The sequence below is a fragment of the Cinclus cinclus genome, chromosome Z (genome assembly GCF_963662255.1).
Source record: "Cinclus cinclus chromosome Z, bCinCin1.1, whole genome shotgun sequence".
Lineage (NCBI taxonomy): Eukaryota > Metazoa > Chordata > Aves > Passeriformes > Cinclidae > Cinclus > Cinclus cinclus.
This window is the reverse complement of record NC_085084.1, coordinates 57,140,687-57,284,865: the sequence shown is the minus strand read 5'-3', so window position 1 is coordinate 57,284,865 and position 144,179 is coordinate 57,140,687. Positions and strand designations below refer to the sequence as shown.

Sequence of the window (144,179 nt, the reverse complement as noted above, 5' to 3'; positions counted from 1 at the left end):
CCCTATTAGTCCCTAGTTTCCTGCTGGCATTATTAAATTGAATCCTATTTTGTCTCATTTTTTCAGACCATCAGCTCTTCTTGCACTACAATTTATGTCTTCTCTCTTGATGAAGTTAAGTTTGTCACACAAAGATTGGGTTAGGATAACCTACTCATAATTTCAACTACAAAACAAATGAATATCCATACCAAATCTTGAAGAATACTGTTGTTAACCCTGTTGAAGCCTAACCTTCCTTTTCTAACACAAAATTTGACATAATTTCTTTGCCCCCATGCTCCCCCGTCTACTAATTTCTATGTCTTTCACACTAACTTAATCTTTAGGTAATACCACTTCAAATGTTTTCACAAAATTATACTGCATCTACCACAGTTATTTTGGGAAAAAATTCTGGAAAAGACAGACTTAGTGTGGCATATTCCATTTATTTTCCATATGGCTCCACAGTTTCTCTTCTGCAAAACGTTTTCACAAGCCCTGTATACTGCTGAAGGTCTCCTAATGGACCTGAAGTGATGAAGATGGCTTCCATTTGGAAAGCAGTAGGATACCACATTGGCCCTCTTCAACCTATACAGGACCATGTGGTACACAATCAACACATTACATACAAATCCTAAATTCCAAGTGCTAATTTTGCTCTGTGTGTACTAATCTCCTTTTCAACACTTTGATTTCCAAGAACTATCCTTTCTTCCTTATGTTTATATGACTCTTCATATTAAAATCCAAAGAAGTTTGTTTAATGATGTTGAGGAAATGTTAACAAGTATACATTGCTAAAAGTGTATCCAAATGTATTTTCACCTACATGAAGCAGGAACTACAGCAGATTTTGTCTAATTAACCTACCACTATTTCCAATGAAGCATACAGAAACCTAAGTGTTAGATCTGGAGGCTAAATATGAAGAGCTGAAACAGATTTTTATTTTGTTTCAATATGGTTGTGCCAGTAGCAGACAAGATAACCAAGCTAGTTAACTAAGACAGTTTGTGAAGGTGGCAAGCCACAGCCAGATGCTCTCTTCATTTACAGTCAACACTCACTGAGCCAGTCTCCTTCACCAGGAATCAGAGTTAACATAAATGCATCTCCATAAACTTCAGCACAATGTATATAATTTAATCACATAGACAAGGGGCAACTATGAGGCAAGACCCCACTTTCATAGTGGGGTCTATAAGTGACCCCACTCAGCTTTCTTCAGTCTTAGCAGGACACTGCAGTAAGATCATCACCTGATGACTGTATTTGGTTATGAAGGTGTAAGGCCATGATTCATGTCTTTATTCCTTTATCTTACAATCCCTAACCCTTTCCCCAAAAAACAGCCTCGGAGTGGAACACTGAAGGAAATCACTAGATCTGTCATTTTTCCCAAATACGTAATTCTTATATCAGCTGTATTTATAACCTTAGCATTCAAATATTTAGAAACAAGAGGAGAAAATGACAGTCTTAACTTAAAAGAAATGTAAAACTACAGTGATCACCCCTGACTAGCAAAATATCTGATTTTAACAGAAAGGAAAAAATCAGACATAATATTTCTGTCAAAAAAACCAAACCAACCAACCAACCAAACAAACAAAAAAACCAAACCAAAACAAATATATATTACAAGTTTTCTCCCAGCCATTTAAGAACCGTAACAGGTTATCTGGAGCTTGGTTCTATGTGAGAACAGAACAGATTTATATACCTTTAATCCTTTGCAACAGTGTCCCATATCCCATATCATATTGATAGCAAAATACAAAGCTTAAGGGAAGTATTGGCAGTAAAACTGCTGGGTTCTTCCTTTTTACTGCTCTGTGCAAGAAAAAAAATAAAAAACTATTTAGGATATTCTGCACATTAGCACTGTTACTTTAGGCTGACCTTGACTGTCTAGGACTTGTGTATCCTTCTAAAATCTCTAATCAAAGAACAAGTCTTAATTTCCTCAGAAACATTAGTCTTCTGTTTGCCTTCTTTCTCAACCCAAAAGTATTTTAAAAATGCAATAGCGATTTTTCAATATATCTAAAACATATGGGATAATCTAACTCGTTTAGCATGCATGTGCAGTCACATATACCCAGCCACTGGCAACATGTAACAATGTAGATTCTATGTTCAATACCAAATGCATCTGAATCTACAGAGAACTGATAATACATAAGGTGCACTAAATCCTCACTAGGTACACAAAAACCACAAGTATTTCCTATGTTCCCTCTAAACATGTTACAGCACATGAAAAACATATTATCAACCAAAAGTACTGGTTGTTACAAATTGGTTACAAGTTCTTCACCACGCAATATAGCTAATAAAGCTAGGCTTCTTTTCCCTTTGGGTCAGTTGATTCAAATTTACGTGAGTAGACTTCAGAATACATCCATTTGTTCACTGCATTTATAAAATCCAGATGGAGGATATGCTACATACTAAAGGTTTATTAAATGTCAGTACAGACAAGAAAATAGCATGGCTTTTAAATACTCTCTCCTCTTCCACAAACAACTTTTACTTTACACTGGACTTTTGGTACTTCAGATATATAATTTTATTGCCAGCTCATGTCTCTGCTTTTAAGTAAATCTACAGTACAGACATAAACAAAACAGATTCACAAGCAGACAGAATTCAGAGTCCTTTTGTCATTTGATCAATCTCTGAGCAATTAGTGGATTAAAAAACCCTAATTGTTGCAATGCAAAAGCAAGATCCATCTTGAAATAGAAATATATAATGCAATACATTTGTATTTTCTATTAGGGAGTAAACTTCATACCCAGTTGTTAAAACTACAGCAGCAAGTCCAAAAAATGTCCCAAAATATTTGAGAAATTCTCATGTCCAAGCAATCTGCATGATTGTTTGTCTCTATTATCAGGTTCTGCAGTACTAGTTGACTTTCCAGCTATAGAAGGAAGACAGGTTAAACAAAATTAAGTCATCCATTTATTTTAAAGATTCACTCAATCTCTCAGTGGTCTATAAATCCAAAACACTAACTAAGAAGGCAATCTTTCATGGCTTTTGATTGCGAACGGTCTTCTTCAGTAATAGTTTATACCAAGAAAAGATTTAGGTCAATTAGCAAACACTTTCATGCAGTGTTTTTCTAACTGTGCTTCTCAAGGTCCAGACAACCAAAACTGGTTGTTAAACAGTTGTTTAACTGTTGTTAATCTGCAGTGTTAGGTTTTGAGTGGTACCCAAGTCTCAGCGGGACCCTCTAGATTAAGATTCTCTGATCTTTGCATTTCCATGGTGATTCATAGAGTACCTGTTTTCCCAATTCATTCTTCTTAATACTAATTTACTTGTACAAATTTTAGAATCTTTCTTGACACCTCCTTGACCTTTAAGGATTTCCTCTTCCTCATGATGCATCATAAAGATAATAACTTTTCTGCAACACCACAGTTACAAATATAGAAAAACACTGTGAAGACAACATATCTTTTATAGATACTGAATATATATCAAAAGTCCACACGGAAATACTTCTGTAACTAAAATTAGAAACAATAATGTAAAAAGTACAATCTAGTCAATATATTCACATGTCCAAGCAGAATTTTCTATGGTACAGAAGAATTAAAAACCAGACTATTAGATTTATTTTTTTATTACATGTCCCATCTAAACCTACTGGTACATTTCCATTAAGTAAGGTAAGTTCAGTATTTCTCAGAAGTTTTTCTCAACCATACAGAACACAAAAAGAATTTTCTCCTTAGAGTGATGAAAAAGTAAGAATTGTGCCAAAAATAAGCAGTCTGAAACCAGAGTGGAGAAGTTAGTTAACAGAACAAGTAGTCGTCTTCTTCACAGCAAAGTTTTTAACTCATATTTTGGGGAAAAAACTGAGTTCCTGGATTTGTATGGATAGGCTAATGAAAAGTTCAACAAGGTAGAAGAAACAGAATACCAGCTGCTTAAAAGAGTGTATTCTAGGGAAGAAAGAACAAAGAGTGAATTCAGAAAATTATCTTCTAATGAATCTCTAAAAGTAATTAAATATGTTATTTTCTCCTGCTTTCTAATTCAAGAATAATTTAAAGGATTTGTAATTACTCAAGGTTTCCACCCATTTATTTATCTCCATTACCGTTGATTTAGCCTGAACAGAACAATTTCTGTTAAATTGTTACTAATTATTTCTTCAGACTATGTTGATCTTGCTGTCTTATTTACAAGTTCATTCAGTACCTAGATAGGTAGAAATAATTTTGAGACAGCATAATGAAAAAAGGACAGATCTAATTACATATAATTGTACATAGTAGGAAAAACAACATTCTCTATAGTCTCACAGTACTATTTCATCTGTTCCTTTTTCCTCAAGACTTGCATTGCAATTGTTGCTCTCACAAAAAATATCAACAGGCTTTACCTTTCTGATAGCCATATTTTCCAGATTTCTTTGTTTTGGGTCTGTTTTTTTTTTTTTTTTTTTTTCCAGAATAAGTAATTATCTAATGGCTGATAAACCACTTAATAAAATTAGATTTTATTTTGTCACCTACATGACAGTTGGAAATTCTAAAATAAACAAGTACACTGCCCATTAATTAGACCCATTTTGCTCCCAAATACCCTAAGCCTGGTAAATTGTTGAGGGCTGACGTGATAAGATAAAATAATGACATGTAATAAGACATTTAATGACTTTATTTTCATCTTCAATGTGATTATAGGTGTCGTTTCCACATATGTGAAAAGTATTAAGGGATCCTTTGTTTGCCTGTCAGCACAGATCCACAGTATCACCCTAAATGAGATTCAATTTGAAGAAGCACATGGTAAGGAAGTGGGACAAGGACACGCTGATGAAATATAGGTCATGCTAAAAGGGAACAACAGAGAAGAAGAAAAACAGACAATTTAAAATGAACAGTGTTTAGAAAGACGTAAGCACGGCATAAAAAGAAGGCTATAAGTTCAAACTTACAAAAGTAAACTAAAGGGTTCTAACATGATTTCTTTAAAAATAAATACACACAGACAGACACACACACACACAAAAATCCCCAAAAAAAATCTCATCAAAAACCCCTTCACACTTGTTATACTTTGACAGCTCTTTAAAACCCAAGTGCTGAAAGAAAAAGATAAGTCACAAACAATAAAGTCAAACAAACACCATCCTGCAGCAGACTGTCATATCAAATTCCAGAAGCCCAAGGGTACTTTCATGTACATCTACAAGTAATTCATATAAATAACCTACTATAATTGAAAACAGCTTGTTTTCTATATTATAGACAGCAATGAGATAACATTATCAAACATTTTTCGTATTCTTTTCTAACTAGATCTTTTTTCTTTCACTTGAGAGAAACAACCCTTAACTTTCTCTGTCCTAAAACAAATGGTGGAATGAAAATGTATAGAAAAATGCCGGTAATTCCTTTCCTTTGATTAAAATTCTTCCACATAGATGTAAAATTTTAACCAGATAAAACACAATACTGCATTTAAATTAATTTCTTTTAAAAAAATATATGTGTTGGAGAATCTTAGAGATGAACATCCTCTGTGTATATGGGTAAATGTGACAGCCAAGAAACAAGAGTTTCAGAGGAATACTAATCCACAGAACACAGTAAAAAAGCATGTCTAGTGACATTTGGCTAAAAGAATAATTTAATTCTTGCTATAACTGAAGTTTCATTATATTACAACGAATAGTTTACAATACCTATTTTATATAACTTACAATATTGCATCCAGAAACTTACAATATAACATCAAGAAAGCCCTGAAATATTTTTGGGGATCCTAAGTAAGCTACAGTTCTGATGCATAGATTTGTAAACCAATTTTTATTTCATCATAATTTTTATCATAATTTATGCAGAGAAAACTTAGTAACAGTACCTGAACAAGTACTCCAAAATCCCTTCAAACCTATGTCGTTTTATGCCAAACCCATGATTACCTCTCTCAAATGACAGAAGATCCATTTGTTCTGTGCTCCTTTTTTCCAAAAAAAAATCTTCATTCATGCATTCCACTTCCAAGATCAGTTCCTTTACTCGTTAGTTTCACCTTGCTAGTTTCATATATATAGTTTCATCTTACAAAACAAAGGACTATAGTGCTGTAGCTGTTACACTTAGACTAAACCTCTTCATTACTCAGATTCCTGTTGTAATCCTAAGTGTTCTAAGTGTTCCAGGGCAATTCCACACTGACTCCACTGGATTTCAAATTCTCCTTAAGGAAAAGGAAAAACTGAGCAACCACTATGGCCAAAGTTGACCTACTGCATACTGTTTCACCACACAACTTAAACTTACCAGAATAACTGTAGAAAAACCAGTTTGGAGTACACCTGAGCTCTTTTCAGGGAGCTCTGTAGCCACTGTGTAGCCCAGAAGGGAACACCTCTCGGGCATATTCTGACAAAGCAGACAAAAGACAGGGGCACCTGCCTACCCTGTGCCATCAAAAACTGCTTTAGCATGTCCAGACCTGACATCTGATCAGTTAAATAGTTTTAAAAAGCAATGCTTTCTTGTAAAAGAGTATAAACCTTTAAATGAATTATGGATGCTCTAAGTATCAAAATTAAACATGGGCACTCAGGCAACTCCTCTGAACTAGTCTTTTAAAAATTCAAATAATTCATGAGCAATATCCTTATGCTTATCCATTTAACATGCCAATCTTAAATTAATATCTGGAGCTTGAGTAGTTTTGAATAACCAAGATATCCTGATGTGCTGGCTTTACACAGGCAAGCAACAACTGGTAGATCTTAAGGCAAAACCAATGCCTTAAGCAACTGCCTTAAGTCAACCTTAAACAAGCCAGGATTTGAAAACGTATGTATATAAGAAAAGACTCTAGAGTCTACCACAAAAAAATGACTTGAAATTAGATGAAAGAAAACCAAACCATGTTTGACTGCAGTTCAAATCAATATCCCATTTTCAGCTGTTAATTTCCTAGTATTTGTGTCTTATTTTCCTCTGCCTGTGTTCTATTGAAAATGTCAGTCACACTAGGATAGTGAAAGACTTTTGATCTATTAGCATGCAGATTTTATGAAAAATGCCAAGTCCTACTCTCTTTGGAATTATTTTTCAATAATTTTTAAAATTACTTCTTTTCTCATTATGGCAGAACAAAAGTAAGAATTAAGAACAGTAGGTATTCATTTTTACTGCAAACATTTTATAGAATTTTATAGGTAATTACACACACAAAAAAAGTGGATCATTCAGAGTTAGATGGGCTACTGTAGTTTATTCAAAAAGGTTTTATTAATGGGAGAAGTTGATTATTGAGAAAACAAGCCACAGGTGCACATTACACATATTAGGTGAACAACCATTCACCATCCAAGTGCCATGTCTTAGGGAATAAATTCTACTTCATTTTAAGTACACAAATAGCCCATCTATATAGCCATAAAATGTTCAGTAGAAATGATTTACATGACTATACTTGCACTAAAAACTACAGAAAAAGGGTCTCAATTGCAGCTTTAGCACAGGAGAAAGAGAGATACTATAATTTCCCTAGCCAGGTTGCTGTGCATAGCACAAGAGAACTGAAGCTGTGATGTGGATGCATGGGTGAACATCCAAGCATGCTTTTCAATTACTTGCATCCTATAACAATCAGACTATGATTTTATAGACACAGTTAATATCATAATTTAAAAAGTGATAATAGCAACTTCTATATTGGCAAAAAATATTGATTGCATAATTTTTAAAATTAAGTATAGTATTCCAAAATAAATGGGTACTAGTAGCAAGTGACATTTTAAATTTTATAACACTCTCAAGAGGGCCCAATTAGAAATAACTTTCTCATTTTTTCTTTATATATAGCTAGTAGTTTCTCAGCACTGTGTGAGCAACTGTAAGGGCTGATTGGGATTTTGAAGTCTGCCACATAGAAACTGTTATAGTAAAAGGAAATCAATTTTACAAAATGAATCATGACAGATGAAGAGAAGTGAGGCACAGAGGGAAAAGGTCAGTTACTGTGAAATTGATAATGCTAATAAACTAGTCAGTGGTAACCATCCTTATCATTTCTCCTGATTATTCTTCAGACTGCCACAATGATGTCAAACCACATGAAAGAGCATTTATACCATCATTTCATTGATTAAAATCCAGTGGGAGAAAATTCTCATCTGAAATAATTTAATCGACTTTGACAACTTGGAAAAAAAAAAGAAAAAAAAAGCCTCTCTGGATTACAAGCCACATCTCACTAGACTAGAAATTTCTCATACTTTAGACTCTTAGCTTGTGTTCTCTCTTCCATGTTCAGATGCTGTAGCTGGAATGGATGCTACTTTGGTTTTGTACACCCAAATGGGATGAAAGGTGGTGTACAAATACACAATAGAAATGAATAGCAGAGCCAGTGCAAAATGCTCTCTTCTTCACTGTCCACATCTATTAAACATAATTTTGTGTGTGCCTATGTGTCTGTGGGGAGGAAGACACTGTAATCACCCACCCCTCCACAGAGAGTCAATTTGCAACCCAATATGCTTAATGGCTCTCCTGGGAGATATGCTCTTTTATCCAACCTGTCTAAAATACTGGGCAGGACAAACACTTAGCTTGAGAGCAGTCATGGCAGTAGTAAATCTACAGAGAACATATTTAATGCCACTAAGACATAATTACACTGACATCCTGGTAAACAGATATTCAGACAGGAAAGGAATTAACTACCTGATAAGAAATAATCAGATAAACACCATCTCTGCTTAAGTAATGAAACCCACTATCTAAATCAAAGAAAACTGAAACTTGGAGAAACTTTCAGAATACCTTTTCACTTGTGTTAATAGAGCTCTTCAGTTTTACAGGTAAATACATCTGTTATACACCATGGCTACTCCGCCTATAATAGGTTATTTTCACTTACAGTTTTCAATGTTCAGACCCCATGAAAGTGCTCTTTTAAAAAGTAATAACTTACAACTTTGGAGCACTCAGAGGTGCAATGAAAAAGAAGGCTTAAGTTTAAAAAAAGTGACAATCACACATACAAAAATCTGCAAATCCCTTCCAAAACATGCATGAAAGTTAGTGGCTAGATAGTACAGTTACATGTGTCATTTCATCAGAAGATGAAAGATTCAAAGCTCATGTGACTTATCCTCAGTGTCATTCTTTCTAATCAATGGGTAAAACCAGAAGCTACAGGAAATGGTTGGCAAAAATAAATGAAAAATAGAATAGTGACACCTACCTCTACACTTCCATTGTAAGCCATCAGAGTGTAATACAGAGATGACAACTTAAGATGATCACACCGTGTCTACTTGGTTCTATGACCAGCATGCCCACAGACATTCCGAAAATGGGCCTCTAGATCAAACAAAGTTAAAATAAATCAGACCTAAATGTTTGATCCTGCTGCTTCAAAGCTTGTTTGCAGATATTTCTCACATCTAGTACACACAGAAATTAAAATTATTAGCACTGCAAAAAACTGCACTCTTTAAAATCTTAAATCATCCCCATGCAAAGATAGATTACAAATTATTTACAAGGAAAGAGCTATCAGAAAAAGAAAAGGGTCTCCACAAACCAGAATGCAAACTGCATTGGAAAAAAATCACAAAATATTCTGGGCTGGAAGGGATCCAAGAGGCTTGAATCCCAGCCCTTAACTGAATGGTCACAGATCAAACCCATGACCTTGGTGTAATTAGCACCAACTACTTTATACTCCTTTTGTTGTCAATAAGGTACTGAAATTACACTCTGTGTAAAGAGAAAATAATATCAAAAGCCCTTAAATCCATGTGAGATTTTGTGCTGCACCAAGGACAGACTCAATCTAATGGGCAAACCATGAAGGTAAATATTCTTGGCAGTAACCCAGCATTCATACTTTTTTTTTCTATGTGGCCTTTAGGCAACAAACATGCAGCAGAGTGCAGAAGGGCGTCTACCACCTGCATTTACTAGTCTTATCTACAGAAGTAAATGAAGTTTTTAGGTACTGTTACCTGTGTTCAGAATTCTCAGAAGTTCTATACAGGTTTTAAGAGACAAACCAAAGTCATTGAATAGCCAGTTATGTAAAAAGCAGGGATCAGTGCTGTAGGAATAATAAAATAGATCAAGATGTAAAAAACTGTTTATTTTACAATATCAAGTAATTTTAATATCTGAGTAATAACTGAATAAGAGTTTTGTTCTTTTTTCCCAAAAACCTTTCAGGAAATAGTATTTCGCAGAAAGCAAGTAAAAGATCAAATTTTACTTCAGTGGACTTAACGAAATACTAAAATGATAGGTTTGCTCAACTAAGAGGAAAGGAATTATGGTAAGATTGTGGTGTCACAGGAAGAAGCTTCAGAAGTCATTTTTTCTTAGGAGTCAGTTAACTTCTTCAACAAATTGAGACTAAACATATAAAGGTAAGCTGGAGATGCAGTGCCAAGCAAGACAAAATTTGCAAGCTGCATTCACAATGATCCATTCTAGAAAATACTGGTATAATTGATTTGACTGAATAAATTAAATTAATATTTGTCTCACTAATAGCACAGCAACCACTCTGTTTTGCATCTTTTGCAGGTAGTCACTGCATATTAGAAATAGCTATTAAAATCTGTTCTTTGTTAACCACTTAATTTATTTCTTTACAGTGATCAGGCAAAGTATACAATCTGTCAGCTAATACCACTGAAACTGGCTTTTTTTCCTGCAAGACAGATGGTTCTAATCTTCTTCAGTACAGATATCATTTATCTTGTTTTATTCCATTTGATGCACAGAAACTAATAAGGCTATAGAATTGTTACCAGAGAGCATTTATTTCCCAGAATTAAGCCCAGATCACCTAAGGGGCAAAACAATTTATGTAATGCTTCAAGACAAATGCATTAGTGATGTCATAAATGCTACTAGTACCTTGTCAATAGAAAACAAATCTAGCTATTTCCCACCCCAAAGGGAAACAGATGGTAGTAATCTGGAAAGACAAAGCTTGCTTACATTTTACTTCTCAAGAAAGAAAGGGAACAGTTGTTTTCATTTTAATAGAACTAAAAAAAAAGTCCCTTTGACTAAATTTCACTGAAAACTTTGGGGAAGAAAAGGTTAGGAATTTAGAAGACCCTGGAAAAAATGACTCAGTGTCTGAGACATTAAGAGAAATTAAATTTTTCAGGTATCATCACAGAGGTGGTTGATCTTTTACTAACAAAGATAAGGTGACAAATCTGTAGATGGAAAAATGTCATCACACAGTTTTATTAGGCACAGGAAGGACTAAAGAAACACGTGTCAGTACTTTCCTTTTTTTATCAGTGAAAGTGAAGAAGCATGGGAAAAGTTTTCTTGTTCAGAAACTCATTGGCATTTTAACATTAGCTTTTTTCTCTGCCAAGAGTCAAAACAGGACACGTGCATTTCAAGCAACACTTAATTTTATAATCAATTGATAAATAATTGATAGTATTTTCACTAAATAATGGGCTAATTTAATTTATTAAGGAAAAACCAAACAAATAATAACAACAACAACAAAAAACCAACCAACCAAAAAACACACAAACAAACAAAACAAACAAAAATCAGAGCCCCAAAATTATATTTGTAAATATAATCATCTTTGGATAAAAGAGACATCATCTTACCCCTGCCCTTACTCATACTTTCTCATACTCTCTTTTTCATTCCTACTTTTAGCTCATTACTCAAAAGGAGTCCCAGGATAAAGGAGCAGGACATTTGCAAGACACAAGTCCCTACCAAGAGCAAACAAGAGGCTTATGAGGTGCAGGGCCAGGAACTGGACATGATGATCCTTATGGGTCCCTTTCACTCAGCATATTCTAGGATTCCATTAATTCCTTTTACCAATTTAAGATCGAGTACTAGGTACTAGGCATCAAAAAGACATTAATGTTTTTGTTTTTCAAACGTTTTGGGTTTTTCTCATCCAATTTCCATTAACATTTTGCATTTGTCTTAAGAATGTGGCCAAGTGTCTAGTTTCTAATAAAATCCCCAGTGACATATCTTAATAGCACGTGTACATTCTGAATATATTTTTAATTTTAAGGAATTCAAAACTAATTGAGGAGAGGAGGTCAGAGGAGACTCATGAACTGTCTGATAGATAAACCAAGTTTTGCTCATCTCTCCCTCACAAAATTCCCAGTATCTACAGTAAAGGAAGTTCAGCAAAATACTGTGTGTAGAATCCATGGTTCAGTTCAAATATCACAAAACCATAACTTAAGGAAGGTGGGCATTTTTTACAAAAACAGTATCTTCTTAAATATGCAGGCACAAATACTGCTTGTACTCCATCTCTGCTAAATGTGTAATCTCATTTTTCACTTAAAGATCTGTTTAAAATGCTTCAGCTGTTTCTTTCACTATACATCCTGTCACATACTGCCATAGCAACTTCAGTTAGAAGTTTCTTAAGAAGTAAGAACTTCAAAAAGCACTAGAGAATTACCCAGATTATCAAACAGATTCCAAAAAGAAACAAATTTAAAGCCCCTGCTGGAAGGTTCAAACTTATTTCTTACTGGGAAAATACAAATGTTGTGACTTCTTTGTACATTTTGAAAAAGACATTGAGGTGAAAAGCAAACACTAATAATAAAAAGTAGCATAATTGAAGTTACAACATCTTGTTTCAAGATATACATGGGTGTCTGGATATAAACAGAAATATAGCCCTCTTCCACCTCTTATAATAAGTCTATATTTTTAAACTGTTTTTATGTTTTTATTTTAAAAAAATGGATGTAATTCAGTAGAAAGATATGGTCAATTAATAGGCATGCTATGGGGTACTTCTATACTTTCATTTCAGATTTAAGGACAAGTTGTTGAACATGAAGAGAAAACTGCCTTGTTACTTTCATTTATTGCTAATCAAAGCAAACTTCTTAAGGCAATACAATCCAGGCATGAAGGTAATGAAATCATGCTATGGTCTGCATCTAACCAAGCTGGGCTTACCTATGCTTTCAGTGAGTTTTTGATTTTTTTTTCCAAAAGCAGATACTTTTGTCACACACCCTCTATAACATTAAATTACATTCTACTGATAGTAATATTTGAACATTAGTACATAGGATGAAATAATATCCCAAAGCATTTTCTTACAAAACCGAGAGCTTTAGTGCCATTTATGGATATAGAAAACATTCAAAAGCAGTATCATGTCAAGCTGATTTGTGAATGCATGTGACATGACTTGTACATGCAGTGTAAAATGCATACATGTTTCATGACAGGCAGAACAGATGAAAGCACAGAACATTTGAAAACCATTTTCAGAGGTAATTTGAATGAACTAAGGAAGATGTTTTTTTCTGCAAGAGACAGATACATTTGGCATTTCTGTTTTGTTTCAAAATAAAATTTCACTTACAGAAGAAAATGTTGTATAATTTGTGTCTATGAAATGGCAGACTGTGCCTTCCTGCACTAGAGATGAGTTTCCCTAGCAGTGTTTTGTATTATCTGCCCACTTACTCCACTTTTAACTAACTGAGGAAGAAATGCCTTTAGTTTTTATTTCCTGTATTAATTTGCATCACTGCCAAGACTTCAAAAGAAGCTATTAAAACAAAGTGTGGGGGTTGGGGGGGGGGGGAAGGCTATGAAAGAGAAGGGGAGAAAAAAAAGAGAAAAATAAGGAGTATAAAAGTATCCACTGAGGTAGAGAACTATAGAGGATGTTCCATACCACCATCTGGTTCTCATTAGAATAGGATAATGTAGTTTTATCATGGCTCAAAATAGACCTAGATGATGTTAGGGACTCCAAAAGAAAGGAGAGATTTTAAAAACCAAGGAGAGATTTCCATGGATTTAAAAAAAAAAAAAATATACTACCACTGCAGTATCAAAACACAGAAAAACAAGCCCTTACTTTTCCAGAATTACTTGATCTTGACTTTTTTTGTTAGCCAAGGAGTATAGAATGTTTTCCATGCCCACACAGGGAGCATACATGGAGCAAGTCTATAAAGTCTCAAAGACAAACTGCTGTGAAAGCAGATCTGTGACTGTTTCCTGGCTATTCAATATTACCTGGGGAGAAGAACGCACTTTAAAGTCTGACATAGTGAAATAGGGAGAGAAGAGGGATGGCAGAAGGCTGGGATTGAGACTATCCAGAGATTCATGTTGTAGACAGGTTATAATAAAACACTTTTATTATTGGTAAATACAAGATCTGTCAGAAGTATATTATTTTTCTAGCCTGTTTATTTTCTTACAATTTTAGTGGCATTTTTAGTGGCTGCCATCAAAGATTAATTTGGAGGACTCTATCTTACTCCTGAAAGCAATGATGCTTTCCCACCAAGAAGACTATCTTTTTGTCTGGTAAGAAATCATCTTGCTGGGAAGGAAAAAAATCCAATAGTCTACCAAAAAACCCTCCAAATCACTCTGAACTGCAACCCCAAAACAACAACAAAACAATTATATGCCCTAAGCACTAACTACCCTCTTTTCTTTCAGTGATCCTTGGCTCCTCCTGTATAACTTATTCTTAAAAGTTATGCTTTTCAAGAATTTCAGTCCTCCAGTCTGACCCTGAAAGAGCCAGTCTGCTGTATTCTCAAGGCAATACTTTTCAAATGTGTTTTGCCTAAATAATGGTTATAACTTTCTACTGTAATTTCTGATTTCAACACACTTATGTATGTGCTAATACCGGATACATAATGCTACTTACAGTGTAAGGGAAATTTATCTGCTAATACAACAATATATATTACAAAACTCCCAAAATATACAGGAGATTGAACAATTCTTTTTCAGGTAGATTACTCCTACAAGCAAGATTTTTTGCTTTGTTTTTGCAATCTGACAGGCAGAGCACAAAGAGGCTTTAATTCCCGATTCCCTTCTCCACACCTTGTGATGTTATTTCTGTATCATTATCACTTAACATACATCTAAAATCTGTCTGACAGCTGTCAGTTAAAAGTTAGACCAAGTCACATCTTGTTTCAGCAGGTTGCTGTTGTGTGTGTGGTGCTCCGTATGAGTGCAGACATCAAACAGTAACTGCTCATAATTCTCAGTCTGGGAAGAGAGGTAAGAAAATCCTCTCTCACAGGATCCACAAAACACAGTCACAGCCTGCTTCCGTGGGAGTTAGAGCATCATAAAATAACTTGGGTTCAACCACAGCAGTCCGGCTCAGAACAGGGTCAGCTATGTGACTAGACCAGCAGACCAGGCTGCTGAGGGCTCTTATTCTGCTTTTTATTCTACACTGCTCAATTGCACTTGCAAGGGAAAAGGTTTCTCCTTACACTCAGTCTGAACTGCTCCCCAAATCCTGTTTCAATGTATACCCATTACCTCTCACACTTTCTGGCTGTGCTTTCTTGATTACTCACAGTTAGTGGGTGGCTGCCCTTGGATCCTTCACCCCAGAAGGAATCCCATTCCAGGTTAAATAAGCACAGCTCACTTGGCTTCCTTGCAAGAAGTGCTCCAGCTCTTGGCAGTCTTGATGGTCTGCTGCAAAAGCTGCTCTTTTACACCCACATTATTCTTGCACTGGGGAAGAAGGGGGGCAAAAGTGGATGCAGCACTTAAATGCATCTAACAAAGTACAGAAGACAACAAAAGATTTTTTCAGTCTACTGGCTTTACTATAGTTTATAAAGCCCTCATTTTTCCTTTAGACTCTCTCTTCTGTCAGGGTACACTGCTGACTTATGCCCTTGTTGCTGTCTTCCAGTGTACCCTGCATCTCTACAGAATTGCTCCCATCTGTCAGATCCCAGTCTGTGTTGAGGCCAAGGACCCTTAAATCATGTCAGTTTTCCTAAACTCCTTTATCCTTCAAAGCTCCTATGGCACCTCACCTACCAGTTTCCCAAGGAAGAGAAAATCCTTTCTCCAATGTCCAAGGTTTGCAACTCATCTTGCTACAATCAAATCTGCCTCTAATATTACAGTTCTCCCTTATTTGTAAATAACAAATTCATGTTTCATGGTAGTTTCATGGTAGCTGTCCTACCACATCTCAGTTATTCTCATGATGTTGCAGTACTATGACCAGAGACAACTCTTGTTCTTCCTGCTTTTTTCTCAGGCTGTGTGCATCAGGACTTGAGTGTGTATAGGCTTCCTTTCTCCAGAACCATCAACGCTGCAGAAAATTATTTTCTCATAAAATCTTCTGCAAGGACTAGATACATTCTAGACTTCTTGATTTAACATCTGCTGCAACAGCAAAAATGTTCCTATTGTGCTGCTGTAGTATAAACAATTTTTTTTAGAATGACAGAATGTGATTTATTTTTTGATTTAGAGAAAACACAGAGGTTTTTAATTTTCTAGAGTTTGGGACTTCTTTTTCAAAACCAGAGTGAAGTGCTCTACAACAGCTTAGAGAATTCTTTGTGCTCTATTTACTACCCTATTTACTTCATTTCACTAGGCAGGCCCCTATGCAGCACAATTTTTTCTTCCATTCTCTGACTGAATCAGTGCTTCTCTCCTCACTGCTTTTTTGTGAAGTTTTCCCAGAAATGCATCTAGGTGAAAAACTTCAATGGCTTGACAACATCAAGAGATGCACTTAAACCCTTGTTTAAATGTGTAACCCTGATTGTTACACATAAAAATATTAAAACAAATCAGTCTTTTCATCCATGCCTTTCCATCTATCACCTCGTAATAGAGAAAAGAGGGATACAACAAATGACAAAGTAATCTTCAAATCAGATCTCATTATTAATGGTGAAGCTGATATGAGAAAGAGCAAAACAGGTCAGTCAATATAGGATCCAGTGAAATCACCAATTATTTTTGGAGTTCTAATGAAAAAAATTATTTTAATTAAGTAATTGAACACTTATAGACTGAGATACAGCTGGAAAGAGTTACAAAGTATTTCAAATGCTACTAGGACTTAAGTTTTTTAGTTGTATGGACTAGAAACCGATGCTTACTATGCACAATTAGTCCTAAACACATCAAGATATCTCCATGTAATTCAACTCTTATAATACCACTGGAAAAGTAACCAAAACCCCTGTTACTAAAACAAAATCTCAGCATCCTCCTCTGCAAGGTTACCTTTCAAGTAGTGCAAATATGCTATACACAGGAAAATTAGGATAGGAATCAGTTTCCCCTGTGTAAAGTTTCCCAGGGAAAGAAAAGCAAAGCAACTTTTTAGAGGCAGAAACACTGTTGCCTCTATAAAAATAACAGCAGGAAGTAAACTAAAATCTAGCTGGGGTGTGGTGTCAGGTGAGGGAATGGCATAATACTGACTTGGTGGGATTCTCTTCAAAATTAAAGAAAGCATTTTTGATTCCTCTACATGTGTTATGAAACCTGGCTAAAATTTGGTGGGAGAGCTTAGACTTTCCTATGTCTCCACCCTAAATTAAAAGTCTTTTAAATTATGCTTAGAATATCTTTTACACATTACTGCGAGAATACTCTGAGATGCAAATTTAGTAAGCTCTGCTTTGTGCAGTCCTAGAATCAAATTCCCTAGGCAATAAATAAAAAAAATTAATCTGTGTTGTGACCTTCTACAATGATTTTGCTTCATAACACTCTATATAACACTACACAGAGTATACAAGGTTGTTTTAGTATTTTTTATATTATTTGAAGACAATGTACTTGTATTATGCACTAACCAAACTTAAGCCTGTCTTATCACAATAAAGTCTTAAGGAAGCATTACAGCATGTGAAGTCAGATAATTTTTTGTTTAAAAAGCAACCTGTCAGGATTCTTGACACCTGGCTCTGGACAGTAAGGTCACTGTCTAGAAGTATTAATAAGAAATATTTAAAGAGTTGTAATCCATACTGAGGCAAGCATAATCAGCCACAAACAATTTTGCATTCCTACTTGCCACTTTCAGATATGTATCTTTTTCCAGGCTGCCTTGTACATCTTAAAATGGCTTTCTTAGTAAATATTTATTGCAATAACTTTCTTAAGATATACATTTGGCATGTTAAAAAAGTAAGGACAAGGTCTAAAAGCCTCACTAGAACAGAAAGTACAGGACATAGCACTGTGACTAAAAAAAATGTACTAAATTCCTGCATTAATTGTGTTAAGAGGACACACAGAGCTCATAAAAAAAAATCTGCTATAACTACTCTGTGGCCTGCAGTGGAGACCTCCTCTAACTCATTCAGCCTCACTAAAAGCACTTTGCAAGGCCATATACTAGTCTTGAGCAGTTGATCTGATATATTAAAGTGTTTGAAAATAATTTTGCAAAACTACACTTGAAGAAGCAGGCTCATGATAAAAATGAAGCCTCAACAAACTTCTACCACAAACAGTCTCCCCTTGACACAGACTGGTATTTCATTCTGGAGCCACACAAAGACAATACAAAAAACTGGCAAGTCCTTCAACATCAAGGCAAATGGTTCAGTTTTTATTATTCTTCCAAAAAACATTAAGATACAATTTACAAGGCCACAATCCCTTCTTTTCAGAGTTATCCCAAGAAAGGCATCAAGAAAAAGCCCACACTCAACATCTTCAAATAATGTCTTATTCTGAAGTAGTCAAGCTGGTTTGGCTGTCCAGCACATATCAGAATGACTCTGAAACTGACTGAGCTCTAACATACACCAAGGTTTCAGATTTGGAGGGGTCTTTACCAACTTCTATCATTTTATTGCCTTCTCCTTTTTTTTTTGCAGCAGTCTCTTTCCAGCCTAGAATATTCCACATGAAATAAGTCAATCACTAAACAGCTTTGTATTTTTTCTCTGTTCAGAGGAGAGCATACACTTATTTGGATGTTGTTTGTTTTTTTTTTTTTTTTAATTTTTAAAGTGTTCTATCACAGAAATTAATAGCACAAAAATCTCATTCCAAGAACTTTACATAATATTATGACACTTGGTCATCTGCAAGGAGCAGGAGAAGTTAACAGGTTCTGACTGTCTCACCAATATCTACTGTGTTTCATTCCAGGTCTACCCAAAGGATAACTAGTTCATTTCTGTGCACTGTCACACCATCATTGCTAGAAGGGAAGGCATTCCAGGTGAAACAGTTTTTATGACTTCTTGACCCACATCAGTTGGCTTGGAGTGACAATTTTACTCTACTCCTTTAGCATCTTAATCATGGGACATATTCAGAACATTCAGAAACTATGAAAAGGTCCAAGAAGTTTTGATTTCACATGTTGTTTTGGGGTTGATTTCCATTTAAAGCAAATCAGTAATTCTGAATATCTTATAGTAAGTACACCATATTGCTTCAAATGCAAGCTTCTATTTTATTAATAAATATGATGGTTTTCAGAGAAAGATGGGTGAACTGATAGTGAACTAATCCAAGTCCCAGTATTTCAACATAATATATAAATGCTGTAAATTAAGTTGTTTCATTCTGGTCCTAGCATGATCTAACTTCTGCAAGTATTTCTAGTTACAATTTCTGTCTAAAGCAAATAAATGAGGTTATACCATTTTCTACAAATAGCCTCAAAGTCTAGCAGTAGACTCCATATCACAAGTTTTAGTCACTTATGGAAAAGACAAATAGCAGTCTTTCCTCTTCCCTATATTTTCCTTAAGCTTGAGGCAGGGCTATGTTCTTCCATCCCCTAATGACATAAAATTTAGTTCTCCCTGTGTCCCCACTGAATCTTTTACACCCAATTCAACTGTACACGTCATGCATGTTCAAAGGTGACTTTAAAATGCTTATATCCTCAAATGTCTATTCTATTTGTGTTAGATATTAAGTTCTATGACTTTAAGACTAGTTCCAAAAATGAAGAGAAAGAGAAGAGGTGCAGAGTTTGTTATCAGAGACTGCACTTGCTCCCCCACATCCTTCACACAGACTGTTGTCTGCAGTGGACAACAGGAGAGAGCTCTCCTTTGCTTTCAACTAGTTTTTAACTAGAGGAGGCAGAAGTTCCCTGAACTGGTGTTGTTTTGTTTGTGGGTTTTTTGTTTGGTTGGTTTTTTGGGTGTTGGGTTTTTTAAATTTGTTTTTGTGGGGGTTTTTTTGTTTTTTCCCCCTCTTTTTTTTTAAATTGTTTAAACCTGCTCTGGACTGAAAACCCAGAAGAGAACTGGGAGCTCACACCTGTGTACCACCAGGCCTGGCCTAAGCTGTGACATTTCCCAGCTGTGTAGGGACAGAGAACAGCCTTTGTGTAAATGCCCAAGTATTTGAGCTAGAACTAGCCAAGGCAAAGACTGACATTCTAAGTCTGCAGCTACCCACAAATGTTAGGCTGAATTCAAGCTCTTTCCCCAACTCTATTTGCCCAACAGAGAAGCAGCTCATGAAGCAAGCTTCCACTTTAATTTCACTATTAATCTGCCAAACAGAAAATCTTCTGCTATTTGGCTTTCCAATCCCACCTTGGGGGTGGGAGGAGCACCTCTGTGCAGGAGGGGAAAAGTAAAAAAGCAAAGATTTCTACACAAAAGTTGTGGTTGCAGCTAAGAAACATGTAACACAGCGCAGACAGAAAACTATGTCTACAAGCCCTGTGAAAGGTTGTTTTCTTTGAACAGTTAAGACTTATCCACTGCTTTATTATATCATCTTTCCTTATGCAATCTTTCTTCTCCTTACACAAATTTCCAAGGTCACCTTCAGAGAAGTTTCCTTGTGATCCTACAAGACCTACTATCTACAGGCTGCTTTATAAACAAGAATATGCCATCTACTGGCAATTTAGTAAATTGGAAGTTCACCCCTCACTACTTTAAACATTCTAAAATTTTAACCTGTGTTTAATTTAAATGCAAAACTAAAAGAATAAACTCCAGCTAAATCCTTCAGATTGCATTCCAGCACTTAGCATATAAATACTACGAGTATGTTACAAGATATTTAACAACAAATCATAAAGCCAATGCTATACTGTAGGTCTGCTTGGCACAACTTTCTCAACCCTAAACAAACTGTTTTTTCTTTTCCTCTGCTGCTATTTTCTTATTTTATGAGAGGGAATAAAATCCCTATGCCCTAGTCTGAAGTTTCAATTCGCTGCAGTTATCTTATTGAACCTGAAGAAAGAACTGTTTGAATTATTTTTTTTTTACTGTGATAGATTGAAACATGCTTAATTCACAGAGTATAAGATCCATTTTTTTAGCAACTCCATTATAACAGATTCACTTTAAAATAAAAACGTTTCTTAACACTGCAGTGTTAAGTGCTGTTCAGCAGCACAGCCCAACGTCACCACAAATGTACTTTTCAAAGTGGGTTTCCGAAAGTGCTTTCAGGGTCTGGCTACTTTAAGAATAGCTTCCGCTAGCACCACTGGTTAAGACAGACTGCTGAGGAAGTCCTTCGGCACAGGGAGCAGGTGCTGTGCACACCTGAGCGCGGCGCCCCAGGTAAGCGCGCGGGGCTGGCGGAGCGCCTTGAGCCCCGGGCGGAGAGCAAAGCTCGGCAGGCGAAGCTGCCGGCCCTGAGCCTGAGCCTGAGCCTGAGCCTGCCCCGCACCGCCGCCGGCCGGCCGGCCTCCCTGTTACCTGCAGCCGTATAAACTCCGGCTGCCCTTTCAGGCTGTCGTTCATGGCTTTCGAGAGGACGAACCTCACGGCGGGATGCCGGGGAGAGCCGCTCCCGGGAGGAGCCCGCCCCTCCGCCGCTGAAACTACCTGGTGAAATTTAAAGACACCCATCCCATGCGAAGGGACGCGCAGCGCTGCTAGGCTCGCCGTTCGGGTGCCGTGTGTCTAGGCAATACGTGTAAATCAGCAGGGAAAAGAGCTTAAAATGCCTTGGTCGCTCAACGCTTCTTACCTTGCTCTGCCTCTCGTCGTGTGTCAGAATGTTTTCATGGCGTCGTCATCCGTAATTACAGGCTGGCTTTGGAATCCAAAGAAACTAAATTTTCACGCTTAAAAATACTGACTCAGAAATCTATGCTCTTGTCAGCTGGCCTTTAGAAGAGGGCTACAAATAAGTGCCAGAATTACAGAACCACAGCATATTCTGAGTTGGAAGAGACCCACAAGGATCATCGAGTCCGACTCGTGCGGGAATGGCCCACACGGGAATTAAACCTATGACCCTGATAAGTTTAGCACCACGCTCTAATATCCAGAATTCTTTTGGCACTAAAGAGTATTCTCGTTCAGTTTTCCGACCTGAGTCTGTGGGGATACACAGCACATCAAACACCACCTCACAGTGCAATTTGAAATGTTGTCTTGTCTTTCCACAGGAATTAATGTTTTTCTGGAAACAGTCTACTCATTTAATCTGCTGACATCTTGACCTGCAAATTTTGTTTTTGCCAATACATATTTCCTAAATTCAGGCATTTTCCAAATAGTTTTGTTTAAAAAAATACTGAGAAGACAGCTGGCTTTCCATTTTCCCTCCATCCCCCTTTACTATTATTATTATTATTATTATTATTATTATTATTATTATTATTATTACTGCTACTGATAGAGAAAAAAATTACAGAAAAGTAAGGAAAAAATAATTACTTTTCTGTTGTGGAAACTTGCTTAGCATTTTTATTTGTAGTAAAGAACTTGAAGTAAAGAATTTCCAAGAACTTGAACTATTTTAGTGATATTTTTAAAATGCCTGTAACTTTTTGGAGTATTTAACAAGTATTTGATTTCTCTCCTGGATTTCTGATGCGACAGAGATCCGGGGGAGAAATTTCCTCCAATCCTTCAGGTCCACGCAAGATGGCACTCCTGCACTGGCAACTACTGACAGGCAGTCCTTTAACTAGACTGTCAGAGAGAATTGTGATTGATGGGTGCCTCACTGATGAATTTGTGAGGATATAATGTTCTATCAAGGCAGGTTACCAAAGATACCATCCATCTTCACCCACTGAGCCCTTTGCAACCAAGTAAACCGTTTTGGTCTGTCCAAATCTTTTCTTGAGGAGAAAGGTGTTTCAGAGTGCAGTAGACCTCTACCCTGCAGCTCTGGCAGACCTCTGCCTTAGAGAGACCTGCTTTCTGTGGAGTGGTTAGCATGATGGGACGGCAGGTTTCAATAATGCAGGGATAGATAAGGGACAGGTGCAGGGGCACCTGGGGAAACAGTATTGGTTTCTGAAGAAAGGATCTAGGATTTAAGAAGTAGCAGATTGAATAGAGGGTAGCTTCCATAGGGCAGAAGAATGTGCTGTGATTCTCGGCTGTGGAAGGGAGGATGGTTGGAGCTACATCAGGCTGCAAACACTGGCAGCAGCCCACCTGCAGCAGGGGCTGCAGCTCTTGCCTCTCTTTTTGTTGGGACCACTTGCAGCTCCACACATGAGCTGGATTCTGTGATTTCACTGATATTGTCAATATTCATGGCAGCACACCAGGGGGCATAGCCTCTCCTGTTCCGATTCAATATATTGCATGACGCTGTTAGATGGTCAGCATTTCTGAAGGTAGGCAGTGTACTCTAGTTCAGAAAGTTACAGGTATCGCTGCCATTACAAAAGACCCATGCACACTCATAAAGACATTTCATCGTAATGTAAATTTGGCAACCATTAGACAGGCAGTCATGTCTCCTTTGTTCTTGTCTTATTTTTAAAAATAATATTTAAATTATAAAGATGTATTTTCTCCACAAACAGCTGGTCCAAAAAGAATTGAACCTTGGAAATGTTGACTGTGATACCTAAAAAAACCCCAAAATTGGGTCAACTAAAAATGGAAATAGTTATAATTTGTGCCAATGCAGATATTTATTGGGTAATTTATTTGTGATTTTTACATGATGAAGAACACAGAAAGAGGAATAGAACTAGAACTAGAAAAAATATTTGAAAGGAAGCAAGTGTTCTTCCTCTTATCTTTAGATGTAATGCACTTGGATGCATCAGTTTGAATTTTACCATAATGATTTGTGTGTTAAAAAATTCATTATTCTCTTCAATTATATAATACAGATTGAGAAGGAAACATATCATGCTAGACACAGCCTGTAGAACTAGTATCTGGAAAGTAGGTTATATATGTATTAGTCTGCCTGATTGATTTTATTGAACTCAAAAAGATTATCTACAAAATTAAATTCCAATTATCTACCAATTAAAATAGCTGGTTTGAAAGAAATACAGACCAATGTCCTGAAATAGATCATTGTAAGATATTTTAACCCCATAACAACTAATTATTTAACTTGTGACAGTACCTCTTTTTTATTTTTTTTTCTTTTTTTTTACTTTATGTGAATGAAGAAAGGTTATTGCAGCATTGGAGATTTTCACCTATTTTTTTTTTTTGTTTTAATATTTGACTTGTGAAAATAGGAATTTTATGGAGGAAGAGCAGCTACAGAGCTAAAATAAACTTGTAGCTTTGACACAGCATTTTTTGTTTGGTGTAGGGGAAGTCCCTAAGTTATCTGGTCTTCTTAGTTAACTTGAAGTGTTTATCATAAACTAGAAGCTTCCACTTCATTCTGGAAATGTTTCTGCAGTCATTTTTTTGTTCTTACTGGAAAGAAACTTCACAGCTTGGTTCATGATTATTTTGTCTGGTTTCATGACTTTTTGTAACTCACGCACACCACATAGCTCTGTAAGTAAATTTGCCATTTACAAATGTCACATTTATTGCTACACTATTTGAAGCTCATTAAAATATGAGCTACCTCTGAGTCCTTTACCTGGGCTCCTTCCTGCCTGAGGCTTCTGTGCTCCTCTGTACCAGTGGAGATGGATCTCTGTTGGACTGATATTCCCTGGGAAGGGCCTGGAAGCATCAGGGACAGCAGACATTGTCTTTCTGGAGGCATGTGTAAGGGTGTGCAGAGGAGTTTTTGTTGCATAACCTAATACCTACATCCTTCTTTCTGAGGGACTCATATGGTTTTGGAAGATTTGAGCATGATTAAACTGATGGTTGTTAAACGCCTCCATATCAACGTGCAGTATCAACAGAACACCTGATGGCTTCCAGGTGGGGTTTCCTGTGGTTTTTCAACCACCTGATGGCTTATGGCCCATAAAACCATTAATGACATACTGCAGGTGGCAGTACCTGGTGCTTAGGGTGCAGAGAGCATAGTGGTTTGGGTATTCTTCCCCTTCTGAGACGTGTATGCTACCTTGGATCACAATTTTGCGTTTGATTTTTATTTCACCCTGTGAATATACTCATTATAGTATCCCATTTTTAAATCGGAGGTTTGTCTTTCAGAAGGCTCTTTAAGTGGCAGGGAACAGAGACAGTTAAATAAATTGCTGTTTTGTCTCTGCAGAAGCAGGGTATAGCATACGGATATCCCGGGTATTGTGTCATTTCCAGTCCTTTGACACCAGTCGTCCTTCGCCTGAGCATGTATCGATTCGGCAAGCCATTCGTTTTTGCAAGTGAACGAAGTGATCTCGCCACGTTTTAAAGAGAAGGGACGAGGAAAAGGCAAGGGAAACCGGGTGAGGTGGGGACATACTGGTGGCGCCTTTTCTGTTTGTTGGTTTTCTAGAGCTCTCGGCTCTCAGGAACAGATCAGTTGCACGGAGATCTCTCTGTTCCGCCACAGCTGAAGAAATGGGAAAAGCGAGGCTTCGGAGCACGGCGCTGCGGTTTTTCGGGAAGGGTTTCCGCGAAGCGCGGCGGCAGGGAGCGGCTCCCGGCATTGCCACGGCTGGAGCATCCGCACCGGGGGAGAGGGGCAGGGCTTGGGGCCGGCGTGTAACACACCTGGGACCTGCCACCTGTGCGACCTGGTACCTGTGCGACCGAGGCCGGGCAGAGGGGCGGGAGGCGCTCCCCGCGGGGGGAGAGAGCCACCAAAAGAGAGGACATTCCAGGCAGGGAGGAGCTCCAGGAGGAGCCGGACCGCAGCTCCGCTGGGCTCCCGGCAGCCGAGCCCCATCCCGGCGCTGCACCGAGCTCATCCCGCCCGGAGGCGACCACGGCCCGAGCCTGCCCGGGTGAGTTCTCCCTGAAGGCGTTTGCTGTCCTTGGGAATGCCCGGTGACAGGCAGGACTGAGATAGGTGTCCGGGGAGTTTGTTGCAAAACTGGTGGAAAAAACCCCCAAAACTCAACCCAGACCACCGCAGTATAGAACTGTAGTAAAATGTGTGTGTGTGCAGATGTGTATGTGTGTACATATATAGAGGTATGTGGGTATACACCACAAAATTAAATAATAAGAACAAAAAGAAACTCAAGAAAACAAAATGCCACCTGTCTTGGTCTTTTATTTGCTGCTGAATATTTACATGTTGGCCCCGAGGCAAGCTATGAAAAAGCAGAAACTAATTTCCTTAACTGAAATATCACTACATCAGCAGCTTCTCTGATTTCACAATATTTTATAAATGTGTTTAAATTTCTTTCTGTTGCACCTTTTTTTTTTCCTTACTGAGACAATATAATTTACCCTATTGTTAAGAGCAGCAAGCAAAAACCCAGTGGAAATTAACTTTTATCTGTCTCACCTACTGCAGATATCCACCCCCTCACTTTTCTAAGGTTGTTAAAACCTAAATATTGCACTCAGCTTTTTTATATACCATGGTTTCCATATTCATCTCACACATCAATAAAAACATTAACTTTAAGCAGTTTTGTACATTACGTGGTTTTTTCCATGACAAATACTGTGAAGGGGCTGTCAAGTGGAAATAAGAAAACACTGAAAATTTTTAGTCATTTCACAGTATTTTACCTCTTCTGAGAATTTCAACCTTTTCCTGAGATATGTGAAGACAAGAGAATGAATTTACCCTGAAATATATGTTCAGAGTTGTACTTTGTGCTGTTAACCTGGTTCTTCGACTATAGTCTAAAGGTTGATGTGAGTACATCCTTTTGCTTCTAACACTTGAGAGGGGTTCTATATTCTTGAATGACTTCTAGAATCAAGAAAATCCAAAAGATAATGCTCTCTATTTGTTGCTAACATAGTGCATAAGATTAAGAATTATTCTTTCACTACATAGTAGCAAAGCAAGAGACTTTCATTGCATCCAAATCTTGGGAAGAGAGTGACTGTCTTTACATGAGGAGGGCAAGAAATGCTTTTCCTGTTATGTCCTACGTTATTCCTATTCTGTGACCTTTATGGACAGGAGGAAGTTGTGTAGAAAGTTCTTGTTCTTGTTAGCAGCTGTTTGGAACTGCTTGAGATTAATAATCTAGGGACCCTGACTTTGTGTAGATGGATGAACACTGCAGTTGGTGTTCCAAGGATTGATGCTCACACATGGCTTTGTTGGATTACATGTTTCTTAAAATGCCCATGGCATTTTATGCTCTAATTTTTGCAACGTTTATGTCTTTGGTTACAGGGAACCACTGTTAGCAATACAGAATTCTCCCTACTGGGGAACTTTCCAATAATGGGGAAGTTTCCTAAAGAAGTAGGTGTAGTTACATCAACACTTATCACATGAAGTCTTTGACAAATAGTTCTGTTTTCCTGTCTTTTTCATTTGATTGTGGCAGAAACATGCAGCAGCAGTACTGGGAAGCAATTTCCACAGTGAATATATTTTGCTTTTAAAAAATTATTTGCCACAGATGTTGGAAGCTGGCAGGAGGACAGAAGAGGCATTGTGGTAGCTTCTGTAAGAAAATCAGCAAGCAGATATCTTTAGTAAAGGATTTTGATTGATATCTCAAACTGATTCAGAGGATCCTTCTGCTCAGGGTGAAACAGGAGAAGGTTCTATAATGGTTATTGCCACGGTTTTCTTTCTGCATGCTCACCTGGATTTGACCTGGACCTACATTTTTTCCCTCTGAAAGTGAAAAATTGAATACAGCAGCAAACTTTTTCAGTCTTGAGGATATTTGTAAGTAATAGTCATGCATATTTTGTGTATTGTAAAGCTTGTTTTTCCTCTACACAGGGAGGAAGCATGCTAATAAGTCTCAGCAACTGCAGGACATAAACACAGGACTAAAAAAGCTAACTTGTTGTCATCTGTCTTCCAGGAGTTAATCAGAACACCTCTCCTGGAGATCATGCCAGCATTCACTTTTCCTGTCAAGAAGGTAGATAGGGGTTGCAGGCAGGAGTATGGGTATCTTTCAGTATCCTGAAACTGTTTGTTCCAAGCAGTGGACTAGTTCAGTACAGTCAGGTGTTCAAAGCAGTTGGCCTTGCTGTGAGAGTCTACAGCCTCAACTTAAATAAAAAAGAAAGTATTTTGAGTCTGAGTGCACTGCAGCTCTGATCATTCTGACATGGGGAGTGCAGAACAATACCCAGTCAGACTCAGTGGCAGGCTTGTCTCCAGAATAAAGGATACTATGGAATATTTGTGGGATTGATATACCTCTATCTCGTTTGAGAAGCTTTACTTTGGAGCTCAGTTTGGTGGTCTGGAATGCTTGTTACTCAAGTAGGGGAATCATGATGGGGGCATTCCAATGCATACAGGTCCAGAGAAGCTTTTGGGGACCCTCAGGATTGGGCTGCAATTTTCTAGTGCTTTCAAGGACACCACTTGTGGGTAAGGAATAAGTCTGGTACCTAACACTTCATGAAGTTTAGGATTCATCAATTAATCCAGTCTTGCACCCTAAGAATCTTCTTTGTATTTTTCCTGCACCTGTTTTCAGATTATGCTTGTACTTTTAACAATGTATTGCTTTCCTTTCTCAGGTCCATACACATTGTGTGCTGCAAATCAGCTGCTGGGATCAGGCAGCAGAAATCTGAGGAAAAGAAGTAGCTTGAATCAAATTGTTGTAAGAAGTCTAGTTTCCTTAAGCCACAGCACTGTAAAGGCACATATGTCTTAAGAATTCAGGACAATATTGTTTTTTTACTGTCATCCTCAAGTTTGCTATCAGAGAAAGAAGGAAGAATCATCTTATGAAATGATGAAGAATGGCAGTCAAGAGAGAATTCCATCAGTTAGGAAGTCTCATGGGTATTACAGTTGTCTGATTTTGTATGCAGATTCTGAAATGACCACTAGAAAAGAGCTAAAGGCAATCCTTCCTTATTTTTGTGGATGTTTGGGTATCCAAAATTAGGACTTTATTTAGAAAAAAAATCTACCATTTTCTGTTTTCATGAAAGATATCTGTTATGGTGTTTGAATTTTTCTTGATTAATTTGAAAAATGATGGCACTACTGGATTTTACTACTGTTCTGACTTAAAATACAGACTTACTGAAAGTAGTGGGTGTGTGAAGACAAAATGTATGAGTTTTTATTAATAAGCTTTTTAAAATGTTGTGTAGTACAATATAACCTATGTCAGTAAAGAGGGGAAAAACTGACAGAAAAATGAAATGAGTTATGTATTCAGAGGTAAAGCAGCAGTAATTCAAGGCAGTAGATTCTGCTTGTAGATTGGCTGGCTTTGTCACTGTTTTTATAAAGCACTATTGTGTGAACAGTTGATATATAGTTGTTACTGCTTAAATACATGCCATGAGATGAACTACTGCATGAATTATTTACATGAATTGTTTACACAATATATGTAATTTTGCGAGGTTTCTGTAGGTGCTGTGCGACCAGGGTATAAAAGTAGCAGGTATTCACAGTGTGTTAAAGTAAAGCAAACAGGTGGGGAAGAACCAAGTTCTATTTCCTGCACTGAATACACAAAATAATTTCATTCTCCTGTTAGGAGCAATAGTCCCTGCTACAGTTAGGGGAACAGTTGGGTATTTGTGAGTACTAATTTACTAATCAAAATATAATGATAAAGCATCTGTTTAGCCACAGCTAAGAACATATGTTTAAAGCAAATAAAGTAAGGTGTTTTGCCTGGACCTACCCATTCAGGAAGATTTCTGCCTGATTATCTACTGGGTGCAGTTTTTAAATAGGGTGGAATTCAGTGTCTTCTGTCTACTTCTTTGTGTGGACTGACAGTGTAAGTCAGAAAATGACTACATATTTATATTTATCTATTATTTTATCATTTTAGGTTCAACCTACGTCATGGGAAGGCCTTTGTTTTTGTTTATATTTTTATTCCTCTGGCATTTCCTAAATGGTAAGAAACCAAGTCTTAAAAGCTGTAAAACTGTTTTAGTATGTTTTCTTTCCATGTATAAGCACACAAATGTTAATTTCCCTGGTTTTCCTTCAGCTGCTAGCATTTGAGGCTTTTTCCTTAATGTTTGAAGTAAAAAGGTCTAAGCATGGCTTTGCATTAAACTAGATGCATGTATTTTGACATCAGGCCAGGTTAAAATCCCTGTCAGTGTTCCAGCAGAGGCACCATTTCAAATAAGGTACCATTGGCATTAGACAAAAGGTTTTCTAGGCTCTATCAAACCTGGGAATTGTTGTGTATTCTTTAACACTGTGGGCAAAAACAATTGGCATTTATACAAACAGAACATTCCCATTGGAGGTACTAATGCTTGCCTGTTACCATGGCAGTATTCTCAAAGCAACAGCTGAGGGGCTGTGCATACACAGTTCATTGTTCTTAGCACAGCATCACATTGTGTGTGTGCACAAAGCAGGTGTCTGCAGGTAAAAGTGCCCATTGTGGAGAAGACCAGCAGAGGTCTTCTGTTTTGTCACACATTTGGACAAGTACATACCAAAATGTTTAACTTTTCAGAACAGAGCAGATATTTTGGTCCTTAACATTTTCCTGTGGATATGGTAAGACATGACTTGGAAGGCTAGGTGTATTATTGAAAAATTAAATTTTCTTCCAAATTTTGTTTTTCAGCTTTATTCACTGTTGAAGCTCCTCAGTCACTCTGCACTGTGGAACGTGGGAACAACGTGACCATGGAATGCACATTTCCAGTGAATGGGAAATTAGAGTTAAGACATTTAAGTGTCAGCTGGGAAAAGAAAGATGAGTCAAAGCAGGTGTATGTACTTCGCAAAGGAGAGGAAGACTTCAAAAATCAGCACAGTGACTTTAAAGGCAGAATAAAATTGTTGAAAGAGAATTTGAACTTGGGACAGTCTCTCCTTCAGATCACTAATGTAAAGCTCAGGGATGCAGGGGTTTACCGCTGTGTTATTGCCTACGGGGGAGCTGACTACAAGACAATCCACCTGAAAGTTAAGGGTGCGTGTGCTACTACCAGAGGTTCAATACTCTGATACCCTTAAAAGATTTCAGGGTAGACCCTGAAGTAAGGCACATGTGGATTAGCAGTTAAAGAAACCTCATCAGAGATGGGAGCTGTCTGATGGTGCTTGCACATCTGTGTAACTTGGCTCTTCTGTTTAAGTTGAATCTGTGTTCTGTCCTTTAAGTCCCCAATGACATGTAAGGAATGGGGTTGCAAAACCATGTAGACCGTACACAGGCCATAAAGCCTAGTGAGCTTCCTAAACCACATCAGAATTGTAATAAATCCTGTACCTCCAGTTACAGACACAATAGTGTTACTTTTCCTGTCAAAATCCACTCTGAAAAAAATCCACCCTGGGGGCTGGGGAAAAAGAAAAGGTGCCTTGCATTTAATACAGGTTGTTCTTCTAGTTTCCTATTGGTAATGATTTTTTTCCCCCCAATTATTTAGCTCCTTACAGAATTATAAACCAAGGAGTGGTTAGCGCAGGGCACAATGAATGGGAGTTAACGTGTCAGTCAGAAGGATACCCAGAAGCTGAAGTGATATGGCAAAACAGAAACCATGAAGATTTGACTGATAAGGCAAACACAAGATTTGAAACTGGAAGTGACCAACTGTACCGTGTGACAAGTACCCTTACAATCAAAAGTGGAATTGATGAGATTTTTTACTGTATATTCTGGAATAAAGAGCTGCAAGAAAACACATCTGCCATTTTACACATAGCAGGTAACACTTCTTAATTTAATTTATGGTAATACACTTCAAGGTGCTAATGTAATTTTGTTCCAGTCGAATAAGCTGTGATTTGTTTCTCTTTCTTAATTTTGAAGAGGCTACAAAGAAATACCTGTGTCATTAAGTTTTGTCATTAATGTACACTTTCACCATAGTAACGTGTTCATCCTGCATGTATGGTCAGAATTTAAAGACAGGAATTTTTTGTGACCTGCAGGTATGTGGGAATAGGGTCTAAATGTTAAAAGAGCTCCATTATTTGGAAGACATGCAGCTCAGCACCTGGGAATTTAATCTGTCATCCTCCAAGAATATTCTATTTTGTTGATGATTACTGTCACATAAACTTTAACAATATGGTCTTTTCCTGCTACTACAGCCTTTGCTTTGAGCATATTTATATTTAACTAATTGTACACAGATTTTATTTTTTCCTCACAAGGTCTGAATTGAATGAAAACTCATAAATGGACAAAACCATTACAATTCCTAATTAGACCTTTTAACTTGGCAGCACCTCTGCTGCTTTTGCTTTTGGTTATTCTCTTCTGCACTGTAGCCTGATATGTTCTCAACCAGGCTGGAGACCTGATCCAACTCAAAAATTGTATTTTTCTTTGTCAGACTGTTACTTAGACCCAGTTCATCACCTAGTTTTTAAAACCCTGTGCATGCACATTTTTTGGAACAGGCAAGTTAGAGTGAGAAAGTCAATTCTTTCAACGGACAAATTTGATTCTAACAAGAAAAATATCTGGGATTCAAGGAGAACACTTACCCTTTGCATTTAGAGCTTTAGCAGATGAAAGGAACTCTTTGTCCTATCTCTCAATTTGCTTTTTCCTGTAATCCTGTTGGGAAACTAAACCAGATGTAACACTTTGACAAGCAGAATTCTGATGTGATCAAAGTCACTATCACATGGAATTTAGAGAACAAAGATAAATATTAATATTTTCTATCTTTACCCCCTCCTCTTTATTTGAAAAAAGCGTTAAGTGCACCATTAGCACCTGACCTTGGACAAAATCTATAATGTTGTTATCATGTCTTAACTGCTCCTAGCAAAAATAATACAATGAAAATGAAAGGCAAAGGGAGGATCTTACTCAATTATGTAATGTCTTATTCCCTATTTCTTTTTCTTGAAGATTCAGCTTACGGCAGTCTCCAGACTGAGAGCAGACGCTTTGTTGGAGCAGCTGTCATTGCTACTGCTTTTATTGGATCAGGGCTTCTATTTCTGCTCTACATAAGAAAAGGTATGCAAACTATTTATTTTAGAGTATCTCAGTTATTATCAATCTGTTCTGTTAATTCATTCTTGCTGAGTGGAATGAGACAATTTTTTACCACATCGTTTACTTCTCTTTCTTTACTGGACTTCAGTTGACAGAGGGAAACAGGCTATCAGCCCCTCACAAACCACTTACCCATGCATGTCTGTTAATCTTTCTTGTAGATAAGGATGTATAGCAGTAAGATTAGTGCCTAACTTATTCGAGCATCAAAGCACTTTTTTTAACCTGCTGTAAATTGAAGGTCCCTGCTCTGTGTCCTCCCTTTCAACTGGGCACCAGAATGCTTCTTCTGCATTCTCTGAAAAATTTCACTGAACTGTGAGCACCTGTTTGTTTACAAGAATGTTCTCACACAGTCTTCATACCATTTCATTGATTTCCTTACTAAGTTTTGAGCTTTCTCAGTTCACTTCGCAAATTAATGTTGAACATTTTCAGCATCAAAGTATATTGAAAAACTAAAGCATTGGCTTTCACTTCCCAGGTAACAAAAGAAAAACTTGGAGAAATAATTTTTAGGTTATCTGAGTATGAGAAGACTATAGTTAGCACCCAAAATAAAGGAAAAAAAGTTTTAAACTTGTTACTTAAACTGAAAGGAGTACTGTTAGTTTCTTTTTCTTTCATAGGTTGGGTGGGGGAGGGGATATAGAAATGTCCTGAGATAAGTATTCATAAGCTTAGCAGGCTGCAGAAAGCCTGTAGATAATCCTTCAAGTATAAGAATATACTTGCCCTAAGAACATGATAGGAACAGGAGCAGAACATGAAAGTGGAAGAAGAGACAGCAAAATCCTGGACTGCTCAAAAGAATACCACTGGGGATTTCAGTGAAGGTCAGAAGTTTCCAATGTTGCCTAATGTTTATTTTTTGTGTGTGTATGTAATAATGTATATCACATCAGGTTTCATATCTATCCATCTATACACATATACATGTGTGTATGATAAACTACAAGTAATTCAAAAGCTAAACTAGTGACAATAGGTTTTTGTCTTAAACCCTAAGTTATCCTGGGTTACCAGACAAGTGATTTTTTCAGAACAGAATCTTCCCAGAGTGCTCGCATTTTTTCCCTTAAAAAGGCCAGAAAAGATGATCCCTTTTTTGTTCCCTGTTTTCTGATATGTTCAAATTTTGGGTGAAAAGATGCAATATATGATATTATATGAAGTTCTGGCTTAGAAACAAGAAAAGGAAGTTGGAAAGGAAACCAACAGACCAGGAGCACAGAAGAATTTATTTTAAAGTCTTTGAAGAAATTTAGTGTTTTGAGAACAAATGATTACACTATGTTAATTGTGCCCCTCCCACCAGTGTGCTTAAGCTCCTCATTGGAGCTAAAGCAAATATTTGGGATGGTCTAATTTTTTTTCTATTGTTTTCTTTCAGCTAGAACAAATAAGGGCAACAGAACACCTGTGGCGAGTTCACCAATAGCAAGTATGTGCATATGACATGAAATTAGCAGAGTGAGATTCTTGTGGCAATAATTGCTTGAGAATTACCTTTGTAATGGTGTCGATCAAATGGAGATTTAAATTCAATTTTGATTTTGCTTTCTATATTTCATTTACATAACAACTATAAATTACAGTGTGGCTTTCCATGACTGTGTCATCCTTTTGAAAGGAAAATCTGAAAGAAAAGCATACTTGTTCCAGGAACTGATGCATTTCTAAAATGCACAAGAAAAGGATAGAGCAGCATGCTGTGTTTTGCAAAGCCTGCAATAGGATGGGACAGGGTCCCTGGAACATAATACCTCAGAGTGGCATCACATCCTGATGTGTAGACTTTGTGCTGCAGTTTGAACTGCATTTGCATATTCCTCTCTTTCCTCCAGTATTACAGCATGCATTTGAGGGTCCTTGTCAAAATATTAATGACGGAGAGTTTGGCCCCATTGAGAGAAACACAGGGAAGCCTTAGTTTCTGTGTTGTGATATTGATGCTATTTACTATGAGCAAAGCTCAGTGGAAGGCCAGTACCACCAGGTGGTACTGAAGGAAATGAAGAAAAGAGCAAAGAGACTTAATATTTACAGCAGGAGAGAAGAGATTGAAATCCTTTTGCTGCCTCTCAGGCTGTTTACTGGTTGATTTATCTTTAATTTGCTGCATGGGTTTTTTGGAGACCACCACAAGTTAAATTGCTGTGTGAAAATTAGTTCATGCTGGCCACTGGCACTTTTCCTAAGAAAAGCTCTCTTGAGAATACTTACCCAAATGCACATGGAATTTGTTATTAATCTCATCCCTTGCTCTGCATTCAAGTCACTCTAGATCCTGAGTGGCCTGAGGTGGTAGTTTCTAGCACAGATTTATCACTGGAAAAGTTTAAGCTCTGCTTACTGCTGCATGTATGTATGCCTTTTGCTTACAGAGCTGTCAAAAGATAAGGATAAGCATGACTGTAGAGATGCTGATTTTGAAGACAGAGAGCTGAATAAGTATAAATGACAAAGGAAAAATTAGTAGCAAATTGCACACAGCATAAACCACCCCTGCTCACTGGAGCATTGATTCAAGGCTGGTTTATTTTGCCTCTTGTTTCAACAGGCAGAGCCTTCGAGAGAAATACAGCCTCCCATTCTCTCTCCCACCATCACAACAAATTGTGTGCTGTTTGTTACATCAAATAATGAATCTGTTTTTAAAAAAAGAAAGTAAAGATATGCAAAGGAAAATGTGATGTGGAGATAAATAACAACCCAAACCAGTAACCAGTAGTTTTTTCTGGCGTGCACTTTTGCTGTAGAAAGAGTTGTTCATGCACTTGTCATATCTGTGATGGCAATGAGGGAGGAGATGGGAACCTGTCCTCAACCAAGGAGGAAAATATATGATCAAATATCTCAGATCTGTGATACATCATGTGGTGTGGAACAGGAGGGTGAAATTACTGAGCTTTTTCTCTCACTTTCTTGCTGACTTCTAAAACACTTGATTAATTGCATCCCAAATCCCTTCCTTCTATACTTTACTACAGTAAAGTTACAGGTGAGCCTGTAGAAATCTCCGAGCCAGTGAGTTAGGGCCTGGGGATATTCCATTGGGAATAATGATAGATGGAGCACAAAGTGTATTTGAAAGAATTTAGAAAGGTTTTAAAAGAAAGGGGGCAATCTCACTGTATTTGCTAAAGGTCACTTCTCCACCACTATATCTGAACTACCACTTTATTTCCTCCCATGATCATCTTCTTTTCCTGTTTCATGTTTGGATTAATTTAAATTTAGATATTTAATTTTAACAGTGAAAGAAACTTTTTGGTACTTCCAAACTCTAGGAAAGGGACCCAAAGCTCTGAAGTGTTCTGTGCCTTCATCATTTTGTGAATAGATGATTTTTTCATATAACTCTTCCTGTTACAGATATGCAAATTGAGAAGACCTAGAGAGAGCAGGGGAAGACTCTTTTCCTCTATTGTGAAGATTTGACAGCTCAAATGTTATGTACTCTATCTATTAAAGGGGATATTAATTTTTGTATTTATTGTGTGAAAATATAAATTTTCTGTAACACAGGAAAAATGTAATGAAGTTGGAATAATTATTATAGCATAAAAATTATTGAATGCAGGCTTCTGTACATGTGACTAGATATTGAGGTATTTATTTAAATATCAAAGTTTCTGCCTTCTCAAGTTTAGGCAAATGTGTCTTTCAAAGAAACATTTAGTTGAAAATATCTTTCAGGTAAAGCACTTTAGGTCTATGACCATCATGAATTTCATAGCTAGCTCTTGATAGGTCATCTTCTGAAACTTTTCTTCTTCCTTCTTCATATCAATTTCCTGCAAGAAAGTGGCTTTCCACCTTTTGAAGAATCTTGTCAATACTTTGATCCTCATAGAAGATGATGGTGCAAAAAGACAAGGTGCCATACAAACATGGCATTTTTAACCCTTAAAATATCAGATGCTTGTAGCTAAGCCTGAAAAAGATGATTTAAAAATCTTGGCAACTGTGGCTTAGAAATTAAATAATACTGAGCATTTTGATATCTTTCCTTGAAAAGCATTTTGGGTATTTAATTTTCTCATGATATTGCTGGCACTACTTGGTTACTGATCATTGCTCTTCTGATTTACAATCCAGGGATAATACAATTCTTTGGATATTTAGGAAGAACAGCCCTTGTTTTAGATGGCCGTTTTGTTTTCTTGGGAATGGGAAAAGAAAAATCTACTTTCTTCTAGAACATGAAATACATGCTTACATGTATATTTAATGTGTAATTAGTGTTAATTAAAATTAATTAACATAATGTATATTTAATTAACATTATAATTAATGTTAATTAAAAAATTATGTTGATTGTAACACATGTGATTAGATAGAAATGCTGAAGAAACCTGTTCCTGGATCCCAGTTCACAAGTTAATTCTATGTTACATTTTGTTAAGTGCATAGCTTTCTGGGGGAGATCATATATAGGTGGAAAAAAATGTATAACAATGATATACACAGTTGTATTTTTCTAATAAACCATGTTTTTCTTGTATTTTTTCCTGCTTTCCTTAACCTGTCAGCTAGTAGTGTAAGCTCTATTTGCATATTTCTGAGGAAAAACAGTATCTAAGATTCAGGTGCAGGAGAGAGTCTACAGCCATGACCTTCTTCTAATTGTTCCCACAAAGAACAGATGGAAGAGAACTGGAAGCTCATTTGACTCAGGTTATATTTTTCATTTGAAAATGAATAATTTATTGTGCAGTCCAACTAATGTGGACACCATCCTCATTCATGAATGCCAGGACTTCACTGCTGGCAGTATTCAAGCTAGTTAATATAAGGTTGTGTTTAATAATCTCAGAAAGCTGTCCTATGTAGTAGAATAGAGAAATGTGTCTCAGAATCATAATGGGATTGGTCAACCCCAGTTAAGTGAAATAGTTACTGTACAGTCATTTCCCTAATTCATTGCAGACCTTGTGAATTCTGACACTGATTCTTCCCATTTGACTCTTCAAGGTTACTATGTGAACTTGAATATATCTTCCTGCATCCCAATATGCTTTTTAAATCTGGGTATCATTGAAGGTGATAGTCATGTTTTAATTATCTACAGAGGAGTTTTTGAAATACCAGGGCCATTTGTAGACAAAGTACTGACTCAGCACAAAAATGTAGAATCATATCACCACATAAATAATTCCCTTTCCAGACAAGATGACCTCTTCACTTTCTACTTCTTGTTTGAGAGTGGACAAGTTGTGTGCATATTACAGTAAAAGTGAAGAAGTCTCCTCTTGTTAGTTCTTTTAAGCCTTTGCAAGGCAGTGCTGTTAATAGTGCTTGCTTAGTGTTATGGAATTGAAGTTAATGTCTTAATCAAACTCTACTGGACAGCTGGAATTGTTACATTTTTCTTTTCCCTGTTGGAGAAAGGGCAAGTTAGTGTTGAAAGTGCTGTATATCAGATGAGAAAGATAACAAAATGGGGGGATAAAAATTTAAACTCTGTAGATGAACCCTAACTTCTAAAATGGCAGTGCTTGAATCCCTGAATGGTTGATGGAAGCATAAAATTTTGCTACTTCCTTAGAAAAGCCAGACATGAGCTGATTATCAAGTGAAAATAAATAATCACTAAATAACCTCTGTTTTATACTTCTCTGAAATAAAAAGCTGAACTTGTCTAATCTTATTTTAGAAATTAAACTTTTAGTATAATCTAAGTTTTGTGGCTTCACTTTTACAAATACAGAGAGACAGGGCCACTCATTTATCCTTCAATGCCTTACGTGGTTTCAGGTCAAGTATTTTCCACTCGTTATAGAGAATACACATCAAAATGAAAATGGAACACATTTAGTTCATGAGAACTAAGTAGGCGGAAATTCTTCCTATCTTAACACCAAAAATATAGTTAAACACTGCATGTGTAATAACAGTTTTTCCTTCAGCTATAAACACTTCAATGCTACTTCAGTGTTTTCAGATATCTGGAAGACAAAATACAGCAGCAAGCAGGAGCAGACTAGCTTCAGTAAGCTGCATTGTACTTCCTAATAGCTAAGCATTATTAGAATTACAAAAATGCTCAGAAAATCCTGGTTCATGTGTACAATCTAAATTGGCTTATTGGTATTTCAGTTCAGGACTCGTTTGTTTGATAAATGTAGCTATGAACCGGTGTGGTTTTGTGATGTGGCATTTAAGTGTGTACAATATAAAAACTATTGCTAATTACAATTCCATTAAAGATCTAATAATATGAAAACCAGAATCATTGTTGTTGACCTGCACAGGTTTTCATGGAGCAGAACTGCAGGGCTTTTGAGTGTGTCACTTTTCCCCTTTGGCCAAAAAATACCAATGGTCCATCATTCAAGCAAGGGCTAGCCAGGAAAACAACAGAGATATTAACACTAGAATTTCTGCTTTTGCAGATGTTAACAGTAGGACTTCTGGTTTTTCAACATCTTGTCCCAGATTCCCTCTCTCTCTCTCTCTCTCTCTCTCTCTCTCTCTCTCTCTCTCACTCTCACTCTCACTCTTTCTCTCTCCATATTTCTCTGGTCCTGCAAATACATGATTGCCCCAGGCAAGTCAGATATTACTGGGTTCATGTGGAGCCCAAGTCACTGACCCTTGGGCAGTTTCACTGAGCTATCTCCTTGTCCCAAAATGGGAACACATGAAGAAAACCTATTATACGCAGAACTAGCTCAGAATGAGTAGAAGATGGCAATGGTGACTGTGAGGTAACTTTGGTTCTTCTTTTCTGTCATCCAAACCATTGACTTACGCCAAAGAAGTCATTGGAGCTTTTCTGGGAAAAGGTGAGCTACCCATTAATTACGTTGTGTGACATGATAAGCTTACTGAGGAAAAATAAAGCAATGTAACAGTGATTTTGTTGAACTAGTTTGCTCTGTACTTGGCAGCAGCAGACATAATTTCATAAATCATTCTGGAACTGTGAAGCAGGCAATCATCACAGATCATCTCAATACAGCTAAGATTTACTGGAGTAAAGCCATAATGATTTTTTGTGGTGAGGTGGAGAACAATTCTTGCAAGCAGTGCAAGAAAAAAGGAGACAAAAGAATATGTGTATCCCATCTGTAGCACAAATGCACTTGAATCTGTTTTATGTCACTCATGATACCATCATAAGTAAAAAGATAGAGTGATGAAAAATGAAAAGATGCATCCATTAATAAAGCTGTTTGATAGAACATACTTTTATCTTGGAAAGGGGATCTGTCAGCCACCTAATCCAATCTTCCACTCAAAGCAGTGGTATCTTAAAAACAATTGCCAAGGTTTTATCTGGTAAAATTTGAAAGTTTGATGCATTTGTAAGGATTGACATTCACCTCACTGGAGTGTTTGATTAGCCTCATAGTGATTTTTTTTTCTTTTTTTGGGTAATGACATCAATTTAGGTGAAAAATAAGAGGAAATAAGCTCTGCAAATATTAGGTAATTGTTTGATGAATTCTTGTAAAATTAATCTGATAAAAGTTAAGAAAATGTAACTTTATAATTTCATGAATGTAGAGCAGTCCTAGAAAATGCAAGTTCCGATGTCAATGCTGTACACTGCTCTAAATGGTTATAAACCCACTGAAAAATCATGGATATAATCAAAAGCAGCGTTTGAGAACACAAATTTTACAGAATGCTTTGTCTAATTTTTTTGGATGCATGCACCTTCTCAGCAATGCAGAGAAGCGAGCTCAGTGCACATTCAGTACAAAACTGAAACTTAATGTCCTAAGAAACGCCCTTTCAAAATGGTATATTTTTTTTTTTTTATGAAATAAAGCCTGAATCAGCTTACAAGCTGTGCTATTGGTTCACATTATGCACTGTCATAAGAGTTGGGTAGTTTCAGCCATTGTGCAACTAGGATATAGCTTCAAAACTCTTTGCTGTTACATGAATCAGATTGCAACAACCTGCATAAAGATCTGATGTGATTATAACACTGATAAAATGCAAGTTGATATTTCCTGTATTTCTGACTGATGGATTGAAGGTTTTTTCCTAGATTCTTAAGGTTTACTTAAGTTTATTTGCAAATTATTACTGGGATATATACTCCAATTCTGAATGAAAAATGGGATGACTTACAGATCCTAAAACCCAGGTCTACATAATTTATAACCCTGATATTTTTAGAAGCTGAAACTCTTGCAACTTTATCTTCTGTCATAGGCAAAGGCAGAGGAGTGGTGGTGGCAAGCCTCTTCAGCTTACACATGAGGATGTAGGAATTAGTAAATATTTCATCCTGAATTTCAGGGTAGATCTGAATGGTGAAACAGTGTGTACATATTTGTATCAATGCATCCCTGTTTCCTTTCTTTTAATTGTTACTAACACACTGTAGACTGTAGGTTGTTTTGATAGTACAACAAGTCTGGAGACTTTTACTTTGTGCATCCCAGAAAAAGCACAGGTTATGAAGAGGAGAAATTCTTGTGCCTCTCTGAGAAGTCTTTCTGTAGGAGCTGGAGATATGAAAGAAAATTTGCTGTGCATCATGCCAGAGTGTCAGCCTCTATTCAGTAATGCTGCTAGGAGCTGAAAAGTTCTGAAAAGTTCTATAATATACACAGTTTCTTTTTAAATGTAAAAAAAATTCATACAAATTCTCTCCTATTATCTATAGAAAAAAAATGCAGCCATATTAGAATGATTGTATTTGTCCTGGAACAAAAAACTGATGGTGGAAAATATTCAACAGGTGCCAGTTAAACAATGCAGGGAAACTGAGAATTCACAGATAGTGTGAACAGAGGAGGAAGTGAGAAATTGCATCTCTTCTCCTGAAAGCTGAAGTGAGGTGCAGAGCAGACTGAAATGATGCAAATAGGCTATCACAGGTAAATATCAGGAGCATAGCAATAGTCCCAACAGTAAATTGCCTGTGTGGTGAGGTGGGCAACAAGGGACTGCAACAAGTATGCAAAAGACAGTGGAAGAACAACTGAATTAATCGAGAGGAGAAAAACAATATTTAGTATAATTTAGATTTTTGGTGGAACTTTAGCAATTTGTTATCATTGCCATCTGGATTTCAGTCAGCATTCATGAAGAAAACTAACCAGAATATGTTACTTTTGGGCCAGTGAAGTCAAGTATGGGTTTCACTTTGTATCTTCAGTAAAGCAAAAAACTGTACAATAAGGGAAGATTATATTTTCCCTTATCATAGGGAAATATCCCATATCCATATCATGAAACTTCTGTTTTCATTGGTCCCATTCAAACTTTTTGTCTTGGGTCCTACATCTTCATTGAAACTATTACAACTCATAAAAAGGCATGATGATCTTGAGATGTCTGATGTGATGCCTTTCACCACTTCAATTATCCAAGGGTTTTTCAACTTAACTCACATAATCACAGAACACTGTGTGATAACTTGCCTTTTCTGCAGGTTGGTCTGGGAAATCAATTTGCTGACTGCATCTGAACTGCTCTTGAAATGTAATGCTACTTCTTACTGTTCTCAGACAGTAAGTGTATTTTCAATTCCTCACTTTGCAGCAAGAAGCATTAAGTGCTGATTTTTATGGCACCTTTATGTTCCTTCTTTTATCCCTGTAAATTTGTAACAGGCATATGATGAATACATTTTAGAAGTGGCCTTTTGCTTAACAGAAAAAGACAGTGCTGTGAGCTTAGGATAAGTTAAGGTAACTGTATACAAGGACTACTGAAGAGCAGGGTATGGCATATGTTTTATGAAAAGCAGAGAGAACATGTGGGCTATTCTGTAACATCATGAGTGGTTGGTAGCTCAAGCTCAGAAGAAATCCCCTTCCAGATGCTGGTGCAAGCTGCTCTGTGGAAGTGTGTCGGAGTCACATTATGAAGTTGCATGGGTAGATTGCACTAAGGTTCCACAAAAACTTAGTCTGCTAGTGAGATTAAGAAAATAAAGAAGGATGCCTTCTAATACAGATCCTTGCTGACAATCCTTGATCTTTCTAATACACATCTATGCTAATGGATTTTTGATCTTTCTAATACTCTAAATATAGAATATCTAAATATATACTGTAAAACTTTCTAATAATCTAAAGATTATTATTCCTGATTCCCACAAGCATTCTATGACTGCTGTCAGTATTACAAGTTAAAATGTTCTTGTATTTGGGGTTTTTTGTGTATTTATGTTATCTGTAAGGCTTTTCTAAAACTAATCCCTCAGGGAAGATTTACTTGATATTTAAAATTATGATTATCTGCTGGGGCTTTGATTCTATATCTTCTTATTTTTATTATCAGAAATATGTATATTTTTAAAAATCCTATCCCCAATATTAAAAAATAAACCTGCTCTACATTCTTAATGTACTCTGAACTATTAAAAAGACAGCAGAATACCTAAAATGTCTCATATAAGGCTAATCCAGGAACCTAAATATTGATGTGAAATATTGTTCCATTCTTCATTCAGTTCTTCTAAGTAAGCTGTGTGGAAAAGTGAGAATAACAGGAGGCTGAGGATAGTAAGTAGTAGCAGTCTTTACTTCTGCATCTGGAAAATAGAGATACTGATAAAGTTTATTAGTTCCTTCCTCACACAGGCATAGTAATTATGACTCATCACACAGTAGTAGTGTGGACTCAATTAGTAATGTGGACTCAAGTAGTAATGGACTCAATTCTCTGATAAAGGCAACTAGCTTTCATTTACATGTAATAAGTCTGCTTACAGTAGCTTGCATACAAACCTTTATTTGTGACATCATATGCTTAAGGTCTAAATTTCCAGACCCATAATTTTGGCTGCTAGTTTGCTAAAGTTTGAGCCTCACTTTCCAAGATACTGAAAGCTCTAGGGTAGAAGCAATGAAAGAAATGCAGCACCAGAGAAAATTTGAAATAAAATGTTTCAAGCTGAGCCCACAAAGGAATAGAGAAGTAAAATCAAACCCCTCCTCCAGTAAGCCTAGCTCTGGGGAAGTCTAAAATTGTTCCTTCTCTTCTTTACTTCCTTGTAAGTTATTTCTGGATCTATTTACTATTTTTTTTTTTTTCAAATTATACTGCATGTTAGCAAGATTTATTCAAAGTAATTTATCTGCCTCTTCTATTATGTCATTATTAGTGGAACATAAATATACTCACTCTAAAACTGTACTTTCTCCTTTTGCATTATTCTAGGACTGTTGGTTTCCTATCAGTAATATGAGATGATTTGCACAGGTCAGATCAATATAAAACGAAAGAATAGCAGCAGTAAGTCTTCATTCTGATCCTTTCTGAAGCAAACTTCAATTTACCCATCCAGAGATTTCCACTGTCTCACAATGTGTTCCAGGTATTTCCTGGTCTTTATGTTTAAAGGCAATAAGAAACTTCAAAATGCCCATGCAAAGCAGAGTTGGAACAAAACCAGGGTTAAAAATCTTTTAAACTAGATCAGGTGTTAGTGCACACAGTTAAAAAAAATCTTGTTTTTGTTCATGAATATCTCCTACATGGCAGAAATCATTATTATTTGTGGGTAGTAAAAAATATAAAAGCATTTCCCTTTCAGACTATTTAAAACTGTCTCCAAGCTACAGATCCTGAAAATGTCATGAGTGGAGTTGTGGATATCACAGAATCACAAGGTTGGAAGAGATCTTCAAGATCATTGAGTCCAACCCATGTCCTAGCACCTCAACTAAACCATGGCACCAAGTTGCCCTCCTCTGGATGTGCTCAAGCATCTCAACATCCTTCCTAAACTGAGGGGCACAGAACTGGACACAGCACTCAAGGTGCAGTCTCACCAGTGCCCAGTACAGGGGAAGAATGACCTCCCTGCTCCTGCTGGCCACACTGTTCCTGACACAGGCCAGGATGCCATTGGCCTTTGTGGCCACCAGGGCACACTGCTGGCTCATGTTCAGTCAGCTGTCGAGCAGCACCCCCAGGTCCCTTCCTGCCTGGGCACTGTCCAGCCACATCATCCTCAGCCTATAGCACTGCAGGGGGTTATTGTGGCCAAAATACAGGACTCGGCACTTGGATTCATTAAAATTCATGTTATATTATATATAATAAAATAAACACATTATATTATGTTTCATTTCTCTTTATTGCCACTGTTTCATTGCCACTGGTTCATATTGTTTGTGTGTGCATGAATTGCTCTAACAGGGATTTTCCTTGTTTCTGCTGGTAGCCTCATGTTTGTTTCTGTTTTTGCTGCTTACCACCTGTGATGGGCTTTAAAGGTTAGCACAGCTCTGAAGGCTCTACCTCCTGCCTCCGCAGAAGTAGTTGTTGCAAGTTCTAATGCAATCCACTTCAATTTCAGATCTACCTGAGAAAATGTTCCAGATCCTCACAATACTATTGCTGGAAACACAGCTCTCCATGGTTTCAGGTAAGAAGGAAATTGCCCTTCAGCTCCACTAGCAGAATCCATGGGGTATGTGGGCTTTAGCATATCCAGCAATACTTGCATGAATGGTCAGTAATGTCTGGAGCCTCTGCTTCCCATCTTACAGAAGGCACTGGCACTGACTGAGTGTAGGTGTCTGTCACTTTCCAGAGTCAGGCTTCTTTAACATATTGTGTGTTGGCAGCTGAGGTGTCCAGAACCAGTGGCATGGCTGTGAGAAGGATGATGACCAAACCAGCCAATGCCCACTGGGAAGCATAACAATCTCAGTGTGAGACAGAATGAAGTAAAATCATTTGTATTCCCCTGTTCATGCTGGTAGCAGAAGCAGCTTGGCTGAAAAACAGAAAGAGCTTGGCACTTTTTCACATAATTTTTTCCCTTATTACAGTTACATTAGATGAATAAATAAACATCGCTAAGGGGAACCAAGCAATGCTAAGGTTTCCCTGTAAGTATTTCAGAGACACATGCAATAAAAATTATGCACAGTTCCATGGACTTCTCTTTGGAATGCCACTACCAACACTCCCAAGTTCCCCCAAATTATCTACCAATATATGGTACATCCAATATGGAAAGTAGTAACAAGGTATATTGAATGGTGTATTAAAAATACCTCTGCCATATCAAGTGCACTTTAGAATGGCAACCTGTTCATAACAGCATTAATTTCAGATTGGGTCAATGGCTAAGACTATTTTGATATATTTTCTGCAATACAGTTGCATGTATCTGAGAAAATGCATGAGACCAAGTGATACATCGTTCCAGGTTTGTGGAGACTGTACATAATGGTTACATAGCAATTCTGAGCTATACATGTTTATCCAGTGCAACTCTGTTTTACAGGAAATACACTTGTATTTCTTTTTGTAAAGGATAGTGAAATTAGATTTATGGTTTCCACTATTAATTGCTGCTTTTACTACAACGTTAGGACATGAAAGATACCATATCACAGTTGGATAAAAATGGTTCCTGTATAATCACTGGCCTAGCCTTAAGTTAATCATAAAACATGAAAAAAAAAAAAAAAGCAAACCAAGAAACTTGGTCATTTTGCCCTCATCTTTCAGATTTTGTAATCAATACAGAATATAGATGGTTTGCTATAATTACTATATGGTAGAAATACTAGTGTGAATATGAACAAAAAATGCTTAACAATTTTAGTCAAATCAGTAATAATATACCTCTGACTATCAATATACAGTATAGTATCTGTATACTATCTGACAGTTTTGCCCAAATTTAAAGAAAATCAGAACATATTTTGATAAAAAAAAATAAAGCTGTTCTCTTTTCCTCACATAGCTTTATTTACAGTGGAGGTTCCTCAACAGCTCTACACTGTGGAGCATGGGGGCAATGTGACCATGGAATGCAGATTCCCTGTGAATGGCTCAGTGGATCTAGGACTGCTGACTGTTGTTTGGGAGCAGAAGAGGCAGGGCTGGTTGAAGTCAAAAGAGGTATACACATTCCGCAATGGGAAGGCACTCCATCAATCCCAGCATCCTGATTACATAGGAAGAGCATCACTTCTGCACAGTGAACTGAAGTTGGGACGAGCCATTCTTCAGATCACCAATGTGAAGATAACAGATACAGGCTCATACCTTTGTCTCCTTGACTACCAGGGAGTGGACTACAAGTACATTGCTTTGGAAGTAAAAGGTAAGTGGTTAAATTAAATGTAAGTGTATACTCATTGAGACATCTCCACTAAATTCTTACAAACTGGTAGGAATTGGTTAATCTGAAGGAATCTGTTGCTAATTGTCTCACCAAGATTTTGTGCTCAGCCCCCAGCTAACCCAAAGCAATTGTCTTTGTGGTGGCTAGCCTTTGTTTCAACAGCTGAGCTCCTCCAGGAGCTACTGGTGCTGGGGAGGGACAGCATCTCTTCTCTTTCCATGCTTCTACCTGTCCCCTTCTTCCTACAGCCTCTTCTCTAGTGCCACCTCCCTCCTCTCCTTTGAACCCCTGCCCTGCTGGGCCACCCTCTGGTCATTCCCAAAAGTTTCTCAGAGATGCTTTGTTATACTTACAAACTCTGCTGCAATTACCCAAGTGACTGAGGTTTCCCCAAGTGACTGCAGCTCCCAGAGCAAGGACGAGTGACTTTCTGTGTTCATTGAAGCCAAGTGGGCATTAATAATAAAGGTATATGTTACTGGATAGAATAACAGACCAGATCTTTGAAAGATTTCTGGTGTTTCCCACTAATTGCATGCCTGTGTGATGCAAGGCAGCATTCGTTTCCCACCCAGGTATTTAAGTAGCAATCTTTATCAAATACAAAAATGGACATAGATATTCTTAAGACCCCACATTAGTTCCTCTGAAAAGTCAATTTTGTTCTAATACAATGAAAATATTACACTGTTTATAAGCTATGGAAAAACAAACATAAAAATCAGTCTTTCTGGATGTGGCATATTCTAAAATTGAAAATAAGAGTCCCATAAGATTCCACTTGTCTCCTCTGTCTTAATAAATTAGTATCATGTCTTAATTAGTATTAATTAGTATATTAATTAATTAATTAGTATAATATCTTAACAAATTTAGTATCAACTGCCACCCTGTATAAAGTACCAGAGTGTCTTCTTTTGCTGTAGACATGGTAAGGATTGAATAATAAATTTTGCATTGCTCTGCAAAGCATCCTTCATCATTTTAAATGAGTGTCCCACAGATATAGCCAGAGATGATACATAGCATTAAAGGGAACCAGGGAAAATGAAGTGGGGAAAATGACTAGTGTTGCATACAATTTAACTCAACAACTTCTTATGCAGCTTCTTACAAAAGAATAAACACTCAAGTAATGAGAATACCAGGTGAAGACGAGTTTGTTTTTATGTGCCAGTCAGAAGGCTTTCCGCTGGCAGAGGTTTTCTGGCAAAATGAGAACTTCAATCTCAGTAGACCTGCAAATACCACCTATACACTGACTGCAGATGGCCTCTACAATGTCACCAGCATCCTGACATTCAAACCAAATACGAGTGAGAACTACACCTGCGTCTTCTGGAATAAACAATTGAATGGAGAAATTTCAGCTCATGTTTTCACTTTAGGTTTGTATAACCTTGAACTTGTACACAACAGTGTTCATACACACATGTGCTATGGTCCATTACTGGAGCTCATTTCTAGAAATCAGTGTAAGACTGATTATTGGGAAATGGAACAAGTCAGTATTATTTATGTTTTTGAAGTCTTAGCTAGCTTCTACTCCAACAAACTAGTCTGTATTTTTCTATATATTTTAATTTTAAGGTAGCTTTCATTATTTTCCTTCCAAAACAGAGGGAATCTTTTCATCTGCATGGGCATCTTCCCTGATAGTCTCCTACTTAATTGTTCTATCTTGTTGTCTACCTTGACTTCAGGAAGGCTTTTGACTCTGTTGCCCATAACATCCTCATGGGTAAGCTCAGGAAATGTGGGTTAGATGAACAGGATCAAGAACTTGTTAAATGGTAGAGCCCAGAAGGTCATGATCAGAGGAACAGAATCCAGATGGAAGCCTGCGGTCAGTGGCATTCCCCAGGAATCTATACTGGGTCTGGGCTTATTCAGTTTATCAACAACCTGGACAAAGGAATCAAAGGCACCCTCCACAGGTTTGCTGGCAACACTAAACTGGGCAGAGTGGCCAGTCCACCTGAAGGCTCTGCTGCCACTCCATGGACACTGATTAGCTGGAGAGTTGGACAGAGGGAAACCTAAAGAGGTTCAACTGAGTGTAAGGTCCTGCACTTGGGGAGGAATTGCCTCACGTACCAGCACAAGCCTGGCCTCTGTGAAATGGTTCTGCAGAGAAGGACCTGGGAGTCCTGGCAGACAGAAAGCTCTCCATGAGCCAGCCAAGAAAGAGAATGGTATCCTGGGGGTGCATTGGGAAGAACATTGACAGCAAGTCAAGGCAGATGATCCTGCCCCTTTACTCAGCATTAGTGAGGCCACATCTGGAGTGCTGTGCCCAGTTCTGGGCTCCTCAGGATATGAGAGAGAAGGAGGTCCTGGAGAGAGTTCAGCGATGGCCACAAGGGTGATGAGGGGTCTGGAGCATCTCTCTTGTGAGGAGACTCTCTTTAGTCTGGAGAAGAGAAGACTGAGAGAGGGTCTCATCAATATATACAAATATTTCAAAAGCAGGTGCCAATAGGATGGTGTCAGACTCAAATGCCATACAAATGAGAGATTTGACTGTTTTATTGTAAGGCTTTTTACAGTAATATTTCAGAACAAATTATTAGTAAAGTGGGTGTAAATCACCATGTTGATAAATTTTAAAAATCCTTTGTTCAGTCAGAGCAATACTTTGGAGGAACAGAACTGCTAACTTGATAAACAGTGCCTGTTTTTTAAGTTAGAAATTTACTCTTCATTCATGTTTTTGACAGCTTTAATGAGTACACAGTATAGTGGACAAAAATTCCTGATCTCTTTAATCATCCCCACATGTGTGACTGTAGCTGTCCTTCTCTCTGCACTAATAATATTTCAGAAGAGAAAATCATTCAAGAATGAGCAACCCAAAAAAGGTACATTTTACTGCCAATAGTGAAACTTTTCACCATTTCTTTATGTTTTCCTGTGAACAACCTTTAGGAAATTTTAGTCATTCTAGGCACGCTTGTGTGACTTTGGTCACATTTTATTTTTAGATGACAAGAGACTAGAAAATGAGATCTTGGATAATTTGAGTTGGGTTTTATTTCCCTCCCTGTATTGCCTACATGAGACAAGGTGTATGGAAAGATACATTTTTAAAACTGGACAGTTAGTATTCTATACAGAGCACAAAAAAGCCTTTGCCTTGTGTAAGGAGGACTGTAAAAGCATAGTTTGAAGGCTGTTTTCTTCATAGCTACAAAGACATTGTGGCTATAGTATACTGCACTATTTTTCAACTCCATTATGGCTCTATAACTAAAATGGGGCAATAAAGGACTATTGCAGTATTCCTTTCCTTGTTTACATGTGAAGTAGTACAAAAGTAATAAAGGAAATAGACTATTATTCTAGTATTTTCTTGCACATTAACAGACTCCATTAAACCAGACAAATGTATTTATAGTCATGAGAGTCTTAACATTACAACTTCAGAATTTGATTCAAGTTTTGTAAAAGAAATGTAAAGAAATTTATTTATTTGATATGATTTTATAATAAACTTAACTGTGCTTACAGCTCAGTTCAATCTAAAGGTTTGTTGAATTGTGTTGTTTCTTTCAAATCTAGAGATGTTTAAGCTAAATTTGTACATATTTACTTTAACAGACAGGAAAAGAAAACTGAACCCTAATGCAAAGGATAACAGTAAGTCATAAGCATATTTTTAAAATTTACATTTACAGATTTTTCTTTCTTACACTTAAAATCTTAAAAATATGTAGATTGCAACCTAAATAATGTTACATCAAAATAGAGGGTAGTTTTGAGTTTAAATTACTTTTTTCATGAGTTTTTAAAAAAATGCAGTTTCTAAAGATTTTACTTTCTCTTGGGCAATGTGAAATTTATAAATATTGGTTCCCTTTCACTAATGTACCAGTGGCATTCATATGTAGTTCAGCACACACTTCTGTATACAAAGTGGGATTCTAGTAGTCTTGGCTGAGAAGGATACTCAGAGAAAGCTGGTTGTTTTTTAAAGCATCAAAATTGTTTTGGGTATAGTCGGTTATATTTTTGGATCAGGCTACAGGTTTTAATAACAAATAAAATGATACCTCATTTATGTGGAATATTGTATCATTTCCTAGGGTATTTCTTACTGTCTTGTGATTTGCCTAGACATCCAGGAATTTTTACATTTCAGAGGGAAGATAGTACCTAAAAAGCTGTCAGGATGCATCTAACTGTTATGTATTAAATTTGAACTGAAAGAAAAAAAAGTACCACCACAGAAAATTATAAATCAATATAACAAGAAGTCTTAATACACCTATTTATACAAATCAGTATTGTTACCTATAGGTAAAAGTTTGACAGGTTAATGCATTGTGAGGAGAGAGGCTGTGGCCAGTGTTAACTACAGAGGCACTTAGTTCAGCCATAATTCCTTGGTGCCCACAAAGACCCTTATGTAACATACTGAGGTCAGCCCTCAGGCTGACAAGGAGCACAAATGATATAATACTGTGATGCAGATAACCAAGGGAACACAGATGCAACTCAGGGCTTTTCTAAACATGGGAATTTTTTTTTAATCCACCCCCATGTTTCTCACTGCTAAAAGAATACATGAAAAAGTCAGCAGCTTAAAAAATAAATTTTGTAGGTGAAACACGAGATTGGATGAAGAGGGCATGAATTCACTGATTTCCAAATCGCCCCAGGTTGTTATGTTTGCATCTTAACTGTAACTGATCCACTGCCATCAGTAGATATTAGCGTTAAAATAACACTTTCAGAAAGACACTTTCACCTTCCAGAAACCTTGATGCAGTCAAAATCTCATCCTTATTTTTCATGTGACAGTGTGAAACTTTAGTGGCATCATGCCATGCACTAATGAACACAAGTTCAAGGCAAGCAGCATTCTGGAGGAGAGCGTTGGTGCGTGTCTGGACATAATTCCAGTGCATATTTTCCAAGCATAGGTTGGCTTCCCCTGGCTTTTTGTATTACTTTTGTAGAATTTTTCCACTTTGTAACTTCTTCTGTGCAGTTAGGGAAATGAAGAAATTAAGGGAGACTAAGCCACTCTTTGCGGTTTTACTTCTTCATTTTAATGACAAAAAATCTTAAGTCTTACTTGCAACATGCAGTAAGTCAGATGACAAACATTTATATTTCTCAGCATTGGATATTTTTAAGAAACCCTGGAAAGAACCTTTTTTCCGTGATGAGTAGGTAGTTGAAGCATAAAAGCCACAGATACTTTACCACATTACCTTGGAAATGAGCCATACAGCTCTGGTTACAGGAACAAGGATTGTTAATGTTAAGTTTTAACTTACAACTCAAGCTGTATCACAACTGAATATGTAGGACATTTAAACTCATCGCTGAAGTCCTAGTTCTGCAGCCTTTAAATCACATGCACAGTTTTACTGACAATCATTACCATGGATGCTCTCTAGACAGATTTCAGTTTTGTTATTTAATTTATATGGCTGAACGTGAGTGATAACTTTGTTGTAATAGAAAATTCAGAATTCTAACAACTTTTTGTTGTCGAAATTCTTTCCTTGGAAAAGACTGCAGAAGATGTTGTAAATTGCAATTGCAAATTGTGACAGCTTTAAGGAGCCACTGTAACTTCAGCATGATCCAGAACACTGATCTTTCACTTTTTACCATTGTCTTGGTTTTGAAAAGACAGGTGTGTGCTAGGGAAGAGCAGTGCCTTCCCTCTGAATTAGTATAATCTTGGAATTAAGAGAGCTCTCAAGGGGGCTCTCAAGGGGGCTCTCAAACAAAGATAGGGGGTAGGAATAAAAGTTACAAAAGTTCTTTACTGATATCTATCTATCTAGATATGTATATGTATATGTATATGTATATGTATATGTATATGTATATGTATATGTATATGTATATGTATATGTATATGTATATGTATATGTATATGTATATGTATATGTATGAAGGCAAACAAAACAACAACAGCAGCTATGAAATTACCAACAAACAGACCAGGACAGGACCCCAGCAGCAGCTCTTCTGGCCGTGGACACCTTTCCCCCGTGCTGCGGTTCCCATCCCACGGGCAGTCAGTGCAGCAGCTCCCAGGGGCAGGGACAGATGCGGTGATCCCGGGGGGCTGCGGGAGCGCTGGGGGCGATGGAGGCCGTGTCCCCGTGGGAAGGGGGGAGGAGAGGCTCTGCTCACGGATCCTCGGGGCACTGTCGGTCCCGGTGTTCTGACGGGACGCTTGGAGGTGGCAGGCTGAAGCAGGGGAGCGTCCGAGCAGGGGGATGCAGGGTCCCACAGCTGAGGAAAGGCAGCTCCCGGTGTTGGGATGGCAGGCGAGGTTTTCCAGGGCCGTCCTTCTCTGAGCGAGAGCGAGAGAGCAGCTGCCCACAGCTCTCCTTTACCTGCCCCCGACCTCCTGGTGCTCCCCAATAACTCCCATACCCTGCGAGAGAAACTCCCAAAAAGGGACAGGGAGCCTACCCCTCCCCCTATCACTAGCCATCTTAGCATGTCAACGGAAAAAATTCCAGACAGAGAGGAGAAGGGAAAAAAAAAGCAACCCCCAAAACCCACTCATTTGTTAAAATCGGGCTTTTTATTTTCTTAAAACACTGCAGATTTTTTAAACTAATACTATTGCATTTTCTTTCTTTAAGATGATGATTTTAACTCTCCGACTGAGGCTTTGTACTTGTCAACTGTCACAGCTTCAAGAGACAGTGGGAGCATGGGCCTGTGAAAATTCTTCATCTTACGGGCCATAATTTGCACTTTTTCTATCTGTTTTGGGGGATTTCAGAAGGAAATTAACAGCACTTTAGCCTTGGGATAAACTGTGAACTCATGGGGATGTATTTGCACTGCAGTGATGGAAAGCTATGCCTCCTCAGATACCACATCTTCTTGAAGTACCTGGGAGCTACGTTGTCATGGAAAGTGGTTTATCAGTGTGGAGAGGTCATACACTTTACTTTTGGACTTACTGTTGTTAAAAGGATTTTTGTTTAAGAATGCCTTTATTAACTGTTCCAGTCTCAGGAACAGTGCTTGGATTCAAACATCTTGTGGAATTTGAAAAAAAATCTGTAAATACTATCTTCTGTCAATTACCTTTCAGGTGGAAACATCAATACATGCCTATATCCCATTTCCAAATCTTCTAACACTTTAAACTGGGTATTACCACAAGTACTCACTATCACTGCAACATCTAGAAGATTTTTCATAACACAAGAGCAATGAGATGTTGAAATTAAATCAAAGGAGAGACCAAAAAAAAATACCAACACCAGCAATGAATCACCATTATGTTGCATAATAAAATTTTCATGTCTATGAAAAACCTCACAAGTAAGTCAGGTGAAAAACCATGAACTGTGATACTATATTACATTACAGTAAGAAGTTTCAAATTTGCCCTGATTATTCACCAGAATTTTCTTTAGGAGGAATTTGGAAGCAAAAGTGAAAATAAAGCTCAGACAGATTTCAGCACTGGTTATTTTTAAACAGTTATTTTGCCTTTGTTCTGAGGAAGAAGTGAGTCTTTTCCATGCCAGGCTGCTTTACTTCCTCATACTGGAAGGCCAGATTTGGGAAACAACTTTGCCTCTTAGATAGTCATGAGATAATGAAGCAAGGGCACTGAGTAAGATCTGTCACATTGTTTTGAAAGACCAATGGCTTTGGTAAGCAGTCTTTTCTACTAAGATAGATGTAACAAGATTGAAGAAAGGTGTTCCCACAGAAGCTACCTCTGTCATGATCCTGCTCTTAGAAGAGTTTTACTGAATAAAGTTTTTTCATGGCACTTGCTTTGAATTTGGATGGGAGCTGCTTCTCCAGTGTCACTTTGCAGTTACTTATTCCACTAAAAAGCAGATCCACAGTGCTGCTATGAGACCAGAACATCAGCATTCATCCTCTCTTGTTGCATCAGGTGATTTTAAAAAGCAGGACTTGCATTGATTTTACTTGTAGAAGAGAAAAACTAATCTCTCTCTGACATAATCTGTAATTTAATGTCTGTGTATTGCACCTTAATTACCCATTTGAAGTCACTGGATTCAGCTGAGACAAATCCTCACTAGGCTTCCTATGTCCTGTGTCCTTGCTGACATGGCAAATCAGGCAGATGTCAGAGAACCAGAAGCAGCTTCTTGGAGCATTGCTTAGCTTAATATGGAACAGCAGCTTGGGAACAGCCCTGGCTTGGAGCATTTAGCAATATTTAAGGATCAGTGCATAAGGTCAAGCAATGTCTCCCTATTCCAGATTTGTACTCAGCTGGGAACTATAAGCCCTTGCCATTCTGTCAGCCACAGTGAAATCTAACTCACTGTGTTCCTGGAGAGAGTTAATTTTGCATTTTTCTGATTCTTTTCTCCTCATGAAAATGAAATGGAAGTAATTAAAATTGAATTTATGTGGATGAACATAAATAGTACACAGCAGTCTTTGCAATTAGACTATGATGATTATCATTGTTCCTTACTGAAATAGAAGTCATCCTGTCATTATCTTATGCTGGTGAATAAATACTGCCTCGGTGTGGGCAGCAAAGAACAAGTGTGGGTAGCATTACCTGTCCATTTTACAAGCAGAGCAAATGCTACCCTGATTTCCTTCTTACTGGATTGTACACTCAAAGGTTTCACCTGGAATCCCTAGGCAGAGGCAGCTCAGTTTTCCACAATACTCCTATGCTCTATCGATTCCATTTCATTATGAATGGAACAATAGCACTGTTTACTGCAGTAACTATAAGAATACCTAGAAATGCGTTTTGGCTCATTAGTTTCTATTTTCACCAGCTCTCAGTGGATGCTTAGGAAGCTGTCAGATCTGAGTATGTGAAAGTTAGCTTGTCAGCAGCTTGGCCAGTCTATATATGTCTGTGAATTCATGCAAGACTTGTCTTTTACTGTAAACCATTGAGCATATGATACGTGCGTGATATGATGAGTTTCTGTTCTTTCTGCTTCACCTACTGTTTTACATGCTGTTACCCCCAAACAGCTGAAGTGAGTTTTCACATACAGATAAATTACCTGCAAAATATTTGAAGGGTTTGTGTTCTGTTTGTTTGGGGTGTTCTTTTCGTGTTTTATTGTTGTTTCATGTTGTTGTTGTTTTTTGTTGTTGTTTGATTTATCTGTTGAGTTTTAAAAAAATTGGGTTGTTGGGGGCTTTTATTTGTTTGGCGGTGGTGTTGTCTTTTTGTTTTTTTTTTTTATAGTCTTGAACTTAACAGTGAGTCAAGAGCTGTTATTGTTAGACCCTAAAACTATTAGGTGTTTTTAGAGTTTGACTTTAAAAATTGTATTGGCAGAGAGGATACCTTGCATAAGATGATTCTCTTACCCTTTCTGATAGCTACCCCCTCTATTCGTCTCCATACGTCTGTCTCAACTAGGTGCATGTTATAAGCAATAGCATCTTAGTGTACCTGAAAGAAGTACGGATTCAACTGGAGTTGGTGGAATGTTTGTGTGAGAATGTGCAAAGAATATACTCAGTATTTTATAGTCACCTACAACACAGTTCACTGAACTTTAATGATGATCATTTTTCACAAGCAGGCAGAGAAAAAGTTTGTTTTCAGTATTTAATTTTTCTGATAGGGCTAAGGAAAACTGACTTTTCCAATCCACTGTCCTGCTTTACTATGTGTGAGTGAGGTACTTGCCTTTTTAGCAAAGGAGCGACTGGCAAATTGGGTGATTAGTCTTTCTGTTCATTCCTCACCTCTGCTATCTACCAGAGATTTTAAGGACTTACAGTAGGATTATTTCATCTTTTTTACAACTGCAACATTTTCAGTAGCTGTGAGATGCAGCTTGCTCTGTGATTAAGAGCACAGAGCAGAATAAGATGAGCTGTTTGTACTAAGTTCACTCTCATACTGGCAGCAGCCTAAACCCATACCATTTTCTTGATTCCCATTACCACAGATGTGTCTGAATGCAACAGTTAACATCAAGAAGGTTTCCCTAACATCTTGGAAAAAAGACAAGTGGAAGAGATATTTCTAACAGTTGAAATGCTTTGCAAGACTTAAGTCTGCATACTAGAAAATGAGCAGCTGATTCTGACTATGGGAGAAACTGGAAATACCTTTTTGAATTTTAGATGTCAAGAAACCCCTATTCTTTGTTAAGAAATACTGCAGTCATCTTTTCTTACAGACTTCCTTCTTTCATCTGATGAAACCATACTGTTTGCCACCAAAATCGGTATCTACCTACTCCACAAAATAATTATAGAGAAAGATTTTACAAACCACCTCTATGCAGTAAAGGGTCACTGTTACGGGAATAAGTCTAACTTCAAGCTTGTCTTTTCTTTCTGTGGGGATGTGGATCAACTAAGCGACCTCAAGAAGTCTCTTCTAACCCAAAATGACCTTTGACTGTAAACCTGTTGCTCAAATTAGCTTCCATGTCCTTTGTAATTATCTGGCTTTGCTTTTCCCTCTGATGTACATGTGGCCCGAAAATATAGCCCCAGATCAATGACAACAATCTGGTTCCACAAGACATCCTGGTTTTCCTCGGCATATTGTCAAGTGTGCCATGTAATACTTTTTTACAGCCAGTGCTTGGTAATATTTCACTCAAAATCAATATGCAGCCATATGGTAAACGATAGCTGAAACAGGTAAGTGTACTGTGCAAATAACTTTAAAAGTTGATTTTAAAGAGCTGCTGAGTTTACTTTTGTTTTTATTTCTACAGTGTTTTTTCAGCAGCTAATGTTTGTTTACTCACAAGCACATTTCCTTAATGGGGTTTTCCAAGAGAGAAGTGAAACATCTTTCATGCAGTCTGTGTTAGAAAACATTTTACATAAAGAATGATGCAGTAGAAATTTGCAGAATGGGTTTAAGCTCGTTCCTTACACGTGTTTTTCAAGCAGTAGGGTGAGATGATTACTTGAGTCTCAGCTGGTGAAGGTGGGGCTTTTACTGGTGAGGTGGGGAATCTATCTAGTCAGAAATTTGGGTTCTAATCACAACGTTAGCAACTGATCACAAAATCTGTAAAAGGATTTCTGTGGTACTGGACAACAGTATTTGTGTATGAAATCAACTTTTTTTCAGGTGATATGATGAACATACTCTTTACAGAAGTAAAATAGATAATTTTCCATCTTAACTATGCAAACCTGGCAAAACAGAGGCTAGGTATCAGTGAATAGATGTAAAAACTTGAGAAAGTCACTGAGAAAGGAGAAGCTGTTGGTGAGAATAGGGAACAGGAGAAGGTCAAAATTTTTTTTTTTTTTTGAGAGGGAAACAGAAGGTTTGTGAAAATAATAAAGTCGGATGAAGCACTGTGAGCTCAAAGAACTTCCCAGTTCATATAACTGCTGAGCCATGTTTCTGTACATCCCCAAAATATTGCAGTCCTAGTGCACAGACCTGCCTCAGACTGGTGAGAAAACTGAGAGAGCAAGACAGCTGAAAATTCATTGAGCAGAAGCTACTTATTTAGACCTCCGTGCAAAGTCTTTGATTTTTTTCTATGTTTGCCATGCATGTACTTTATGCTCCTAAAGAGTTATGAAGTAAAATGCAAGCCACAGAGGGTAGAGCTTTCTGAGATACTGGGGTCAGAGCTTAGAGCCTGCTTCTAGATTAGTTAAATGCTCATCAAGACCATGCACAGAATCTAATTCACCAAACCTAAGAGATAAAGAATCTGGTGAATTCCCATCTGTGAAGCTTATTTAAATGAAATTTCAGAGAGAAGGATAAAGATTAATATATGTTGTGACTTTGAACAATTTCTACTGTCCCATACATTCTTCTCTTAACGTAAGTTTAACAATTTAACTTCAGAAGAGACTACTCACTCCATTGTTTTAATTGCCACTATGTTAGAGTGTGTGAAGGATTGTTTGGGTCCTTTATAAAAAGTCCCAAACTTCATTTCTACAAAGTTGCTCATTTTTCCAAAATGGCTAAGCAAGAGATGCATCCATGGTCATTGGTATAGGTGGAGAACATCAATATCTGCTAATTATTATTTTGCTAACTTTTATATAACTGATACAATATTGCCTCAATAAATAGTGCACTATACTAGTACTTACAGCTATATATACTGTGAAGCAAGTAGTTCTGATTAACATCTTTTAATCATTATCATCAATCTGAAGAAATAATTTATTTATATAATTATATTTGGTTTGCTATTCTTAATCTTTCAGGACAAAGTCATATAAAGGCTCAGGTACACCTATGTAATCCTTTAGATGTAAAGGAATAAGTATGAAGTATAAAATCAATGTAATGAAATAAGTATAATATAAAGTAATAAACTGTTGGCGAGGTCTGGGGCTAGGATTGGATCCAGCACACCAAGACTGCACTCTGAGAAGGGGTTTATAAAGCGTGTATATCCTTTCTGCACTGAAAGGAAGGGTCTCCTTGATCAACCTTGTGCAAAGATTCCATTCTGCTCATGTCAGGTACTCTGTCAGAAACAGCAGCATAACTGCGTATATGACTTAGCTGCAGTTCTGGGCTATACTTACAACATGCTCCTTTATTTGTTATTTCAAAGTATAATCATACCAGATAATTAAACTTCCTGTTTCCAAGCCTGCATACTTTTTCTTTTTATCATTGTCCTTTGTATAGTACTTGCGTACTCCTTGGATTTTGCCTGCCTGTCCAAGGGAAGATAGGATTGTTGTTAAGTGAATTATCTCACGTAGGTTATTGGAGAAATAGTCCACCAGAATGGAAAGGAATTGTTCAGAAGACAATAATGGCAGGGAGACAAAGGTACAAAGTGGCTGTATGCTAAATGCACAGTAGTGATTAGATTCTTGAGAGTTTTAGAGAAGGAAGGGTAAGAAGGTTTTCAGTGAAAGAAGTAGAGCAAAACACCTACAGCTAGAGCTCAATAAGTTTATGAAAGGAATTTTATGACCTGCATCTTGTGACATTGGGGTCCTAGATGTGGCAATAAAGATACCTTCTTCAATACTTTGCTTCTGTTTTAAAGATCACAGAAACCCTCTTTTTAACACAGCCTGAGATCTGTATCTGTGAGGACACCAGCCCTCCTGCAGTTGAAACTTTTGACACACTGTTTCTTCAGGAAAAGAGAGGTTCTTCCTCTGGCTTTTGATAAGCTAGAACAACATGATAAAGTTGTGCTTGTTATTCTCCAAAACCTGATACCTGTAGATCTCAGTGCTGCAAACTGCATTTTGATACACTTACAGAAACTCACTGACATACAGCAGACTATACTACAACAAAAATCCTTGAAAGCAGAGATGTTCTTACCTGTCCAAAAGAATAGGACATACACCTCACATCACAGTACTGTATATATTTGATCTTTGGGAAATAGTTGCAGGTAAAAGTAGCAGGAAAATAGCTGACTATGTTTCTGAAAAAGAGAGAGTAACTACATTGAGAACTCAGATGGCTGCTTTCAGAAGGAACAAGGTGGTCTATTTTGGCCCTATTTTCTATCCTTGGTGTGAGTTGTCCTAAGAAGACTTCAAAAAGGGACTATTTTTGTACTGAGTCTTGCTATTTATCACCTGATCTATTTCACCAGAAGTAAGAATTTCCTTAAAAAGGGATTTAATTAGCTGACTTTGTGTTTTTTAATTGAACCATCAACACAGTATCTCCTGAGAATCTAAAAATGTTTTCCAAATATATTTTACTGATGGAGAAGGTAAGCATGTACTTTAATAAAAGCAGACTGAAGGACATCAAAGAAATAAAAGTCACATCTCTGAATTTTCATTACAATCCTCATTTAACTAGTTTTACTATCTTTACAAGGTAAACTGTCAGTGAGCTGCAAGACCAGAGCTGCCCCATGAGGGGCTATAGGCCAGCAAAAGAGGGCAACCTCAGCACCACATTCTCCCCAGCAGGGCTTAACACCAAGGTGAAGCAGGATGAGGGCTGGTGACACATCTCTAAACAACCCTTCTCAGTCAAGGTGATTGAGTCAAGTTCAAGACCCACGCGGGGTGTGCACAGCCAGCCAGGCCTGGACACAGGACAATCTACAGCATGCACCAATGGCCCAGTCAGGAAAAGCAGCCAGTCAGGATGACAGGGGACAAGGCTGAGCACAGACCTACCTACAGATCAGCTCAGACCATGCATGGGAGCCTGGGCATGAACTTAAAGGGGGGTTCATAGGCCCATGGGATGCATTTCTGGTGTCACCAGGGAGGCTGGTCAGGGTAGCCAAAGTGCTCTGTTAGACATAGCCACCCAACAATGAGGAGTCCATTGCCTTCTATAACACATCCTGTGTTCAGTATTCCTAGTTTTAATAGCAATAATTTTTGTACTTGACTAGGATGTCCCCTATAAATCCTACTTTTAGAGCAGCCACTTCTGGAGTAAATATGTTACTTCTGCTTTAACTGTAGTAATTAACCACTGCCCTGCATATGGTTACTTTTAAATACAGAACAGTTTGGAGTTTCTTTTGCAAAAAAGAAACACAGATGCTCAAATATATTTATTCATACTCACATCTAAATGTCTGTTAATGAAAGTTGAGTCTATTAATTTCCAGCTGTTCTTCATTGCACAGCAACACTATTTTTAGCTTGTGAAATTCAGAAGAGTTTGAGTTCCCAGCAGAGATTTGGAAAACTCTGAGCAGAAATATAGCTGCATGACCCCTGCACCCACTCAAAATGTTTTTGTTTTTCTGAAAGTATTAATCAAAGAAAAATCCTTGTCCCAGCTTCTCTTACAGCTAAGTTCTGCTGAACTGACCACAATGCTGTCAACAGATCTTATCTCAAGTTAGGAGGATTGGTTACATACTTTATCTACCTATTATCTTTTTTTTTTCAAAATAAACTTGGTTATATCTAAGGAAATGTCATCTGAAATCTGCTTATGACAGATACATAGTATGACTTTGCAATTTTCCTGCTTCTCACGAATCAGCAGACCAAAAGACTAGTAGGGCTGATAATGCAATAGCAAGTGCTAGAGACCTTTTTTGCGGAAGTTCTGCCTTTACTGAATAATCACACTCAGGCAAGTCCTTCAAATTAAAACATAGTGTAATATAAGGTATCACAGAGAATGGAGCCAAGTGATTTTCAGCTAAATAAATCATCAACACAGTTACCACATACCAGAGTAATGGAAAACTATAAAAAGTATCTCATAAGATCTCACCAACTAAAGAAAACAAACAAACAAACAAACAACAACCAACAAAACCAAACAGGAAAATGCAAGAGCAAAGCAAGTACTACTAAAAAAATAAAATTACATTAATAACTATGATACTTTCGTGAATCATCTCCACCACCCCAACAGGGAATACATTGCTAAAATTCTGAAACAAGTTTGACTAAAGCAGCCTGAGGATGTGAAAAGAAAATAGCAAAATAGCTAAGCAAACTGTGCTGACATGAAGTTACTTAACTGCTGTTCTTGAATACTGTGTGTCTCAAATGGCCACAGGATTCTAATGGGGGTCTTTAATCAGGAATTTGACAGTTAAATTAGTAAAGGTATTCAGTCCTATTTGCTGCCTAGCTCTTCTCCTCTCCTGCTGCCCTCCTCTGCATATTTCGTATTTCAAATTTCTCTTGAGCAGTATGTGCCAACAGCCACAGGGAAAAAAAAAAGGAATTGACAATATATTTGTTAACATTTTTACCTATATAACTAACACCGAGTCAGAGCACCACTGTCAGACTGATGTGTCAAATAACCCCTTTCTTGCCAGTAAGTCTCTAAAGACTTTATCTTACTAATACAAGATCTAAGTATTTTATGCTATTTGACTAAGATGCCATTTCAAGTCAGAATTTATAAATACAACCAGACAAGTTGTCTAATGCCCAGGAACTGTGCCCTCTAAGTGTATGTTGGGGGTATGTAAGGGCTGTTTCTGTATGCCATGAGAAAAACAGCTCAAGTTGCTTCTCATAGGAAACAGTGAGGGAAAACACAATATCACTGAGAAATCTGGTTATCTTTCTTCTTCTTAAAAAAAACCCCAAAACTTATTTCCTGTGTTTTTTCTTCTTTTTAAGAATATTTGTTGTGCACTAGCAGCACTGTGGGCATGCTAGTATGTACTTTGCAACAAGAGAAATTTGGAATCTAGGTATGGTGTTCCTACATTTTTAATGATGCTTATCCCTGGTCAAAGAGACCAAACATTGATATAGGGGAGGCTTGTGTTTTACCTGTCATTTACATCTTGAAACACCAGATTGCCAGTATTTCCACCAGGTTTGTCAATATTGAAATTATAAGGTCCTATTCTTGGTGCAAAATCTTGGAGTACTGCACCTCCATTATTTCACTGGCAGAAGCTGAGTTTTCAGCTCCTTAATTCTGATTTGCATGTCACATTTGGAAATTTCTTAAGACCTTTGCAACAGGACTCTGCCTGTAAAATGGGAATTTCAGTTTGCTGCCCCAGCAAGAGGAATATTATTTTGGAATTTACTTCTTAGTGGGAGTAGAAGAAAGGAGGGATGAAATCTCAGTTTTTCAATGAAAGTCTCACAAATCCAAGACTGTCACATGACACAAGACAAGCACACCTTTAAATACAGCTTTTCTCCAGATTTTGCTGAGCAATGGCATACCTGGTTTTCCTACATTTACATGGAACTAAATCTTGAGGGGTGCTGAGCTGTCGCAAGTATCTATGCTCAACAGCAGCTCCAAAACTGAACAGCTGCAGGACTAGATCTATAAACTTATTTTTTCTACTGACTTCAGTTATGAATGTCCTGTGCTTGCTTACAAGCCTTGCAAGTTGGTAAATTCTTCCAGCTAATAAAGCAAGGCTTCAAGAGCAGTTTTGCCTGTGTACCTTCTCATAAGCTCTCAGATGTCTGTCAGAGAAATTAAACAAAAAATAAAATTTTACAATCCATCCATTAAAAAGTAATTTGTAATTGGTGAGTCACTGAGGTTCTGTTTTCAAGTGTCAAGAGATATGAATTAGAATTCTATTTCTACAAGGTTTCAGGATAAAATGGATACTCTATCAAAGAACAAAACATGCCATTTTGAAATGTGTTGCCTGAGTAAAAGTTGAAGGAGGATCACTGGATACTGTGATTGAAGGATTAAAGTTTTACCCCATTTAATGCTGGGAAGTACTTGTGAATTATGTATTAGGCATTTCAAATGGAGGCAACACAGGAATGATAGCGATTTTCATTCTAGGCATTATGATTTTTAACCTTTAGAAAATCTTGTTCACGCTCACCAAGTACTCAACAATACATACTGGCTGATGAACTGATTTTGGAAAAAGTCATAAAATGGTAAGAAAACACCTGCAGTGGAACAGCCTACCCAAAAAGTGAATACACTGATTTAGTTCTTCAGTTGATTTAGTACCTAACCAAATGCCAAGCTTCACTGGCTACTCCCTAGGTCTTATACTGGAAAGGACAGTGAATACCAGTTCTTGTTCATATAATCAAGTTTGATAGATTTTGCAATGTTTTCCCCTCATCTCTTCCTTCTGGTCCTCCTATGCAAACAGAAACTGCACTCACACAAGCACAGACACATAGGTGGCCCAAACCTGCTCCTCCTCTCTGGCTGGGGCTATGTTTCAATACATGATGCCTAAAGAGGTGAGTAATGGAAAGTTTTCTGCATGTCCTTACTATAACTAAGTAATAACCCAGGTCATAAAGCAGTATTCAAACTGAAAAAGCTGGCATCCAATGATGAAAAACAATTACCAAGACAAGTAAGCTTTGTATTTTGTTCTGCCAGCATTTCAACCAGTTTGCTTCCCAATGAATATTTTTGTGGGTATGGTCTACAAAAGCTGAAATCCTCCTCTTTTTTAATTAACTAGAAATGAGAGCTTTGACTACAATTACGACACTATCTATTTAACTCTGTCAAGAAACTGCTGAAAAGTTGGCATGATCCAGTGACTGAAAAAATGTGACTACTGCAGTACAGCCTAAAATCAGAAGTTCATACAGCACTTCCTTTTACTTTGCTGTTCTGATGCTGATTTAAATCTCCTGAAGAATAAGCTCTACAGCTCCACACAGTGTTGGTTTACCAACATCAAACCTCTGAACAGGCTACAGAAAACCCACAGATTTTTCTAAATGTGGATAAATTCAACCAACTTTCTATAATTTTTCAAATGCATTCTTGTTTAATAGTTTTATTTTTCATTTAGGTGATTTAATATTTGACAGGTCTATCTAGAAATATTACTGTCAGTATTCACTGTTTTTTGTGTGTCTATTTTCACCTAGTCCTGATGCTAGGTGAATGATGGTCTTTTGCCACTTCAGACCTCCAGTTTCTGCTGAAGTACAAGATTCTACTTGACAAAAACTTCAAAGCTGTCTCTTTAAATAATTTATACACTTAAGTGTGGTGATGCACATGTTCTTAATAAGATTTTAGCAACAAAGACTTTGATGACATCTTCAAGAGCACAAATATGTCCCTGCACAGTCTTAGACTAGAAGACAGAACTCTTGGCTTGTAAATGTCCTCATTGTTCTGAGCCTCATATTTGGAAAATATACTTTGCCTAATGTGAAGGGCACAGTCAGGAATGAGAGCAATTTACTCATAAATAAGTAATGAAAAGGCTCTATTTAATGTGATGACATTTTTGCACTGAAAGGGTTACCATTTAATCAATCACGATTTGGAATGAGCAATCAATTTTCATGTCATTTACCAAGAGAGAAATTATTTCCAAGTTCTGTCTTGCAACTGGAAGACATAATTAAGACATAATACATAAATTAAAATACAATACATAGATCATTAACAAATAGGCAAAAAAAAGAAAAAAATGAAAATAATTTCTTTTACATTGGACTTCTATAGGAAACAGCTCAAAATATGATGCCTTCTCTGACACTGACAATTTCCATTGTACTTGCAGTTGTATTTTAGGGATGTTTGGACAGTTTTATTTCAGTCCTATTTCAACTTGGCTGAAAGTGACACAAGGCCCTTACAACAAAAAAAGTTGATTTTATTTTTTTTCCACTGTTCACAAACCAAAAGCTGAATTGATCACCTTTTTCTTTCAGACACAGCCAGGTCAGTACAGACAGAAATAAGCTTCTAGGGGAAAGTGAGAGAGTAATTGGAATACCTATTGCTCAGGACTCTGTATGGTTGTAACACAAAAACTGGTAAGAAACCAGGCTCTTGAAAGAAGCATGTAATTTGTGTGCCATTTCATGAATCACTTATAGCACTCTTATGTATCTTTCCAAGCACCCTGGGAATAAAATTCCAAAGTTCAGATGACGCTCTGCTAGGAAAATATTTTTAAAAAATCAGCTCAACCACTAAAAACACATAATCAAGACAGAGTGGAACTACTATAGCTCCTTCCTTACCATGGAAAAAGCCTGCAGAGGGCACTGCTAAACACTGTGTGCATCTTAACATACTTTTAGAGGTTGTTTAATACACTTCTCAGTCCAAATAAGTGCCTACAATGAAGAGACACAGAATACAAGATAAGGTTAATATCCACTAAGATTATATAAGAAAACCCCAGTGTTTTATTTCTTCCTTTTACCTGTTCCTTATATCTGCTCAAGAAGAAACCTGTGGATGTATTTTACATCCTGTCACCCTGTCTCTTGGATAGACACTGAGTTCCATGCTGCAGAGGATGTTCAACAGACTGCCAGATCAGACTCCTGCCTCCAGCATGCTGTCCTTTACTGTTCACCTTCAGACCAAAACCACTCAAATTCATCAGCAGAGCTGAGGCATGACCTATTACAGGAAATACTGTATTACACACGTGCTATGGATAATATGTGTGGCTATAATATGTATAGCAATATATAATATATATATTATAATATATATATATAATTCAAGTGCATTTCATTTGAAATTCAGACTATACAATAAAGAAGACATTCATAAAATTTCAGAAACACCTAGTATAACCAGTAATTTAAATGTATAGTATATGATGAGTCTAGGCCATCGTATCTACCAACACTTCCAATATGCAATAGCTCCAATCTCTCCACCTCTTTAGTCTGCTACTCCCATATCCACCTAATACACTCTAACCCTACTGTGTAGCCCATGCATCATGCAGATGGTGTGGCATGGTAAAAACATGCAGTTATTCCCCCCAGAAAAGTTTCACCGATTTCTTTCCACACACAGCAGCTTGCATGGTTCTTTGGTGAGTTTGTTTACAGTGAATATAAAATGTCTTCCCAGCACTAGTTCATACTGAAAATTATGTTAGTAAATGCACACGAGTCAGTTAGCTCCTTCTACAATCCCTTTTTCCTCTTGGAAACTCATATATAGTTTACAGACTCTTTTTTGAGCAGCAGTGACCCAATGCAATTAAATTATTTGCAGTTCATTATGTTGGTGCTTTGCATAACAGGCAGCAGAGTGTTCCAGAATCTAAAATAATTTAATGATTTTCTAAAGCTGAGATTTCAAAAATGATCTGTGATTCCGGATGTTTTGTCTTCCTAGTATCAAATATCAAAGGAACACAGTTCTTTAGACATATTCAGAAACCACAATGGCTTTTGGCAAAGTAACTGGGTGTACAAAGCAAATACTTCAGTGGTAAGCTATACACAAAACTAAGAGCATATTCACCAGCCACTGAAACCCAGATAATGAAGTCTGAAAGAACAGACTGTATTTCTAAGGATATTTTTACTGATGTAGAAGATTTTTTTAAAACACACTCCTCCACTAAACTTACAGCAGTTATGAAAACCAAATTGAAGTCCTCAGGATGCATAATCTGAAAAACCCAGATTTTCTGCAAATGTTGTGCTAGCTATGTTAAATCTGATAGACCATAGTTTTGGCATTTCAAAATTTTAAAAATACTTGTCTGATGGCAATGGTAATGAAGAGACAGGGTCTTCATGATTTGCTTGCATGAAGCCATGAAGCCGTTTATTGATACATAAAGCAGAGTTCATATACCTCCTTGGTTATTGCTAAAAACAGTGCACCAATAATATTCATATAACTAGGCTATATTGTTTAATTGTAACTAAGTAACATTGCTTAATCAATGCCTCGCTCTAAGCTAACCACGTTTGCACAGTACTTTGCGTGATTCCCCACAAAACAGCATACTAAGCACCTCGTACCAAGCACTTTTAATCTCTTACATTCCTTCTTCACAATCCCACTTATTCTTGCCAAGGCTTGTGGCCTGCTATGGCTAACACGCCCTTGTCAGTTGTGACAAGCTGAGCAGCGCTCACAGTTCTGCTCTCTACCTGTATTCCCACACTTGTCTCCCATTTTAATCTAGTTTTATATATTGGTATGACTGTTAATGCATGGAATGAGCTCTGTCATGATTTCCCTTTTCATTTTTCCAGAGATAATTAAACAAAGAAAGTATCATGTGCCCAAATTTATTTGATTTCTAACCTAACTAAATCACAACTACAACTTTATCCACTCTAAAATTCACTAGTAAAGTTGCAAATTTTAGCTTTGGGTTCTTGAATGCTTGGTGAAAGCCACTCTTCAATAATATATACATTTAAAAAATTTAGAAAACAATTTTTGTCAGTTGTTTGGTTTACCCACTGTGAAAAAAGCCCCAAAACATAACATTATTGCAATACACTGTTGAATTGTGGCTGGAAAATGGGTTCTAAAACTACTGGTTTATACTGCTGGCCACACAAATAATTCAGTCAAAAACTGAAATGGTACTGTGTGATTTGTGCAAAATACACTATAAAATGGATGGCAGTATATAACATATAGTCAGAGAATTATCTGAAACCAATCATTATTAATTGTATTAGTTTATAAATTATCAAATGGTAAATAATATTGCCAAATAAATTTTTGACCATTTGTGAGTAAGTGATTGCTAGAAAAATCAGGTAGAATTTATATAATTAATTTTATTACTTGCACTTTCTTAGCTATCCTCTAACTTTACTGTATTTAAATGTAAACAACTTTGAAAATTGTCATAAATTTAAATATTAGGATTAAGAACTATACTCTGCTCCAGAATTGTTTTTGTCCCAGTACTTCAGGCCATCTACTGTACTGAAGCACAAATTGCTGCATTGAGTAGTAACAATTTAATAAACTGCTCTTCCCCTTCTTCCTGACAGCCTCTTCACAGGAATACTCCTTCCAGTTCTCTTGGCTGAATTCAGAAATCGTCAGAAATAATCAGTGATTTTCCCCTTTATCAACTAGAGGCAACTAGTTGGTACTAGCCTTAGCATCTAATCCACTGTTTGTTCAGTTTTCTTCCTTTTAATTTTAAAATACTCAAGATTTTCTTGTGGTGTTACAAGAAATCACTTCCCTTTTACTGGGTTCGTTTTGGAGTGTTTGGGTTTTTTTAAAATTTCTGATTTTTTTTGATACTTCTTTACATTTCATCTTTAAGCAGGGTAGCAACCATTATAATTGATAATACTGATAACACCTCAGATAACTCTGAGAACACCTCTGTGGATGGTCTGTGGGAAAATGATTTGAATATTTGTCCTACCCTGTCCTGTTTATCTGGAACTGTTCTCAATGTAAGTGTCCATTTGGTGGATCAGTGGATGACTAAGAACACGGGGAGTTTAAGTAACAGGCTAGTCTATGGCAATCTTCATCAGCAGAAAGATGCAAGGTTTAAGACTCATTAGTGCCACAATCAGTTTTACAAAGTGAAGATGACTTAATAAGGAATTTTAATGTACATAATACAGATGCTCACTCACTGTCACACACTTTCTGTGTTTTATTTGATACAACGCCTGCACATGAAAGTAGCATGGCAAAAACTTTATGACATTGACTTTGATCATGTCTCACTAACAGTCTTTCTGTGAGTTTTCTTCTTTTACTTTGAGCTATATTGCTTGTAGTGACAATAGTGGGTGGAAGAGTAATGATTCTTTTTAAATTTAACATGTAGGAACTGACACTGTCACTGCTCATGCAAGAGCTGCAGACTCTTAGGTCTCACATTAGGTGAGAGTTAGCTGCACAATCTGAAGGACAACTCAGGGCAACAGCTGCATATTAACACGAGGAATCTTAACAGAGGAAACTACACAGAACAGCTAACCTTGTCCAACATGTTCATTCAAGATCTGCTTTGCCAGCAGTACTGTCTCCTTCTTTCTTTCACTAGTCTGCTAATATCCAAACTTATATATCTAGGCTGATGACATTTCAATGTCCCTGGATGTTCCCACAGCTCCGCATGAGCTCTTCTTTTCCAGGACGCAACAATCTCAAGACTGCAATTTCCAAAAAAACATGACTGTCACTGAATAGGCAGCTGCAATCATGACTTATTTTCAACCTGGTGAAGTTGATGACATCTGACAAGTGGATCTTTGTATAAAGGGCTTTCACAATTCTGTTAAGCTTTGTTATGATTGTGCTGCCTCTATCTCCTGTAACTGTGCCTTGGTAGCCACTAACAGAGCTGTTCCAGAAACTCTCTGAATCTGGAAACTGCACACATTTAATTTCTACACAACTTTTGCATGCTAGAGTATTATGATTTACACTCCCATACCACAACTCTCAGAAACACTTTCCTAGTCAAGTACAAGTTTATTAGAAAAAGTCTATCACTACTGATTTACCATTCTAGGCATTTAGATTTGTTCTTGATTCAGCCTACAAAAATGTACCAAAGCCATTAAAAACTTTGGTTCATGTTTGTATTTGTCTGACGATTTTGGTAATCACACTTTTAACAACATACTGCCATTGTCATTATCTCTAATTTCAAATATCTGCCTCATGTCTCTCCTCAGAGAAAAGAATGATAGCAGCAATCCAAAAATTGCAAAAGCTTGTCTCTACTTTTTGCACCAGGTACAGTTACCAAAAAATCCTACCATGTAGTTGTTATTAAAAGCAGTAGTAGTTTCCTTCATCAATGCTGGTCTCAGCATTGGTCCTCACACATGAACAGCACGATCTAGAAATATGTTTGCTTCTTATATAAACATGTTAGGATGCTGCAGCATTAACTAAGGAAACTACTAACAAGTACAAAAAACATGCAGATCTCTTACTAACAGGTTTCACAGAATTTCTGACAAATTTCTCCTTGTTTTCAAGTAAAATGAACTTGGCTAAATGCAATTTATCCAGAAGGATGATCCTATAGTTTTAACTACTCTTCAGTGAGCATTTTGTACCATTTATTTCATAATCTGAGGAACAGAAAGAGAGTCAGCAAAATGAGATGATGCCACACTCCAAACAAAATTTCCATTTCCTAATTTAGAAGGCCAACAGTCAAAAACATGGATCAAAAAGGATTCAGAGAAGACTAAAGCAAGGACAGGATTTGTAGCATAAAGCACTCACTGGTTGGCATATATGAGAGTGATGAATTTAAGGCATTTCCAACTCGCCCAGTTAAAAGCTTGAGGTATGAGACATCTGGGTATTTTGTTCTCTTGTTACTATTTTTTTCCAGGTTATGTTATGGTTTTGTTAGAATACTAATATATGTGTCCTCCTAACTCACTTCTCTTTTTGTGCTTGTGCTCAGATGAAAATATTTCAGGTAGAAAATGGTATTCATATGGTAACAAAAATTAATATGGTAACATAAGCAGAAAGCTGCTGGGAGAACGAAGGCCTTAAGTGTGCAGATAATCTATGTTCTTTGAAGAGCACTGGGTAATTTGTTAGCAGTGGGACCTGTTACCACACAGCTCAGCCAGAAAAACTACTCTAACAGGCAGTGTAAGGGTCTGGTTCATAAACTCATCTAATTATTTCCACTAATAGCTATTTCTTTCCAACAGAGGCACTGCCCTTGCAATGACACACAGAGATCTTACCTTTGGTTCTCTTCTATTTCCTTTTATTTTACAGTTACAGAAAAAGTCTAACAAGCTTCATTTACCACCTCTAAAGCTACAGCTTCAGTTTCTACTTTTCATCCTTCACACCACACACTCCTGCTTTCTGCAGCAGGAAAGAGCAGTTTGTATTATTCTCAGTACGTGAATAAAAGCATTTGGGCAATGATGAAAACGAGAATAACAGGTCCTGCATCAAACTCATCAGCTGGGAGAAACGTTTGTGGTAGCACCTGTCAGAAACCTGGTGCCAAACCCAAGATGTAGCATACTCACTGTGTGAGCAACTGTGCCCTGCGCTTACGTTGTCCCCAAAGCCACCTCAGTGGCAATGTTCACACGGGAGACTCACAAGCCTTTCTCACATGGATTTCATCACAGACCCATAAAATAGCGTGGGTCAGAAGGAACTTGAAAGGTCAGCTAGTTCCAAATCCTCCTCCATGGGGAGGGGCACTTTCCACTAAGCCAGGTTGCTCACAGCCCCATCCAACCTGGCCTTCAACAATTACAGGTGTGGGGCATCTACAACTTCTCGGGGCAACCTATAACAGGGCCTCATCGCCCTCACACCAAGTAACTTCCTCCTGAGATCAACTCTAAACCCCCTCTAAGTTTGAATCCACTCCTCCTCATCCCGCCACCCCCGGCCCTAGCTGTCTGACCGCTCCCCTTCACCTTCCGCCCCCACACTCTCCCGCACGCGCTCAGCCCCGCCGCCAGCCCCGCCTTTTCCGCCCGCACCAGTGACGTCTTGCTGTATGACGTCACTTCCGCTCGCTCGGGGCACGCCGCAACCGCCCCTCGGGGCCTCGGACAGCGGAGCGAGGGGAGGGGGCGGAGGCGGGGGGAGGAGGAGCACAAAGAAGAGGAAGAGCACCAGCACAAAGCAAGAGGAAGAGAAGACGGAGAGGGAGGATCCGAAGAGGAGGAGGAGCGGAAGAAGGAGGAGGAAGAGGAGCGGAAGCGGAAGGGGGAGGAGATGGCGGAGGGGGCCTTAGTGGCGGCGACGACAGCGATCCGGAGCGCGGGCGGGCGAAACACCCGCGGGAGGGTGGAGCCGCTGCTGCCGCCGCCGCACCGCCCCGGCGCCCGCTCGGAGCAGTGACCGCCCGGCCACGTCCCCCTCGCCGCCGCCTTCCGAAGGCCTCCCGGCCCTTGCCCAGCCCATATCTGCCTCCGCCCCCGGCGGCTACGGCTCTCCCTCGTCCCCGCACCGGCGGCGACGGCCCCAGCGCCGGGGAGGCCTCAGGCCCCCGTTCCCAGTGGTGCTGAGACCAAGGGTCCCGTCGGTGTGCCGGTGATTATGCCCGGTGGGCTGCGAACGCTGTGTCTCTCTTTCCGCTGATGCTCCGCTGTTCCCCCCGCCTAGACTAGAGCAGGCTGAGCGCCAGCTCCTCTGGAAATCTTCGGCCATGTATTTCCTCAGCGGCTGGCCCAAGAGACTCTTGTGTCCTCTGGAGTCCCTGGAACAACCGCTTCACATCCAGACGGATCCCCAGAGAGCTTTCTTCGCAGTTTTGTTCCCATCTCAACTAAGCATCTGGTACTGCAGAGTGAGTATCCATCGTTTTATAAGCTTTCAGACCCTACTCTCTCAGCTGAAAAGACCTGTCGTCTACTAAATTTTTTTTCTTTCAGAAACGGTTCTGAAATTTGGTGCTAACTTTACAGGATATTCCATTATCTGTGAAAGTGAGCGGTTATCCACGATGCGTAGTGATAGAAATATAGTCTTAAGAAAATGTGCAACATCAATCTGCTTGCAGTTACAACCGGGTTTTCCTAAAAAAATGGGACTTGCAAGCAACTTTTTTGAGACTGTACGTTCTGCTTGTGCTTAACGTAAGGAGTGTTTGTAGCAGTGTGGGGTTTCTTGCATATATGATTCATGTCTTTCACCTTTGTATTTTCTGTGTTTTATATAAGGGAATATATTAATATAGGAGATATGAAACATTCTTTGTTAAAGACAGAACAAATGCTATCACTACGAGGAATGTTATAATATAGAAGTTCACAGACTTTTCTTTTTATGGAAAGTTTAAGGGTTTTGTGGCTCTAACAGAAGACTTGGCTCTGACACAGAAGTCATGGCTTTTGCATGGAAGGTGCTGGTCTAGCTATATCTAGTTGGAAACTGTGAATAATTGACATTAAGTGCCTTGCTTTTAATTCGCATTGTATTAGTTTGGCAGCAAAAATGCTGTTTGTCAGTTTAATCTGATGCAGTCAATTAAAACTGTGATACTGACTTAAAATTTTGATGCTGGATCCTTTTAAATACTGCCTAGATTAGACCCTAAATCTTTCTATAAATATCTCTAGATCCAGGTGGTTTATAGAGTTCATCTCAGATTACCAGGGAAAACCAACAATCCAGTTTTAGAAGGCTGATCCTGAAAGATGTCAAATGACAGTCATAGCCTTAAAATCTTGTTTGAAGTTATGCAGATATTTTATCGCGTTCTATTTTATTGTGTTCAGTAAGGCTGTTCGCTAGTTCCTGGCTGGGGTGCTAATGTTTTTTTTTAAACCCAGGTATCCAGCTAGCACATAATCAGCCCAGTAACTTTACTGTGTGAACATCATCATCTGGCTTCTGTTTTCTTAGATTTGTGGCACACAGTGTGTATAAAGTGTACAGTTTATGGTGTAGCTTTTGCCAGGTTTTGTCTGCAGTTGTAGTCTGTCAGTGCAGCAGAACTGATCTTTTACGTGGAAAGACAAGGAAAACAACAGGCTTGTGAAATGCTTTTCAAGATGTGCACTGTTGTCGAGAATGTAGTTTATTTTATGGTCTGTTCTCAGGGACAAGGTTCGTTAGTTTGCATGCTTGGACTTGTTTTGAGATGTTAAACATTGTATGACTGGCTACAGGTAGAACACTAAAAGAATTCGCCTGGTACAGAAGAGTTGACTAAACTCACAGGTCATTAATGTTTTTAAAATAGATTTTGATTAAGTTTGTAAATGGGTGCTTTTGAGGATGGTGTCGACTTTGCCAGGCCCAATCACTGACTGATCTTAAACTGAAAAACGTGTTACAGTCTCATGACCTCTGTGGACAACTGGCTGTTATAAAAAACCTGGAATAATAAAGGTTTTGGTCAAGGTAATTTTTAAAGGGAATTTCTTGCATTATTTTTATCTATATAGCTGGGGTCCTGTATGTGGTTTGTTGTCTTTTTTTTTCCCCAGGCTTTTCTTAGTTTCAATTTCTTGTTTGTTTTTGAGGGTGAAGCTTAAAATCACGTTTGCACATTGATAAAAGAAAATTAATGCATTCTAGAAAATCTTTTAATTTGTCAGAAAGACAGTCTTTGGAACAAGGATAAATTCTAGTCAGGTTGCACCAACTTGACTTCTTGTCACAGAAAAGCCTTTAGGCTGGTGTTCTTGTTAAGACTTGTAACTATCTCAGCTATTTATCAAAGGTTTCATTTAAGAATGAGGTGATGAGATTGGGAAAGTTCTGTTTTGAACTTTTCAAAAACAGGGCTCTTTGAAATGCTTCCAGGTGAGTGAGTTTATGTTCAGTATGTGTATTTTTAAGGTGCCATAGTAATGTTTAAAGGTCTTTTTCACCTACTGTGCACTAAGAACTAACAGAACTAAGGAAAGTTGATTCCAAAGTGTGGATTGTTTTCCGTTTTAGAATCAATATTGGTATTAAGACTCAAAACCAGGTAACTGGTGTTGAAAAAAGCCAGACAGAATTCTGCTAGAGTTTTTGAACCAAAAAGTTCTTGACTATTTTACATGTTAGAAGAGATTGGAGTAGGGATAGAGAAGACCACTCAGGTGAATCATTTTTCATCATGTACCAGTATTGGTGAAAGGTTGTTGAGCACAGCCCCAGATTTGTTGACATTTATTCACTAATTATATATGTGTGTGCTACTGTACTAGTATACACATTATCAAGCATACACAACATAACCTTATTTTATTTCATCTGTTTAGAAGGAACCTACATTGGTCACCTAGTCCAACTGCCTGACCAAATCTGGGTGACCAGAAGTTAAATCATGTTATTAAGAACACTGTTCAAATGCTCTTATACACTAGTTCACTATCAACAACATCTCTTGGATGCCTGTTCCAGAGTTTTAAAAGGAACAAAAAAAAATGAAGTAATGCCAAAATGAACACATTTCAAAATTTTTACTCTGTCCTATTTTTTAGTGGTACAAAAAATCCTTTCTTGCTCCCTATTGGATTCTCTTAAATACACACCACTGTGGAGACCTCTGCTTCAGGCATTTTCCTTAAATCAGAAGTTTTAGGTCTACGTGTCATAGATAATTCCTTGACATTTATGAGCCGGCATAACTATGTTCATTGATAGCATGGAAAAGCTTATCAAGCATTTTCATTAGGGTATTTTTAAGTACTTGGATGCTTGAAATGAGAAACATCAATGAATGATAGAACCTTTCTGAAATGCTATAATGAGATAATTACTGTTTAATAGATTGTCTTGTGAGCTGAAGTTTTACAAGGCAGCTGTCCAGTCCTATGTGTCATGATCTTTCATGCTTGCACCTCTATTTTAATGGAGCTTATGGTGGACTAGTGATATCTTTTTACAAGGCTGTTAAACAGGGTTCTATTTGTTCATTAAGCTTATTTAGTTGATTAAAGGATCAAAGGAACATTGTAGTTGGCCCTTTGAAAATGTTACTTTGGCAGTTGTGGCTTCAATTTTACATTAGTGTAGTTATCTCTTGAATTCTAGAAGTTCACCCATAGGGCTCTAGGTGTTGGGGGCCAAGGTAATGCAGCTAAGGAAGAAGGTGTCACAGATGAGTGGAGTTCCCTGCCTAACCCTTGACATGTGAGTTGTGTACAGCAAGAATAGTCTGCTGACGTAGTTGAGCATGTAAATATGGTTCAGTGTTTCCTTGCTTTAGTATTAACAAACTTGTGACAATGACAGGAATAAATACTGGCCTTGAATATTTAATGAAAACTTCTGTAGGTTATTGGGACTATTTGCTGTCACTCTGTCAGTTTTGTGGGCCCTTTGAAGCCAAGAGTAGCTTGTCCCATCTGCTCTTTCAGAAGAGAATTCTTGATTATCTATATGCTTCTCATCTTATGATTTACATTTACTCTTGTTTTTTTAACTTGTGTTTTTGTTTCTTTTTTTTTCTTATGGTCTGATATTGAGTCAGAGCACCTAAATGAACTAAAATAAGCTTTTGGGAAAGCCTGCGTATCAGAATCCTAGGTAGTCAAATAGTTAATATTCATTTGAAATGCTGACTAAATTGATATTCAGACAGCTCTCATAATCTCCCATATGTGCTCTTCAATCTCTAGCTATTGCTGTATTAGAGTTGAAGTCAATGTATGCTTTAAATCTAAGCATACAATAGGACAAAACTGGGGACTGAGCTTCTGCTGGGGAAATGAACTCCATAACCTGGAATTTTGCCCCACTATAAAAGGAGTTAATTGTGACACAGTGCATAGAGTTTATACGATATATTAATAAATGCATCAAAAATTTCTGGAGTTGTTTCTGTAGTCTTTTTTTATTTAGGCTGTTAAAAAGAAGTGTTTTCATTATGCTTTTAAGATTATGTTTTCATCTCAGAACTGTAAGCAGAATAATTTACAGAATTATTATGCATGGCTTTTTCTTAATAGAATTGAATACAACCTCTGGAGGCTTTTTATCTAGAGCTTGATTCAGAATGGGACAACAGATGTCTTGATACAAGTGGTTGTGTTGGCTGTGTATTGTGGACATTATGATACAGATAGCATCACTACAAGTTGAGATAACCCAGCTGAAGTAGTGGGCTTTCTTCCTTAGTAGTTTAAATCCCCAAAATGCTGGTTTCTTATTTATGCCCTTTAAACACTTGTGCTGTTGCTTCTGTTAAAATGATGCATTTGCAATTATATAATGAAACAAATGTTACATTGAATTTATCTAAAGAAATCCAAAATGTCCTGTGGTTATTCAGTAGGACTTGCAGGCTTTCAGTGTTGCTTGTATTACAAAATAGATGACCCCTGAAAGCTGTGTCATAATTATGTGTCCAGTTAGTTGCATGAACAGAAAACCAAAGATGTATAGAATATGCCTTTGCTTTTTGGAAGCATTTTTGTGCAGTAGGTTAGCTGGAAACTTTCACTTGGGAGAGGTAGTGGTTGACAATTCTGCACTTTGGTTTTCCGAATTATTTCACAATAGCCATGAAGCACATGATTGGAAGCTGTGTCTGCTGTGTTGGGTGGATACTCTGTTGATTCTAAGCTTATCAAACACTTTCAAAATTAAATTAAAATAGTTATGGTTTTATAATTAACCATGCTTTCATAAATCCATTTGTTATCACCTTGTGTCTGTTACTGACAAAATGGCCTTTTGTGGTCTATTTATATTAATTTTTCTGTTCCTTTTACACACATGCTTGCTTTTCTCCATATAATCTTTCTGTTTTATTCTTTCACAATTTTACAAAGCTTCAGCATTTAAAGTGAAGCACGGAGCATATAGTGACAAAATTAAGTGCACAGTGTCACCAGACTTCTGTTCTGTTCTGTTTTCTCCCACCCTTATCTCTGTCACTTAGATGCTAAGTTCATCTGAAGAGCATTTTTGATTTTTGTCTTATGCCTACAGCCTGATGAAGCATTGAAGCATTTGGCATATAAAACTAAACAGAAATTAAAATTTCCCTGTTAGTCAAAGAAATTGCTTATTTATCCTCACTGAGATGGATTTTTGATGTCTAGAATAATGTGTAGTATGGGGATGAGAATATTAGGTTTTAATAATTATCCACAGCCGTGCAGTTTCTTAGATTGATGTTACATTAAGAAAACCAAACCTGTACATAAGACCATGTTGCATATGTGCTGTCAGGTCATGTGTTTGCTTTTCAGACTTAGTCCAGTAGTTTTCTATTGTATTTGATGACCTACTTGTAAAATCAATAATATGCAGTTTCTCATTAACCTGCTCTCAAACCAGAGAATCTGGTTTAACAAAAGTATTTTTTTCATTATTTTATATTCTGTCAGATGATTATACCTCTTTCCAGTTGGTTAATGTGTCATTTTCTGTGACACTCTGTAAACATCTCAATTAGGACACTTTCTCATGGGAGGGCTGTTGTTCAAGGCTGCTTGTCCTCTTTAAAAGAGGGCCTTTGCAGAACAACATTCACATCTTAGTTAAATGTCAGCTTGATTTGACTTTATCAAATGTGATAGAATGCGTTAAGGTAAATGAATTAGTAATTTCCTTTATCTAAGCTTACTGAGAGAATTTGCTGCAGGGTTTGTATACTTTAATGGATTTTTTCATAAAAACTACATTATACATGGCTACGTGTTCTGACCTGGGTTATGCTTCTAATGCTTTGTGAGCAAGCTACTGTATTAGGTCAGTTAGAATTAAGTAAAACAGTAACAATTTGGGATTATTTCATTATGGGTTTGGTTGTGGTGTTTTGTGTTGCAGTTTTTTTGATTGTTTGCACAGGTATTTTTGTCCAGATGTTGATATAGATCTCATCTTTCATAGTGGAAAGTCTGGAGGGATTCTTAATGTACAATTGACAATTAAACAACTGTGAGTTTTTAAGTACTTTGAATTTCAGTGGCTTTGTTGATGGAGCTGCTTAGATACCTTACTGTTTTAAAAATAGTGCAATTCATTTCGGATAATGCAAACCATATTTGCTTTCATGTTATAATCTCCCATCAGAAAAAAAGAGGCATGTTTAATGCTAGAAAACCATTGCTGTGGAGCATAAAAACTTGTAAGAGCTGTGGAACACATTCTTGTCAAGAGATGGCCAAGGTAGCTGACTGATGGAAGGAGATAAAATTTAGCTGTGCGAACAAGTTCTGTTTCTTTTCAGTACTGTTAACTAGTGCACTGGGGAGTTTGTTTACACTTTAGTAATTGTAATGCTGTATTCTTTTTAAGGTTACATTTCTTATTTTTCTTTTCACTGTTTTTCTTATCCTGTAAACATCCACTGACACAATTCCTTTTGTAACTCAGCGGCAGCCTCTGTTTTGCCTGACCTTACATTCCTCCTGAGAGATGAAACATACCATATCAAAATGCTAGATTTTCTTTGCAGCAGTTTTAAAAATGCTAGCTGTGCTTCTTATCTATTTTGGGAAGCTTTTTAAATGTTAAATTGCAATTTGTATTAAGACTTGCTAGCTCACTTCTTTCTTCCTTATAACTGAAAGTGTTTACTTCTTCCTCTAAACAAATTTTTACTTCTTTTTAAACAATTCTATTTGTTAGGTCCTTTGCTATGTTTCTGGAATCCAGTTTCATCTAAAGCTGTGACTCTGTCATTGATATTTCAGCAAGTGGATTTTAAGCATTGTAAAGAAGGATTAATTTATTTACTTATTTGAGACAGTGGGCAAAATTAATTAGTTGAGTTTAACTACATTTCTTTATAATTTTAGTAGCTGCATGCAGAAGTGTGAAGAGTAAAAACTATGGAATTTTAATGACGCTTATGTGGAGATGGGGGGCGTTGACAACAAATGTACAATTTCTTACAAAAAATGTAAAGATTTAGGGAAAATTCTAATTAACAGAATCTAAACCCCTACTGTGTCTACACAGAGTATGAACTACAAAAAGAAGACAGTATCTTGCTAACTAGCCTTCCCCCCTCTTTTTGTTTTGTTTTGGTGTTTGGTTTTGTTTTTTTGTTTGCTTTGGTTTTGGTTTTATTTGTTAAAATGTATGTTCAGTGGCTTGCTGTGTTTGGGTGAAGTAGTTAGGTTGATGTATATTCCTGTTTACAGAAATATTCTTGTGCCATTATACATTGTCAGTCACTTTAGATATAATAAATAATTTCAGATGTAGAATCGTTATTTCTCATGCATAAGCAGAGCAGGATCTGGAGCTCTCCTTCTGTCTTTGTTAATCCAGACCATTCACATGTCTGTGGAAAGATTTTAAATAGAGGGGCAAATTTGTATGTTAGGGTTTTCCTCATGTCTGAATTAATGCTTTTGAGCTATGTAGTATGTGGAAATGAATAGTTTTGGTATAATAATTCCTCATTTAATCTCCAGCTAGGTAGCCTTTGTGACATATTTTAATAAAAAGTGAGTCTGCTTTCTAATAAGAAGGTCCTTAAATTACAAAAAAACAACATTGAGTGAAAGCATTATTTTTTAACTCCTTAAGTCCTCACCTGCAATGCAAAAAGCCTAAAAATCAATTTATATAAATTTTGTAGCTGATGTGTATGTGGAATCTTCTTCCAGGTTTGAAGGTATAATAGCAGCTTTCTTATGAATCAATGTCACAAGAGTTCTGCACTGTAAATTCTGTAATTATATTCTGTAAGAATAGTAATATAGAAAGAAAATTGTGTATTATTGAGTTTCTAATTTTGCCAGCTGCTAAAATGCTTCAGGTACAAAAGTGCTTTAAGAATGATCTCTGGGTTTGTACTAATGATGCAGATTACCAAGACACTACTTTTTTTCGGTATATCTAAGGCAGCTCAGGTGGTTCTAAGCCGATCAGTGAAAGGCTGTGTACTTCATTGAAAACAATCAACAAGAATCTACTAGTAAGAATAATTAGTTGTCCATTTAATGTTAGATAATTTGATGCAAAAAAGCCACATAAATTGAAAAAGCCGGTGCAAATAGTTCTTAGGGTAAAGATTAGTGTGCTTAACATTAAACACATTAGTTTATTTGTTATATTTCAGTTCTGTGTAGGTTTGAAATTTAAACAATAATGCTGTTAGCAGCACACCAAGTCATCCTGTAAATTTACCAGGGCTAAGGCTGCTCATGTGATACTAATCCGGCTTATTTGCATGCATGATAACAACATTTCACTGCTTTGTTTTATACTATTTAAAATATTCATACTTTAAAATTAGGTTGTTTGTAACTCTGCTTTTTCTGAAAGGAAACTGAAGGAAGTGATTCCAAATAGGATGGTAGTAGATACTTACCAAATTCTGGAGTGGTGGATACTCACAAGATTTCTGGATAGAGTTAATGGTTTTGTGTTTGTTGTATTGCTTCTGCTGGTCCATCAAGTAAGGCAAGGACAGTAGTAAACTTCTGTCACCTGTGGTCATAGTGCTCTTTGCGAAATTTGCCTAGTGGTTTGATTAATTTCAGTAAAATTGAGTGATTACTCTGTACCCTCTTGGATCCCTTTCAGTGTGCTTTTTCTGGTACAATGTTCCATGCTCCAAATCTGAATGAAAACTGAAACTGATGAAGCTAGGACAGTGTATGATATGAAGATGAGGGGTAACTTCTTTGACGAAACAAAGTGTGTGCTGCTTAATTTAACTTCCACCTTCCAGGCTGGAGGATAACGGAAGGGAAGATACCCATATAAGCTGAAAACTGTTATTGATTCAAGAGCAAGAAAATAGAGGCAGTTGTGCAATATATTTAAGGAGAATGAATGCTTCTAAGCACTAGAGCAAGGAAAGGTAACTTTGCATTTGATTTTGTGTTGCAGCTCTCGACTGTATTTGTGAAAGGGAATGAGGGCTTAGTACTTATGGCAGCTTTTTCTGGTCTTCATCACCCCAAAGCTTTTCTCCCTTCCCAGAAGGAAAGGTGCTAAAGGGTGCACCTCACTACTTGCAAAATCCTTCCAGCTATCTGTAGAGGTGAATTTTCAGCAGGTTCTGACAGCCTGTTCTAGAAAACAAATTTCCTGATTGTCATTCTATTTAGTACAATGGTCAGCCCATTTAGTAGAAACTAAGCAAATGAACTCTACCAGATATTCTATGGAATATTTCATCCTAATTAATTTTACAGTCCTTGTCATTATAGGAACCTGTTTAAGGTGGGCCTGTTCATCTTAAGCATCAGTCACCCTTTATCTAAGTTAAAACTACCTCTGTACTCTGTAATGACTCCTTACTATGCAATTAAGTGTTTTATTTAAACGTGGGTTTGAAAGAGTGAGATTAGGAATGACAGTGTTGCAACAGTTCTCCATGGACTTTCTTTAAAAGAACCATTTTCTAACGGATTGTCAAACACATAATTAATTTTTTAACCTCCTTTGAGGGACTCACATAGCTGTTAAGGAGACGTAGTTCTTCACAGGTGTAGCTCAATGTATAAAACCTCCCATTCCTTCTTGATATGTGATGTAATTATTTATATTTTTTTCCTTCAGCCAAGTGTATTAATCGTAAGCTACAAGGAACTTTCAAAAGCAGCTTCTCAGTTTGGACCTTACAAACAAGCAGAATGGCGGCCCGATAGTGCAATGATAGCTGTTTCGGTAAGCAGAATTTTTCCTTCTTACTCTGGTTAAACTATTGCAAACAGAATTTTATGTTACCAGTTTCTGTGCTTATACAAACTTGCAGATCATAAGTACATTTAATTGATACTTGTCTTCCAAATATAGGTAATGGTACCAAGGACTTTTTAGATCATAGAAGCTTTCTTTTCTAGTTTTCATTAATTTTTCCCTGTGAGAATGAACTACAGTTCTTCATCCTAAATAAATGGTTAGATGTATTGGTAGGCATGATACAACATCTCATTACTTTAGCAATCTGGTAACAAATAATACAGTAATGTAAAGTTGTGTGAATGAAAGAAATAGTTGTGGGCTTAGGTGGCATAATCATATTTAACTTGGTAAATAGGGTTTAAAGGTGAGTCTTAAGAGATTAAACTGTGGCCTTATTACTGGCTTTTGGTGGTTTAAAAAATATTGCAAGTCTCTGAGGATGCAGAAATAGGGGCACTGATAAGTGATACATGAACCCTTCTGTTAAGAATCTTAGAGATGAGCTCTTGTCTCACATGGAAATAAAGTCTTGTTTCATAGATAGTGCTGTGTTCATAGCACTTTGGACTATTTCTGTGGCAGTATTTAAAGTTTGAGGTGCAAGGGGAAAACAAGAAGGGTGGGAGTACAGTTTATAAGAGCTGCAATATGGGATAATGCTCTTGGTGTCTTTTGGTCAGGTCTTAACATCAGGACCAGGTCTGAAATTAGATACTGTTACCTTAGTGGAAAACACCAGATCATTTATGGAGTAGTTCATGTCTCTAGCAATATCATGATAATCATAAATCAGCTAAGCTTCCCATGGTCCTGTTTTCTTTTGTGTAATGCAACTTAATGCAAGTAACTAGTTGGTCTAAAATGTTTAAATTATCTAAAAGTATCTCATGAAATCAATGAAGTCAAGCATTTCTGTTAGTGCCAGATTATATTCTCAGTGACTATTAATAATTACCAGTTAAGTCAGAAAGTTTTCTGTAATTTTTGCTATGAGTCAAAATGAATTCTTCAATTTTATATTGCAGCATGTATATCCAAACACATTTTAATTAAACCTTTATGTAGTTCAGAGGAAATTTGAGTTTTTATGTTTAAGTACTTTGCATATCGTGGGGGTTTTTTTCTGAGGTGTTGGTGATCCATTTGCTCAAGAGAGCTTGTGGTTTAGCTGACAGTCAGATGACCTTTAGTTTCTGCCACTTTGGTCACTGCACTTTAAAGTTTTTCTGCAACTAAATGTACAGTGTTCTTTTTGGCAGATAGTGTCAGAATCTAAATGCCCATAAAGTCTCAATTTGTAAACTAATGTTCTGTGAATTAAAATTCAAAATGGTCATTACTTACAAAATAGTGTACTGAGATTTGTAATATTCTTTGTGTTTCCTAGGATGATATTTCATCCCTGGATATATATATATATATATATACAAATTATGTAGTCAAGCATGTTTGTTCTGGTAGTTTTAACATAAGTTGTTTTGCTGCATACTTTAAATATATATATAGTTTAATTTGGAACAGTTAGTGAGTCCTGCTGAAAGACCACATTTACAATATTGCTGGATTTGTTGTAATGAGACAGAAAGTTAGTTTTTTGACCTTAATGAAGAAGTTGTTCTGCAGATGTGTGATGCTCTCATCCCTAATGAGAGTTCTGTCCAAGTGAATAGTTTTTCTCTCTTTTCTTAACTAACACATTCAGATGAAGGAGCAATAGCAAAGCAAGTTTTTAATGAAAAAACACAGTAATTTTGAACTGAATTAGCTGCCCTTAATTACTGAAGTCCTGTGCAGCAGCTAAAAATTTTACTTTGAAAGCTGTGGTAGGTGATGTTTCTCACCTGGTGCTCAGGAGTACTTGATTGCAGTAATTTTCCATAATAAAATAAGGCTTAGTATGTATACTTAGTAGCCAAGTGGTACATTCCTTTTTTTTCATTTTTCTTCTTTTTTAAATGGCATAATAATGGTGGGGAGTGAAGTCTGGGTTTTATGTCGACTAGACGGACCAGAGATATGCATGTTTTTTGTTTCTGGCAGCCCAAATATTCAGAGTGTCTTTATGAAAACAAATAACTATGCAGCTTGTGCTTTGAGGTAAATATTATTTGTACTGCAGGCAGACTTTGGGCTACTGTATCATGCATTATAAAATACCTCAAGGAGCTTTAAAGGTATGCAGTTAAACAAGCTTAAGCAGTTTTTCGTAGTGTCACTATTCCCTAGAAATTCTAACTTCTTTTTCTGCTAGTATCTTCCATTGTTAAACTGTTGGCACATTTCTTAGACAGATACTATTTTTTTCCCCTTATATTTTGTAGTTTCTTCTTTCATATTGCTACCTTTGTAATTTTTCCACTGTTAATAGGAAATAATTTTTTCTTGTCTAGTTTAGTAGATACATGCAAGGTAGCTAATTCCAGTAGTAAATCAAACTTAGGAAAAGGGGTCAAGATGCTTCAGTATGGAGAAGTATAGGATGCATTTTGGTCCTTCCCCTTACAGGCAGTTCTCCAATACAGACTTCTCTTCAGCATGCATTCTCATAGCTAAGGCAGTGCTTTATTAATCATGGTAGCATACAAGAAACCATGTTGTGAAATCCTTGCCAAGATTCTTAGTGTTTATACTTCTGACTGTCAAAGTTTAGAAAGATCAAGGAATGGATGACAGTGATGATTACTTACTTAGTAAGTTTAACTCAGACATTTTTAAAGCAATGAAACATCTGTAAATTAATATGATCAATTTGCCAGATGTCTGTGCTTGCATGCTTCTGCATTTCATCCCCCTCTTGATGGAATTTAAGGTTCTATTTAGAAATTAACTATAACAAAAGCAGCTTTGTGCTTTGAATAGTGTTCAGCAAGGCCCTTTGTACCTTAATATCAGTATAAAGCTACTTCACAGTATTGTTTTACTATTCTTTCCAGGATAAGATAACTTACGGGTTAAATATTTAATGATGTAATGGAAAGAACCTGTAAAGATCTTAGAAATGAACACGTTCCTTTACCACATAATACCTGAACATGATATTACAGCACACAGAAAAGCTTCCATTTATTGTCACCCTGTCTCAAGCTCACCAATTATGGTTGAGACTTTATTCTTGCTTGAAAAAGATACTCACTTTGAATGACAATAATAGTGTTTCTTGGAATTCGAAGCTAAAACAGAAATTTCCTGAAGCAAAATGTTTGACTGAGGAAAGCCATGGCATCTATGAAATGATACAATAAGCTAACAAGAGCATTGCTTTATTCAAAGACAAGGAAACCAATCTTGCAAAGAAATATGAAACTATTAATTTCAGTGCTTTTTGTCCCCAGTGCTTTGGATACATGCCCACCCTATATTAAAATAATTGGATGGACACACTATTTAATCAAAATGCATTTACCAATTTGTCTGGAAAATAAATCCATGCTGTAAACAAGTAACACTTCTTTGAACACTTAACATTATTGGACATCTGCTTCTTTCATGCTTATGCAAGCAGCTTCTGGGTATGACTGGAACGTCATGCAGCTAAATGATCTGTGTTTGTTCCCTGTGTATAGTATGAAGTCATTCTTCCAGAATGACAGAGTATGGTGACACAGTGATAAACTCTTTGCACTCAGTAATGTCTGTTTGTTTTCAAACACGTGGAGAGTTTATTCAGGTACTTCCCACTTTGTTTTCTGCATAAATTCATGTAGTTGGTATGAATTATGTGCCTAGTATGTAGTATGTATGAATTATGTGTAAATATCTGAAAGAGATGTCAGGTCTTACAGGTTTGCATGAATTAGAGGAAAATTTCTGATGGACTTGTGTATAAAGAGCATTGTTTTTCCTTTTTTCCTCATTTGACTTTAAGGGCAGGTATGGATTTTACCTGGAATTAATATCAACACACAGTACTTTAAATGTCTGGATGAATGTCTATTTGAATTCAATATATGACACATACATAGAAATCACATAAGACTAACAGATTCTATTCACACTGAGACTAGATATATATCTTATCAGCATTTCTCTTTCAGACTGCAAATGGATACATCTTATTTTTTGAAATCCCATCAGCAAGAGACAAGTATCTTTATGAGCCTGTATATCCCAAGTAAGTATTTTAAACTTTGTATCCTCACAGTGTGAAAAATATGATTTGACAACTCCTAAGCAGTTTTTATGATAAAAGATATTTCCTTACAGAGTATGTTTTTAACACTTGATGAGTATATGAACCATTATTCCTATGAATTAGAGTCAGTACAGGGGAGAAGTTGTCTTTAATTAGATTGCTGTGTGCTTGTATGGTTTCTTAGGTCCATCTTACAAACTCTCAAAATCCTTAGTGGCAGGCTTAAAATTGTCTGATTTTATAATTTGAGATAGTCGTTGCATTCATGATCTGCAACAAGATTTAATATTTCCTTTTGAATAACTCAGTTGAAAAATCATGTCTTAGGACCTATTGAGGTAGGTCCTACCTATTCAAAAATAGAGCCTGTCACCAATGTTTCATAACCTTGAGATTTAAAAAAAATAAAAAATGAAATAAAATCCCAGTATTTTTGAAAGCAAGTGGATACTTTTTAGTAAGAGTGTACAAATATTTTTGTTGCAGTGTGTTGTCAGTTTCATCTTATTTTTTGTATTGTGAACAACAGAATACATCTTAATGCATTTAAAATGTGACTGTATTTTGGGTGTGTTTGTGGTTGACTTAGCTGATTTTGGATTTTGCAAAATTGGGAAATGCCTAGGATAAATTAAAACTTCAAGGAGTGTATGTCTGTGTGTTTAGATAGGCAGAATCGTTAGTCATGGGTCGGATTGAATTCGTCCACACAAACAATAACTCACTCTTGATTTCTGCTTAGCTAAGATACTTCTTTTTTTCATGTGTCCCTCTATATATCTTCATCTTTATGATATACTAGTCAGTTTATTTTTTTCACATTCATAAAAAGAGTTAAAACTTGAATCATGGGTGTCTCCACATGGTCATCTCTGAGGAGTATTGGATAATCTAGGATGTCAAGTGAGAGACATTTTTTTCTTTTTAATGTAAGTGTTAAACCATGAACATTAAAAGAAAATAAAAGGGGTTTCCAATAGTACTGAAACTAAAAATCTGCCTTCTCTCACAAATATGTGTAGGAAGAAATTACTTAGCAGGTAGAAAAGGATTTCAAAGTGAACTTTCCTTTATTGATTAGAAAATGCTTTGTGTGTTATGGCTGTAATGCATCTTTTGACCTCTGAAATAACCCTTAAAGCTCTGGAATTAACTGGAATTTATTGTTGCAATTTACTCTTCCTGTTTTCCAGAAACTTAAGACTAATGTAGACAAGTTATATTATTTCACTTGTCTCTTTGGAGACTGAATAGCAGGTTTCAAACTGACTCTTCATCTCTGGCTTACTGTCATCAGGGAAAAAGGCAGACAATCTGCTGCTGCAACTTGGCTAAAGAAATACTAGTAGTATATTCTTAGTTGTACATTACATAATGGAGAAAACTAAGCAAGTAGTTTATTGTGTTTTTCTTGTTCTTTTTGGAAAGTTAGGGAATGTTTTAATTGGGAATATATGAAAGGTTATGTAAATATGTATAAAACACATGGTAAAAGTTGAAAAAGAAGCTTTGGAAAGTTTGCTTAGAAGATCACTTGTCAGAAGACCGGAAAATACTTATTAAGCCATCAGTGACTAACCAGTCTAACTTTTACATAAGACTAATAATTGATCTGAATTGTTGCCCTGAAAATGCATGTTTTAGTTGGTATTTGTGTGTTGAACAGTCAGGGTTTTAAAATACATTTGTATAATCCAAAAAGGACTATAATGCACATTCTGTAGATGAATAGGACAAGGTGTTTTTCCCTGGTGTGTTTATAATAGGTTGCTCACAGTCTCCAAAGACTAATTACCTTAGGAAGATCAGTGATCTCACTGAATTTACTGGAATTACTAGTTTGTCTATACTTAGCCCTCCATTTTGAAAACCTAATTACTACTGTTCTGATTATATTCAATCAAAAGAAAGACAGTTCTTTGTGGTTGAGATGTGCCTCCTGTGATTAATGTCAAATGATTCTTTAAGTTATTAAAATGGAATGAACTTTTTTTGCAGGTGCAGATACAGTGTGCTGCCTGTGGGCAGTCTCACTAATTTACATTGTAGAGCAAATACTTGGCAAGGGGTTAATCAAACAAAAAACCTCCAATCTAAAATGAACAAACAGACAAATGAGACCCAAAGCTAGAATTGAATCTTTCAGTTTTATCTTTCTTTTGGCATATGCTCATTTTCCAATGGCATTATTTTATTGAAATGCTTGGATTTCACTTCTGCTGGGCTGAACAGTACCAAATCAGTTTTCTTCACTCTGAAGCCATTACAGATAAGTGAAAGGCCTTGTATGCGACTTACCTCATACTTGAAAGGGGACATCTTACTGTTTTCTCCCCTGTCACAATGTGTTCTTCGCTCCTTCCTCTATGTTGGCAGCAGTGATTATGCAGCTGTGCTTTAAGTAAAGTTGGATTTCTGACCTGATGGGGAAACTAAACCTGCCTATCTCCCTTTTTTACCCCTTCCTGTCCTCTGCCCTGGATTCTAGTAAGCTTAGTTTGCAAGTTGGTATTTATAAAAGGCTGACATTAGAAAATGGTTACCTTGAAGTAGCACTGAATAGCTACACTGAGAAGTGGAAAAACATGAAGTGACTGTTCAGTGACACTTGTATAAATCTTATAGTTCATAGTAAAGCAATTGCTTGTAACATTTTAACTGTCATGGAGACATTAATTAGGACTCGTCAAGCTCTGTCTTATGTGGTTATTTACATGTGCTAGGTGAAGTGAGAGAGAGATGACTTTTGCAAAAAGTATGAGGGTGTCCTTGCATGGGCAAAGTGACAGCTGCTAGAAACAAGTCAGTAATAACTGAGATGGATGTTCAGTCATGTTCTACTTTTTAAAATTATGACTAATTCTTAAGGCTTATTAACTGCCCATATCTTCTAATTTTTTTGTCAGCAGAATGAAGTTCTTCAGTTTCTTTAGTTTTTTTACTTCAGTTTTTTTTTTTACTTTACTTTAGTTTTTTTTTTTTACTTTTCTTTTAGTTTCACTTTCTTTAAGTGATAGTGGCCAGTTTTGGCAGAAATACAGAATTTCAATATCATGACTACAGTGGGAAAGGGAAACCCTCTTAATACAGCTTCTTCTTGAACAGAATTCTTAAGCTGTGCATGTCAGTATAACAAGTTGGTTGTGCACTGGGAATATACACCAGTAACGTCCTCAGCTGCACCAAAATACTGGTCTGGTGCAAAATTTCCTAGTTTAGTCAGTATCCTGAAGCTGAAATTGCAACTAGGTTTGACATGCAGGTGAAAATATTGAGAATGGTTATGTTTAAATTATCTTGTCATCTTAGCTCTCACTTAAATAAAATGTTCATTTTTACCATAAAGTAGTCAAAAAAGCAGGTAATTAGGTATATGACAGATAATTTCTTGACTTCAGTGGTTTTTTGCAGTCCTCAAGAGAGGGACACTGGTAACCGAAGTAAAATAACTTCATGTGGTGTTTCATACTTTCTTAACTGCTTTAAAATGTGCTCGATAACCATTTAGCTTTGATTTGAAGAAAAAAATCAAAAGGGGTTACTGAAAGTCAAAATCACTCATCATTTGTATGTATGAGAGAGGGATGTTTGTGGAGGAAATTTATAGTTACTTCCAATTTATAGTTCCTTTTATACAGGGTTGTTACTGTTTGTAGCTGTTGAGCAAGATGGTCCAGAAGAGCTTGTCTGTATTTAGTGTGTTAACAGAACTATTCTAGCATACAGCTGTTGCATAAACTGTAATTGCACTTATCATCCGATTTAAATAAAATGCTTCAAGGTGGAAAGCAGAACAAAACTGTGTGAAAAGTGACACAAACATTTGTGCTGTTTATAACTTAATACACATTGTAGTATATCTAATCACAGCATGATTTATTTTCAGGACCAAGTCTCTCTTTTTTCCTTAATCTAATCAGTACACGTTTAGTAAAAGAGCTGAAGTGTGAATTGAGGCTAAGATGCCATCCTGCTTGAGTGCCAGTCTTTGCTTTTCCTTATCTTTCAGTATAATGAAATATAGAGATTTTGGAACGTAAGGTTGAGTGAACTTCCCTTGCACCCTGCTATTGTTTGTTTTAAACCAGACAGAATCAGAGCCTAGGAAAATTGATTTCTGTTTAAAATGCACATTTGGCATGATTTCCTCCTTTTCATATCAACCATTTGTAATGGTCTTTATATTCTGAAATTTAATGTCTTAATGGAAGTACTGAAATTCAAAATTATTTTTTGTGGCTGGAGCCCACGATACTGTTGAAGTTCATTGTATTAGTAACTGAGAACGTTGCTCTTATGAAGTCTAGAGTATGCTAAATACTTTAAGAAGGGAAACTTAGAAAACACTATTTTATGCCTTTAGAGGTTTAATCTATATAAAATCTACTCATGTTGGTATAGTAAGAGTTAGTTAACTAACCTATTCAGTATTATGAATATTATATGTAAAAGCCTGTTACTGGATTTATATGATAAAACAAGCGCTCATGTCATAAGTGCAACACATGAGTATTTATATATATCAAAAAAGGAAACTTTTAATTTTTATTGCTGGAATCCATTGGTAGTTTTTTGTTAAACTGTGATATTTTAGGAATGTAGTTTTTCTGTCAAAGAAAATGTTTCTGGCACTGTTGGTACTTGGCTAGGAATTGCCAGTCTGTTCTTGGAGTGAACTGTCATTCATGCTTAATGAAAACTTGTATTTTCCTGCCTAATTTGTGAGACTAAAAACACGGAGGGGGAGAGCAGTAATTGTATGGTGTTTTGTTTTTTTAAATTGAGCCAGAGTAGTCTGCAGTTTTATTCCAGCTCTTGGGTGCTTTGCTCCAGTTCAGAGCAGATTTGAAAGAGAATCAGTATTGGCCATTAGCCAACATTCTGGAATATTTTCCTACAGTGAGCACAAGTACAAAGTCCTGCTTCAGTTAGTTCAGTCTGGTTTTACCACCCAATTGCTAAAGTATCTACAAGACAAAAAAAGTGCATGTAAGGTAAGATTGTAGCATGTTTAAATAAAATTTGTCTCTGCCTGTGATTGCTTAAGGAAAGTGACAATGCTTAGAAGCAAATTTTCAGCTTTGTAAGCTGTGGCAAGGTACAGTGGTAACTTTTTGAGGAGTTTCCAAACAACTTTGTACAGCTATTCTTAGGTTTGTTTGACAATGAAGAGATGAGTAACACCATCATAGCAGAGGCTTCTCTGTACTGAACTGATTGATGCTTCTGTTTAGAGGTTTGCCAAGGAGAGTAACAAGTTTTTTCACTTAAAGAGTATGTGTGACTTAGTGTTGAGCATATTTTTGCCTTTCAAAAAAGACAAAGTCGAAAAGCTTTACATGGGTAATTAACTGAATGTTGTAATTGGAGTCTTTTGTGTCAGGTTTCTTCATGTCCTTAAATGGAGCCTTTATTTGTGGAGTGATATGAATGTTGTGTAAATTTAGAATGAGATGAGACCTCAATGGTGTAGATTATTAAGTCTCTGGAAGTGCTTTAAAAATTAAATTTGTTATATAACCAGTATGAATAGGTGAAGGAACCTAGAAAAGAAAGTTAATGTATTGGTTTAGAAGGCTGTATTGTTGCTTATACACCTGGTTAGTCCAGTCATGTCTTATGCTTTCTGGCATTTTTAAAAGTGATTTCCTTTTCTTTAGTGTTGTGGTTTATAGGTGCTATAAATTACCTCATCAGTGGACTTTGTTTCCTGATTCAACGCACTGAAGATTAGTATGTACAAAGGTTTTGAACTTCAGACTCTGCAAGGGTAATCAATGAGGTGTATGGTTAATTAACTTACTAGGTAATTTTTGCTCAGAATTAAGCTTCTGCTGAACTTTACCATGATAGTCTTCCCTATGAGATCTTGGCATTGTTTGGAAAATGTATTTTTAAAACTAGATTAGCTGAAGAACTTTTTATTAACTTTATGGCACTTGCAAACTCTTGATGTGGTTCAAGAGATTTAAACCTCTTAATATAAGGGAAATTTAGGTTGGATGCTAGGAAAAAAAAATTTACTGTAAGAGTGATCAAGAGCTGGAATGATCTGCCCAGGGAAGTGGTGGAGTCACCATCCCTGGATGCATTTAAAAAAGACTGGATGTGGCACTTGGTGACATGGTTTAGTTGAGGTGTTAGGGCATGGGGTGGACTCTATGACCTGAGGGTCTCTTCCAGCTGTGTGATTCTGTAACTGTTGTCAAGAAATCTTTGCAACTGAAATAATAATTTGGTAAATGATTTAGCTGTTTTATACGAATAGTTTATTAATATGCTAGCTACTTGTTCTTTTTCTCAAACTGCAGAAATCTGCTACTACCTAATTGTGTAGTAAAGGCTGTACTAAGAATTACTTTTCTAAACACTTACTCTTTATAGTTGCTACCATAAATTAACTTTAATTTTATTGGCAATTAGTGGAGGCCATAAATGCAGTACCGTGCACCTAAAAAAATTAGTTGGCTGGTGTCCTGGTTCCTCTCTGAACTTCCCACCATTTCAGATAACAAATTCAAGGAAATTCTTCCTACCAGTTGAGGAGTCTATCTGACTCTGCTTGTGCGTGGTGTTGCCTCTTTCTTGCATTTAGGATACTTTTAAGTTTGATGTGGTGGGGCTTTTAAAAACAGCATCCCTAACCTTTCCATGTTTGAGGTTTTTTTGGTTGCAGATTTTCCTCAGTTCTGAGTTTTAAGAGATTTAATTACAGGCTTAGTTACATTAACAGATGCCATGCAAATAGCAATGATTATATTTGATTTGACATGCAGCTGGTCGGTCACTGGAATGTGTTCCTCTCAATACTTGTGCAAAAGTGAGTTACTTAAAGTTTGGCTGGAGCCATAGCAGATGCTGATGTGGCAGCCCAGACCAAACATTCTTTCCTGCCTCAGTCATCTGTGTGCATTCTTTGTTTAAAGGTCAGAGGAACTGGGCCAGTAAGGCTGACTCATGCAGATGTGGACTATATGAACACAGTGTACTTTCAGTAGCACCTCCTTTGAACCCATACTGGGGATTTGTATTTGAATTGATGAATGAGACATAATCACAGGCAATTAATTGAAATAGTGGCATTTTTGGAGTTCAGTCAAGGTGATGAACCTCAACTCTCTGTGGATGGGCTTCTTGCCAGTTGGTTAAAATAAACTTTTTTGGGACAGGAGTGATAGTGTTGCAGTGGAAAAGATAGGATGCCACAGGGCATGACCAATTTGCTAAAACCATCTCATGAAACTGAAAATATGCAAATATTCTTGCAAGCTTTTGTTTTTATCAAAGGTGTTGAAGGAAAAAAAAGCCAGCCCACATGGAGACTTGAGATTTTTCTTCCTGCAATAAGATGTCTTTTAAATAATGTTGTTACCATTCTGGCTTTGTAATTTGTGCTGTGCAGAAATACTGAGTTTACACTTAGTTATGTACTTTGGTCAGTTAAAATGGACACGTTAAGTTTTCTATTATGCCTACCTAACAGTAACATTCCTGCATTACTCAACCCTTTTCATCTCAGTTTGTCATTTGTTTGCATGATTCAGTTGTACCACTGCTTGTTGATAAACCAGAGTAATTTCATCTGGTTTGGGAGTATACTCTCTGGAATTGTATGTCCACGTGGGTAGAAAAGCCTATCTCCAGACACCTGGGATTTTCTAAGTTTTAAAAAACACCACAACAACCCCACTATGCTAGTATTATTAAAAAAATAAATGACTGTTTTTTTCAGGGTTCCTGTAAGTTCATGATAGCTAGTTTACATGAACAGGTAGATCTTTCCTAAGACAGCTGCCTTTTACAATTAATTTCTGTTCAAAATGCAAACCAAACATTCTAGCAATTTAAATTTATACAAGTTGCCATCTTTTGGTGGTAGATTAACTAACATTAAAGTAATTTTTCTCATTTTTTGCTGTAATTTTTCACAGCCCCCATAGTTTTGTTCTGAAAAAATGATACTACTTCCATCTGCTAATTCCAGATTTTCAAAGGTTACATTGGTCTTACTTTAGCTGGCATAAGTAAAGGTATAGTGCTCATCAAAGAATAACAGATATGAATTTTGCATTGCTATAAAATGGTAATGAATTAAGGAACTTGATATCTACTGAGATAAACAAGACAGCAAAGAGTTTGATGTGTCCTTGTGCTGTCAAACTTTTCTAAAGCTGCATCTGCTTTGGTTTCTGTCATGTCTTAGGCAGTTATATTTGCTACCCTGATGTAAATGGAAATAAGTGTTTTGTCAGTTAAAATGCAGGTAAAGATTACATAAATTCGTGTACATATCTATTATTTCTGACTATTGATGTTACTATAAATTCTAACTTGTGTGCAGTGCCTATTTCATTCATAGTTTGCTTTGCTTACTAGCTTAATGCTCATTAGATAGATGAGCTGGATGACATGTTACAATACTTATGACTCGACTGTAGGTCAGTTTTCATTTAAAAAAAAGTTAAAGAAGCACATGGCACATCTGATAACCCAGATATATAAGGAATACCTTAATGATGCTATATAGTAATATACAATGATATTGTAGCATAATGAATGAAATGTGAGATTTCAAATGAGGAAGATAAAAATAAGAGTTTCTACATCCAGTAGTTCATATTGTGTAGTAGTCTGTTTAAAGGGAGGGAATCAGTGTTGAGTCATCTCTTCTTAGTAGATCTTAGGTTAAAAACTAGTTAATTTGCTGCAGAGAGGAATATTCCTATGAAATACTATGATAGATGTCTACTTGTGTTATGAATGCTGAATTTATATTATAAATATTGATCTGGCTAAAGGAAGGGGAAAAACAAACATTTTGCAGTCTGTAATAATCTGTAATGCATCTTGAAAAAGAATGAATTTGAGATACTTAAGAATTCAACATATTTAATTATTTTAAACATTTGAGTAACAATTTATTAAATCATATTTTTCACTGATACATACCACTTATTTTAGAAGTATTCAGGAAGGCCACACAGCTGTTGTCATGTTCATTCTCTGTTCGTTGTCTTATTTTGCCTATATACTCTTAAGGATGTAGAGGATGATATGACAGACTAAACTTTTAGCACCAAAATGACATCCTAGATATTCAGTGCCACTTGTGGCAGATTGCATATGATTGGTTGGTGTGGGGCTGTGTATGAGTGTGTGTGTGTGTGTGTATATATATATATATATATATATATATATGGGAAAAAAACACCATGGGAGTGTAAGTCAGTAACCCTTGCATCTTTTGAGGGATAACCTTTTTCAATTCTACTATTTCTCTTGTATTTTAGAGGAAGCCCACATCTGAAGGGAACCCTACATTATAAGGAAGAACAATGTGCTCCTTCTTTAAATCTAGAAATGAAGAAAGTGCTGGACTTGCAAGCCTCTATCACAAGGTATGCTCATTAATTGAGTCTTGAGAATTTTTCCATGTATACCAGTACATTTTAAAAACTGAAGGGAAAACAGGATGGAAGAAGAGGCTTCTAGTGAGTTTTTAGGCCTATTAATAGTAAGGACCAATATTAGTAAATTACTTTTAGCAACTAGTAAGTCTGAGGAGGTGAGAAAGTGAATTGCTGTTTAAGAATTTCTTTGCTTGGCTTTACTGATATTTTTGGCATATAGAACTATGTGGTATGCTCAGTATTACTGTGTATTACCATAAATGAGTTTGTCCTAAATCTTGAAGTCTTTATTAGAGATTTCATGGAGGTGTTGGTAGGTTAGAGCAAAACTGTATCCAGCATTTCAGCATTTCTCTAGATGGCTGCAGGGAGTTCACATTTATCCTTTTTGTTTACCTCTTGCTTTTTTTGTGGTGATTGCCTGTCCTATAAAGAAATTTTGACCATGCTAAGTAAGCATATATGAAAAGTTGGTGAAACTTCATAGCATTGGAGTGAGGCAGAAAAGCAACATAGTGAAATTGGGGAACAGTCTCCTTGGGAGAAAATGGGTTTTGGAAGACATGCAGTATACACTGGAAAAGGCTTTGCATGCAAGTAGATTAACAGAAGTTGTCAGGATTTTGAAAATGTTTAAGGAAGCATTTAGGAGTCTTAATTTCTCCTTCATCAGTTTGTTTCAACCACGGATTAAAATGTACTGTGAATCATTTACAGCCTAGGCAGAATTGTTACTTTTCTGGGATAGATGAATAATTGATTGTTGGAAGCAATGTCTTACTGTTAGTCAAAAGTATTGTAAAGATCTTCAGGAGTTAGTACACCAGTTAAGCAATTACTCTAGCAATGCAGATCTGTTAATGAACTGCGATTGCTGGAGAAAAATTGAGGTGCATACTGTATTTTGTCAGCACAGTACATGTTTGTAATTTATGTGTAACTTTATGATGCAGTTGCTAGTTCAAGAAGCAGTAATACAGTGTTTATGACATTAATTTATACTTCTGTGACATTGATTTGAGATGAAATTTTTTTAGGGATTAACAAATATCTTTCATTAGTTTACAGTCCATGTTAGAAGATCTACTTGTGGCTACTGCTGATGGGTTTCTCCATCTCATTCACTGGGATGGTATGACCAATGGAAGGAAGGCCATCAACCTATGTACAGTTCCATTTTCTGTAGATCTGCAGTCTTCTCGAGGTAGGTTTTAGGGATTGTATTGCTTACAATAGTTACTTCTTAGTGACATAGTATATAATATAAAATATTCTCTCTTCTTAAGCAGTGATGGGAAAATTTTACCAGTTGTAAGTGGGAATGAAATAGCCTGTTTAAATTAGATTATCTCTTTGCAGTAATAAGTAAATATCTGAAATGTCTGTTGGCTTGCAGTATTTCTGTGTTCGCGTATTTTTAAATTACTTATATTTTCTCAGCAGGTTCTCTTTTGGGATTTGAAGATGTTTACATCAGAGATATGGAATACTGTGCCACACTTGATGGCTTTGCTGTTGTTTTTAATGATGGCAGAGTTGGTTTCATTACACCAATGTCAAGTAGATTCACTGCTGAGGTATGTTTCCTTCAGCATTTCGACCATGCACAATAAATGTGTTTTGCTTGGTATCTGCATTTCAGTTAGCTTTCTACTTTAAACCTTCTTCAGCTAAAAAGAAACTAAAATTGAACATGTGTGTAAGAGATGATGTAAGACCAAGACTGCATTTTGCAGCATAATTTGAGCTGGAGTTTTGTAGGGTTGGTATCACTCGGAGACCATAATTGATAGTAGATTTAACTGACATGTATTCATTCAAATTATCATTAGAGAGCATATCTTAATGTGTCAGAACAAAAGAGTTCCTGTTAGAAGTTACAAGTGGGATGATAGGAAGTAGTTTCCCCTATGCTAAGTATTGTAAGTACTATGTCTAGGACTTAGTCCTAATCAAGTCTGTCTCTTTCTCATAGTGACAAGCATACTTCAGATTTTATTTTACAGGAATCTTTTCCAAGTTAGATGTTTTCTTACCTGTAATTCAGCCTAAAAACTATTACATTTTGTTAGATATCTTTAATTAAAGAAAAACAAAAAGAATGTATCTGATGTCAGACTCCCTCACCTACTTAAAATATCTGTGATCTCAGCAATTGTAGATGGGAACTTACTTTCCTGTTTTTATTTTTGTTTTTGTTCTTAATACCATCTACTGATTTTTTTTCTTTCCCCTAGGCAGTGTTAGGGACTTTTTTGCCTTACAGGTATTGACTTATTTTGTTTTTAAGAGGTCTTCTAAACAGTTTTGTTACATACCAATACCTTTTTGTAATTCATATTTAGAAGAATGAAATTAGTTTTGCATTTACTGGATTTTGTTTGTTTAAGCCATGTCAATTGATCTTGATGTCAGTAGAAATTTTGAGATCATGAAGGTCAACTGACAGATGTGTGATATAGTGTATGTGGATAGAAGTGGACTGTTGTTAATATAAGTAGTATTTAACAAATAATTTTTGAATTCCTTTCTCTACAGCAGCTCCACGGTGTTTGGGCACAAGATGTAGTTGATGGAACTTGTGTGGCAGTGAATAACAAATACAGGCTAATGGCATTTGGATGTGCCAAGTAAGTTTTTAAAGGCTGGTTCTCTTCAGGGGGAGATTGTTTCATAATGAAGCTGAATTCATAGTTACTTCTTACTAAATTGTGTTGCAAGAAGTGTAAAGATGAGAATAATCAGTATGTGTAGAGATTGCATTATGTGCTGTCAAGAAGGCAGGAGAGAGGTGGAAAGAAATGTTTGCCTGCTTGAACTGCAATTGAAATTTATGTTTGCTGTTCCAGTCTGGGGAAATAAAAAAATTAAAAGGTGGCTTGACCAATAGCAAGGGTTGGAAAGTGCTGCTATCCCAGCTAATCTCAAAGCAGCATTATAAAGTCTGTTTTAAGTAGTTAGTGATAATAATATTGGACAAGAATCAGCATTTCGCACTCAACTGAGAAAATATTCTGTGCAGTCATGATTTACTCAAGGAACATACTACTTGTTTGAGTAACTGTGAATATTTGTAAATTAAATGTTGTGGAAGTGCTTTTAGTTGTGGTATTTTGCTTACTGCTCCTTCTAGCTCCCCCTGTATAATACTGTTTAAGATGGCTTTAGAGTGCAGCTTTTAATTTTCTTTGATTTGACTTGTTTTGTTTTAGAACATTTTAAAAAATATGCTTTATTTTTATCTGTCCTCTTAAGATCTAGTATTGTTGTTTGTAGTAGAAATACAGTCTGTTGGGGTTTTTTTTCTGAAACAGGAATAGTTACTTTAATTTACTGATCTTAGCATGCCTTAGTACATCCCTCATGAAATTTTGGCACTGAGTAAATACTGCCTTCCCTCATGGATTGTCTGGCAGTTGGAAGCCATAAATGTATGAGGATTGTGTGTACATATGTATTTTAGGGGAATGAAATAGTTTTAATGCATTGATTATTCTAGGGCTGGTGTTTTGGGTCATCTGATGCCTTCTGGAAAGCATCTTAGAAATTTGTTCCATAAATTCTTTGACTTGATTCAACATCTCTGTTCATTTGTTAGATAAATTTATTATTGGTGAGTGAAAAAGCAGTTTTTCTTAGCCTCTTGAAACTGATAAGAAATCCAAATGGTCTGTAATCTAAAGCATGTATAATATCTTCCAGTGGCTCTGTGCAGGTTTATACAATAGATACCACCACTGGCACCATGCAGTTTTCTCATAAATTGGAACTGACGCCAAAACAATATCCTGGTGAGCTACTTTTTATTGCTAAAATTTTCCAACTGTTTCTAGGGTATAGTATATTTTTTATCCTTGGCTAGTTAACTTCCGTTTATTTGTTTGCATAATCACTGATGTGAACAGTATTTACTCCAGTCTGTAGTAATTAACTCTTCTGTCTTTGCACTTTTAGCTGCTTGCTTTTTTAATTAATTTTTGGATGTGTTTTGTATGTGAGGGTTTGGGTGGGTGGTTTGTGGTTTTTGTTTGTGGGTTTTTTTAACTAGTTCTTAATCTTGAAATGTCTTTTTAATTACCTGAGGAAATGAGAGGTTATTGTCAAAACTGATAATGAATGTAATAGAACTGTAAATTAATTTGAAGCAACTGACATGTAGGGTACAGAAAAATACTGAGTAATGCAGCATCCTTCCTGCACTGCAGTGTATTTTTTCATATAGTATTCTGTGCTTGAGTGTAAGGAACATACAAAGTGGGTAAATTGCATCCTCAACTGAAAATGTGTGTCTATTGATTTTTCAGTTAAAAAACAGATCCATAAATAAGTTTTACAGTTGTGTTAAGTGCCTCTAATGTCTGAAAAATAATTTAATCAGAATTCTGGTTCTGTGGTTGTTACAACAGTGTATACTTCTGGCATGTTTTCTGTATTCTTAGTTTTTAAGAAACCAGACATGGAAGAAATAATTTTTTGTTTCTACTTACTCATTTTGAGATTGTCAGTTTGATGAAAGCATCAGTTAATTGAAAAATCAAATATTTACTTCCATATATTTTTGTTTATACTCTTACAGTGAAACCAGTTAAAGGACTTCCAGTCTTTCACTTATTTTATTGTCTGCTTTTAAACAGATATTTGGAATAAAACAGGACCCGTTAAACTAATCAGATGGTCACCAGACAGCTGTGTTGTGATGGTGACCTGGGAATGTGGAGGTTTGTCCTTATGGAGTGTTTTTGGTGCTCAGCTTATCTGCACTTTAGGAGGTGATTTTGCGTGAGTATTTTTAATGATGTTGTAAGGAGTTTATTAGAAGTATTTTTTTTTTTTCAATTGAAACCATCTAATTAGAAATTAATTCACCAAATTAGCTTTTTTAAAATCTCTTATTCCTTTACAATTTCTTAGATATTGAACTGTCATTGGCAAATATTTAGGAGGGGTTCATTTAAATATAAACAAAAATAGATTATTTTCATTTTGTAGTGGTCTTTTTGTCTCTAAAAGAAGATTACCTTAGAAGCAAGCTTGATCAAGGCAACATTAGAATTACCCCGTGCCTGTATTTCAGATAGTTTATGCTACACATCTGACATTTGCACTGCCTTTTTTGTTGTGTCATGGATCAAACAGGCTGTACCATGTGAGATTCAGTATAGAACCACAAAAAATACACAGATGGGAATATAATTTACTCTTCTGTTGAAGTTATTTGTAAACTCAGACTTGTTCTATTCTGTTTTTTAAGGTATCAATCTGATGGTGCCAAAAAGGACCCTGTAAAAATCAGTTCCATGGTAAATATGAATGTAAAAATACTGTAATAGCATGGCTCTTAAATAGGATAAAACTGTAATAGGATAGTTTTAAATTGTTCTTAGTGTAATAGATTTTCAGAAAATAAAACTTTCTTTTGATGAATTAATTTTCATAGTGAGATGCCTTTACTACACTTCTTGACTGAAATGTTGCATTGAAGGCAAAAGGGACAACTGAAGTTTTTTTCCATTAATTATGCATGACATGCCTTTTCATGCCTTTGCTTTTAATATTAATAATGAAGACTTCTGCTTTTTCTAAACTTTTCTTTTTTATCTGGTGCCATATTTCAAATTGCAGTGAAACACAAATGAACACTAATTGTAAACGCCATTATTTCTCTCAAATTACTAGCTTGCCTTTGACAGTTAAAGTAACTTTACTCAGATTATGCATTCCAGAGAAACTTAACTGCTGTTTATTTAATACAAACTAGTTATCATTAAATCCAATCCTGCTAGTCTATAAAATGAATACATAGAGTAAATTAGAGTAAATTTTAAATTAGAATAAATTTCAAACACATTCTACAAGGCCTCATACAAGCCATGGTGAATTTTGTGTAGTATTTCTAAAACAATGTCCTTTATTTATCATGGCATAGTTTCTGTGAAGATTGACAACTCTATACCTGTGTCCCAAGCGGAGGTGTATATATACTATGACAGTACCTTTTAAATGTACCTTTTGAAACATTTCAAATATTGAAATTCTAATGTAATTGAATTTGATTAACAACAGCCAGTATAATTTTGGAAGTCAGGATTGTTTCATACCTGGCTCTGTGGAATTTTTGTTTGTTTGCCCTAAACTGCGAATTAAACAGTATTCATTACTTATGTGGGTGTCCTTGCATAATTGCACTTTTATTTAATCATTATTTTTTACGTAAGACAGGAAAAAAATTCAGGCTAGATTCCTGCTGTACCTTGTGAATTTTACTGTTTGATTCCTATAATGATATATTTTAGAACAACAAATTGTGTGGGTTTTCTCCAGGCTCATGTATATTATAAGATCAGTTACAGTAAGTTTCTGTAGTTTTTTTTCATAATAGTACATAGAGTTACGTTTATACGTATGTATATAGTGCTGGGGATTTTATTATTATTATTCTTTTACCTTCAGACCTGGGGATCAGAAGGGTATCACCTCTGGGTTATTGATGGGAATTCTTCAAACATGAAGCCTGAAAGGAATGCAAATAATGAAGCTCAACAGTTTGGTATTCTGCAGTTTCAGTTCATCAAGAGTGCACTCACTGTTAATCCTTGTATGGTAAGTTTTTTTGTTGATAAATATATTCTTATCATAATTCCTGTGTTAGGTGACCTCTGAGTTGTTCTCTCAAATTTTAAGTCTGTTCTGCAGCCATTAGAGTAGTTTTTTGTCATAGAGCCTTTAAAGTGATTCTGTGAAAATGTTGCTATGCAGTACTGTAATGTCAAACCTGTTAATACATTGTGATACAAAAACTGAGAGCTGCCTCAAAAGTTGTTTTTCATATTGTTTACTTGGAATCGCTGAATATATTGATCATGTGTTTTCCTTTGTCTTCTGTATGTCAAATTCAAAGTTGCTTTTTTTCTTCTCTTTTGGTTTGGTTTTAATATAGAGTAACCAGGAACAAGTCCTCCTTCAAGGAGAAGATCGCTTATATTTGAACTGTGGAGATGCAGCACAGACTCAGAGTCCTAGAAATACTTTGGCACACTCTGAACATAACCACAGCAGGGAAAGAGGCCCATTTTCAGATGGCAGTTTAGATTCTCAGGGTTTAAGCACTTTACTAGGACACCGGCATTGGCATGTTGTACAGGTAATTGATCCTGCTTGCTCATATGTGCTTTGTGCATACAAGAGTTTGTAGGAGTAGAATATGCAGCTGATCTCACTCTGTGCCATACCTTTTTCCTCTGGTATGAGACCATTGCCTTTTTATTGTCTCAGGAATTACTGTGGTACAGCTTTTTCTCATTGACAAAAGGTAAAGCAGCACTGGTCCTGTCAGCTTTGCGGCTATGAGTTTGCCTCCTAGCCAATAAAAAGTCTTAAAAGTGTCATGACTTTGGGAAGGAGTAGTTAATTACTTTCCTGTGCTTTGAAAGGGAGAATAAGTGCAACACGCAGGAAATTATTTAGGTATTTGTTTTTTTATTTATGCAAAACACTTTAAAACATACAGCTGATGAATAAGCCTTCAGACTTCAGCAGTATTTTCAAGCATGAAAAATGGCATCTATTTAGGCATGTAACTAAGACTTCACAGTATCAGGCTTTCAAAGAAGAAACTGTTCCCAGGGTAGCAATGGGACAACTTCTATTTTTGCAGTAATATAAATTAAAATATAGATGTCTTTTAATCTGTAATACTAATTTATGTTCTTCCATGCTTGAATTGGTGACACTTTAAAATAATGGTTTCTGAAAGGTCCCCAATATTTTGTTCTTCACATAGCACATAAATCAGTAGTATTAAAAAGTATTTGATTCTAGGCATGCAAGGCAAGTTCTAGATAATTGTGAATTTCCACTTTGGTTGGCCAGGTAGCTCTTCTGTCTTCTGAAACTTGTGTAGGAGAGAGAGGTCTTTGTTCAGTGGTAAAAGTAAAGCTGAAACAATTAGAATTACTGCGGACAGCAACATATCCATGAAAAAGGACAGTGGCTGGGTCTCAAGAGTACCTACCTGCCCTGTGTCAGATCAGACACTGCAGTTTGAAGCTGGGTTTGTATCATCCCGTGTGGCATGAAGAATCCAGCACTGAGATTTGATCTGACATGTTCCAGTCAAGTTCTCTCACAAGGAGGCTTTTGGATATACTGGTGTATATTTGTGACAGGATTAGAAACTTCATCCCTGTACTGAAAGTCTTGCCTTGAGACTGTATTTATCAAAACTTTTATGTTCCTGTGAAAGATTCTCTTGGAGAGTGAAGTAGCTGGGAGGAAATATGAGCAAATTTTGACTTTGAATCTGTAATATAGTATTAGCTGGTGTATGTAGTTAATGCATTTTGGTGTTTTGTGTATTAAAAACAAGGTAACATTTAGGCATCAGTAACTTCTGGTATGGGGGCAGTAATTGTATTTAAAAATAAAATTCCAACATTAAATACCTTTTTGATAGTGTTTTGAAGAAAAACATTGATATTGTCCAAAATCCTTTAGGACGTTACAATTAATCAGTGCATTACTTGTAGTTGGTATAGTCACGCAGTTTTGGTTTTCTCTTTTTTTTTTTTTTTTTCTTTTTTTTAGATTCATAGTACATATCTAGAGAGCAACTGGCCTATAAGGGTGAGTTATTTTAAGAATATGTCAATGCTTATTTAAAAATGTTGGAGGGTTATAATTGTCCATAAGGATTCTGAATTCTGAAAATGAAATCATTATTTTACATTACATGAAGAAAACTGTACTAGTAAAGTATGAAACATGAAGATACTTTACATGTTTTGAGTCTGATGTTATAATGCCTTGTGGTGCCATATTTGGATGGGATATATAATTTAAATAAGTTACCTTCTGAAGTGCTGGTATCTTTTTCTTTCTTTTTTACAGTTTTCAGCTATTGATAAACTTGGACAGAATGTAGCTGTTGTTGGCAAGTTTGGTTTTGCACATTATTCTTTACTCACCAAAAAATGGAAGCTGTTTGGAAACATTACCCAGGTGAGAGGTTATGGAATTTTATTCTGGTGCATAGTGAAGATTTTTTGTTGGGATGTAAGACTTGGGGAAAATTAAAGAGTATCATTTTCAAGTAAACAGCCTGTAGACACATTTGGGGTTAGGAATGCTGGTTTTACACGTGTTTCTCTTAAAGTGTCTGAAACACAGATCTTGTGGTTTTGACATACTAATTTGTGTCTGAGTATTAGCAGAGTATTCCAGATTTGAGTGCGTATAGTCAGACAGTTTTTTTTTAATTCCATTTGTCTTATCTGAGAGTTCGTGTGACATAGCTTTGGATGTAAAGGTTGTAAATTCTGGCTAGAAATACATCTGAGAGAGTTCAGGGATGCCAATATCATAAAGAAGTGTGGAACTGTATTTTGTAGGATGATGTTTGTCCTTCATGTACTACTCTTTAGTACTTTGGGTTTTTTAAGCATTAAAAATTCCATATACATAGTCTTGCTACTATGAGTAAAGCTTATAGAGATTATGCATGGCTTTCAGAAATTACCCTGATAATGTACATGTCTGTGTGTGTAAGTATATAAAAATGCATACCTATATTTCATCTGCTTGCTTTTTTGTTTTCAGGAGCAAACTATGATGGTAACAGGTGGCTTAGCATGGTGGAATGACTTCATTGTTCTTGCATGTTACAATTTAAATGATCACCAAGAAGAGGTGAGATACTTTTCTTCAAAGTAAACATATAATGATTAGAACATCATATCTGTGTGACAGTAGCATAAACATGAAAAGTATTGTGGTATTATAAACATGTTTATACACTACAAACTTTGGTAGCTTTTGGTTATATTCAGAGTTTATATATTAATATATAATTAATTCTTTTCAGAATTTTTTTTTATTGCTATTAAAAACTTTTCTGTAGACTACAATGAATATACTCATTGTTCTGAAAACTTGGTGATATTTTTGCATGTTAGCTCAAAGTGTGTTCTGAGATACCTGTTAATGTTGTTTTGGGACACTTTTGCAAGCTTTTAAATTATATGGGCAAAGGAGATTTACTTACTCTTTGCTTTTTAAAACTGAATAAAATTCCTTTCTTATCAGTACTTCAGGTTTTGCTGCACTGTGCTTTAATGATGACTTCAGATGTAATAATAAAATGCAGTGGATAAAATACTTGATGAAACAAAAACTCAGTAATGTGTCTTGGTAGAAATTGTTGACGGCCATTCCACAATAATGAACACAACCAGAAGTGGAATTACTATTAGCTTGTTGGTAAGCAGAACTTGTATTAAAACTACTCCTTTTCCTTGCAGCTGAGAATCTACCTGCGAACGTCTAACCTCGACAACGCATTTGCTCACATCACCAAAGTGCAAGCAAACACATTACTACTGAGTGTTTTCCGGGACATTGTGATATTGTTCAGAGCAGATTGTTCCATTTGCCTTTACAGTATTGAGAGAAGGTCTGAAGGGTGAGTGTCACTATTTGGGAGCTTTTGCAGTAAGGTACCTGTCAATCTGCTCTCAGTCTGAGTAATTTCTTACGATAATACAAAGGTGTTTGATAACTGGCAGAATCAGATTTTTGAAATACAGTGGTGTTATCTCTATGCACAAGTTCATGAGTGTTGTCACTTGCATGCATGCTGATAGGCACATTAGGTGTGGACGTAGGTAGTGACTGATGCATGCACATTTCCAACTGTCTGAACAAACATGTTCCTAAATTATAGGAAATAATGAATAGGATTACTTAGAATTACTTGAAAACTGAATAGGAGCAGAAGAAAAAGGTACTAAAAGACACCCACATATTTGAATATTTTAAAATAAAAACATGTTTCTAACATTAGAAGCAGTAATTAGTAAAAAGGGTGGCAGCAGGCTTGCAAAGATGAGAAGAGAGAAAAGGTTTGGTCTTGGTTTGTTGATGAGGAATTGTTTCAGTGCAAAAGAAGTAGCAATGTAAGATTTGCCAGATACTTTCAGACAATTAAGGTTTGTGAACCTAATGTGGAGATAAAGATTCAGAGTTAGGGGGGCTTTTTCAAGTGCCTAAGTCGGTGATTTTTCTTACAGTTATGGTATCCTCTGTTTAGCAAGAAGGGATCTTTTTGTGGTAGAAAAGAGCAAGTTGTTGATGAACTTCAGAGAAAAATATTTTCAGTGCTTTTTTAAAAAAAGTTCCTAACAGTATCCAAACCTGGGAACTGTCTTTGAAGGGTCAACAGAATAATATTCTGAAGTATCTGATATTATCTTCTACCCACTCACAGCTGTATTTCCTAAAGTATCAAGATAAGTAACCCAGTTTAGGTTTTTTAGATAATTTTATATAAAGGAGCTATGCAGGCATTTCTACTGATGCCTGATTAAAGGAATGTCATTTGTTCTGTAGAGCAAACTGTTTGCTAAAGATAAGTTGGTTCTTTTCATTAGGTTTGTTTCAAGGTAGTTATTTCATGTTAAGTACTGTTGTAAAATTTCTAAATGTAGTAATTTTCCTTTCAGTCTTAATCCTACTGCCAGTATCCAAATTCTTCAAGAAGTGTCCATGTCTCGGTACATTCCTCATCCTTTTCTTGTAGTGTCTGTTACATTGACATCAGTGAGAACAGAGACTGGCATCACCCTGAAGATGCCTCAGCAGGTAACAAGTCTTAAAATTTGGTAGAATTGGTGCCTGACTTTGTTAGCCTACTCTTTAAAGTTATCTGGTTGATAGTGATAGTGGATATTCTGTGTGGTAAAATCCAGAATGTTTTGTTTTTTTTCTAATGTTCATTATATAGACGTTTTATGTGGGAATTGGGAGTGAGGGGGTGGCTAGAGAAGTAAGGGTTTAGATTTTATTTCATACCTTCTCTTGTTAACTTTCAAAGTTGGGGACCAAATCGTGGTGAATAAATTAAATTTAGTAACATACCCTTGACAGAGTTAAAAGTCAAAATCCAGAGCAATCCATGACATTAGGAATTACCTTTCTCACAACAACATGTCGATTACTCAAAGAATAAATAGAAAAAATTAAAAGATAGCATATGATGCTATAAAGGTACTCTTTGACAGTTGTGCAACAGAAAAACAATGACTTAAGATGTGAAGGGCCCTGTCTTAACTTCGAAGTTTAGTCAGGGCACTGAAAGCACATGTAAAGAGACTTTTTTTGTCTAGGTTGCAAAGAGAAGAGGCTTAACTGACCAGAGTACTTAACTTTGATACACCTTACACTAAAAAACTTTTCTCTAACTGCAGCTAAATAAAAGTTCAAGATGCTGTACAAGTGTAGCTCAACTCTTTGGCTCAGGTCTTGGGTTGCATACCAGTGTTAGTCTTTGCAGTCAGATACTGGCAATCATGTTTATAAGAATACAGAGCTTTATTTTTCTTAGACTGCTGGCAGATTGCCCATTTTAAGACACATTGTTGGAAAAAATCCATATTAAACACATGGAACAAGTCTGGTGAATAAGATACCTTCCAGTATTTACTCCTTTGCACAAGAACTGGTTCTTGATTTTTCTGAGCCCTTCTTTATTGAATGCAGTTGTTAGTCATTTCTTTAAAGTGGCACATTTAATTTACACTTTTTTCCTGTGTTTTTATTGTGGTTATGAGTAAAATTATCATTCAAAAAGCTTAAATAATTTGCATAATATTCTTTCTATCCGTAGGCTTGTGAAGCTGAAAGTATTATGCTTAACTTAGCGGGACAACTCATCATGTTGCAAAGAGATCGATCAGGACCCCAGATAAGAGATAAAGATAATAATCCTAATCAAAGGAAGCATGTGAGTAAATATATGTGGAGTATTGCATATGGCTTCAAAGATGTCAGTGGTAGAAGAAGCTGTGCAAGAGAATGTTCCAGACATAAAGAAAATAGGACTACAAGCAAGGCAGTATCTACACTTAGACTGAATTGTTAGCTGAAAGTATATTAGCATTTTCTTGTGTTTGCTAGTTATATTGAAATGAAATAGACAAGCTTTAAGAGTAAAAATACTGCCCAAACTTTGGCATGCACCAATAACAGAAGATTTCTGGTCTGCCCAGAACTGTTTTATTTGTTTGTGGAAATTACCATTTTTTGCAGAGTATGTTTACAAAGTTCTTGGAAATAACAATATAAATCAATTATTGAACTTTCAATTCTTCTGGGCTGATGAAAACCTATTCTGTATGAAACAAGCACATTGGGAGAGTAAAATTTGGAAAGTTCAGATGATAAAGATTTGTCAGTTCTAGGTTCAACTTGAAGAAGCAGAGGGGCTAACTGAAGAAGCAGAGAGCAGGGTTTTTTTCACCTTTATTCTTATGTCTCTGCTTCCTGACTAAGTATTAAGGAGGTAAAAAAAAAAAGTCTTGAGTTCTTGAGTTAGCATAAGTATTAGGTGGTCTTTTGTCACATGCTACGATGTAGATAAGAGAGAAGCAGATTTTTTTCGTCGTTGTTAGAAGAGTAACATATTTGAAGACAGTAGTTCTTAGCTGTAAAATAGAGTTCCTGTAAGTAAGGTAAAAGTAAAAGGAATAATGGATGCTGATTTTTAAAAAAAAAAATTTTATTTTTCATTTTAAATAGCTGCCTTTTTGTGCTCCAGTTGTCCTAGCCCAGTCTGTTGAAAATGTATGGACTACTTGCAGGATTAACAAACAGAAACGCCACTTACTGGAGGCTCTGTGGCTCAGCTGTGGTGGGGCAGGTATGAAAGTCTGGCTTCCCCTGTTTCCCAGAGATCATCGAAAACCGCATTCCTTTCTGTCAAGACGGATCATGCTGCCTTTCCACATCAACATATACCCATTGGCTGTTTTGTTTGAAGATGCCTTGGTTCTTGGTGCTGTTAATGACACTGTGCTCTATGACTGTTTATACACTCAAACCAGTGCTAGAGAACACTTAGAGGTTCTCTTTCCTTTCTCCATTGTTGAGAGAACCTCTCAGATCTACCTCCATCACATTTTACGCCAGCTCTTGGTTAGGAACCTCGGTGAACAAGCCTTGCTTTTGGCCCACTCCTGTGCCACATTACCATACTTCCCTCATGTACTAGAACTGATGCTTCATGAAGTGCTGGAAGAAGAAGCTACCTCGCGGGAACCCATTCCCGACCCTCTCCTTCCCACTGTGGCGAAGTTCATTACAGAATTCCCCCTCTTCCTGCAGACAGTTGTTCATTGTGCTAGGAAGACAGAATATGCCCTGTGGAATTACCTTTTTGCTGCTGTTGGAAACCCGAAGGACTTATTTGAAGAGTGCTTAATGGCCCAGGACTTGGACACAGCTGCCTCATACCTTATTATCCTACAGGTAATGGCACCAAATGTATTGCAAGAGTGCTGACTAACACTAACATTGCAGTATTTTAAAAATAATGTCGTATCAAAGTTGTGCATGTTCAACAGATTTTTAGTTTAACAGTTTTCTGTTGATGGCATGTCCAGTTATGAAGGGTGGTAAGATCATGAAGTAGTTATTGTTTTAAATAGGGAAACAATAGCATGACATTTGCTGTTTATAATCTTCTGTATACTTGAATGTGAAGCAGTGTGACTTGGCTAAATAGAACTTCTGATGCTCTATAGTAAAAGTAAAGCACTTAATTATGATTTGTTACTTGCAGAATATGGAAGTTCCAGCAGTTAGCAGACAACATGCTACTCTCCTGTTTAATACTGCCTTAGAGCAGGGAAAGTGGGATCTCTGTCGTCATATGATTAGATTTCTTAAAGCCATTGGCTCTGGAGAAACCGAAACACCCCCAGCTACACCAACAACTCAGGTTTGTGATGAGAAAAGTAAATACTGTAAATCAAGCCTGGTATGATTAGTCTTCATGTTATGTATCATGTTTGGTCCTTTGAGCCTATGTTTTGGTTTTCTTGGTTTTAGGAACCTAGTTCAAGTGGTGGCTTTGAATTCTTCAGGCATCGCAGCATTAGTTTATCCCAATCAGCAGAGAATCTCCATAGCAAATTTAATTTGACAAAAACACTGAGTATGCCCTCTGGCCCATCTGGGAAAAGGTAATGTCCTCTCCTTCTCCACTTTATTAGGTATAGGACTAACTTTCTTACCAATTTGAGTGATAGAAATAAATGATATGATAGATTTGTAATAATCTCCTACATCTTTTACATTTATGATTTCACAACTTTTATATTGTTTGAGTCTCATAACATTCTTGGGAGAAAATATTCTCACACATGTAAATGTGTGTATGTATTCGCAGGCATGCTTACAGAGATACTGTTGACCAAAAGACTCTGAAACCACTGGATGTGGTACACATTACATGTGTAGTAATTTAAGTAGCTAGTGAGACCACATGCTTCAGATTTAAGGGATCTGTTTTGCTGAACAATGCATTTTGAACAGCCAGTAGTTCACAGCATCACAGTGTACTGCTCTGCTGCTATGCACATCTTGATCTGACAGTGTGTTTCCAAGCTACAAATAGAACCTTTTATGCCTTGGTGTGTACCCCTCTAAAGCTTCTGTATACAGACTTGATGTTCATAGGTATTACAGTTCAGAAGTAGTATTGAACTGAAATTCGTTATTATCTTTGCTTTGGCGTTTTTCCCCATCCTGTTTTTTAAAACAATCCTAGTATAAATTCTGAATTAGTAATTTTTAATAGAGAGTACGATCTCAAAGGTTTTGATAGGAAGTGTTCTAGGCCAATAGCTGACTGTTTCTCTGAACTTTGCAATGTCATCTGCCTTTTATCTCTTACTTTATTTTTTTCTGCATTGCTAATAGTTTAATGCTTTGTAAATACTGCTGCTGTTGTAACTTATATCCTTTATTTCACCTACCTGTTGAGGCAGTGGGATCTTTTAGAGAATATAAACAGCAAGGAATGTGGAAACTGCTTCTGCTGTTAGATAGAAAGCTCCCCTTCTACTACTCTGGTCACTTGTTGTTCTGCAGTTGTGGCCAACAGCCTTTGCAACTCAGCTTTTTCAGTGTTCCTTCGGTTGTTCTGTGCTGTGTGTCTAGGTGGAGTAAAGACAGTGACTGTGCTGAGAACATGTACATTGACATGATGCTGTGGCGGCATGCTCGGCGTCTGCTGGAGGAAATCAGGCTGAAAGATCTTGGCTGTTTTGCTGCCCAGTTGGGCTTTGAGCTGATTGGCTGGTTGTGCAAGGAGCGAGCCAGAGCTGCCCGTGTGGAGGATTTTGTGTGTGCATTGAAAAACCTACACAAGGATTTCCTCTGGCCATTTCCAGTTATACCAGCATCATCCATTAATTCACCTTTCAAGAATGGAAAGTACAAGACAGGTACAGTAACATTTGAGTTTGATATTAACTAGATTTCCCTCCTGCAATGCTACATCTGTGACTCTCACTCTGTTCTGCCTCTGTTCAGCCAAGATAAGAACAGGCTGAGGCTTGCCACCTGCACAGTTTTCTCACAGAGAATATATTTTTTGAAGAGATTCTTTAGCATAGACAGTATCTCTTGTGTTATTACCATTTTTGTTGAAACCTGCTTCTCAGGTGTACTGAATCAGACATCAGTGCAAATGTTGAACTGAGCAATGGAAATTTCTCCAGTGTAAATTCTGGTGTAGAAAATTACTAAAATCAATATTCTATTGTAGTCTTTAGATGAGGTTTTGATTAACTTTTTAAAAATTAAATAGTAATGTTCCTAATGTTTGAAATTTACTTCATTAGATGGTCAGAACTTTGAAGACTGCTATAAACCTCCTTTATGTTATTGATCTCACTTCACTACCTTATATCCTTACAGCAAAGTTGACACTTGCTGCCTTATCTCCATATGGCAAGGTTGGCAATGGCTGCCAAGTCATCCTCTTCTTAGTAGGAGCATCATTATTTACTTCTGTTGTTGCTAACACTTTATTACATTATACTTTTATGCCAGTGCTCACATATAAAGCTGATCAGAAAGTCCTGAAATGCCTAAACTTGCTGCATGCCACTTAGATGCAAGTTTTAACTTCCTGAAATGCCTGGAGAGAACTGTCTAAATTTCCTTTTGGATACTTACATGATTTTTCTATGGTGTATTTTGGTTTTTTTAGCTGTGGGGGAGCAACTGCTAAAATCTCAGTCTGCAGACACCTTTGTAAACATGGAAATGGAGCCAGGGGTTTCAAACACACCTCGCAGTCGCAGTTGGCTTGGTACTATCGGCTCTTCTCAGAGAGAGATTGACACTGTTTCATCCCATGGACCACACATGCAAGATGCTTTCCTTTCTCCTTTGATGAGTAAAGGTTAGTCACTCTTCCACCTATCTGCTCATTGGAAAAATGTGAAGCGTGTGCTTATATTTTGATATTTGCATATCACTGCTGTATTGTCGCTTCTCGACTGCTGATAAGAAAAACTGAGGAGAAAAAAAAAAAAAGGACCTTTACTGAAAAGTGAACTGGATTTTTTACAACAGAAGGATAATGCCCATGTTGTACATCTCTAAGTACATGAAGTTGAATATGAAATAGATATTTGCTGTTTGATAGTTTCTGTCTGTGCTGACAGCTTGAACTCAGTATTTTTTCTGTCTGTCTAGGAAGAGTGCCCTACATTGTGGATTTTTGTTTCCTTATCTCTTGCATGGATCAGCCTCTTGCAGGGATTGAACAACTCTAATTGCATGAACTTTGTGCTTTTGGGTTTTTTAAGAATGATATTAGATATTTTATTTATTGAGGAAGTTGAAGAAATTAGAGACCTATATAGCTGTGTTTTTTCTTATGACTTTATGTAAATTATTTTTTAAAAGCTGCAATGTATGATCAACTTACTAAAAAAGGGAGAGTGTACTTTGCACATATTTTTTTCTGAACACAGAAAGAGATGGGAAAAGTTTTTCAGACAATTCTAGTATTTTTAAAATCTAATTTTATTTTAAATTTTTTTTATACTTCCTCTTGTCCTTGAGCGTAGGGAAATATTTTCAACAGTATCTTAACCATGTTATTTCCATGCTGTTAGGGCAAAGATATAAGTACCTTGTATGAACTACAGTCTCTTAATTGAAAACTGTGGACCTTCTGTGAGGTTCAGAGCATTTGGAGATCCTCTCTGTCTGCTTGGGCATGGTCTCATTTTATTTTCACTCCTGTTTCTCTTGGTTTTTAAATCTGGAGACTGTAAGAAAATTAGCATTTCTTTTCATTGCACTGAGTTTACTGCTGTCTGCCACTACTGCTCTTTCTATAAACAAGTGTATCAGGGGCTGGATGAAGACCTTTGATTTCAATGGACTTTGGTGCACATTTTGAAGCAGTTTATTTCTAAAGAAAATAAATTAATAGCCTTTAAAACATTGCAAGCTGAATTCTAGTAACAATTTCACAAATTACTAATGTAGCACTGGTATTCAGGGGCAAGAAGAGAATAAAATAACTTTGACTTGCTCAGCATTTTCCAAGAAAAGATGCATCTGCTTTAATATGGAAATCACTCTAAAGAGTAGGTGACTTTGACTCACCACTGTAAAGGTTCTAGCTTTGAGGTTACTGCTCCTTTGAAAATTCTGTTACTGCATGTGCTATTCATGTTTTTACTGGAGATACTTATTTTTGTAATTCATCCAGGTAAATATTTACATTACAAAGCATTCAAAATCTTTTTTCTTCTGTGTGAGGAAAATAATTTTATACTGAAACTTCATTTTAACAAAATTAAGTAAGCAGAATTTTAGACAGACTGTAACAATTCCTAGACTTAATTCTAGGACTATAGTACACAAAATGCTATATTGGTGCTTTTATGATGATTGGCAACACATCCCTAGGATCCCTTACTGATTTTAATTTTCCTGAATTATTTTTACTGGATAGAAAAACTATTGCACTCCTGCAACAGTAGTTCTACCATCCAGTGTGACAAGAAGAATGCTGAAGCAAGATGGACAATATGCCTGAAGTAACTGTGATACTTCATAAAGCATTACTGTTTGTCAGGTTTTATAGGAAGTAGTTCAGAAATTCTGAGTCTTACTAAAGTAAGTAGTTTCTTTTTTCCCTTATGTTTCTGAGTGTTTTTGATAGGTGATGAATGCAGCATTGGTTCAGCAACAGACCTGACTGAAACAAGTTCTATGGTGGATGGAGACTGGACCATGGTGGATGAAAACTTCTCCAGCCTAAGTTTAACTCAGTCAGAGCTTGAGCAGCTCTCTCTAGAGCTGGCCAGTAAAGGGCCACACAAGTCACAGGTGCAGCTGAGGTAAGTAATCATATATGTGCTTTTGAGACAGAATTGCTGGTATGCAGCACTTGGAGGAAGAAACAATACACACAATCACACTGCAGTTTTTTGTCTTGTGAGTAGAAAAATAACCAGCCTTTTTTTCCATATAGGTACTTGCTACATGTCTTCATGGAAGCAGGATGTCTGGATTGGTGTGTTGTCATAGGCCTTATTCTCAGAGAATCTTCAGTTATCAACCAGGTTTTCAGTATCATGCAGTCCTCTGATATTGATGGAGAAATCTGTCAGAATATAAAGACTGGCCTAGATGCTGTTGACAAGTGGGCTTCTACGGATTGGTAAGTGTTACTTTCCATCGTCATATTCATTTGAGCTGTAGGTAACTTGTTACCTAAACAGTAACTTTGCTTTATTAGGTCAGCCTTAGCTGAAACTTCACATCAGAGTTGTAATCAAACTGGGGAAAAAAAACCCCAAAACTCAAACCAGACCCAAAGCAACCAGCTTTCCAACTTTTATTTATTAAGGTTCCCTTTTTCTCTTTATTTAAAAACATTTCTGCTTTTCAGGCACGACAGAAGTACTGATTTTAATTAATTCATGGTGGTCTGTTCTATTCTCTTCTTAGCCCTGGGTACAAGCCATTTCTAAGTATCATCAAACCACAGATCCAGAAACTAAATGAAATAGTGGAAGAGCAAGTACAACCTGAAGCATTTCAGCCAGTGAATCCTTCTAAGGTTCCTGAACAAGTGAACCCAAGAGCTGAGGAAAGCAGGACTTCATCTAGCCATGGCACTAATCCTCAGAATGATGGTGGCAGCAGCAATGCAAGCAGACATGAAGAGGACAAGGCTAAGACTGAGGATGAGGATTCATTTCAAGAAGGCAGTTATGACTGTGTTGTGTCTTAAATGGAAAGTGAACAACTTCCCAAGCATCAGGTGTGAAAGGAAGCAAACCAGCTCTTAGATCTGATTCTGTGTTTTGGATTTGAACTTATTTTTTAATTTTGTTTGTTTTTTTAGTATTTCAGTCTTTGAAATTTTTAGTGGGGATAACTAAACACCAGTTTAAACTATTAATTTCAAAAGGAGGCATGACTTTTTTTGATGCAAGCGCCAGACTACAACTTTACATTTTGGTATTTTAAATGGTGTTGGAGTGAACATACATGGAGACAGATTCAGTCAATGTTCTTCAGTACCTTTCTATCACCAACACATTCTGAAGAAACTACTTACATCTTGCTTGAGTTTAAAAGGCGAAAAGGGGATTAAATATAAAAACTCTTTTCTTTGCAGCTTGCCTGCATAATAAATGTCTGATCAATGCAGTTCAGATTGGTTTGATACCGATATTTTGTATTAAAGGACTGTAAAATATATTGTATGTTTTTGTGAATAATCTTGTATAAATACTCAAGACTGTACCATATTTGGAGGTACCTATATGTATTTGCATGTTTCTAGATGACTAGTAAACTTAAAGCAGAGTTGCACTTCTTTCTGGATGAGGCATACTTTACTGACCTAACACTGACACAAGGTGGCTTACCGGTTTTTTACTGCCACTTAACAGATCTTGTAGTTGGGTTAAGGGACTGCTGAAGGTTATTTATTTCATTGTAAATTCTTTTCTGATGAATGGATTTTTAAAATGTAAATAATCATCATATACTCTTGCTATGGAAAACTAGTTTAACAGCTCATACTTAAACATTTTTCAAACATTTTATAATATGCATACTTCTAACTAAGACATATTTAACTTTCATACAATGTTATGAAAATCTGGCTGCAGAAGTCTGTTGCTTTGAGGTACTTATTTTTTCTAGCTGCTGTCCCTATGTAATAACTACCTGTAACAGTATTAATTTAGATATTAGCTTGTTTGTACTGTGCAATCTGAACAAAAATGCAACATTATTCATTTTATACATGATAAACTAGTTTATTTTTTATAACATCACTTGATTACTGACATGGACCAAACTAGTCATCGTAGGGTAGTTACAGCATCTGTTGCTTTTCTAGTGTAGTTACTAAATGCACATCCATTTAAACTCTGAAAATTAAGAATATTCACAATTAAGTTTTAAATGAATTGTGGTTTCATCATCTTTATTTCCTCTGTAGATAAGATCAAGTGCTTTAAAATGTACAGATATTAAACTGTTGCTTTAGAATGGCTTTACTAAGCCAATACAACCAGTACAAGTGCAATAATTGCGAGTATTATGTGGAAAGCTGGAGCTATTAATGAATGCAACTTGAACTTCATTTTAAGAGTTGAAACTGAGACTGAAGTTAGAGGAAAGAAACTCAGTCTGAGTCCCAGCATTAAGCTTATTCTGCATTGTAGCTACTGGTTACAGATAAATGTCTATCATACCTACAAGCCTGTTGTGACCTGACGTCAAAATTCATTATTGTTTTAAGGGGATAATACTTAAAGCTTTTTTTTTTTAATTATAAAGAAACCTGCTTAATCTATGTTAAAAGAAATAAAAACTGTGCTTCAAGTTAATATTTTGCTGTGGTTCTGTGATAATGATGTAAGCCAAGCCCATCCTGGCCAGCATTCTGCTGTTCAGGGTTTGGTTCTGTGCAAGTAAACCATACATTAACTGATATATTAACATTTTTAATATTCATATCTTACTACTGTGCTACTGTTGTTTAGCAGGTAAATCTTTTTAGTTGTGAAATTCTAGAAGTTTGTACTTCTTTAGTAGTAATTATCTCTATGCAAATCTTACGTGCTAATTTTGTATTTTGATTTCACTGCTGTTATACTTGTAATTAAAAGACAAATGTATTCAATTTTACTTGAAGCTACTCCTGTGAAAAAAAGCTGTTTCTGACTTCAAGCCATTCAGGTAGGCTGTCTTAGAGGGACAACACTCTCAGAGAAACCACCTGCTGAAGATTGTTTTTTATACACCTGCAGCTTGTTTTTTACAGGATGAAGGAATCAAATTTTTACCTTATTAGTGCATCTTTGAAGTTACATCCACCTGCTCCTGTGAAAGGAGATGATGTGGGTTTAGCTGGCAAGGGTGTGCTAGCAAGGGAGGCTGTGTCAGAGCCAGTTCCAACAGACACAGTGATGAAGCCTGTCAGCCAAGCTGGTGCCTCCACTCTTTAATGTATTTAACATGGTGAAAAAAATGCTGTGGGAGATGAGTGAGGAAGAGTCCTGCATGCAGCCAGGCCCATAAAGGAGGAGCAGGATGAGGTTTTCCAGGCACTAGAACAGAGATTCCCTGCAGTCTGTGGCTCTGTGTACATTAAATGACATACTTAAGAGTCTTGCTATTAGCCTCGTAACTGCTGTAGTACTGCTCAGCAGCTCAATCCTTTTAGACAATGGGGAAGCAGGCTCTCCCCCTGCAACCCACTGTGGAGCACACTGGAGCAGATAACCCAAGCAGGAGGATGGATGAGCCCCAAAGGAAGCTGCAGCCCAAAGAGCCCACACAAGAGCAGGTTTCTGGCAAGAGCTATGGCCCACGGGGGATCCATGCTTGAACAGTCTCTTCTTGAAGGACTGCCCCAGCAAGAGGAGGAGCCACGTTGAAGCAGTTTATGATAGCCTGTACCCCATGGAGTGGACCCCATGCTGGAGCAGGGCAGTAGTGAGGAGAGGAAGCAGAGAGACTGACTATGACCTGACCCTTAACTGACCAGCCCCAGTTCTTCAACACCGTGAGATAAAAGGTAGAAGAGTGAATCTGGGACGGAAGGGGAGGTTGGGGAAAAGTGTTCCACTATTTTAGTTAGTAATAAATTAATTTTCCCAAGGCCAGTTTGTTTCATCTGTTGTGGGTACCAAGTGAGTAATGTCCCCATCTCAACCCATGAATTTTCTCCTCCTGATCTGCTAAGGGGAGGGTGTTAGAGGGTAGTTTGGTAGGTACCCACCAGCTAGCCACGGTTAACCCACCACGAAAGGTTTATTCACCTACAAAACTGCACTATTTAACTAAAGATATGAAAAATTGGCCACTTAACCAATTGAGGATCAACATCTTCCATCTTGTTGGAATTCAACATGTTGATACTCTTTGTATCCAGCTCCTTCACAATAATTTGCATACCATCAAGTTTACTTGATCTGTCATCCTGTCCAAGAGTACCTCAGAAAAACAGGAACAATGCACTATATTCCTTGCTACAACTGTAACAGATCCTTTCACGCTGGGTATACTTGCAAAACTTTGATTCAAGTCACGTTTCTGAAGGTAATTTCTCACAATCACTTTTGTCAACCCAAATAAGCTAATTTTTCCTCAGCATGTTTTAGGTCAAAGAAACCAGTTGAAATGGTTGTAGAGCAAAATATCTCTAAGCTACAGATCTGAGACCCACTGCTGAGTAAGCAGAAATACCTGAATTCATAACCTAACCAGAACCTGTACAAAGGAGATCCTTTTCATAATAAATGGAGGGGACAAGTCATCTATGGCTATAATGATATTATAAAAGATGATGGGTAACTTTGCTGAGGGTGGTAAGCTTTAACTGAAGGATGGATTTTCCACAATTAAGGGGGAGCATAAAAGCTAGAGACACAACTTGCTGTCTCAGCTTAGTTTCCTATCCCAGAGCTGAACACTGTTGAAGTACTCTAGTAGGCAGTGACAGGAATGGCAGCGTAGGGTGAGTGGTCTACATTATCCCAGTATTTAAGCAGAGAAAAGAGAGATACAAACTTGTTGAGTGTTCTGTTTATCACTGGCCCCTGAAATATGAAACTCCTTGGGCTTACTTATTCTGAGAGCACTGAGAGAAGACTTTTAAGAGTCTACAGCTGGAGCCTGAAGCTACTACACAGCAGAGACAAGGTACAGAACAACTCTTTCCTTATTTTTCTCAAGTTGCTTCCTATCCAAAAAAACTCCAACCCCCCCCAAAAAAAACCCAACAAAGAAAAAAATAAAAACACCCCAAACAAAAAAAGAACCTCAAAACAAAACAAAACCCAAACCATCCAAGCAGAACAAACCACAGCCCTGTCCTCTGAAAAAGCCATCTCCAAATAAACTCTGCATGGACAGCTTTCTAAGATTACTTAAATTCACCTCTACACCTACTGGCTTTGCAGCTTCTATTTGTTTCATTCTCAGAACAGATTCAAAGAACTGCTCCTTTTTAAATGAATTACTGCTAGTTTTTAAGATTGATTCTTTCAACTTTCTGAAACGGAATTCTTAGAAAAATGTTTGCTTAGGACCACTGATGCTTGACATCCTGCTTGAAATACAGACAGCAGTGTCTAGAGCTCCCTAATCTGACTTGTACTTCCTGCTCAAGACTCTGCTTTAATGCTTACCATGTTCTCAAGCTGCACCCATAGCTTTGACAGAACCATGAAGAGTTGCAGCCCAACAGAACCTCCTCTTCCACAGTGAACAGGGGAGCCTGGCTAATTTCTAGGATCAATTTAATCCCCAAGACTGACAGGGATTTTCATGAAGGTTGAAAATGCATGTTCTGTCTTCAAAATGGAAGCCACAGTTACATAAATTGACACTAACCACAGAACACAGGTTTACTGATCTTGCATGTGTTCCTACCATTCTCCACCAAGTCCCCATATGAAGTTCTAAAATGGGTCATCCTGCAGACCCCTTCCAGATAATTATCAAAAGTCAGATTATGTTTAGCCCTCAAAGGGAGAAAAGTACGCAACAGCTTTGCTGTGCAGACAAACTGTTCTCGAGCTACGTCCCACCTGCTACACTAGTTCTGAATAGACTTGTTAGATCTTGTCTATTTGGTAGTGTTTTTCCAGGAGGACTGCAATCCAACCCAGACTGACAGATGTTAAAGACAGGTCTTACTAGCACAGAACAGCCCCACTCAGCTCAACAATCTGTCAGTTTGTGTATGACAGCTGAAATTTTCCTGTTCATTGCACCTATCCCAACACTTTATTTCTTCAAATGCATGCTTCTACTTGACAGACAATCCTGAAGGTATGGTGATACACTATAAGGATGCATTACATTGTACAACCACAACATGTAGAGGCCTCCTTTGCTTAAACTGATGAAGTGCTTAGTACTCAGCTTCAGAAATAATGTATTTTAGCAGAAAACACAAAAAGCCATTAAAATGAGGGAAAACCAGAAGAAAGCAATTTATAAAATGTGGATGTGAATTGTTGCAGATGAGCGTAAGATAATTCTAATCAACTGTTTACTACCTCCACTAGGAATAAATAATGTTTCTATTCTATGCCCTTGTATTCTTGAAGCTACCAGCAGCTTGAATTTATTTCATATACTTCAAAGAATAAGTCACACAATGTTTATTTAGGAGAAACAGTAACCCACAGTAGCAGGAGACTCATCTGCTTCTACTTAAATAGGGAAGCAGATGGACACAAACAGCAAAATTTTCCATCCTGGTTTTTTTCTTACATCAACAATAAATCTGGTTTCAACCATCAATTTTTGCAGAAAATACTAAGCTTGGCTAGAAGTGACTCCCCTGTATCATATCTTATTTCAAAAAACACCTTCCTCTCCAGGAAACCAGCCAGAACTCGCATTTTAACTTTTCTCAAATCAGATGATTTTTGCATTCTTTGGCCAAGCTTATCTACTACACAGCTGTAACACCAGCTGTCTACCCCAAGAAGTATTTCTGCCCCAAGCTCAAGTAAAACATTAGTGCAATGAATGAAAACAACTTAAATATACAGCCTTTAATCATGCTAAAAATCAAGTACTACCAATCAAGTTTTGCTTTTATTTACCAAGACAGAAGATTGCAACAAACCAGACACACCTCATAATTTAATTATTTAACAAGGATTAAATCCTGAGATAGTAGAAGTTATTGCTTCACTTAAAGGTTCAGAAATTGCCAACAACAGGCATTTTTATATTTTTGGCTCCCAGTATGAATTCTTCACACAGCACTTTCAAAGCTTTAAATCATAGGCAAAACACGAAAAACAAAACTGAGGAAGATGGCAAGTATCAGTGCAGCTTTAGTTAACTAGCTGTGCATCAGCTAGAGTACAGTACAACACATTCATTGAGATTCAAGATACAGGAATTTTAGTTCACACCTCTGATCTGCAAATCACTAGTAGCACTTTTAAATAATTCAGAGATTGTACTTTCAAATGAGATACAATCAAGTAAATGATAATTAATGCACATTAATGTACAAACCCACAGGTTTTAAGATACTGATGGCCAGTTCATTACGATTACAGTAATTAAACCTCTTACCCTAGTCCATGAGTGAGTTGACAATCTTTGTTAATGTCCCTTGTAATCAATGACACTGGTTCTTTCCACTATTACACACAACTGCAGAATAACCCAAAGGAAAAATACCTGACTGGAGAGTTGTTACCTATCACAGCTCACATAAATTAACTATCACACAATGTTCTTTCATGTGCTCTGCAAATTTAGCAGTATTAGCATGTTTCTACTCGAAATGATGATGCTTGCACAAAATCTGCTCTGCATAAGTATTAGGCAATACTCATGAGATTAAAGAAACACTTGAATTTTTAGCGTGGTATTGATATAGCCGAATGTTTTATATATTATTTGGAAAAAAACATGAAGTTCCTTCAGATACACCAAGTTCTTTGAATGTCAGAAATTACCCTTAATCATTAGCCACTGCACTAAAAAACCCGAAAAACCTGGTAAATATAAAAAAGAGGTCATAGCTTCTGATTTCAAAGCTTGTCAATTAAAATTGGAAGACACTCTAAAACACTTAGTCATTTATAAAATCTATTCTATTAAAATAAAATAAGAGTAATCCAGAATATTAGACATATTTTCAAGATTACTCTTATAGGTATTTTTCCTTATGGAAAGGAAACCTTATTTTTAAAGCCAGTTAAATGTATTAGCAAACACAATACTGACAAACTACCAAAAATTTCTCCAAAGGAGATACCAAAATTAGCCAATTCTAATAAATTGGAAGGTAACCTGAAATTTTGAACATATTAATGATAAGATCCCCACTTAAAGGAGTATGGACTTAGGACTCTTACATACACGTGAGCAAGTCACATGCTCATGTGCTGATAGTGAAAGAACCCAGTAGGAACAAAATGACAAGATGGTACTTAGGTTGAACTTAGCCACTCATGCTGTAACATCAAAGAGACAGGAAAATGCATAGAACTAAGTTTTTTTACAGAAACATACAATTTGGATAAACAATTACCACATCCCATCATAATATTGATTTCTCTGCATCGTGCATTTACCAAGGACTCAGTGCAACCTACATGAGTACCACAGTTTTCAGTGATTTCATCCAATGACAAAAGTAATGCTCAGGACTTTGCCACCTCTGCCCTGCTCCACGGGACAAACACCTTCTAGCTAAAGATCAGACTTGAATAGGACAAATAGGATTGGTAGGTGATACTCCATGTATCAGTAAAGTATGGTTTTATTTCACACAGCATCAAAATAACTCCATGAAGCCCTTCCATTGCAATTGCCACCATTTATTATGCTAATATTACTTCGTCAAGTGCAGTTTTCATTTTAAGAAACCCACCAACTGAACAACCATTTCAGTGGAAGAGCCAAGGTGAACTGCATTCAGAAACATATCATCATATCCCCAAGATAGCAGTAGTGTTTAAACAGTCAAACTGCCAAAGAAACACCATTTGTTGAAGTATTCTAAATTCTTGCTTAAGTCTCTGGCATCTTGTTAGAAAGTGCTTGCCACAAGGGCATTCTGCATCAGAGATAACCCTATCAGCCCTGCAGCACTGCTGTCAAAATTAAAAAACAAAAAGGTCGTAAGTACAGGACCAGCCAGAAGAAAATGTCCAGTTTGGAAACCTCTCCAGTAAGGCATAGAGTTGAGGTGACTTTTGATCTTCCCCAAAAAAGTAATGTGCTGCTATGGCGAGGGATACTATTCCATCAGAATGCTTTTCTGGGGCCTGAAAGTGAGAAAAGGACAACACAGTCTTTATGACTGCTCATGACTTTTCAACATGAGATCAATTCAGATGCACTTTTCTACAGACAGTACCTATGCAGCAAAATCCACCCTGTAGTTCCTTGTCCTCTATGTTAAAACACCTCCTATCTTCATCATACCAGTCTGATTACATGACAAGTTCAATTTGAAATGAACCAAATGTTTAGATCACAGGGCCTCCAATATGTTATACAGCTTCCACAAGCTCCAATTTCAATGTTTGTATCTGTCTGCTCTGCTGACGAATCAAGACATGGACTCCAATACAGTATTTATACTGATCCTTCTATGGTAAATCCTGAGGATAGACAGCCCCTTTTGCCTAGCTTTACCTCTATCAGTCTTGCAAGGCTTGTCACACTTGAGACTCCAGTCTGCCTTATCTGCCTTAATAATCCTTTAAGGATTATTTGTGTTTAGACTGCCTGGTGCAGGAAGCAAAAAGGGATGTTCTGAACTTTCAAAGATACTTGTAATATTTACTCAAAAGATAAGACACTGTTAAATCTATAGAAAAAACATACAGGTCTGCAAAAAATTATTCCTTTGCAAGTTAGAAGGGTGGGGAGGCAGATCATAAATCCCACTGGAACAGCAAGGCTGGAAGCAAGGCTTCCAGCTGAAAATAATGTAGAAGTTAGAAAACAAAGCTTTTACAACTCTCTTCAGCTTCAAGACAGGTAAATTTTCCACCAATTTACCAGAATCATGCAAACAAGAGAAGAGAAAGAGAACTACTCATAATAAAAATCAACTCTGAAATAAAAGTAGTAAAGATAAAACTTCAAGAACTACGAGGTTAAGATCAGAGAAATCCAAACTTTTGATCAAAGACCATGAAGACAAGAGAAGTATTTTTCCCTTGGCTGCTTGTCAAGTTGGTGGATTAGTCATGGAAAATACAAGGGAGCTGGTTTATAAAGCTGACGTATTAAAAGAGGGATACTAGAATTTAGATCCACCAAATAAGTGGTGGAAGTTACTGTGACATTTTTCACACAGGAACGCAGCTGTGGTGGGAATAGGGTGGACCATGGCATCGCCAGGTTTCCAGCAGTGCCGCACTCACCGTCAGCTCCAGCCAGAAGTGCCAGGGAGCTGCATGCAGCCCGCGGGAGTAGAACACAAAGTAGTCTCCCCCCAGGCTGGTGACTGGCATTCCATCCCCGAGGGACCAGCGGGACAGCGCCGACCCCGCGCGCGGCCGCGCGTACAGGGACATGTGGCTCGGGCCTGCGGGGACAGAGATTGTGTCCACATGTAGCAATAACCACCTGCCTGCTCATGGAACAGCATGGCATCCTTCCACTACTATTCATGTCTTCCAAAGCAAGACAGAAATGTCTTCTCTACATTAAGATGCTTCAATTTTTTCTAAGCATTGGGATAAGTGAGATGATGATGCAACAGAGGAATACAGGACATTTTATAATAATAAATATAATACAGTCTTATAGATACTAACATATAAAATGCTACAAGATTTAGTTTAGAAAAGACCTGCTGTAAAACAATCAAGACTTACTCAAGACAGATGAGGTTTTCAGTTCCAGAAATAAGAAGTGCAAGACACCACCCACAGCTTCTAGCGTGCCATGAAACTAAATTAATTCATGCTAATCTCAGAAAGCTCACTATCTTGAGAATGGTACTAGAACTTGCAGTACTGGAATCAAAGCTTGATTTATTATGGGCATAAAAATGAACACAAATCATAAACCAGAATCTTCAGTCACTCACCAGATACTTCAAAGCTTAGCCTCACAGAGTTCCAGGGCATCAGCTGCTTGGACAGAAGTTTAAACTGAATGGGGCTTTTTGGCAAAATTTCCGGAGCAGGAAGATACCAGTTTTTCCTGTGGAGAAAAAAAAAGTTTCAAGTTACTCTCTGTGCAACACCCTGAGGTACTAAACATCAGAACACAAGAAGTTTCCTTATAATACAGCTGACTGTGCTGCTACTACATGAAATATTCAAAAGGTGTTGATTCTAGCAGAAGGCAGGTAAAATCAGCTTCTGGCCAGACAAATATTTAAAGGGTGTATTAACAGAAAAATACTCACTAGTGCATTAATTCATTACCTTCATCTGCTTTAAATTACGTAGCAAATGAGTGAGAATATTTTCACCTTCAAACAGCTAACCTTTTCCTGTCAAGGTTCTTGAGGTGTGAGAAATAGCCACAGCAGCTGGTTTCCTTCTGTGGAGACCTGCTACTCTAGACATCCTCTGCTGTCAGCTGCAGTGAAGGGAGGGAAGCAGGGAGGAGACATACATCCCCCTACTCTGAACTTCCCTTCAGGAGACTCTTTACCTTTTTCTCCACTGGTGCTTACATCTATTTTCACCACATCAACTTCTACAGATCCTGCAGCACACCATAAATTTCTTGCAGAGACTGTGGCAGAAGACACAGTATCTAGGCAGAACTTTGTCTTCTGAAGAGGAAGGATTATTTACTTTTAGACCAAGATAATTGTTAGCTTTTCTTCCCTTGCATAAATGACCCCCAACTTTGCAGTGAAGTGCTCAGGTGAAGCAGAGCTCATACGAACCGGAACATGAAATGCACTGGCAGAATCCAAGGAAGGCCACAGAAGGGAGCCTGCTCCTCGCATGGAGTTCTAATGGTGTCATTGATTTCAGGTACATGGGGAGTTATGTGAGATATTCCATTATAATCAAACCCATTAATCCATATACCAGAGTCACTTTTAACCACATTTCCATCTAGATCGTGAAATCTTCTGCTCGTGTGCTAGAAGAAAAAAAAAAAAAAAACAAGCCACAGAAAGAAACTGGACTCTCTGGAGTTTGCAAGAGTCAGGTGATTCTGAAATATCCTCCATGTGAATCCTTAAGGTCTACTGCATTTTCAGCAGACCTTTCAGCACTGAACACATAGTTGAGTATTCATGAATATAAATGCAAGAATTACTCAGATAAGAAACATATCATAAAAACACAATCAGAAGATGACTGCTTTAGCCCACCCCAAACCACAGTCACTTTGTAAATTTCTATTGCTTACACAATTCACCCACTGAAAGCTTCCTAAGACATCCTACTCTTCTGACACAGATGAGCTGAACACTGAGAGTGAACTAGGGAAACATTACCAATTGTTTCAAACCCAGGAATAATCATTAAAGCTTTTAAAACAGGAAAGAAAGGGAATATTAAGCCTTGAAAAAAACAAATACTCTTGCAACTAGAAGTGGCAAAACTTTTCTTACCTGGAGAAAGACTCGCTTAGGCTTTGGATTAGCTGCATCAGAACTGTAAGGAAAGAAGATTCCACTACAAACGAGAATCAGAGTGACTACAAACACAGTAGTTAAAGTTACTAGCGTCGTTTTTGTACTTTTGACAAGGTAAATGAAGTTAATCTAGAGAATAAAAAAACAGTCCAGTTATAAAACTGCAACACTTAGATATAAGACACTACTTGCATAATTATAAAATTCAATTACAGAACTGAGGATACACTAAAAAGACATAATTGCAAGTACCACCTCATAGAAGACACTTTTTTTAATCTCAGTATTTAAAACTAGGATTTTTTGGATTATTTATTTTATAAAAAAGGAATAAAGCGAGTACTTCCTGGAGCTTTTCAAACTTTCCTGTTTTTAAAACATCTACCAACAAAAAAAAAAAAAAAAACAAACAACAGAATCTTTCCAGGTTCTATGGCAACAGAATAAGCCCACAGGTCTTGAGTACTCCTTTTGAAGTTGTACGTGCATTGCTTAATCATGTATTACATCTAAAATGAATCTCTGCTCAAATTTCAGCATTACATTTTGCATTTTACAGAAGTCTTTACTAAACCATCATAGAGCAACATAGGCCATTGAAGCAGAGCTTTTCTTTGACTAATACAAACCTTGGAATCTTCGACACGTTCTAGAACTTTCCTGTAACCCTTAAGATATTGTCAAATTATCACTAACTTATAGTATTGAACAAAAAAACCCTCTTATTCAAAAGTATAGAAAAAGTTTAAGGGTTTTAAACAACATTTAAACAACAATTCCACTTACAAAATAAGAAGACAGGATCATAGTGAAGATCACAATAAATCCTGCTAACACCATATCTGGTGGAATTTCTGAACCACTTCGTCCCATGACAGGTGTAAACATTTCAAATACAGTCCAACTAAGATACAGCATATACAGATAGGGAACAAACATCCCCAGCATGTACATCACAATAAACTTCATTGTGGCACCTGCACAGAACACAAAAAAAAACCCCAAAAGACAAAAAATAAAAGCTTAAAAGGACATACTATACTATATCAGAAAAGCTGTGTGTTTATATATATATACTGATATACTGCTGCAAGGCCCAATACACAGTACTGGTCCTCATCCCTGACATGGATATGGAAAGGAGATCTCATTTTGCACAGCCAACACCAGTATAATTTTCAAAACCACCACAAAATTAATCTTGTATTGCAAAAAAAGTTTAAACAGGTTCTCTGTACCAAGAATTCTTTAAATATTACAATATTTTTATGAACCTTTGCTGTTGATTGAAATTCTGATCACTTATTAATACATTCACATACTCTTTTTTTAGCCTGAGACACGGGATGTTTTTCAGTGTATTTTTTTAAAGCTTCTCACACTTTGTAACTGTCTTTAGTTCAAGAACACCTTTTCATTACAAAAAAGTGACTTAGTTAATTTGACTACTCAAAGTCAATGTTTGCAGTTGTTTTGCTTAAATAAGAATAAGGGTACAAGTTTTGAAACACAATTTCTGTCCCTGAAAACCCATACCTTTTTGGCTGAATTCTTTGTGGATCATAAGCTTAGTGAGTAAAGGAAATGCTACCCATAAGGTACAAATGAATGCTGAACAAAGGCCCATCTGAGTCATCACAGCCAATGCTATTGACCAAATCATCAATGAGGCATCAAAAAACACATCTCCCAGGTACTGCTCATTCACATTCTGTAACAAAAAGAAGGAAATATGTTTAATTACTGTGCACATTCCATACATCACATCTCATGAGTACATATGGAAAAATCCATATTCCTTGTATACAATTCTTTTCCTTGGGCAAAACAGTTTTGACAAACATCATCTCACCATTCTCTTACCATACAGAAATAGCCATGACAGTGTATTTTTAGTTAGTTTTCTAAATCTGCTGACATAACTTGAAAAAGAGATTACATTGACTGGGGAAGAAGAATGTACAAATGACAATACAAAAGAATATACAAGGCTAGTGTTTTAGGCAAAGAGGGCCTTTTAAAAAAAATGTAACACAGCACAGTAAAAGATTATGCAGAACTTACGGGTGAAAAAATTATCTGGACCTCCTGAGAGTGTAAACTCGTTTTTGAACAGCTGTTAACAGACTTCCTACACAAGCACTGTTATTACTGCACAAATACCATACTGGTGCCTTTTTAGGTCATGCTACAAGCTGTCACTTCAGAAGTCTGCTTATTAAAATATGTTACTTGTTTTGAATTAAAAAAGACAACACCAAATATGTTTCAGGGGGGAAAAAAGAATAAATTTAACCATCAAAAATATGATTTGTTTTGGTTTTGGGGCTTTAAGTTACATGGACAACGCCTCAATGTTTGCAGTGCAAACATTTTTAATTGCAAATGCAATTAATTGCATTAATTGCATTCTTAATTGCAAATGCACGATTCTTAATTTCAAATCCTGCCAGTAGCAAGAGGGACTGCTTGCATGAACAATGGTTATCAGAAAGCACCTACTTCAATTGCAGGATGAGAGAAAAAAAAGGAGGAGAGTGAAGAAACACATTACCAAACCTATTTCAAAACATAAAGCTTATCAACTCACAAGTTGTTGAGCCATGAATAGGCAGTCATAGCTAAGGAAGAGATTGGCTTCCAAAATTTTTATGCAGCTTTTAAGTCAAACACAAGGTACAGAAGCAACATTAACTGTACATTGTGGTGCAAGCTACAGCATGCAAAACTTGATTTTCAGAAGATTGATCTGATGACTAGACAATCAACAGGCATGAAGTAGATCCAGAGTCTGAAATGTCATAACAGCTAATTAAAGTATCTGCCGTTCATGGAGAAGTCTGGAAAATGGCAACATTGCATCTATTTTTTCTTTTCCACAAAGGTTAATTTAGTAACATCCATGTCCCAGTTAACACTCCCCTTCCCCCAAAAATGTTTTAAAAACCCACTTCCAGAGAAAGACATGATGGATCCACTTAGAACATTTCATACAATCAAACAGCACAAAGTTCTTAAAACTTTTACTTCCTAAATTCCCTTGTCCAAAACCCACCCAAAAGGCTGAGACATTAAGTAACAACAAGCTGAATGACTAATTATTACTGCACCTAAAACCTCAATCCAGCAGGCCTAACAGGAATAGTAAACTTCTGTTCTGGAAGAGTGTCATCTACCAGACACCTCAAGAGTATTCGTATTTAACACAAAACCACATGGGACTGTTATGATCTATAATTACGAAATTATTACACTAGTTACATCACACTGGTTAGTCCATAAAAAAGAATCATAAACAAAACAGATAGACAGACAGTAATTATAACAAATGACAGTAATGGAAAAGTAACACACACCAAAACCTCACTGAGCCTGGCAGGGGCCTAAAAGAATTTTACCTATGGCAAAGAACACAGACAACCAAGAGCTCTGTTCCATCTCCCGCTGTGATCAACTATAAATCAGAACAATCATGGAATTGTTTAGGTTGGAAAATACCTCTGAGATAATCTGATCTAAGCCTTGCACTGCCAAGGCCACTGGTAAACCATGCCCCTAAGTGCCATGTCTAGATATCTTTTAAATACCTCCAGGGATGGTGACCCAACCCTTTCCCTCAGCAGTCTGTGTCAGAGCCTGATAACCCTTTCCATTAAGAAATGTCTCTTAATTTGAACCTTCCATGGCATAACTTGAGGCCATTTCCTCTTGTCCTGTGGCTGGTTGCCTGGGAGAAAAGACCAACCCCCACCTGGCTACAGCCTCCTCTCAGGCAGTTAGTTGTAGGGAGTGATCTGGTCCCCTTGAGCCTCCTTTTCTCCAGTCCAAACACCCCAACTGCATCAGCCACTCCTCACAGGACTTGTGCTCCAGACCCTTCCCCAGCTCCACTGCCCTTCTCTGTACAGGCTCCAGCACCTCAATGTCCTTCTTGTACTGAGTCCAGAACTGGACTTGAGGTGTGGCCTCACCAGTGCTGAGTACAGAGGGACAATCCCTGTCCTGGTCCTGCTGCCCACACTATTGCTGGAACAGCCCAGGATGCCATTGTCCTTCTTGGCCACCTGGGCACTGCTGGCTCATGTTCAGCTGCTGTCCCCAGCACCCCCAGGTCCTTTTCCTGTGGGCAGCTTTGCAGCCACTCTGCCCCAGCCTGTGGCACTGCCTGGGGCTGTTGTGACCTAAGTCAAAAGGCTCCTGCCTTTTGTCTAAAACATCTCCTAAAGGTCAAAGCTGCCTTAAATCACATAGCTCTTACCTCTCTGATTTAGCAGAACAATCCCTATGTTTGGATAAAGCAATTTTTACAGCAACATTTTAAATACTGAAAACTTTACGCTTTTTTTTTAAGCAGATCAAAAGGTAGGTCTTCCACAGATTAAACACCCCACTGCCCTTCAACAATAACAAAGTCTTGCCTACCTTGTAGAAGAACTTTTTGGCTAGCATGTGCACAAGAATGAGCTTAGCTGCAGCTGCAGTGCCATAGAGAGACACAGAAACATAGAAATGGGTGTACCAAGAAAGAGCCCGTCCAATGATGGAGACAAACATTGCCACCATGAGGACTGCCACCAGTGTGCACACCCAGCTCGTCAGGGTTAAGCTGAATGCAGTCAGTAACTTCTTCAGGTTATGAACAGCTGTGAAGAAGAAAAAACAAGTCTCATTCAACATTTATTTATTCTACTGCAGATTATCATCGAAATTTTAATCACCCCACAGTGTAACTCCTTTAATAACCAAAATAAAGGGGTCCCCAGTGAAGATATCTTAACAGTACAGTCTGCATTGCTTAGCCTACTTCTTTGCATGTCTACTTGCACACATACCTGCTGCAAGGTTTACTCCCAGAATACTGATGTATTTTGCAGACTACAGTTTTCTCGACAGCAAAAATTTTACTAAGTAAGGAGTGGAGTCCTAATTCCACTTTTAAGTATACAAAAAAACCAACAAGAAACCCAACAAAAAATAACCTCCAAACCAAAATAAAAACTCCCATCAACAAAATACTAAACCACACCAAACAAACAAACCACAAAAAAACAAACCCCAAGTCCCCCTTCTTGTTCTCCCCAAAAAACCCCAAAAAACCAAAAAAGTTGAGGTTTTTTTATTGTAACATTTTCTTAATCCAGAACTGTTTTCTGGATTTTGAGGAGGAGATGGGTGTATTTTCTTAGACCTTTTTTCTTTTAAACAGGCATGTTCCTACACATACTAAGAAGGTCTAGCTAAATTTGAGTTGGTTTACACTCTCTATTAAGCTTTGCTGTCATTTTCCACACTTTTTTTATTACTTGGTTCTATCTACAGACAGGTATTGAAGAAAAATGGTTCTGACACCTCATCTGAATTAACAAACCAAAAAAAATACATGGATACTAGGCAATTTTTTACAATTTCTAGATCTAATTTTCATCTTCATGAAATAAGAGACAAAATCATGGTTCATAAATGATAAACATCTAGGCCTACCATATTCTTTCACCATTACAAATATGCAAGGATGCAAGATCTAAACACAAAGCAACTCCCATGGCATGCTGCACACCTTATTTCTGAAGTTCAACTAACCAGATGCTGTAATGGTCTGAACACTTTTTCACCTGCACTTTTGCATCTAGCAATTGCTATTTGTTAAAGTGTAATGAAATTAAAAAACAATAAATTTTAAAAAATAAAAAAACCAAAAACAACAAAACAAACAAAAAAATAACAACTGAAAAAAACTCAACTAAAATCACCTAGACTTACCTCTGGGTTTTGGCTGTAACACTTTTTTGCTTAAATAAAAAAAAGCAACTGCTGCTGTAATGTAGTTCATAATTGTGCCGACACGAGCAGGATAAGCCAGGACAAATAAACCAAGTATATCAAAGAACACAACATTTCCATGTCGATACTCAAAAGACTTTGCCAACTTTTCTGATGTAGCTAGGTATTTTAGGACAGCTAGAATATTGTCACCTAATACAAGAGCAGATACACAATATAATTATATCAAGGCTGATAAATTACCACACAGCATTCTTAATATAACCATTCTGAAAAACTTTATGGAAATATCCTCAATGAAGACATGAATACACAAATGATTGTTCTCAAACTAGTATTTGACAGTATGCACAGAACAGTATTTGCATGAGTTATTCTATCCAAATGTCAAAATAAGTATACTTGGGAAGTCTCTTGCACTTAGACACCACAGCAGTGAAGGTAACAATCAGGCTTTCAGCCCACGAACTCCACTTCTGATATTTAGCACTGGACCTGAAGGCTAATCCATAGAAGAGTTTATAGTTTCCTCATCTTCCTCCTCTTCCCAGCACTAAGTAACCCTGCCAGGTTTCCATGACTATTAATTACCTGCCTTTCTTTCCCTACAGGACTGTAAAGACAAGGCCACAATTTTCCTTTGTACCCTCCAGGCACCAATCACCCTTTCCTTTCATACAGTACAGTCAAAACACAGGTAACCAAATGAGGACAATCATTCTCAACTTTCATTTTGCTTTTACTAGACCATTAGAAACACTTACTGGCTGTGAAGTCTGTTTCAGTTTTGTTGTGCTTTTTTTTTAATCTGTGATACATTTAGTGAAGTTCTACATAAAATCACCATGACTGCTAAAATCATCTTTCCAACAGGAATTTAAAGGTGTTACTTTCCATCCTGCAGCTAAATTGACTTGGTGCAATGAACTGTTTAAACCCTTATTCATGCTGGTCATCCAAGACGGCTTCTATATAAACTTGAAGAGTGAATAATCAAAATCCTGTAGGCACTTAGGATTATGCTAGCTTTTCCTGGGAAACTAAAGGTCTTCACAATTTTCTTTACTGAAATCTGTCATAACCTGTTCTAGAAAATAAATCCTGCTGACCCAGTCTGTGTGCTACCACATTAAGTTTGACTCAGTTAAATCTGAGGTCCATTCTAATACAAAAACCTATGTTGGCAGAACAGTCTGTATGCCACCACTCCACTCAAAAGCTCACAATGAGAAACATTAAGTGACAATGGGACTTAGTGAGAAAAAAACAACACAGAAGTAATTAACATCACTGGATGCTGATAAAGTTTAATCTTCCCAAGTTGACCAAATATATTTCCTTTTTTATTTAAAAGGTCTGTATTCAGTTAATTTGTTCCTGAGAACACCACAACATGTACTAAATGTGTAATTAAAATTATTAATTTATCACTACAGCAGTCTCCCAGCAAAACAAAAAAGCAGCTACAATACTACTCTTTGGTAAATTACTGAATTCTTAAAATACCAACCTGCTCTCTGAATGGAATCTGTCAAAATTCTGTCTGATGTGTCATATTCTGTATGGTAAATGTAGCCATTTTCAATAAAAGCCAAATCTATTCCTACAGAAAGAGAAACAGCATTTTTTAAATCTCTGTAATCCTAAAAGCCCAAAACAAATATGCAAAAACCTCCCATATACTTCACAGAAAATGTTGTTCTACTTTGTAACCCAGTCATTATCCTTAGAGATGAACAAAACAGTTTTCTTTGCAGAAAGAACACTAACTGACTTCCAGCATCTTTAAGAGAGAATAGCTTTAAAACATTTTCAAGAATCTGTCCTTTGACATGGACCGATTCCCATCACATCTGTATACAACTGGAGAAACACATGAAAAGACCAAATCATGTCACCAGCTTCAGAAAAGACGCACAAGGTGCTTGCCAAATGTTTACCTGCAACACTTCAATAAATGCTCATGCTGAAAAGTAGTGAAAAGCGGCACTGTGAAACTATAGAGCACCTTCTCAAAATACCAGGTGCACTCTCTGTACTTCTAACATGTAAACAATTTTTCAGAGAGCTGGTCTGAAAATGCTTCATTTCAAAGTCCAAATAATTTCTTCAAACAAACAAAAGTATGTACCAAAACCCAAAGGTTATTCTGCTCCATTAGTTATATATTCAGTGTAACCCATTCATCTGTTCAGCTGCATATGCACAAAGTTGCTACCTGCAATCTGAATTCTTACAATTTCTGGCAAACTAGGAACAAACCAGTTTTTTAACTTAATTTTTTTTATTGGTTTATAAAAAAAAAACAACCCAGATGTCAGTGAGAAATCATTTACCATCCAGGTATGATTCTGAACAAAGAAGACATTGTATAAAATCAGCTACTTAATTTTCAGACTAGAAGCGTACTTCAGAACAGTAGAGAATATACCAGAACAACTGCTTTGTACTAACAACCAATTAAAAAAATATCACTTTTCTTGAAAGTGACTCCAATGACAACCTGTCCTGGACAACAAGGACTTTTCAGAAGTTTATATACAGTCTTTTGAACTGTGTTCACACTGAGCAAACATTTCACTCTTCCTTCCCACATTCATTGGGGACAAACATTCACTCTTCTTTCATTGTCCATATCAAGGATAGCAATATGTCAACAGATGAGCAAAACTAAAAATCTTCTGTCCTGCCCTTGATCATGGGAAAACACAAACAAAACCTATGAAACCTCCCAAAAAAACCAACAACCAATTCCCCCAAAACAAAACAACACCATGAGTAAGGGAAAAAACCAAACCACAAGAACCAAACAAAAACAACAAAAAATCCAACAACAAAAAAATCCTCAACGACACAAAACCCAAGGGTAAGGAAAGTGCATTAATGACTATGTCACTATCTCTAAAGATGATTTTGGTTTATCCATTAGATACAGACATTTCATTCCTGCAAGCAGCTTATTAACACCATGTACCAAAATGTTTCAAAACAGAAGATTTAATAGAGTACTATTGATTCCTGGAGTTTTTTCCTGATTCTCAGGAAACTTTTCTACCATGCAGCTTCTTTTTGGAAAATACCAGTTGTCTAAAAACATCCCTAGCAAACTATATGGCAAACTCAACCTAAAACCTTTTTCCTTAGGAAAGGAACAGGGAAATTCCCAGGGTGACAGACCAAATTTGAGGATGTTCACATAGTCAACCATAGAACAGTGTCCTTGTTATAAATGTAATGTGCACTGAAGTGCCTTTTGATAACATACCTGGAACATTGCCAAAATCCCTGTAGATACGGAAGTCAGTATCTGCTGGGATAATGCCACTCTGAAATATTTCCTGTGCCACCACAGAGGCAAAGGGATGTTTGGCAGCAACTACATATGCCTGTACCAACCAAGGGTTCTCAGGTCCTAACAAAAAATGAGCAGAAAATTCACAACAAATATTTTTTGAACTTCAGTTAGGATACGCATCCTCACGGTAAGAAAAACGCAAAGTAACTCACTGGTGATTTAACACTATTGCCCCATAGAGCATGTAAGTAAATACAATTGTGTTGGATGAATGACTCACCCGTGAGAGAAAGAATTAGTTACACCTGGGGGGGAAAAAAAAAGCCACTGTTGCCTTCTGTGTTCAGTGACAGAGCAGATAAGCCATGTCCCAAAAAGACCCAGCATTAATGAAGAAGTCACAACCTTTAGCCAAGCTTCCAATCCATCATGTATGTGTCACACATCAATACTGCTGTTTTGAAAAAGTCTCTTTTGCTAAAGCATTCAGTGCAAGTAAACAGATTAGCAGCCTCAACAGTACAAATCCACAGTCCAACTAGGATGGGGCACAGGTCTAACTATAGCGTACAAAACACAGAAGTTTTGCTGCTTCCTGAGCATGACATGGAGTTCTAATGCCAACATCTTCCTGCAAAGCTTTTAAAGGAACTGCTGTGAACAGTAAATAGAACATATGAAAGTATGAGTGTTAAGATATATGTACTATCCAAATGTTTTTCTCTTTTTTATCTTGATGTAAAAGGGAAACACAACTTCTATTATTCTGTCCTCCACAGGCTCCCCATCTATGAAGCAACTTCTGTGGCAGTGCTTTAGTTATCTAAAGACTGAGAACAACTTAACTGCTACACAGGACTGAGAAAAAGGCACAGAGGTTCTCTTGTCTTTTTCTTATCAGTAATTTTCAATATTCCTTCAAGTCTGCATCATTTATTATCAAATTATCCTAGTGTAGAAATTGGACACAATGCAAGCTCATACCTGTTTGAAAAACAAGTTCTTTTCCTCCTACACCTGCTGCCTCCAGGTTAATAAAAGCTCTGATTGACTTAGCCCACTCATGTTGTGTAATGAAGCCATGACTAGCCTTGATGGGAAAACAAAAAAATATAGGTCAAATATCTACCAGACAAGCTTATATGTTATTTTCCATCATTCAAGACTGCATATAACTCAAGACTGCACAAGGCAGATAACACAAAAAGATGCAGGAAATGCAAGTCTTCTGCTTAAACAAATATAGACAAATATTTTTAATCCAACTCTAGTTTCCCTTTGAAATCATACACATTTTCCTTAGAAAAGACAGGTAGTTAATGAATGTTTCAAGAGATTTAACACAAGCCATATATTTCATTTGTTTAGAGTTTTAATATTCTGCTTGATGCATAATTTATAATTCTGGCACATTTCTCTCACCTGCAAAATATTTTCTTCTGCACCATTAAATAAGAATATGACAGCATGCTGCAGGGACTCTGATGATTTTGAAAGTGTGTTAAGTATTTCAAGCATCACTGCACAGCTAACAGCATCATCACTGGCACCTTAAAATAATCAGCAAAATAATAAGGTTTACAACAAATGCACAAATTTGCAACAAAGACAAAAGAGAAAAAACTGTTTATGCTATTTCAGTAACTTAATATAACCAGCATAATTGTGTTAAGCTTCAGTGTATTTTCTGGTACTGCTTGTACCCTCTGTCTATATTAGTTGAAAGCAACAGCTGAAAGAAAAGTTATGTTCACAAGTTGAGCAAGTGCATTACAAGATATCAGATCAAACACTACTGTTCAAGAAAAGCAGGCTAACCAGGTTACTAGTAAAGCACTGTGATCGTTATCTACTTTCCCAAATAAAACATGAATAAATAAGGATGCAATTTTCATTCATTTTCACTTCACAGCACTCTCAAATTTAAAAAAAATAAACATTCCCACACAAGTCACCCTAAAGCATTCTACACTGTTACAATGCATTCAATTAGGAGGACAAAACCTCAAAGTAACATAAAGCTAAGACCACAAAACAAAGCTAAGGAAGTATCAGAACACCTTTAAAAGCCTCTGTAAGGTATATATTATAATAAAAGATTTTCATGATCACATGCTTTTCACAACCCTTCTTTCTCTGCAGAAAACCCTTTCACTCTAATCTCTGTTCTCTTTTGAGTTTCTTATCCAACACTACAATCTCACAACTCCCACGCCTCACTTTTTTTTTAATCTTGATTAAGCATCTATCTTTTAGTCAAGGTCTCCCATTTTCCCACTTCCCTCATTTTGGTGCAAGCTGTAGCACCTCCCTATCCCGGTCTAATAAATAATATTTGGGAGAAAACAGAAATTTAAACCTTATTCCTTTGGACCTGGGTTGTACACATGTTGCTGACATGCACTGAGTAGCTGACAATGGTGGGGTCAAGCCTCGGCATGCTATTGAGGTACACTTGTTAGCTGCTCGAAATATTCAATTTACACTTAAAAAAAAAAAAAAAAAAGAAAGAAGAAAAGAGCAGCTTTTCCAAAGCTTGTCACCAGGCAAAACTTAAGAAGCATCTGGAATGAGAAGGGCATATTCCTAATATAACCATAAATCTTTTATTGCACAGAATAAATAAATTTGAAATCTTTCCAATACACCATTCTCCATCCTATTTCTCAGAAATTATGGCACTGTTCTGACAAAAGCTTTCTATAGATAACTACGCAACTACCCGATTTAAAGCCCCGATTGTCACAGGTTTTCACCAATTTCACAGAACATCACAGAACATTCTGAGTTGGAAGGGACTTTAACTGCTACCCACATTTATCATGAACCTGCTCTTAGCCACACTGAGTTCTTTTATTCAAAATGCTGTATTGAAAACTCACCAGATGCGTACAGTTTACAGTCAGGTAAAGTCATTTACCTGCCTTGCTGCAAGGCTAAGAAAAATAGAAGTTGTTGGCTTCAACAGCCATACAGATTTACATCTGATAAAAGCAGCCATGTTGCCATAGACTATCACAGAAACTTGCAGAGAAAATATACCCCAATACCTCACACACAATAAAACTGACAGGAGGTCATAACAGATTTTACAGATATCAATAACCTAAGAAAACTACATTGTGTCTGCAAAGCCCACCTTTTTTGAAATGCAAAAACGCGCTGTGAGCAAATAGCTAAAAGAAATACAGTAGAAGAGAAAATAAGAGGTTCTTGCTTAGGTAATGTGCAAATGGCATACTAAGAAAATGGAAGGCAGGGCTGCTTCTGGATGCTATAAAGGGCTAGGCTGCTTTGTGATTAAGAACAAGCACACAGGCTGACTTCTAGCTCCTCTGCAGATTTCTGTGAAATCCTACACAAACCATTCTTATTTTTTGGCACTACAGTGCAAGACTGGTGAAATATTTTAGTGTCTGAGTAACTGTAAAGAAAATACTTGATGTAAACATAACCCTGATTTATAATCCACAGAAATCAACATACAATTTACATAGGACATTAATTTGAAAACAATTTTTAATTATCACAGTACTATGCTTGTGGAATATTCTAAGTCTAGGTAGACATACATAGACTATACAAACAGTAATTAGCACCTCTGCAGTTCCTCAATCACAGAGCATGTATAATAACCATGCAATTATTAAACTTAATTTAGAAATTCATGCTGTACAAATATGATTGAGGAGAAAAACTATAAAAAATACACTACTTATGGACGGAAGAAAAGGCAGGAGTCCAGCAAAAGCTTTGTTTCTCTAGCTAATACTCAATCATTCCCTTAATAATGAAGACCAGTCACATGTGCTAAAGAACAAAAGGTCCACCACCAAAAACGTAAAATAGTGCGTGGGATGTAAATGAAGAAACTCCAGTAAAAGCTGCACCATTGGTGAGTGCCATCTGTGGGTGTTTTTCAACTGTAATAACAGGCACACACCTGTGGCTGAGTGTTACAACAGATTTTGTGTTTTAGATCCATACCTTCCTGGCTTCGGTAAACCCACAAATTTACAAAGCAGTTTACACCCTTATGCCACAATAACAATTTAACAGGATTAAATTTTAAAAATACAGAGGGACAAAAACAAGAGAGTATGCAACAGTGACAGTCAAACCAGCAGTAAAAGATATACACTACCAAGACAACAGCACCCCAGCCTTTGATCACTACAGTCTTTTGAGACAGAAGCTTTGAATGTGCAAAGAAAAAAAGCTGGCATATTTTAAGTATATCAGACTAAAAATCTGAGGTACCAGCAAAAGGAGGGAAAACCAGACTCGTTAGTGGGGGTGGGCATAGTCTCTGGCACAAAGCATCCTGTGAAAGGAAAACCAGGATTAAATCAGTACAGAAGTATGAAAAGACTTGGACGATGGATGGAAACAGCATGTGAACTATATGCATAAGCAGTAAATTATAAGAAGGGCAGATATAACCAAACTTCCCAGAAATCTAAATAAGCACCTGTAAATTGCTTCCTACCAGAAAGTGAGTGTTAAAACCTGAGTTTAACAGGATCAACCTGTCACTTTAAACAATGAATTTCACTGAGACCAAGTTGACTAGTTGACACATGCATTATTCTAACGTGGCTACTTGGTAGGAGATATCCATGAGTCAGGCTCTGTGGCTCACGTAACACACAGAAACATGGATCAAACACACAGACCTACCCGGGGTATTTGGTACGGAATCAAAGTGACAATTGGATAGCACTGCATGCTCAGCTCCATTACGTGGTTCCAGCTTCACTACCACATTGGTTATGTTTGCATAGTAACTAGTAAAGCCTCCTAAAAAGTCAATGCTGAAGGAGCCCGTGGGTCTCTGTACGTCTACAGATATCTTGTGAGCATCCGTGCTTTCTCTTTCAATTCCCCTAATCTGTTCTAAGAGGTAGTTAACTGCAAGAACTTCATTTTCTGGACTTCCAACTGTTCTGGGCCCAATTGCTGTAATGTTGTCAAGATACCCCCTGTAAGACATAAATTAAAACTTAAGCATGAGTACATTCAACATTTAGTATGTAAGTTATCTACAACTGTAACATTTTTGTACATTGTTCTATTTCAAAACTCAAGGTAAACAAAAGGGGCTAAAGCCAGTTAGATGGTACTTTTTAATAGGCATATAGGCCTGATCTTTAACTCAGGACTCTTTATCTTAACTACCATGATATTAAACCATTTTACTGATTTTCTGATCTGAACATATCAACTAAAAAAGAAACAAAAGCATGGAAAAGGTGAAGATTTTATCTTCAGTGAGGTTCAGTATATACCTACAAGCCCTTTTCTGCATGTCTGAAAAAGCACACTTTTATCAAGACAGACACCTGAGGTTAACACTCTGAATCTGAAGTTAGTTAACAGTTTCAGTCTTCCTGACGTCTCGGTGACACAACAACTAAAAACTTGCAAAGCAGCTTTCCGAGACGAGGAGCAGCACAGGAGACTACAAGAACTAAACTACGGGAGACGCGCTGTTCCATCAGCTCCGAGCTCTCGCCAGGGCAGAGCACGACACGACCCCTCTGCCAGTGACCGTCACCCAGCCCGGCCGTCTGCCTCCCGCAGCTCCGCCGTACCTGGCGCGGGAGGCGCTGAAGTCGCGGGGCCCGGCGGCGGCTGCGGGCGGGCGGCTCAGCAGCTGCCGGTGCGATACCTGCGCCAGCGCCCGCAGCCCCAGCAGGTACAGCAGCACCAGCGGCGCCCCCCGCGCCTCGGGCAGCGGCAGCAGCGGCCGCCGCCCGCCCCGCTTCTTCCCGCCCGTGCCGCGGTCGCCGTCCTCCCGCGGCGGCGGCTGGCGGCGGTCGCGCTGTGCGGCGGTGGCGCGGAGCCGCCATCCGCCCGTGTCGCCGCCGCGCTCCATGGCCGCGCCGTGCGCCCGCCCGCCGCGCAGCCGCCGTACGGGCCCGGGCGAGGGTCAGAGCCCGGCCCGGCCCGGCCCGGCCCGGCCCCGCCCCGCCCCGCCCGCCGCTCACGTGAGCCCGCAGCGGGCCCGGCCCCGGCCCCGGCGGTGCCTGCCCACCCTTCGAAGGAGCCGGCCGTGCCCTGGTCCCCGCTGCCTGCCCTCGGGTCGTCCCCGAGCACATGGCGCGGGGATTTTTCCGTACTGTTCTTGAATATCCCCAGTCAGGGAGACTCCACAGCTCCTCTGGGCAATCTGGTCCAGCGCTCGGTCACTTGCACAGTAAAGTTCTTCCTCATGTTCAGGTGGAACTTCCTGGGCATTAGTTTCTGCCCGTTGTCCTCTTGTTTTCTTGCCTTGTGCCCTCTTGCCCTGTTGCTCAGAATCACCGAGAAGAGCCTGGTCCATCCTCTAGGCACCCTCCCTTCAGAGACTGACGGACACTGATGAGGTCCCTCAGTGTCTTTTGAGGCTGAACAAGCCCAGCTGTGGCAGCCGTTCTTCATGGAAGAGATGCTCCAACTCTTTCCTTACCTTTGTTGCTGGCTCTGGGCCTGCTCCAGGAGGTCCATGTTTCTCTCATCCTCAGGATCCCATAACTGGGCACACTCAGTGCAGCTGGGCCTGTTTGGCTGCACACTGAGGCTGGGAATCCCTCAGCAGCGGTTGCCTGTGGAAAGTGGTGGCCTAGCATCTTTCCTTTGAAAGGAAAGTTCACAGAAGTAACAGTGGTGTCATGGTAGGGCAGCAGCAAAGTGCCCCAACCCTAACTCTAACCCTAAAAACCATGAGCTAACAGAACTGGTGGCTCTTGCAGGGCTTTCCCCTGCACTGCATTATATCTTTGCCTTTTCATAGCTGTAGCAGTGGCCAGATTGCAGCTCAGGTAGGCTGGGGTGCAGAGCAATAGTGCCAGGAGGTGCTAGTGAATAG

General features: G+C 37.2%; 5 protein-coding genes across 7 annotated transcripts in view; 3 read left to right on the top strand and 2 right to left on the bottom strand.

Moving 5' to 3' along the window:
- The window catches only part of PLGRKT (plasminogen receptor with a C-terminal lysine), a 27,468-nt gene extending 2,727 nt beyond the window's left edge, over positions 1 to 24,741 (bottom strand). The window contains 6 exon segments of the mRNA XM_062513950.1: positions 1,712 to 1,821; positions 2,789 to 2,881; positions 2,883 to 2,917; positions 21,515 to 21,721; positions 22,020 to 22,141; positions 24,630 to 24,741. Of these exon segments, the coding sequence (XP_062369934.1) occupies positions 1,712 to 1,821; positions 2,789 to 2,881; positions 2,883 to 2,917; positions 21,515 to 21,721; positions 22,020 to 22,141; positions 24,630 to 24,741 (679 nt within the window).
- Positions 24,742 to 26,563: 1,822 nt separating this feature from the next.
- On the top strand, positions 26,564 to 35,500 carry CD274 (CD274 molecule). The gene is given in 9 exon segments (XM_062513949.1): positions 26,564 to 26,635; positions 26,637 to 26,668; positions 27,721 to 27,770; positions 29,872 to 29,940; positions 30,634 to 30,984; positions 31,445 to 31,726; positions 32,887 to 32,997; positions 34,430 to 34,480; positions 35,424 to 35,500. Coding segments are annotated over 9 exon segments (1,095 nt in total).
- A 5,435-nt stretch (positions 35,501 to 40,935) lies between these two features.
- On the top strand, positions 40,936 to 53,813 carry PDCD1LG2 (programmed cell death 1 ligand 2). The gene is made up of 7 exons (XM_062513673.1): positions 40,936 to 40,972; positions 45,323 to 45,391; positions 46,727 to 47,089; positions 48,217 to 48,498; positions 49,831 to 49,971; positions 50,711 to 50,749; positions 53,731 to 53,813. The coding sequence occupies exons 2-7, from the start codon at positions 45,337 to 45,339 to the stop codon at positions 53,811 to 53,813; spliced, it is 963 nt and encodes a 320-aa protein (XP_062369657.1). The 5' UTR covers positions 40,936 to 40,972; positions 45,323 to 45,336.
- A 19,349-nt stretch (positions 53,814 to 73,162) lies between these two features.
- Positions 73,163 to 118,774, top strand: RIC1 (RIC1 homolog, RAB6A GEF complex partner 1). Of its 3 annotated transcripts, none has more exons than XM_062512897.1 (26): positions 73,163 to 73,506; positions 83,136 to 83,243; positions 87,296 to 87,372; positions 96,684 to 96,791; positions 97,865 to 98,007; positions 98,244 to 98,380; positions 99,342 to 99,433; positions 100,506 to 100,594; positions 101,438 to 101,582; positions 102,055 to 102,103; positions 103,254 to 103,403; positions 103,741 to 103,944; positions 105,387 to 105,425; positions 105,690 to 105,800; positions 106,398 to 106,487; positions 107,099 to 107,259; positions 108,299 to 108,437; positions 109,462 to 109,578; positions 110,373 to 111,101; positions 111,415 to 111,573; positions 111,684 to 111,817; positions 112,797 to 113,083; positions 113,854 to 114,048; positions 115,831 to 116,008; positions 116,143 to 116,331; positions 116,622 to 118,774. In XM_062512897.1, exons 1-26 carry the CDS (start codon positions 73,366 to 73,368, stop codon positions 116,905 to 116,907), a joined length of 4,257 nt encoding a protein of 1,418 aa, XP_062368881.1. In that variant the 5' UTR covers positions 73,163 to 73,365; the 3' UTR covers positions 116,908 to 118,774. The 3 variants fall into 3 exon arrangements, with proteins under 3 accessions (XP_062368881.1, XP_062368880.1, XP_062368882.1); XM_062512896.1 differs by having other exon boundaries at positions 115,819 to 116,008; XM_062512898.1 differs by lacking the exon at positions 105,690 to 105,800.
- Positions 118,775 to 124,786: 6,012 nt separating this feature from the next.
- ERMP1 (endoplasmic reticulum metallopeptidase 1) lies at positions 124,787 to 143,207 on the bottom strand. Its single transcript, XM_062513405.1, has 15 exons — positions 142,924 to 143,207; positions 142,010 to 142,311; positions 138,752 to 138,879; positions 138,314 to 138,419; positions 137,300 to 137,446; positions 135,545 to 135,637; positions 134,014 to 134,226; positions 132,676 to 132,896; positions 129,790 to 129,964; positions 129,040 to 129,230; positions 128,230 to 128,382; positions 127,549 to 127,751; positions 126,733 to 126,848; positions 126,062 to 126,225; positions 124,787 to 124,951 (listed from the first exon to the last, which is right to left on the bottom strand). Exons 1-15 carry the CDS (start codon positions 143,205 to 143,207, stop codon positions 124,787 to 124,789), a joined length of 2,661 nt encoding a protein of 886 aa, XP_062369389.1.
- Positions 143,208 to 144,179: the final 972 nt, after the last annotated feature.

Coding starts and splice junctions, on each gene's coding strand:
- PDCD1LG2 (XM_062513673.1), top strand. CDS start 45,337: ATGTTCCAGATCCTCACAATACTATTGCTGGAAACACAGCTCTCCATG. Junction 48,499..49,830: donor AGCTCATGTTTTCACTTTAG/GTTTGTATAACC, acceptor TGTTTTTGACAG/CTTTAATGAGTACACAGTAT. Junction 50,750..53,730: donor CCCTAATGCAAAGGATAACA/GTAAGTCATAAG, acceptor TCTTTCTTTAAG/ATGATGATTTTAACTCTCCG.
- RIC1 (XM_062512896.1), top strand. CDS start 73,366: ATGTATTTCCTCAGCGGCTGGCCCAAGAGACTCTTGTGTCCTCTGGAG. Junction 73,507..83,135: donor TAAGCATCTGGTACTGCAGA/GTGAGTATCCAT, acceptor TTTTTCCTTCAG/CCAAGTGTATTAATCGTAAG. Junction 109,579..110,372: donor ATCCTAATCAAAGGAAGCAT/GTGAGTAAATAT, acceptor CATTTTAAATAG/CTGCCTTTTTGTGCTCCAGT.
- ERMP1 (XM_062513405.1), bottom strand. CDS start 143,207: ATGGAGCGCGGCGGCGACACGGGCGGATGGCGGCTCCGCGCCACCGCC. Junction 138,420..138,751: donor CAGAAGAAAATATTTTGCAG/GTGAGAGAAATG, acceptor TTTCCCATCAAG/GCTAGTCATGGCTTCATTAC. Junction 137,447..138,313: donor AGAACTTGTTTTTCAAACAG/GTATGAGCTTGC, acceptor ATTTTTTGTTAG/GACCTGAGAACCCTTGGTTG.